General features: G+C 40.7%; 1 protein-coding gene and 1 long non-coding RNA gene across 7 annotated transcripts; both read left to right on the forward strand.

Annotated features, from left to right (window-relative positions):
• Positions 1–16,757: 16,757 nt before the first annotated feature.
• On the forward strand, positions 16,758–120,034 carry phex (phosphate regulating endopeptidase homolog, X-linked). Of its 2 annotated transcripts, none has more exons than XM_035414430.1 (22): positions 16,758–17,409; positions 19,507–19,563; positions 20,627–20,788; positions 65,268–65,351; positions 67,349–67,575; positions 82,594–82,662; positions 82,874–82,990; positions 83,590–83,673; positions 83,771–83,916; positions 84,198–84,291; positions 85,609–85,737; positions 86,211–86,312; positions 87,035–87,112; positions 87,196–87,299; positions 101,774–101,832; positions 103,358–103,412; positions 110,868–110,935; positions 111,041–111,171; positions 111,571–111,636; positions 113,558–113,662; positions 113,752–113,828; positions 119,052–120,034. In XM_035414430.1, the coding sequence occupies exons 1-22, from the start codon at positions 17,265–17,267 to the stop codon at positions 119,152–119,154; spliced, it is 2,262 nt and encodes a 753-aa protein (XP_035270321.1). In that variant the 5' UTR covers positions 16,758–17,264; the 3' UTR covers positions 119,155–120,034. The 2 variants fall into 2 exon arrangements, with proteins under 2 accessions (XP_035270321.1, XP_035270322.1); XM_035414431.1 differs by lacking the exon at positions 16,758–17,409 and adding an exon at positions 17,438–18,821.
• LOC118225661 lies at positions 92,716–98,824 on the forward strand. Of its 5 annotated transcripts, none has more exons than XR_004764874.1 (11): positions 92,716–95,364; positions 95,462–95,551; positions 95,657–95,992; positions 96,105–96,384; positions 96,515–96,745; positions 96,830–96,923; positions 97,232–97,336; positions 97,426–97,619; positions 97,739–97,903; positions 98,069–98,265; positions 98,412–98,824. It is a non-coding gene; the product is annotated as an uncharacterized LOC118225661 (long non-coding RNA). The 5 variants fall into 5 exon arrangements; XR_004764873.1 differs by lacking the exon at positions 97,232–97,336 and having other exon boundaries at positions 92,716–94,598; positions 94,906–95,364; XR_004764876.1 differs by lacking the exon at positions 97,232–97,336 and having other exon boundaries at positions 94,136–95,217; positions 95,296–95,364.
• Positions 120,035–144,179: the final 24,145 nt, after the last annotated feature.

A 144,179-nucleotide genomic window follows, 5' to 3' on the forward strand; every position in this document is an offset into this window, starting at 1 on the left:
TCATCGCGACCAATTAAAGCCAATGGCACAGACGTTGCGTCCTGCGTCTTGGGTTACAATTGAATATGTACGGATTCCTGGACGTGCTGATAGCGACCACCCTTTCTTATATTAACCTCAAATACGCAAGATAGGAAAGACACTTATACAGTATGCTAGCAAATTTATTTATGAAGTTCTATTCATTTATATGGGGTGGTCGATACACGTCCCCTTACTAACCAAAAGCTAGCACTGGACCACCTCTGACTTATTTGCTGGCACAGAAAAAAAATTGTGAAAGTACTGAAAAAATAACCACGGGAGGATAACAAGGACATTTTTCCTACATAACTAGGTACAGGTTGTTACTGATATTTCGCCTATTTCATAAATAGTTGCAAATCAGTTTACATTTTCCTGTTTGTCAAATGAAGGTGGTCGAATAGGTTCTCTCACTGTAGCACTGACTTTTGTTTCAGCGACGTACAACAAGTGCATTAGTTCAAGTGCATGAACAATTAGCTAACTAAATTGATTGTAGCTAGCTAGCTAGCTAGCTCAACATAGCTAACATAGCTGTAAACATTATACACAGTAACTTTAGATCAATGCTAGTAGATACGCTTTAGCTACGTTTTGAACGTCATGATACTTGTTTCCAGTGACTTGACAGCGTTACATTGCCTGATCATTTTTGTTGTGGTAACCTGGCAAGATGACCCAATGTTTTTCCATCAATGCATGCTATACAAATAAATAACCTACAGTAATTGCATTGGCTGCACATGCTGCCCACTAGCCCCAGTTTGTGTCTCATATAATCATAGTTTTTAAGCAACGTCATATAAAGAGTGCACTTTTTACACAGGAACGTGCATGTAACCAGAATACTTATGAATTATACAAGGAATGTATGATGCTCAGCAAGGTGCAATACTGTTAACACTATCTGTTTCTGTCATGTTTTTCTGGTAGTGTAACGTAATCGCATTTGAGTTTGGCCAAGTAACGGTTCTTTTCTTCGACTGGTAAGCCCAAATAATACTGGTTAGACATAGTTTTAACTAGCTAGCTAACGTAATTTATTTGTTATTTATTTTGCTTTTATCAGAAATAGTCTAGAGGGACTCTGTTGTTATTGATTGTTTGCGGAAGTGTGCCGGAAGTTAAGTTAGGGCCAGAACAATGCACATGCGCAGTAACGTTTGTTTATGTTGTTACCCTTGAAAGCGTCTATTGTGTGACAAAAATTTTTTTTTACATTAGACCTTTGTTTCAATAAGAACAAAATAATTCACCCATATGTAGCCTATATCCTTTTTCCTGGGCTTCCAAGAAGTCTAAGTCTATGGCTCCAGACTATGGCTTATATGTCCCAATTGGTGCTCTTTATTTTATCTTTTGTAGCCTATATGTACGCATTTATTGAAACTATCACAAGGTCTCGTCTTGACTTTTAAAGAGATTAGCAGATCTTTAGTAGGCATAGCTTCCTCTTCTGCAATATTAGGTTGATATAAAATGATTATGACAACACTTGTTATATTAAAACGTCATTCGTAAGCCTTTACAGGTGAGACAATCGATTCACTTGGCATCGATTTATAAACTTTTCAGCACGACAGTGAAGGCCAGCTCCAACTTACAACGTACCTTTGGAAGTGTCCCTTAAGGCAACTGTTAAGGTATAGTCTGGAAAACACTCTTAAAAAAGCAGTTTCCCTTTGAAAGGTATACCTTAGAAACCTTCGTAAAACGTTAGGGTACGTTAGGGATCAAAACTCAAATCGAAACGCATCCAGATCAATTTTCGACAGATTGAAAGCGTTTCGAAAGATGGCTGCAACACCACCGCCACGCCTGTTTGGTCTTGGTGAATGTAAGAAGCTAAAGTCAATAGGGCAGGCTTCAATCAAGCTTTGTGAGTTGGCAGGGGAAAGCCATGTTTCTGTTAATAAAATTATATCAAGCTCATTTTATATTATTAGATCATGGACAAAGAAGCTCTTATTGAAAATAGATCGAATATTGAAAAGGGCGAGCTTGAGATGTGAATCTAGATCTTGGTTTGTGGGGACAGCATTTTTTGGGTGGCATAGATTTACATTTGTGAGAGTAGGTGGAATTTAATTTCTAATAGAAGGCAAATTTAGGAATCTATCTGTTATTCAAACAGGAATCTGCATAAAATTAGTGATTAGAGGCACACCAAAGCAAAGGTCCTTTGCAGGCGGAACAGTATTTGAGAAAGCAACATCAGTGGGAGGGCCAGGATGAACATGTACATTTCCAGAAATCACAAGCAACATTACAATCAAAATATGGCAAAAAACATAAGGTGGGCTATAGCATTTCTGCTTCTTAGCATCAGTTGAATGCAAATCGAAAGGTAATAAGATCATCTTGCATAACAATCTCATGATGTAACATGACAGCAATGGCAGTGATAGAGGGTTTGTAGTTAAAATTAGTCCAAGAGTCCTTGTGATAATAAGAGAAACAGAGTCTCTATTTTGGAAATGAACATTGTCAGTTTCGGGGCCAGCCAGACGAGCGAATTCATGAGAATTGGAGTCACACATAGCAGATGATGATAACATCAGGAACAACACAAAAATAACACATAGAGGTTTAGAAGTAGCCATACTATCCTGTACAAGTGTAACAATAAGTTACAACAGGTAGTGGTAGAAATAGCACCAGCAGCAATCCAGGCCTACAGGACCCGAGGCCAGATGGTTGGCAGTTATGGGAGGCAGTGGTTGTAGCATTAGCAGCAGCAGGCCAGATGGTTAGCAGTTATAGGAGGCAATGGTAGTAGCAGTAACTGTAGTAGCATTAGCAGCAGCAGCAGCAGCAGATCAGGCAAAACCAGGCCCGAGGCTAGGAGAATCCAAAAAACAACTAAACTTCTTCAGTAATCTGTACTTCAGACAGCACTGCTGCCAGATGGTATTAAGAACAATTCAGCAAGGCTGGACCCATGAATAAATGGAAGCAGAGAACAATCCAGTTCAACAGGTTTAGTTATACATTGGTTTAGAAACTAAAACATCAATTGAGAGCTTGAAGCCTCCAGGGCTGAAGGTCTGTTGTATCCGATCATGGGGAAAAAAAGAAAACAGTCCACAAATGACTTGGTCAGCCATGCACAGCATGGCTTCCTACCCCAGTTTTGAAAAGAGATGTCAAGATTTGAATGCAGATTGTTGAGATTTTCAGTGGATAATGTCCAACACTGCTCTCACACAAAACCAATGGCAGCCATCTTGAGTGTGAAAAAATGTCTACAGCATGAGGTACACGGTGGTGGGATGGTATAACCACAGAGTATATTTACAAACGAGTGAGATTTCATTATGTGATTAGAAATGTACATTTTTAAACTTCATTTTCCTCAATATGCAACAACTAAGAACTCATTCATCCACCATTCAGCTGTTCTGGGATGGATTTATATGCAATATGAGATATACAATATGGAGAGACAGATAACCATATTCAGTTTTGTACTGATTGGCCAAACCCCTTCTGACTTATAAGCCTTTATGTCATAAGCCACAGCCACCATTCATATTTTGACTAATATATGTCTCCAGATTATACATACTTGGTTTAGTTTCATTGTCATTTGTTTTCCTCCTGTAGAGAATTGTAAACTAATAGAAAACTTACTGTGCCGTTATTGTATTTTAAAATATTATGTGTTGGGTACACCATATGGCCATGGCTAATATACACCAAATTACATATGGTGCAATTCTAAAGGCACCGGTCTAGTATATAGTTTTTAGTCATAAAAAACAGACATACAGACACACACACATGCATATTTTTATGTTCACTATTATAGGAATCTACGTTAACTACTGAAATGTATATTGTGGAGTTAACACTGATACTATACAATCCCACTGCAATGTAGTTGAATAAATCTTTTAAGCTAGAATTCAAATGAGTCATCACTGAATGGTACCATTGGGGATGAGGAACCTTGGTGTCAGTGATGTTTGAGTAGAAACAGCCACAAGAGATTCAGATCCATTTTCTGAACTTACTCACACTAATAATAATTTATTTCAGAAGACAATGCCTTGTGGATATACAGCAGGCATGTTCCATGATTTCCATGACATCTATTCACATATCTACACACATATGCATAAACAAGATGCATTCATTGTGTAAAAAGCTGAAAAGTATACTTAGAACAGTGGTTCTCAAACTCGGTCCTGGGGGACCACTGTGTGTGCTGGTTTTCGTTCCAACCATAATTGCAATCCCAGAATTTTAACAAACTGTTAATTTTTCTTGATGAGGTACTTTCATGTTTCAACTAAGCAGTATCATACCTGATTCTACCAATCAAGGTGCTTATCAAAGACTCAAGTGGCTAATTAGTAGAATCAGGTTTAACAGCTTGTTAAAATTCTGGGATTGCAATTGTGGTTGGAACGAAAACCAGCATACACAGTGGTCCCCCAGGACCGAGTTTAAGAACCACTGGCCTAGATGAAAGACTAACGTACACTATTATCAGTGTGCATAACGGTTGACATCAAAGTAACTGTAATATCTGGTTGCACGGAATGATCATTTGACTGAATCGCCTATTGTGCCAAGTTTCCTGACCAGCCAACTGCCAGCTGGGTCATTCCTGATCTTTAACCCCTCATTCATTTACAATTTTTGACCTCTCACATTTCTCCCAAATAGGGGTCATTCTCTTTTAAAGTGAAATAAATGCTGCATGTGAGTCACTTCACAAAACAGCCCCTTCTCTCTGCTGCACTGGAGAAAACAGAGAATTCATGTCAAGAAGATAAGCTACCAAGGAAGTCCTCAAAGGGCCCTGCACAACTGAAACTGAACAGGCAGTATAACTCTGAAAGCAGAGTCGGGATGAGCAGTTCTCGGGATGAGGCACGCTGGCTGTGGTTGCAGCCTTGTGACGGCAAACTCAGTCGACTACTAGACAGGTACGGTCAGTATTAAGCAGTATTAAGTTTTATTTCAGCATTCAAATAGGTTTACTAGCAGTGGATTCCCTTTTATGACTGTAATATGTATACAGTGCCTTTGGAAAGTATTCAGACCCCTTCACTTTTTCCACATTTTCTTATGTTACAGCCTTATTATAAAATGGATTAAATTAATTTTTATTATTGTCAATCTACACACAATATCCCACAATAACAAAGCGAAAACAAGTTTTTAGAAATTTTTGCAAATTTAATAAAAATAAAAAACTGAGATCTCTTCCGGGATTGTGGCCTTGTCGTGGCGGAAGGGATTGCGAGGTTTTATTATCCCAGAGCTATGTCGCCAGGGGTTTTACATGTCCCCCGGTAGGGTCTCCCAAGGCGAACAGGTCAGGGGTGAGGACCCAGACGAACATGATCCAATCGACCCCTATCTATGGTAAACAAATACAAAAATAAGTTTACCCTGCTCGGAATAGGGTTACCAGGACCCATCCCTGGAGTCAGGCCTGGGGGTGGTGTCTAGGGATGTGTCCGAATCCGAATACTGTATTCAGGAAAGCACGAATAATGCGATGAAAACATGTCATGTCAAGTTCTCATAGCCTCTATCTAACGTTACACAGGCAGAGAAGGGGGGGGGGGGGGGGGGGGGGGGGGGGGGGGGGGGGTACCAGTTACGCATGGCTGCTAGCTGTCAGGTGCGGGAGTTAGCGAGACAAAAGCCTGGTGTGTCAGCTGGATTTCTTTCAAACCCCCGCAACCTATACATCAAAATGAAGCTTAGAACCTGTAGTTTTTAGTTGTATGTGTTAATTTCCTTCATGTAAAAAAAGCCCAGTCGAAATATTGAAAAAAAAACGACGTTTTACCTTGTATTTCAGTCAATATTCATTTAAGATGTAACATTCTGTATGTATCAGTCATAGGTCTTGGCTATCAAATGAACACGAAATCCAGTCCAGATTTTCATGGTAACAGTTGCCACCAAGGGAAAATATGAGGACATCAGATGGTTTGCAGTCTATCCAAACTTAGTTCAGTAGGGGAAAAATTAAATTAAAACAGGCAAAAAAAGTTCATGTATTACTGCTATGTAATTACTGTTGTAAAGTAGTAATTCACGTTTCCCTAGCGAACTGCAGTAACGTTAACACATCAAGAAACGCGAACGCAGCATCATTGGAATTTAAGATTATTCCCTTCAACCGAAGGATATTTTTCTATATATCTTTACTGTAAATAGTTTCTATTTCCAATGCAAAACAGAATCTTTCAATTTCTAAAACATTTTTTTCAGTTTCTGATTGTTCAATGTCCCCCATTTAAAGGGGTGGTGGTGGTGGGGTTCAGACAGTTCATAAAACTTAGTTTAGTTAAAAATAAAAATAAAAAAAGAGCGAGAGAGATGAAAAGTACAGTATGATAATGTGGAAATATATTTCATAATTAATTATATGCCAATATTAAATCAATTTGATCCTTTGAAGGCACAACAATTGCATTGCCAATGAATATTAGGTTAGAAAATACAACATTTGCCCTATTTCATGTGACTTAAACCACGCCCACTTCCGGTCTTCTATCCGAATACAGATACAGAGACAGATAATTTTGTTGGTTGAACAGATACAGATACAGATACAGATAATGACATCTCTGCACACCCCTAGTGGTGTTCGCAGACAAGCGCCTTGTGGCTGGGCAGCCCACGTATCTCAGCTGGGCCCAGCCCGAAAAGACTATGTGGGAAAACCATGTGGGCCCACCACCCACAAGGTCCAGGGTAGGGGTCGGGTGCAATGCCCGTCGGGCAGGGGGCAAAACAGGGTAGATCTGTGCATCATCTGCCAAGATCTGATTCTTGACCCGTGGAATGTTACCTCTCTGGTGGGGAAGGAGAGGCCTCACGTACTGACTCCATTGTCCTGCTGGGAGACTTCAATGCTCATGGCAATGACTGGGAAACTTGGAGGGGCGTGATTGGGAGGAATGGCCTCTCTGATCTGAACCTGGGCGGTGTTATGTTATTGGACTTGTCATGGTTTGTCCATAACAAACACCATGTTCAAACACAAGGATGTTCATAAGTGTATATGGTACCAGAACACCTTGGGCCAAAGGTTGATGATTGACTTTGTAGTTGTTTCATCAGACCTGCGGCCATTTGTTTTGGACACTCGGGTGAAGAGAGGAGCACAGCTGTCAACTGATAACCATCTGGTGGTGAGTTGTATCGGATGGCGGGGAAGCTGCCAGACAGGCCAGGTAGGCCTAAATGTGTAGTGAGGGTCTGCTGGGAACACCTGGCAGAAGACTCTGTCCGGAATGATTTCAACTCTCACCTCTGAGAGAGCTTTTCCCATATCCCAGAGGTGGTTGGGGACATGGAGTCTGAATGGACCCTGTTCAAAACCTCTATTGTGGAAGCTGTTGCTAAAAGATGGGGGCAAAAGCTGGACGGTGCATGTCCTAGCGGCAACGCAAGGACTCGTTAGTGGACTGGGTACAGGTACCGGCAAGCGAAAAAGGCAGTGGCAGAAGCAAATGCCAGGGCATGGGAGGAGTTTGAAGAGTCCTCGGAGAAGTACTTTTGGTTGGCTCCAAAGTTGGCCTTGAGTTCGTAAAATTCAAAGTAAAGATACAGTCAGGTCCATAAATACTTGGACATTGACAAAGTCATTGTTATTTTAGCTGTCTACCACAGCATCTTGGAGTTGAAATGAAACTATGTATAACAATGGTTGTAATTCCTACATTGCTCATACAATATTTTTAACAAAACCCTTAAATTCAAGCTGAAAGTCTACACTTAAATCACATCTTGATTGTTTCATTTCAAATCCATTGTGGCGGCGTACAGAGCCAAAATGATGAAAATTGTGTCACTGTCCAAATACTTATGATACACATACAGTCAGGTCCATATCTCTACATTTTGGCAAGTGTGTGTGTGCAAAAGAGGCCTGCAGCAGAGAAGTGCTACAGGATGTGCCGACCACAAACATCTGTCTTCTCTTTTGCAAAGTAAGACAGAAAAACAATTCTAAAAAAAGGAAGGTCAAGAGACAGACGAGTCACCTCCACACATATATCAAAATGTATCCAGTTTATCAGTTTTTAATGACAGCCTGTCGCTGGTTATGCTATAAAAAAGCAAGTCTCTGGGCTGCGTCTCAGAGGACTAGGTAAGAGTGTTCTCAAGATAAGCTTATGTTTGCAAACATTAAAGCTTGAATTGAATCTTGTGCGTAAGTCTCTTGACTCTTCTCACCGCCAGTGGATGTAGATAGAATTTTCACCACAGTCTCATCATACTGTGACCTTTGCGCACTAGACCGGTTTGCAGCTGATTGTGATGCAATCGGGATGAGGATCAGCACCTCCAAGTCTGTGGATATGGTCCTCTCCCGGAAAAAGATGGTTTACCCTCTTCAAGTAAGGAAGGAGCAACTGCCCCAGATGGAGGAGTTCAAGTATCTTGGGGTCTCATTCACGAGTGAGGGAAGAAGGGATTTGGAGATCGATGGCCGTCTAGGTGCAGCGGCCGCAATAATGCGGGTATTGTATCGGACGGTGGTGGTGAAGAAGGAACTGAGCCGAAAGGCAAAGCTCTCGATTTAGCGGTCAATCCCTACTCTCACCTACACTGGGGGGGGGGGGGACTGCCCCCCCTGGTGCCCCATGGTTGATAAAGCGTTGCTAAAGTGCCCTCTAGAGTGGCGAAAAGGAGAGGAAGTGCCCTTTTGGCTGCCCTTCACATGGTAAAAAATGATTGAGTGCCCTCTAGGGTGCCCCTTCATGCAATAAATTATGATGATGTGCCCTCTAGAGCTAGAAAATTTGATAACGTGTCTTAATGAGTGCCCTTCTAGGGGAGAAAACGTGATGCAGTGCCCTATAAGGTGCCCTTACAATGGTCTAAACTTGACGGTCCCTATGGGTGCCTTTCCAATGGAAATGCATGCCATTATGAAGTGCCCTCTATGCGGCCCCTACATGACAGTGTAGAGAAAATGGGATGCAGTGCTGTATAGGATACTCCTACAGGTGAAAAAACATCTTGAAGTGCCCAATTAGGTGCTCCTCTAATGGAGAAGTGACCCTCCAGTGGATAAAATGTGATGCAGTGCTGTAAAGGGTGTCCCTATATGCGTGAGAATGTGGGGATGTTTCCTAATGGATGCCCCTCCAATGAAGAAAATGTGATGTGCTGCCATATAGGTGCCCTTACAATGGGATAAACTTGAGGTTCCCTACAGGTGCCTTTCTGATGAAAATAACTCATGAAGTGCCCTCTTAGATGCCCTTCCAAGTGAGAAAACATGATGCATCATAGCTTTTTGCACGCTGGTGGGGCCCCATGTCGTGCAGTAGGTGCCCTTTTTATTTTTTTGCCCCTGCTCTTCAAACAGCCTGAGTCCCCCACTGCTCACCTATAGTCACAAGCTATGGGTAGTGACTGAAAGAGTGAGATTGTGAATACAAGCGGCCGAAATGGGGTTTCTTCGTAGGGTGGCAGGGCTTACTCTCCTTGATAGGGTGAGGAGCTCAGCTATCCTGGGGGACCTCAAAGTGGTGTCCAACCGATTCCAGCCCTTGCAGGAACTGGACCTGGCCCTTGACCCTGAGAGTGGGGGGACTGATGAGCATCAGGGCACCCAGATGGCCACATCCTCCAGGAAAAGGGAGTTATTAATAGTGGGGGACTCAACTATTAGAGGGGTAGACAGCATAGTCTGTTCGCATGACAAGGAGTCTTGCACGGTGTGTTGCCTGCCTGGTGCCCAGGTAGGAGACTTCCTTGAGCGCGTGGACAAGCTCCTGGCCAGAGAGGAAAGAGATCCAGTTGTCATGGTCCATGTAGGGACCAATCACATAGGTAAGGGCAGGTTTGAGGTTCTGCAGGACAAATTTGTGGAATTACCTCCAGGGTAGTTTTCTCTGGAATTCTACCTGTACCACGTGCAAGCAGAGGGAAGCAGAACTTTATCTGGAGGTTAACATGTGGCTACAATCCTTTTGTATGAAAGAGGGGTACAGGTTTATGGGGCACTGGGATTCCTTTTGGGATAGGACTGAGCTGTACAAACATGATGGGCTGCACCTGAACCGGAGGGGTACCTTTGCACTGGGCCAGCGTATGCTCAGGGTAGCACTGGATTATTTAAACTAGGGAATTAGGGAGCAGGGAGGATAGAGGATGTAAAGGGTAGGGAGGCATAGACAGCCCAGATGGAAGCTGTCAATGCTACCTATAATAGTGAAAACATTAAAGAAGTCTTTTTAAAGCAAAATTTTAGTAAGGGTGGCTTGGGACGGTGGGGAGTGAGAGAACAGGAGAGGATGTGTAGAATCTATAGTCTGAAATGTCTTTGTTTAAATGCTAGAAGTATAAAAAAACAAATTTTTGGAAATTGAGGCTGATATTAATGGTAAGGGCTATGACACAGTAGGGATTACAGAGACATGGCTGGGGGAAGAGGTTGGGGATGAATATAATATAGAGGGGTATAAACTTATTAGGAAGGATAGATCCATTAAGAGAGGTGGGGGTGTGGCTCTATATGTAAAAGCTAATCTGAATGTGCAACAAATTCCAGAAATTGACCAGCTCATGCCTAGTGAGGATATTTGGATTAAGCTCATAGGGGAAGATGAGAAGGGGCTTAACATAGGAGTGTTACCGACCGCACGCTTCAGACAGTAGTGTGAATACAATGCTCTTTGAAAATATAAAACAAGCATGCAGAGGAGGTGAGACTATTATCATGGGCGACTTCAAGTACCCCAGTATTAATTGGGAATTGGTGACAAGACAAGGAAAAAGGGAGGAGGAATTTTTAGATGTTAAAAATGACCTGTTTATAGCACAGTATGTCAGACAGCCTACAAGAGGGAAATCAATTCTAGATCTGGTGTTATGTAATAACTCTGACAGAATTTGTAGTATAGAGGTAATAGAACCACTTGGGACAAGTGATCATTCCACAATTAGGTTTGATGTATTTTGGCAAACTAAGAGGACCCCATCTAACTCCAGGATTTTAAATTTTAGGCAGGCCAACTTTAAAAAGATGTGATCTGAATTAAGTAAGGTAAACTGGGTGCAACTTCTTGATTGCACAACTGTGAATGAAAAGTGGGGCAGGTTCAAAAGGGTTATACTTGATGCTCAGTGTAAATTAATTCCAAAGGTGCAGAAAAGTAAGTTGAAAAAGCAGTCTCCACAGTGGATGAATGAAGCTATACGGAAGAGTTTGAAGGAAAAGAATAAACTGTTTAAGATATATAAAAATGACAGTACTGAGAGTAATAAGGCTGAATATGTAACATGCGTTCTAAGGTTAAAAAAGAACCAAGGTTTCCAAAAGGCTCTATGAAATGCAAATTGCAGATGATGCTAAAAGTAATCCTAAACGTTTCTTTCAATACTGCAATAGGAAAAGTAAAGTTAAAGAGGAGGTTAAGGGCATTAAAAATAATGACGGAGCACTTCTTTATAAAAATAAGGATATTGCTGATGCCCTAAATGGCTACTTTGTTGAGAGTTTTACCAGAGAAGAGGTTACTAATAGGCCAGAAGGCGTATTCAATACTCAGAATGTCTTGGCAGATATTGAGATAGGGGATATAGAAGTATTAGATAAATTACATAAACTAAAGACAAATAAAGCAGCAGACCCTGATGGCATATACCCAAGGGTACTAAAGGAGTAAAGTGGCAAGTATTTTCAGACAGTCTTTCGAAACTGGAGAAATACCGAATGACTGGAAACAGGGTATTGTAATACCAATATATAAGAAATGGGACCATACTGATCCAGGAAACTACAGGCCTGTCAGTTTAACCTGCATCACATGTAAAATACTTGAATCTACCATTAGAGACAAACTAGAATTATTTCTTGAAAATAATAACATCCTAAGGGATAGTCAACATGGTTTCTGCAAGGAAGGTCATGCCTAACAAACCTTCTGACATTCTTTGAGGAAGCTAGGAAGTGTCTGGATGGGAGCAAGGCTTATGATATTATATACTTAGATTTCCAAAAGGCATTTTATAAGGTGCCACATGACAAACTCATTATCAAAATGAGGACAGTAGGAATTTCAGAGTGGGTTCGGAACTGGTTACGGGATAGAACACGAAGGGTAGTAGTAGGAGGGATATTATCTGAGCAGGGTATTGTGGGAAGTGGAGTTCCACAGGATCGGTGCTGGGTCCACTGCTCTTCCTTATTTACATAAATGATCTTGACATGGACATTGTTTTGCGCCTCACCAGTTTAAGAAAGATGGATAAAGGAGGAAGAAAGTGACAACAAGAGGAGGATGACCGCTTATTTTTCGTGGGTAAAAAAAATTCTCAGCATTAATGACACTCAATAAACTTGAAATATATTATGTAAAAGCTTGCATCAATAGTATACATTCTTTTTAAAACATTGATTTCCTTAATTACAATTATGTGCACAATACATTAAAGATACAACTATTTTGAGCTGAGACATTCATTGGTTTGTACCTTTTTTCACCCACCTCCCACCAGATCTCAGGGTCCACCCACCTCCCAAATCCCAATTTAACCCTTGATGGTAAGGTTTTATATTTATTCTATATTTAGTCTCAGATATTGACAGTAGAATGAAATGGTATAATTTTAGAAATATTTATCTTATTTATTTTCGTTATTCAGTGAGCAGTGTTTTCACCTCTGTATCGGCATATCTTAGGGCTATTGTTGGATTTATCTTGTCGCTATGACAGAATACAAATTTTTAGTGGTCAAAGAATATTTTAATGAATGCCCAGATGGACACTATTGTCCGGTGTGTCACGCGTGGGGGGGTGTAGTTGCAGATGAGACTGCAGGGAGGGGGTGCTTGGTAAATGGACGACCGGCACGACAATGGTGGTGCTTAGAAACTCCGTCTTCAGCATAGTTGTCCTGAATAATCTACTAATAAAGCTAAACTGCTGAGTGTGTGTTTTCAACTCATAGTTTAGTTGCAGGAGCACTGAAAGTCAGAGTTGAACAATCTCAGCACACAGACGTCATAGCCACTAAGGGTTTAAAGACCCCATGACACTCTTTACAAAGAGTAGGTCTCCTGGCCAAATTCTCAACTTGGCTCTCTCAACTCTCCACCTAATCATCCCCTAATTCAATTACCTAAAAATGATTCTGTACCTCAGCTGATGTGTGGTGAGAGTGAAAAATGGCTGCTTTGCATAATGGAGGTGGGTGTTTAAGGAGAGTTTCCCCCATCACTGAAAAGTGCTATATAAATGCCATTATTATTATATTATTATTATTATTATTATTATTATTAATATTATGTTTTATTATTATAGACTTTAAATGGTCAAATTTACAGTATTTAACAATATTAACTGTAATTTTCGGGTAAATGAATGGCTACTGAGTTGCATTACTTATATTGTTCATTTGTGACAGGTGATACCTGTAATTTTGAAACAGCTGATTACTGTAATTCCACAGTAGCATACTAGCATACAGCTACACTACACTAAGTTTTAGAACACTCCAATTTATTCCGTTTTATTGAAATTTAAGCAGTTCAAGTCCAGTGAATGACCTGAAATGGTACAAAGGTAAGTGGTAAACTGCCAGAGGTTTCTTTTTTTTAAAAAAAGTTTAGGTTACCAAAAATGGAAAAATAATGTAAATTTCAGAATTATAAAAAATACCCTTTTCAGGGAACAAGTAATGGGTTAACAACTTACAGCTTTTCTGCAACAATGGAAGTAAATTAAGTCTTTAAAGTTGATGCAAACAATTCCTACAGGTGTTCTAACTTTTGTTGATTACTTACAAACCCACTGGCTGTATAAAATCAGTGTTGGAACAAACTGTATTACTTCACCCTCCGAAGACAATACTGCACTGCAGGAAGTAGTATATTGCTATCATAATGACAAGAAAAAGGCAATTAACAAAGGAAGACAAACAGACCATTATAACTCTTAAAAGTGTAGGTCTTACCTTTTGAGATATTGCAAAGCAATCCAAGGTGTAGTAGAGGCAGAACTGTGAGTACAGTTTCCTACACCATGAAAAGGCACTTGGAAACTGGAAGAAACTCTGACAGGAAGAGGTCCGGCACACCCAAAGCCACAACAGAATCAGAAGACAAGTTTCTAAGAGTCAACAGCTTGCGTAATAGGTGGCTCACAGGACAACAGCTTCAAGTACAGCTTAACAGTGGTCAAAGAAAAGAAGTCTCAGTTTCAACTGTGAAGAGAAGACTTCCAGCTGCAGGTTTGACAGGTCGAGTAGCAGTACGAAAGCCATTGCTAAAATGGCAAAATAAGAAAAAGAGGCTTGCCTGGACCATGAAGCACTGGCAGTGGACTACTGAACACTGGAAGAAGGCCTTATGGACCGATTAATTAAAATTTTAATAAATCTTTGGTTCACCACGCAGGGTTTTTGTACACCGTCGAGTAGGTGAAAGGATGGATCCTCAGTGTGTGACATACACTGTCAAACATGGAGGAGGAAGCTCTTATGTCTGGGGCTCTTTTGCTGGATCCAGAGTTGGATCCAGAGTTGGCGACTTGCACAGAGTGACTGGTACCCTGAACCAAAAGGGCTACGACAGCATTTTGCAGCGTCATGCAATACCCTCTAGTCAACGCCTAATTGGTCTGCGGTTCATCCTACAGCAAAATAACGACCCAGAACATAAATCCATGCGATGTCAGACCTACCTTAGAAAAAAAGAACAAGATGGTAGGCTTCAAATAATGGAATAGTTAGCACAGTCTCTGGACTTAAACCCCATCGATGTCACGGTGTGGTGGAGGGTTAGGACCCAAATGCGGAGGGGGAAAAACTCAAACTCCAAAAAAAGGTAAGAACAAAAGACTTTACTTTGGAAAAACGGAACAAAAGGGGAACAAAGGGAACAAAAGGCCTCGCAGGGCAACTCTTCAAAATAAAGGAAAAATTCAAATACATCGAACAAAGAAAATCCAAAAATCCATAACGTACATGGAAACAGGGCAGGGCAGGGCAGGAACACACAGGGCAGGAACAGGATCAGAAACACAACTGAACAAACTAACTAACAACGAGCAACAAACCAACAAGGATCCAGCACCTGAGTCCAGGAGACGGGAACTTAAATAGACAAGACACTGACGAGACACAGGAGGGCACCATGAACAATCAGGCCACGGAAGGGGAAGGGAAAACGAGACAGCCAGAAAACAATGATTGGACAATTGGAAACAATCATACAATTAAAAAGGGCGAGCAGGACACAGAACAGAAGTGCCGCCATCTGGCGGCCCAACAAGGAAAACACAGACAGGAACACAGAACTATGACAATCAAGCTGGTTTGGTTGAACTGGACAGAGGGGTGAAAGCAAAGCAACCTACAAGTGCAACACATTTGTGGGAACTTCTGCAACAGTGTTGGGAAGATCTTTCTGAACAATATTTGATTTCCATTGCAGAACAAATGCCACAAGTGTGTTCAGTTGTTATATCTGCAAAAGGTGGCTACTTTGATGAGTCAAAAATTTTGAATAAATTGTTTTAAACAGAATGATTCCATGATTTCTTTTTTTTATCTCCAATTGTTTATTATGGTCTCATTTACTGTGAAATCATAGTACATAGATGCCATTTAATTGTAATATTTTATTTACATTGAATATGTTACAGTAAATTACTGTGAAGCTTACTGTAAAAGCACTGCAACTAGAAGCCAGTAGTATGAAGCTGGTGTGACTTTGATATGACTTTCGTACATACTGTAGACTGTGACAACTCTGATGTTCACTGATTAGTAGCTGTGCACCCCAGTTAAGAAGAACCCCACCTTTCCCTTTGCCAGACCTCCTCCATTCCTTTGATATGTGCCTGTGTTTGGAGCCGTGGGCTATATTTTTGCTGTTTGGTTTTTGCTTTTTGTGTTACACCTACAAGATCTCACATGTATACTATCATTTACATCCAAGCATCTGGATGCACTGCTGACAATACTCAGCAGTGCATCCAGTGCAACACTGTATATTTATTTTCATTAATAAATACATTTGTTATTATTTTAACAACATTCAATGTGTGGTATCCCTCCTTTGCCATGGTTCACGAGCCGGCCATGACAAGACGTTGTAATACAGACAGTGTAGTAATAGGGAAATTATTTGAAGTGAAGCATGGACTGTGACTAATTAGATGAGTTCCCTTATTAAAACCTCTCTCCTTTACATCACCTAGTACTGAAAAGGAGGTACTGCTTAGCTAGTGAGTGATTGAATGAGCAAGTGAGTGAATGAGTGAGTTATTGATTGGGTGAATGAAACCAGCCCTACTGGAGCTGTCCCCACATCTTGCACTGGCTGTGCATCACTGCAATAAGGTGAGTAAATTACTAGGTTCATTCCATCCCATGACCATGGTGCTGCTGGGCCATGCAGAACCACAAATTCACCAGAAACTGGATTCAACTGGGAAGGACCAAGTTTGGGTCTGCATGGAGATTCAGTCTTCAGAAATCCCTAAAATGAACCTATTGTTTCTTATTTTTAAAAAACAATGGTGAGAGTGCATATAGGCAAATCTTCAAAAATGAATTCTCTCTCACTCCCCAAACCCATCTCCCCTGTTCTCAGAATAGCTTCTTGTTTTGTATGGGTTTTTAAATCTCTCTTACTTTCCGTGGATCAGTGGAGTGGGGAGTTATCCCCCCCACCTCTCTCTCTCTTGCTTTTTCTCTGTGTGTTGTGCATGTTCAGTTCCATTGGCCAGGCTTCCTCTGACACCCACTGCTGCTCTGGCAGCTTTCTCTCTCAGCTCCACTCACCTATTCCTCTCCCTCTTTCTTTTCTTATGCACTCAGTGGGGCAGGTGGCTGCTGGAACAGAAGCAGGATCCAGATCCAGGACTCTGAGAAAAAGCAGTGCAGTGTGTCCCATCCAGGGACCCACAGGGCATTCCCAGAATCTCACCCTGCCAGCACCCTGAAACCACAATCTTTCTTTTTCTCTCCCTTTCTTTCGCTCTTTCTGAGGGCTGAGCACTGAGCCGGCTGCTCTCAGAGAATTTTCCACCCTGAAGCCTCAGCTCTGCACCAGGAGAGGTTGCTTGAGGAGAGCAGTGCAGGGGACGGAGATAGTAAAAGGCAGAAGGAGGGTAGGGGGTGGAGCCATAGAGAGGTGGTTTCTTTTTTTGAGCGAGGGTTGCCCCAGGCTGGACTTATCCCTGCGCATCTCCAGTTGGGCTGAAGTACGTGGAAGTGTCAGGAGCACAGAAGGCAGCATGGAGGCAGAGAACGGTGGGAAAGGTCTGGAAAGCAGTGTCGGAAGAGCTGCGACGGAGGCCCGGAGGGCGTCCCGGCTGCTGAAGGCCGGACTGGGGGTCTCCTTGTGCCTTAGTCTGGGGCTGCTCCTGGCCCTAATCCTTGGTGAGTACCCCTGGTTTGGGCTGCATGGCCACAGTGGGTCCCTGTCAGGGTACGCATTATCCCAGTGCACTGGCAACATCTGTGTCACAATTATTTTTGGGAGCATATTAAATTACATACATGTTTTTTAACCAGGAGGAGCAGAGCAGGACACTATAATTATATCAGAACAGCTGAGTGGAAGACTGCTCTCAAGGTGGTGCACACATGCTGTGGGAGAAAGAGAGAGAAAAAAACAACTGTTGGAGAATTCTTGTCCTTGGGGTTAAGGGGCAAAGAGGATTGCAAGCACAATGTGTTATTGTGTTTCACTCTGCATGCTTGTTTGTGTATGAGAGATTTTAGCATTGTTTATGCTGTCCTGGTTTGGAAAGTTCATGCTTTTATAATGTATGTTCATGTACTAAATTATTATGGTAACACTGGAAGACTCCTGTCATAGTGAAATCTGGCCTGTCGGTCTCAAAACTCAGAGAATGTGTGTGTGTATGTGTGTAAGTGAGAGAGAGAGGGAGAGAGAGAGAGAGGTTGAGTGCTCACTGTGAGAGGGAGACAAGTAGAGACAGATGCACTTTCTCCTATAATGAGGGAAAACTATTCAAAATTAGATAGGACTGAAATATCAGACCACAGTTCCATGAAAAATGAACAAAAATACTTTGTCTTACAAATGGTGGGAAATACACCTCAGAAGAACAGAAGAACACATCACGTCAAACTGTCACACCACCTGAGTGAATATAACTTAAAATAATGTTCAAATAAGGAATATCATGTGCAAGCCTTCGTTGATGTTATGACTGACATTGTAATAATTGTTAGTGTTTAGGTTGGTGTGCTTATTAAATCATCACTTCACTTTGATAATTCAGGGTACATTTCCCCAAGTCCCCTAATGGCCGTGATATGACAGGTTAGGACAAGGTTTTTTTGATGAGTCCACAAAAAGAAATTGCTCATTTTCATAATCCAACCAAGTGGTCGTGGGTGGGTGACTACTGTTTCTGTTTTAATTCTGAAGTAAGACAGCATTCCTGTGGGAATATATGGTTCAGAGATGTATGTATGCATTCATAAATAAATTCAGGGACACTCCAGCCCCATGCACTGAGTGCTCTTCCCAAACCCTGTTTTAATTAAAAACTAAAAAAAACATTAAAACATCATAAATAATTCCTTATTAAAATACATTATAATTATTGGTTTGCTTACTGAAGTTATCCAGAGTGCTTTAGGTAGCCTTCCTTTTACTGCATTTGTATTATTATTGCATACTTATATAGCTGGCTGTTTACTGAAAGTAACTTGAGTTCAATATTTTTATGTGCTAAACTCACTCCTGCTGTGCTGTCCTGTCCTGTTCACAACCACCGGAGTGTATGCACACCTGACTGTCTGAGGCATCCAGAAAGGTTTGGCCACTTGAGTTTCATTGGGGTCAGTGTAGAGAGTATGTTTTTGAATTGCCTGCATTGTTGCAGCAGGCTTAGCTTAGCAAGGCTCTTTTTGGGGGTGGGGTGGGGGACAGTCGGGGAGTAAAAGCTTCCATTCACTCTCACCCAGCTGGAATGGGTATAACCAGAGTGTGGGAAGACATTCAGGGTGATTTCTGCACACGTCTTCTGTGCTTCTTGTGTAACTGATAAATGAAATCTGGTGAAAGATCACTGGCAGTGTGTAGAGTATGTGTGTGTGTGTGTGTGTGTGCATGTGCATGTGTGTGTGTGCATGTCCACGTACTTGTACGTAACTGTGTTGACTCGTGGAGAGATTGGGTGAGCACAGTCAGTGACATTGAAACCCCTGGCAGCTGGGAGTTTGGTGCTGAGTGTGTGGCGGGGAGGGGAATTGGGGTCATAGTAGGACAGAGATCATAATGTACAGGGATATGAGCATGTGTGCACATTCACATTTGCGTGTTTTTATGTGTCTGTTTGCATGTATATGTGTGTGTGCACGTGAGTAATGTGAGTTTGTATCTGTTAGTAATATGAGTGTGTGTGAATATGTGTGTTATGTCAGTGTGTGTGTGAGCATGTATGTATGTGTGGGACAGTGTTTCTACCTTCATCAATCCTCTACCTCTTTTGCATCTAGTGTCCCAAAGGTCAAGGGAAGAGGAGTACTGCCTGACTGAAGAATGCATTGAAGCAGGTAAACTTTCTTCTCTTCTTTGTCACTGGCTCAAAACCGTATCTGCTACTTTCATTACCAGGTTCCAAAACAGAAATTGCATGTTAATGCTAATTAGCCAATCAGAAGTACTACATAGCATCATATAACGATGAGAACAGGCCATTCAGGCCAACAACACTTGCCATTTTCCTAACTAAATTAGTGCTCTGATTACCTACAGACTAGTAGGTGTGTTAGGCCTAGTCTTGAAAGTCCCCAGGGTTTCTGCCTCTACTACGTGACCTGGCATGCTACTGTAACAGTGTGTTAGAGCTCCTGCCTTTTCTGTCATCACATCTTTCTCACTGCTCTGTATGTAGTACCCACACAATTCATGCAATAGTTTCTTTGGCTTCAGTATTTAGGGAGAAAATGTTGGGGTGAACTGGGGTAGATCAGAATACTTCCCATTCACAGAAACACATGCAGACCAGTATAATGATGTATCTGGGCATTTGTATACCTGTACACCTGCATGTCTGTGGTAGCCTAAGCTGGAATGCAGAGAATTCTACAGGTGCTCTTCTCATTTCTCTCTCCATTCACTGAGAGGCCAAAAAAGAGTGAGGAGCACAGTTTGCTTCCATCACAGGTTTCCATTCTAATCTTTGCTCATCTGAGAGAAAAAAGATTAAATATAAATCAACCCCATCCCTTCCCAACCTGCAAACACCCACACCCTCTCCCCCACCAAGCAAAACCCTGAACCCCTCCACTGTAAGAGAGAGAGACGTCCTATTTCCTTGACTCATACAGTTTTTGGTTTTACAATCTCTTCAACACTACAGCAGCATTCAGAACATATCATTGGCACTACATCTGGTCCACATCCTCTCTTGAATCCTGACCTCTTCATCCCTGTTACAGAACCAGAATCATTCTCACACTCAGCCTCCCCTCTCAGTATATTAAGATTTTTTTCCACAAATAATTAAGCAGTACGTAGCAAGGTCACATTAAAACCAGGCTGATGTGACTACTGCCACTGCAGTAACTGTGTATGTGTCCTGTCGACCTGTCTACCTGTCTGAATGCCATACAGCCGGCTCGATCCTGAGTAAGATGGACCGCTCAGTAGATCCTTGTGAAGATTTTTACCACTACGCTTGTGGAGGGTGGCTCAGGGAAAACCCTATTCCAGAAGATTCCTCCAGCTATGGCATCTACCCCTGGTTGCGGCAGAACGTAGACCTCAAACTCAAAGGTGTGTGACCTGCCCCCATTCCAATTTTGAGATGCATGCTGACTGTTTTTCCTGGAGCGACTTGGTATCCTGTTATTTCTGCAAATGAAATGCTAGAGAATAGGCCTCTGTTTAAGCCACTACTTTACTTGAAAGAAAAACATATACAGTGAAGTCCCTGTTAACAGCACTTAAACATTCCAGCAGTTGAAAATTGGTACGAGCTCAGTGGTCTGTTCCCCTCAGTAGGGTGGTTAGTCTGGCACTGCACTGTATGCGGTGTGGGACGTAGGTACCCCCCCCCCGCCCCCCCCCCCCCCCCCCCCCCACCTCCGGGACCTCAATTTTGGACTAGATCTTGAATAAGTACCACCTGAGAATTGGTCCTGAAAATGATCCCCCCAATCCCCAGTACTTAGTGTGGGCTATACTTAAATACAGAGGGCCGGATTATTACAGAGACAAACAGTGAGTGGGAGGAATCATCTGCAGGGAAAAAACCCACAGGCTACACACTATCCAGTTCCACTTTTCATTCTGCAACGTTTCTGCAACATTTCTGTTACATTTCCATAACATCCACGTAAAGTAACCTCAATCTCATAGGAATGTTGCGCCATGGGTATTATGTAATTATCCCCATTCTCCACCCACAGAAAGTGATAATAACCATAATCATGTTTCAAGAGAAAGAAAAGAAAATGAAAATCTGAGGAAGATGAACAAAAGCGCACAGCCCTATACTGGATGCAGGCATACACATAGGCACATATACACAGGCATGCACCTGTACAGGGCTATATGTGGGTTCACTTCACACAGATTGTATGTTCACCACTGGTCAAGTCAGTCGGTTATATGAAGACTTGATTGTTAACATCATGCTCTGGCCAATTTCCTTGAAAGGTTTTTTATGTACCCTTATTTTAAGAGAAATTATATTGCTCGTACTGATGCACATACAGTCAGACAGGTGTTGAAAGCGTTCTATCAGAATGCAGCCGAAGAAAAGAGCTGTGCTGCTTTCTATTCGGACTTGATTGCTTTTGACTTTATTTTAAAACATTTATTTTAGCATTTTACAATTCTCTCCTTTTCTCCTGGAGCACAGTTATGCATGCACTAAACCAGGCCTATTCAACTAGCGACACGCGGGCCAGATACGGCCCTTTGGAATTTTTCTATGGCCTGCAAGAGGCTGCCTGCAAATCAGGCGGGCATGTGTGTGATATGATAAATAAAACTAAGGTACACATCTCTGAGCTACTTTGAGACATCTGAACCATAGACTGTATGATCTGAACCAATTGGTTACGTCTTTTTAAAGCACCTATGTGCTGTGATTGGCTGCAACAGGATTAACCTCTTAGCGCATTGCCCCTAGTGGTGGGCACGCCCGCGTGCCTAGATTACTAAAGTCAAACATTCGGTGCTACTGCAACCAACGTGTGAGATGAAAACAGAAACGCGTTGTTTCAGTTTCATTAGTAGACGATACATGACAACTATGCCGAAAACGGAGTTTCGCAGCCCCACCATTGTCGCTCCGGTCGTTCATTTAACACGCACCCCCTCCCTGCAGTCTCATCTAAAAAACACCCCCCACCCTTGACATAATGGACAATATTGTCTATCCTGGCATTAATAAAAATATTCTTTCACCACTAAAAAATCGTATTCCGTCATAGCAGCAAGATAAACCCGACAATAGCACTAAGATATGCCTATACAGCAGTGAAAACGCTGCTCACTGAATAACGAAATAAACGAGAAAAAGTTTTTAAAAATGATACCATGTCATTCTACAGTCAATATCTGGGACTAAATATTGAATAAATATAAAACCTTACTGTTGGTTTTACGTGTAGAGATGTCCCTTTTGAGACTGCGTGGTCATATATTGTCTTGGACAATCCGTTTGGGAAGTATAGGCGCATCTGTGACGCCTGGGTATCTTCAAAAATAGCTGTGCGTAACACCACACCTGTTGTTTACGGCGTCGTCGTCCTTTTTAGTACAGTCTGACTTGATTTACAATTCATTTATTCGGTAGGCGAGAGTATAAGCTTTCTAACGATGTATAACATGTCTAATTCTGCTTTTGGAATAGCGTTTTATAGGTCAGCGTAACAGAAAATATTCTTAGCATAGCATTCACTTACGCAATCACTCTGTTAGCAGACAAATACGATGCACCTAACGAAACGTGTTCAAGGATATTTCGTAATTTCTTGGAAAATACTATTATTATTGAGGACTTCTGAACATAGCTAAACCATATGTTTGCTGATAGACCTAGCTGACATCGTTTTCTGGAGCAAAACAGAAGCGAATAGAACAATATCATTGATACCGTCTCTGTCTCTATCTACTGAACATAGAGGAGATTTCATCATTGCTATGTAAGTATTACCGTTCAAAATATTTCGGTTATATACGTTATTTTTGAAATTGAGTATCTTTAAATAGGTTAGTGGTGTTATATAATGTAAATATTTTACACTGTAATGTAAGCGTTAGACGGAAGTGTAATAGTTTTTGTGAAGCATGCAACAGTGATGACGTCATAGCTGGAACATTGCCAAAACGTGGTGGACGGGTGAAAATTGTTTTCATGTTGTCTCATCCCCATACAAGAAAACATACGGGAGTACAGAGTATAGAAATACACACGAGTTAATTATTACACATTTAGGTACTGTACCGCATTGTGTGACAATGTTTTTGCATTATTTTTTTAATCTGATAGCAATGTTTCATCTTAAACCCTCATAAGGGGCTCGTTTATATGCTTTATAATGGACAAAAAGCATTTTATTCAATTTTGGAGAGATTTTGGATATGTTTCTGGACACCTAGCTATTTTAGACCACTGTACTGACTGAAAGCTTGTAATTCCCATTTGAAAATTATGCAACAGTGATTTTCTTGAGTCAAAACAGTTGATTTGTAGTGAAATACATGGATATGTTATGATTTACAGCAATGCATAATTTAGACATTTTGGATAGATTTGGAGATGCTGGGTACACTGCTTAGTTTTTGCTTCATACATCTATAGTAGTTCTACATATCCACCCTTAGATTTTATGAACTTGTGGTCAAGACGTTTTTGACCTAGCACATGTATAGTTTAACCTCCTGCATATATTCAATCTCGCAGTATTTCATTGCAAACTTAAAAAGTGCAAATTTATTTTGGATTTTTTGTCAAAACAATTGCATTTGTGGCACTTTATTTCTTCCAAAATTATGAATATAAACTAATCTGTGTTAGTATTGTAAATTGTACAAATGTCTTGCTTCATTTAAGCCATTTTTCAAGTCTCTGTGGTGTTCACGTCTGGAGTTATAAAGCTTTAAATAGGGTACCCCCTAAATGGGCAAGGATTGGCAAAATTTGGCTTGTTCCTTAAGAGGTTAAACCCACTCCGCACCTGCCATTCGCTCAGTCAAGCCTCACGTTGCATTCTGGGCTGGCAGGCCACAGAGAAACTCACATTAGCTAAGCTATTAGGGCTGTCAAAAAATATTTGAAGTTCGAAAACTATTCGAAAATCTTTTTTTTTTTTCGAACCTAAATTTGAGCATTCGAATATTAGTTTGGATCCCGCGTTTTGTAATTAACATAAATATACAGGCTTTAATTTCATGCGGCGAATCATGTTCATGCACACAAAGTTAATTTCCTGTGCTAATGTTATTGGTCAGCTAACAATTTAGGCTAAATAATGTTCCCATGGCAGGCTACGTTTCCTTTCTGTTCTGAAGATAAAGATATCTAATGATAAAACTGGATGATGAAAGAAGTTAAACAAACTAAACAGAGTAAATAATTTATGTTGTTTTAGGCTACAGGTATTAGCCTATTGAATGTTGAAATTTTATAAATCACTACTTTGATGTGATTTTCTACGTACGCGCCACACAGTTGATCTAAAATACGTTTTATAAATGAGGCCCCAGATGTAGTAACCTAGTATGAAAGTTTACCGATGTCCTCTATTCTCCTGCCCGCTTGTGGAAAATAACGCACAGGCCAGTTTAGATGGAGCGTCACGTGTATATTGCGCCCGACAATAAGCAGCTTATTTTTTGTGAATTATAGGCAAATGATATTCTAATATATTCAAACGCTAACTAATTACAAAAGATAATATTCAAACTCAATTTCATGGCACTTTTGACAGCCTTACTAAGCTAACAACAAGCTTCAAAATGTCTCTCTCGAAGCCAAAGAGACGTAAAGTTGATTGTGAAAATCGCCACTTCCAGAGCAAATGGACCGATAAGTATTTATTTACTTCGGACTGGCGGCTGTCTGGAATTGATTACAATGATATCATTAAAGTGAAAGAAAAGGGATGCACGTGACTAGTTTATTCCATGTAGTAATATATCTATTAACATTATACTGTTAGAGTTATTTGTAGCCAATAATTGACAAAGTATTCTGTGTGGCCCACGAACCCCCCATGATTTTCCTATTTGGCCCACTTGCTTTTGAAGTTGAATAGCCCTGCACTAAACAGTGAATATGGTGTCACACATATCCACCAGCTCAGTAAACTGCATTTCTGTTTTATCTCCTTCAGCGTTCATGTCAGCTAAGTGAACACCATGTTATAGCATGTTTACATACCTTAATACAGTGGTCACTGGTTTCATTTGGCGCTTCTGCCGCGAGAGATCTTCCGGGCAGCAGCAGATTTGCATAGGGTGGATTCAGCAAATGTGAGACATCAGCAGAAGTGGGAAACTTAAGCTTTACATTAAAAAAAACAGCCAATCAAAAAAAAAAAAAAACATTCTTGAATTGTTGCTACAATAGTTACTGTCATTCAACAATTGTTTTTATTGGACTGACATCTTTACGGTGGGTGTGGTCAATTGTCAAACTAAGACTAATCATTGCGGATGAACGGTAAGTGGACTGGCATGTGAAATGACACTTACGAATGATAAGGTTACTAAATTAATAAAAACGAGTAAAAAACGTCTTCTTTTGATCTCCAATATAGTGGCTAAGACACTGGTCAAAATACAACTGTTTTTTTTTTTTTTGTTGTATTGTCTTTAGTTTTTATGATTAAGGGGGGCTTTGCACTGTCCCATTTCTGCTGAACCTGTTAGATAAAGTGGAACAGTGTTTTTCAGGTAATGTGGAACATCGTTTTAATCAGTCCTGGTGTAATAAACCTACAATTTACCACAGTTTTATACACTTACATGCTAGTTCAAACCATACTGATTATTATTTGGTGTTCGTCAGTACTTCACATATTACTGTTTGTCGACAGACTCTATATAATCAGAATGAATGAATATCATCATGATGCGGATAGCATAATGAGTAGAGGTGCCAAGTGTGTAATGACTAGCTCATGGGTTCAAGCCCTGCTCAGAGCATACTTTTATTCAAAATAAGATAAGATAAACCTTTATTGATCCCCGGAGGGAAATTAAGGTGTCATAGCAGCAATAGCAGTGAGAATGAAATGCAGGAGAGGTACAGTCAAGAACCAAACCAAGATAAAATAAAAATAAAAATAAAATAAAATACTGAGCTGCTGGCCCTAGATATCTGCACTGGATCTCTGAATGAGTGAACAAAACTCTAAAAACTTGTATTACCTAGAGACATACTGTATAAATGTGACAGCCACTAAATGTAAGGTCACATTTTTGTGATATAGTGAATTTACTTTTATTTCCTTGAATATTGTTGTGTTTGATTTTAATCTGCTAATACTTTCAAATAAATGCTATTCTAGTTTCACCACAGGGGGAGCTGTAGGTCTGAATGACTGTCCCACCTTACCATATATGCTGCCCCACATTAACTGAATACTCCAACTGAGTGAAAGAGGGTGCCATGCTATGTTTAAGGGTGTTTATGTTTTATACAAAAACACATTTCAATTAAAGCCGCAAGCGGCGTTGGGAGGGGTCCAAGCATTGGCACAATTGCGCCCCCTATGGAGCGTTTTTTAAAAGGTTTTGTCCTCATGATCATATACCTTCACCCAACATATCTACTGCATCGCCATGGATGTCTCCTAGCCGCTAGGCATAAAGGCCTTCTGCATAATACACGTAAAAATGGGTCTGTGTAGGGGTTGTGCGCAATGTGCGGCATGTGCAACGGTTGCAGACCATGGGTTGAAGACGCAGACATCCTCAAGAAATTAAAAGAGGGTAGTTAGTGACCAGTGCCCGCATACGCCGTAAAGAAGATGATTTGTTGACTGGTGACACGAGGTCACTGGCATAAGGCTTTGACTAACAGGTTATAACAGTTGATTCACAAAACCGATAGGCAACGTTGAATATGTGACTAAAAGCGCTTTTGTCAGGTTAATGTCTTCGTTGCAACAAGTTACATCTAGCTGAGCATTTTTGTGGTTATTGGTGCAGTATTTAATAGGTTTGGAAATATGAATGAAGCTGTTGTTTTTTGAACTATAACGTGGCCTGCGCCACAAGTTGTGCAATATGCCGCACCAATGATTTGGCCCTTCGCGAGTGCCGAACACAACAGAAACTATGCAGACTACGCAAAATTATGAAACAGCATTTGGATGGTCCGACGTGTATGTAGAGCTGCAGTGCTCCTGCGCTGCAACTAAAATAGGCGTCAGACACATATTCCAATCTGTTGCTCAGCTTAGCAGAGAATGCACATTTCAGAGCGCCTCAGAGACAGATAGAATAACACATAAATACACATTTCAAATAATAAATACGACATTGAGAAAAAATGAAACAAAAGACGAAATATCAACTCGCGACCTGCGTGCTGCGTGCAGAGTAGCCCACCGTATTATTTATTTAGACATTGGCAGATAAGAAAATATTCAGTTACGCTGACCTATAAAACGCTATTCCAAAAGCAAAATCAGACATGTTATACATTGTTAGAAAGCTTATACTCTCACCTACTGAATAGATGAATTGTCAATCAAGCCAAATTGCACTAAAAAGGGCGACAACGCCGTAAGCAACAGGTGTGGTATTACGCACAGCTATCTTTGAAGTTAGCCTACCCAGGTATAACAAATGTGCGTCTATTTCACAAACGGATTGTCCAAGACAATATATGACCACTCAGTCTCAAAAGGGACATCTCTACGCGTAAAACCAGTGGTAAGATTGTATATTTATTCAATGTTTAGTCCCAGATATTGACTGTAGAATGACATGGTATTATTTCTAAAAACTTTGTCTCGTTTATTTCGTTATTCAGTGAGCAGCGTTTTCACTGCTGTATTGGCATATTTTAGGGCTAATGTCGGGTTTATCTTGTTGCTATGGAATATTACATTACATTACACCACAGGCATTTGGCAGACGCTCTTATCCAGAGCGACGTACAGCAAAGTGTATAACCACAACCAGGAGCAAGTGTGTCGAAAACCCTAGAGAGTAGTACCGTTCCAAGTGCAGGGAACAATCGCATAGTTCAACTTGGACCCTGTAGGTTAAACTGATTAACACTAACACAAACAAGAACAGCGACAACGCAGTCTATGCAAAAATACAAGCAATAGTTAAGACGAGTGCATCAACTAAGTCACCTACGAAACAGCTTCCTAGTTACAACCCTAAGCTTACAGTCAATTTAGAGATTAAATTGAGAATATGATTTCTCTCAGCATAATGACGGATTTAAAGACTAAACGAACTCACCCGATATTGTCTTCAGATGGATCCATGCCAAAGAAAAGTAATGATTCATCCTCTCAAAGCCTTTACTAACAAACTTTTAGTAGCAAAAAATGAAATATCAACTCGCCATCCATGCTACCTGCTTCCTACGCTCAGAGTACCGTATTATTTATTTAGACATTGGCAGAGTACAGCATAAATTGCGTCTTTTGTTTATATTCAATATCAGTAATTGCAGCGAGAAACTGCAGCTGTAGACACAAGATAGTTTGTTATGTTATGGTAGCAACGGAACGAAGCAGACTATATATGTATTGCCATCATTGTTTTATTATACCAGCGTGTTTTCGGGGGTTTGCACAGAAACTCAAAACCTACCAATAAAATGGTTTAGCTATTTCTCAGCATAATGACAGATTTAAAGACCAAATGAACTCACCCGATGCTGTCTTCAAATGGATCCATGCCAAAGAAAAGTAATTATTCATCCTCTCAAAAAGCTGCCAATTTCTCAATTTACGTAGTATTAACGTAAAAACGTAAGACCAGCGCCCCGTCACTGCAACGTCACAAAACAACGTTGTGGATACATAACAGTTATGTTCTTACAACTTTACGTTTGACAATGTAATAGAATAACCTTACACCGACGTTGTGATTACGTCGCCAGGCAGTCATCCGTCGTAACGTTATAGATTTACGTCGCTGACGCGTTGTTTAAACTTCTTTATTACATTATTTACCTTTCCACAACGTTGCAGATTGGTCACTTACTTACTAAACCCTGACCATACATTTTGATTTTGTGTATTAAAAAAAGGTATATCATGGTGTTGTAATTTTGATCTCCATTCTATCCTACCAATGAAATACCATTGCTTCTGTAATTCATATCTTCAAAATGTATTTTCAAAGATACTTTAAGTGCAGCAATAAAAAATGTACACATATCAAGCCCAAATAGAATAGAAAGCCTTTATTGTCATTGTATAGAATACCACTGAGATCAGGTTCAAGTTACATTTCTAGGTAGGCAATATGTGCAAGCATAATTATGGTACAGAAGAAGACAAACATACAAAACTAGATACAAAAACATAAAAAGGGTGAAGGGTAGTTTCAGGACAGTAATAACCATAGACCAATGATTTCAACATTAATAGTGTTGAGTATTTTTGTCTTTTTCAAGCGGTGAAATACATTTAAGTTAGGATCACCCACATATTAAAGTAGGATGTCTGCAGGCATTAGCAAGTTAAATGTAAGGCTTTTTAGACAATTTAAATGCTTCTTAGAATAACATTTAAGACAGTTTGCCACACAAGTAAGCACAGGCAAGTTGTACTCTTAGCTACTTGACATTTTTACAATTATCTAAAACAACAACATTGTTTTGGACATTTGTCCAAATGTTTATTTTGGTCCAAGAAAAGGACACATTGCAGGCTTTTAACATTCAAATACAAACGCATTGTAACCACAGACAAATACACCATGATATATTTAACTGTCATGATGTATTAGACAATTTTATGAACAAAAATAAATTTAAGACAATTTAAGATTTTTAAGGGCTTGCAATCACTATTAAAGATTTTTTTTTCATGTTACTTAATTTTCAAAAATGCTTTTCATGTTAGCTATTTAATAAGGTTATAAGAGCTCAATAGAGTCTTATTATGTACTATATAGTTCCAAATCACACTACCCAAATTCACAGGCCTCCCGTGCATTGTTCAACTTGGAATACAGTCACTCTTGTCTCAGGCATGTCTTGAGTGGGGAAGGCTGGACCTCGGGTTCTTCACTGGGGCAACAGTCATGAGGCCATGTGTGGGAGCTGAAAGACTATGAAATTGGACCAAGTAAGAAAAATACATTGAGTAACACAGGCAGCAGGCTAAAATCGTAATTGTGTTTTGACAATGACAAACAGTCAATGAGCAAAGAGCTGTTTCCATATAATATCCATAACTACCTTCATTCTGATCTTGTGCTCTAGTTTCCATTTGAGCTGTTGCACCAAATGTAGAGAACCCTGCAAAAGAAAATCAATTTAAGTCAGTATTTGGTGAAAATACAGAGAAATACTCTTGATTAATATTGATTACACAATGCACTGGCGCAAAGCCTAAGCCTATTTATTTATTTATTTATTTAAATTTTTTAAGGCCACGATTACACCAGGTATAGAGTAATAATGCTAGAGGATTTTAGGGAGAAAAGGTTGAGTTTTTGTATGTCTAATGGAAATAATGTTTAGCTAAATGCTTTCAAAAGAGGCGTCAACAATGCTAGCTTGAAAAGGCTTGCTAGCTCCAGTTTGTCAAACACCAAAAGCCAAATGAAGACCACACAACTATTTTATATCATATTTATGATGCATATTTTAACCAGCATGTTGATATCTCATTAGGACGTGGACAAGGTGAATTACAGCTTTCAAAAGAGCGCCACATATGTTAGCTTTCAAAAGAGGCGCTGACAACAATGCTGGCTAAAAGGACATGAACAAAGGTGCTTTACGGACCGCCGTTTATACATGTCGAATTAGCTCAATTGTTAGCTAACTAAACAGGCCATCGCCGAGATCAGCTAGGTAATGTTAGCTGGTCTTACATGACATTTGCACTGGGCTATTAGCGTTAAATACTCAAACTAGCAAATACATTATCTAACAGAACACTAACTCAAATTAGTCCCAAATAGACGCCAGGTCTGAACAGACGCCATTTCACCGGCTAACTTAAAGCATTAACAACATACAGCTAGAACTGCAAACATGCATGTTGAAAGTAGGACTCCAACATTACATTGCAAATACTACTAACTGAAAAGGTCTCCAATGCATTCAGTTCTTCTTGTTAGCTTTTACGGTGGTTGGCATCCAGTATTGTTGCATTAATACATTCAGTTAAAAATATAAAGGCATAATGAAATGCTTACCTGCTCTTGAACGCCGTCAAACCCAGATTTTCCCACGGAGAATTTGAAATCACAGCGACCTTCTTCCAAGAGCACGTCACAGCAATATGCGCATGTGATTGGATATACCATCTTCTTCTTCTTGTTTTACAGCAGGTGGTCTACAGCTTATTGGTGAATTACCGCCACCTTCTCCTCCGGAGTGTGTATCAGACAATAGATTTACACTCAAAAATCCCTTCACCCTAAACTATATTTCATCCTCCATGCTTCACACCTAGTCCTGCTATAAAATCCCTATCCATGTCAGCCACCCTAGAACCCTATACCTGCTTATCCATCATATCCTATATTTAAAAATAAAATAATAATAATAATAATAATAATAATAATAATAATAATAGTAATAAATCCTGCATTGGATATAACGTGTTAATGGTCTAAGCGTAAACGCGCAGACAGATAGACAGATATTTTACTGTAAGCGAATACGTCATTTACAAACGTTCTGACAACCTACCAGTAATGTTTCAAATGAAGTAAGGATGAGGACTGTGATATAACGTAATTGTTACATTATTAAATTACATCGTATTTACGTAATTCTATAACATTACTGCAGCGTTGCAGAACAGTCTCCATGAGGACTGGTTATTTTGCGTCCATAGAGCAGTGTTGTCACAACGTCACCTGTTGGTAATGTTGCGACTTACCAAATTACGACCAAAGTGCAACGTTCTCATTACGTAGTGTGTTTGTCGGGAAAGTTTTTTAAAATAATACCATGTCATTCTACAGTCAGTATCTTGGACTAAACATTGAATAAATATACAATCTTACCATTGGTTTTACGCGTAGAGATGTCCCTTTTGCGACTGAGTGGTCAAATATTGTCTTGGACAATCCATTAGTGAAATATACGCGCTTTTGTGATGCCTAGGTAGGCTACCTTCAAAAATAGCTGTGCGTAATACCACACCTGTTGCTTACGGTGTTGTCGCCCTTTTTAGTGCAATTTGGCTTGATTGACAATTCATTTATTCAGTAGGTGAGAGTATAAGCTTTCTAACGATGTATAACATGTCTGATTTTTCTTTTGGAATAGCGTTTTATAGGTCAGCGTAACCGCAAATGTTCTTATCTGCCAATGTCTAAATAAAATATAGCTGCAAGCAGCAATGCGGGGCCCTACGAACATGTCCAATCCGGGTAAATACAAGGCGAAGTAGAAAAGAGTCCAAGCGGCATAGATTTCAGGATTTTGGACAATCTACATACCCGTGCGTGAGACGATCCAACTTCCGGTTCATGAGAAACATTACTTCAAAATATAAATGTGCATTAGCATTAAGTGCTAACGTCACGCCACAAATCACGCCGTTTTTAAAGAACGACTTTTCCTTATCACCCTTGATGGAGAGAATACCCAAGAGTACACATGTGTGATGGTGACAGAATCAGGTAAATCGTTCATGAGTTTTAACACTAGAACCACCACAGGGTAAAATTTATCCGTTTCTGTTTTTCAAATGTATGTAACTCTGTTTCAATAAAAAAACTCATGTCTCCCAGTCCTTGACTTTTCCTAAAATTGAGTTATTAAGTACCTCCTAATGTAAGAAAGTTATAGATAAAAACAGAAAGAAGTTTGAGGCATTTACACCTAAAAGCGCAAGCGGGTAAAATTTACCCACTATAGAAAGCATTTATTTCCAGCGTATAACCATAAGCATTTATTTTAGTAGTGTGAAGCTAGCGACAGTAAGGACTTTCGCGCAGTTGTCCTAAAATATGAACTATTTGTTTTCTATTTGTACAATATTAAAACAACTTTGATTTTAAACACAGACATTGTAAAACTATTCACAACACTAATACTAATTAAAGCCGCAAGCGGCGTTGGGAGGGGTCCAAGCATTGGCGCCGTCGCGCCCCCTATGGAACAATTTTAAAAAGGCTTTTTCCTCGTGATCATATGCCTTCACCCAACATATCTACTGAATATCATGATGATTGTATAAAAGATTGATGACGTATGGCCAATTGTGTGCTAAGAGACGCTGTCGGATGACTTAGTTGCGTCGCCATAGATGTGTCCTGGCCGCTTCCCGTAAAGGCCTTTACTATGTCATAACGCTTAGATGGGATGTCGTAACACATATATGGCCCGGCGTGTATGTACAGCTGCAGCGCTTCCATGCTGTAACTAAAAAAGGCGTCACACCAGTGTTGTCACGATTCCAAAATTTAGACTTTCATACCGATACCAGGTTTAGTATCACAATACTCGATACTGAAACAATATTGATTGAATATTCTGTACCTAACAATATTGAAAATACCTTCATAGATCAGAAACCTAATGTCCAAAAGGGTTAACCTCATTTTCGAATTCACAGTTATTTAAAAACCTGGTTCATTAACAATCTTTAAGTTGAAGCCTGTTCAACATATCAATAAGCATAGGCCTATAGTGTTACAACACTAAAAAATAGACAAATATATTAAATATATTTCAAAAATTAAACAATTGTAAACTAAATAATCTATAAACAGGTCTTTCACTTTTAAATAGATCTAAAAACAGCATATTTTAATAACAATACAGCGTCTTCCTATAATAAAATATTTACAAATTAGAACGCCTATTGCTACTGAAGTGAACTGAGTCGAAGCTTGCGCTGTATCAACGAGTGAGTGCACAAGCACAAGTCACCTCACTTGACAACCTTAGTTGCTACTGCCATCTAGCGAAAATTATGACAAATTACACCTTTCATCCTCTCAATCAGTAATGCGGGAGACACATTTCCCTGGCTTTTACATTTGACACAAAACTACCGAATGTCGGAAAATTCTAATACCGAACAGTTTATTTTTTTAAGTACCGAAAAAGTGCTGAAGTTTCGGTATACGGTGCAACACTATGTCAGACACATATTCCAATCCATTGCTCAGCTTAGCAGAGAATGCACATTTCAGAGCGCCTCAGAGACAGATAGAATAATAATACATTTCAAATAATAGATAGGACATTGAGAAAAAACGAAACAAAAGACAAAATATCAACTCGCGACCTGCGTGCTGCTCGCAGAATAGCCTACCGTATTAATTATTTAGACACTGGCATATGAGAAAATTTTCGGTTACGCTGACCCATAAAACGCTATTCCAAAGCAAAATCAGACATGTTATACATCGTTAGAAAGCTTATACTCTCACCTACTGAATAAATGCATTGTCAATCAAGCCAAATTGTACTAAAAAGGGCGACAACACCGTAAGCACAGCTATTTTTGAAGATAGCCGACCCAGGCGTCACATATGCGCGTATATTTCACAAACGGATTGTCCAAGACAATATATGATCACTCAGTCGCAAAAGGGAGATCTACGCGTAAAACCAAAGGCAAAATTGTATATTTATTAAAATTTAGTCCCAGATATTGACTGTAGAATGACATGGTATAATTTAACAAGAAAATTTGTCTCGTTTTTTTCGTTATTCAGTGAGCAGCGAATTCACTGCTGTATTGGCATATCTTAGGGCTAATGTCGAGTTTATCTTGTCACGGAATATTACATTACATTACATTACAGGCATTTGGCAGACGCTCTTATCCAGAGCAATGTGCAACAAAGTGTATAATCATAATCAGGAACAAGTGTGTCGAAAACCCTGGAGAGAAGTACCATTCCAAGTGCAGGGAACAACCGCAAGTTCAACTTGGACCCTGTAGGTTAAACTGATTAACACTAACACAAACAAGAACAGCAACAATGCAGTCTATGCAAAAATACAAGCAATTATAGTGACGAGTGCATTAAGTCACCTACGAAACAGCTACCTAGTTACAACCCTAAGCTTACAGTCAATTTAGATATTAAATTGAGAATACGATTTCTCTCAGCATAATGACGGATTTAAAGACTAAACGAACTCACCCAATATTGTCTTCAAATGGATGGCCAAAGAAAAGTAATGATTCATCCTCTCAAAGCTTTTACTAACAAACTTTTAGTAGCAAAAAACGAAATATCAACTTGCCATCCATGCTACCTGCTTCCTACGCTCAGAGCACCGTATTAATTATTTAGACATTGGCAGAGTACAGCATAAATTGCGTCTTTTGTTTATATTCAATATTAGTAATTGCAGCGAGAAACTGCAGCTGTAGACACAAGATAGTTTGTTATGTTATGGCAGCAATGGAACGAAGCGGACTATACATGTATTGCCATCATTGTTTTATTATACCAGCGTGTTTTCGCGCGTGTGCACAGGAACTGAAAACCTACCAATAAAATGGTTTAGCTATTTCTCAGCATAATGACAGACTTAAAGACTAAACAAACTCACCCGATACTGTCTTCAAATGGATCCATGCCAAAGAAAAGTCTTCATCCTCTCAAAAAGCTTTTACTAACAAACTCTTAGTAGCCTAGCATGCATTCTGGCTGGCACTGTCTTCCATTGCTTCCCCGACGTTCAGACCCTCCCCTCACTGATTTACGCATAACCCTTTGTTATAGCGCCACCATCTGGCCGACATAGGTGATTTTTAGTGCCTCAGTAGTGGGGGACCATAGGAACCCACCCACCAAATTTGGTCACTCTAGGACTTATGGTTGCTGAGCCTCAGACACTTTTAGCAAAAAAAAATAAGAATAATAATAATAATCCTAACAGATACAATAGGGTTTCACCAGCTTCACTGCTTGGAGCCCTAATAATCCTAACAAATACAATAGGGTTCCACCAGCTTCGCTGCTTGGACCCCTAATAATAATCCTAACAGATACAATAGGGTTCCACCAGCTTCGCTGCTTGGACCCCTAATAATAATAATAATCCTAACAGATAGAATAGGGTTCCACCAGCCTCGCTGCTTGGACCCCTAATAATCCTAACAAATACAATAGGGTTCCACCAGCTTCGCTGCTTGGACCCCTAATAATCCTAACAAATACAATAGGGTTCCACCAGCTTCGCTGCTCAGACCCCTAATAATCCTAACAGATACAATAGGGTTTCACCAGCTTCGCTGCTTGGACCTCTAATATTAATAATAATCCTAACAAATACAATAGGGTTCCACCAGCTTTGCTGCTTTAACCCATAATAATCCTAACAGATACAATAGGGTTCCACCAGCTTTGCTGCTTGGACCCCTAATAATAATCCTAACAGATACAATACGGTTCCACCAGCTTCGCTGCTTGGACCCCTAATTACCAGGTTGAAACCGAGCGGCCAAAACCAGACTTCGTTTCTGAAGCTCATTTCCTGGTCTTGTTGTTCCTGGTTGCTCACTAGCGCCACTACGGTTGGCTCCAGTATAGGTGTTTTCATATCCGGTTTCCATGTAAGTCTACGGTACAAATGCGGTCAAAATACAAAGTCAATAATTTTTTCTCATGAGAAAAATGTCACAATATGTGTATTTTATTCGTCTTATGACTGTCCATGGGTCGATTTCATGATTTATTGTGTCATTTGGGCACTGTTATAATATTTGTTGTGGACCAATGAGCTACAGTTTGCATCACTTCCTGATTACTGTGGAGGACTAAGCTACAGTAGGGGCTACAGTCTATGGTCACTGGGGTGGGAGGTGGCGCCTCTTGGCCTTGACATTGCGGCTCCGACCACGGTCCACCTGTGCGAAGCCAGAAAATGCAGGCATCCCATTTCGTAGTGATTTCATTATGGCGTGTGCGATTTACAGCTGCACTAGACGACCATAAAATAATCCTCCTCTGAAGTTTTTTGGTAGCCGAGTCATTTTTACTATTTCCTTTAGCCTACTTAACCAAATAACTAGTTGGCAGAAAGCGTAATCAGCTTGCTATATTTGGTAGTCCAGTAGCCTATGCTAAAACAGTTCACAACTTCGGCTACCAAGCCATTTCACTAGCTAGCTAACCCTAACTGGCAAATATTCAATCTTTCAAACGTGTTTGACGGCTTGTCAGTGGTGTACATTCCGTAAATATCTACCTGGGCCATGCTTCACGCATGAGACAAAGCTACTATAATCCCGATTTTGACACTGCAAAAATTTCAGATTCACAAAGCGAATTAAGAGTCTTAAGGTTTATTTGCTGGATAACAACACACGATGAAATCACACACAGAATTTAACTAAATTAATCATCTTTGTAAGATGGTATTTACAAAGGAACATGTTTTTAGCATTTAAAGAGACCGACAAGAGCATTTAAGACAGTGGTTCTCAGAATCGGTCCTGGGGGATCCTTGTGTATATTGGCTTTTCTCCATTGGTTTTGATGATCTACAAGAAGAAGAAAAAAAGCCTAATAATAATTAGAAATTCAATGTACATTATTTTTGTCTTCATGCACCAGGTGGAAAACTTGCTGTACAAAGTGCGTTGTCATATTTACACGCCTGCAGATCAGTTATTAAAATACTTGGTAGATTTGTTAAATCACCGCTGACAGTGTTAATTTTTATTCGGTAGAAAGTGACTTGCGAACGATCGGTCAGCTACCGTCACCCAGCAAGTGAACACCACAAACGGCGATGGAGCAGGCTAGTAGCAGTTACTGGCTCATTAACTGACTGTGGCGAAAACCTACTACGATAACTTGCTCGGTTAACAGCAGGTCTACCAGACAGTTATATGAAAATTAGCCTAGTCAAATCACCAGTAGCCTACACATCTCTGATTGATTGACCATCAGTGTAGTCGATGTTCTTCCCCTGTGGTTCATATTGCAAATGCGTGAGCTAACCACGGATAGCCTACCTAGCTCACTGGCAAGCGGATATGCTAGCTAAGCATATTTTTTTTGCTGAGAAACATAAATTGAAGCTAACTGAACATAATTGTATTATTAATGTCATACATATAACGTGATTACATGACACAGTACAGTCATGGGTGGAAATTAAACTCCGTAAACCTTTGATAATATATTTTAAAACATAACGGCAGACAGTCAGCTAGCCTCAAGTTCGTTCTGCAATCGTTTGTTCAGGCTGATGGGCTTTTCCGCACCGGGCTGTCAATCACATTGTAAAATTACAGAACCGCTTAACTCCATGGTTTTGGCTCCAAATCGACAACATGGCCGCGCCCGCCATTGAGCTTCAAAATGTGTTTTAGAGACCCACGGAGAGTCAATGGGTGACGTCACAGTAGCTTTGTCCATATTTCTTACAGTCTCTGGTTGAAACTAGAGACCATGAGTAACTATGCCAGAAAGAATGACCATGATTCATACACAGGTGGCGCTATAATAACCGATTCAAAACGCAAATTTCAAAATGCTGGCATTTCCACCGCGTTAGATGAAAATTCATGAAACCAGGTGTACTTGTGTTATTCCTCATGAGGAACAAATATGCCTCAAGAAGCCATAAAGTCCGCCATGATGGATTTTCCTGCATATTGAAAATTTGACAAAATCTATAAAAAGTTTCTTCTAAAAAAACGTATTTTTACAGGCATTTGAAATTTTGGAGGGAAGCTACTCCCACACCGTAGGTCAGATCAACACAAAACTTCATCGACCAATGCATCTGAATGTGCTCTACACCTTTGCTATTGGGACCACCTATGTCCGCCATATTGTTTGCCTGCCATTTGGACTTATTTATTAGTTGGAGCGTGGAAGCTTTCTCTGCTAAAATGTCTGAGGCTCAGCAACCATAAGTTGTAAACCAACCAAATTTCCTATGGCCTCCGACTACTCAGGCACTACAAATCACCTATGTCGGCCAGATGGCGGCGCTATAACAAAGGGTCATGTTTAAAAGGTCATAACTCCCACACCGTAAGTCAGATCAACACAAAACTTCATCGACCGATGCATCTGAATGTGCTCTACACCTTTGCTATTGGAACCTATGTCCGCCATATTGTTTGCCCGCCATTTGGACCTTTTTATTAGTTGGGGTGCGGAAGAGCTGTAGCTCCAAATCTAAAGTGTTACGACATCTAGTAAACTTCTTTACGGAAAGCGGCTAGAAGACATCCATGGCGACGCAAGTAATCCGACACCGTAGGGTCTAGGTTTTATCAGTGAGGGGAGGGTCTGAACGTCGGGGAAGCAATGGAAGACAGTGCTAGCCAGAGTGCATGCTAGGCTACTAAAAGTTTGTTAGTGAAAGCTTTTTGAGAGGATGAATAATTACTTTTCTTTGGCATGGATCCATTTGAAGACAGTATCGGGTGAGTTTGTTTCATCTTTGAATCAGTCATTAGGCTGAGAAACAGCTAAACCATTTTATTGATAGGTTTTGAGTTTCTTTGCAAATGCGCTAAAACACGCTGGTATAATAAAACAATGACGGTAATACATATATAGTCCGCTTCGTTCCGTTGCTACCATAACATAACAAACTATCTTGTGTCTACAGCTGCAGTTTCTCGCTGCAATTACTAATATTGAATATAAACAAAAGACGCAGTTTATGCTGTAGTAAATAATACTACTTAAATAAATAATACGGTACTCTGAGCGCAGTACGCAGGTAGCAGGGATGGCGAGTTGATATTTCGTTTTTTGCTACTAAAAGTTTGTTAGTAAAAGATTTTTGAGAGGATGAATCATTAATTTTCTTTGGCATGGATCCATTTGTAGACAATATCGGGTGAGTTCGTTTAGTCTTTGAATCCGTCATTATGCTGAGAGAAATCGTATTCGTATTTAATCTCTAAATTGATTGTAAGCTTAGGGTTGTAACTAGGTAGCTGTTTCGTAGGTGATTTAGTTAATGCACTGGTCTTAACTATTGCTTGTATTTTTGCATAGACTGCGTTGTTGCTGTTCTTATTTGTGTTAGTGTTAATCAGTTTAACCTACAGGGTCCAAGTTGAACTACGTAGTTGTTCCCTGCACTTGGAACGGTAGCCTACTTCTCTCTAGGGTTTTCGACACACTTGTTCCTGGTTGTGGTTATACACTTTGTTGTACATCGCTCTGGATAAGAGTGTCTGCCTAATGCCTGTAATGTAATGTAACGTAATATTCCGTAGCAACAAGATAAACCCGACATTAGCCCTAAAATATGCCTATACAGCAGTGAAAACGCTGCTCACTGAATAACGAAATAAACGAGACAAATTATTTTAAAATTATACCATGTCATTCTACAGTCAATATCTGGGACTAAACATTGACTAAATATACAACCTTACCGTTGGTTTTACGCATAGAGGTGTCCCTTCTCAGACTGAGACTGAGTGGTCATATATTGTCTTGGACAATCCGTTTGTGAAATATACGCGCATCCGTGATGCCTGGGTACCTTCCAAAATAGCTGTGCGTAATACCACACCTGTTGTTCACGGCGTTGTCGTCCTTTTTAGTACAGCCTGGCTTAATTGACAATTCATTTATTCAGTAGGTGAGAGTATAAGCTTTTTAACGATGTATACCATGTCTGATTTTTGCTTTTGGAATAGGGTTTTATCGGTCAGCGTAACAGAAAATTTTCTTATCATCACATTCACTTGCGCATTCACTGTGGGGTAGCATTAAACGCCGATGCACCTAACGAAACGTTGTCAACGATTTTCATAATTTCTTGGAGAGTACTATTATTATTGAGGACTTCGGGGCATAGCTCAGCCATATCATAGCTGATAGACCTATCTGATATCGTTTTCTGATGCAAAACAGAAGAGGATAGGGCTTTGTCATTGATTTACTGTCTATGTCTCTATACTACTGAACACATATAAAATGTCATATTGCTATGTAAGTATTACTGCTCAACATATTTCGGTTGTATACGTTATTTTTGAAATTGAGTGTCTTTAAATAGTGGTATTATATAATGTTGATATTTCACACTGTAATGTATGCAACAGTGATGACGAGAGTTTTGGAACGTTGCTGAAACGTGGTGAACGGTTGAAAATTATTTTCATATAGTCCCATCCCCATCCGTCATTATGCCGAGAAATAGCTAAACCATTTTTACTGGTAGTATTTGAGTTTCTCTGCAAACGCGCGAAAACACACTGGTATAATAAAACAATGACGGTAAATACATAGCCTATATGTATAGTCCACTTCGTTCCGTTGCTATCATAATATAACAAACTTTCTTGTGTCTACAGCAGTTTCTCGTTGCAATTACTAATATTGAATATAAACAAAAGACGCAATTTATGCTGTAGTCTGCCAATGTCAAAATAAATAATAAGGTAGGCTCCTCTGCGCGCAGCTCGCAGGTAGCAGGGATGGCGAGTTGATATCTCGTTTTTTGTTTCGTTTTTTTTTCAATGTCGTATTTATATTTGAAATGTATTATTATTCTATCTGTCTCTGAGGCGCACTGAAGTGTGCATTCTCTGCTACACTAAGCAATGGATTGGAATATGTGTCTGACGTAGTGTTGCATGGTTTTCCGAAACTTCAGCACTTTTTCGGTACTTAAAAAAAAAGGAAACGGTTCGGGATTCAAATTTTCTGACGTTCGGTAGTTTTGTGTCAAATGTAAAAGCCAGGGAAATGTGTCTCCTACATTACTGATTGAGAGGATGAAAAGGGTAATTTGTCAGAATCTTCGCTAGATGGCAGTAGCAACTAAGATTTCCAAGTGAGGTGACGTTGCGCTTGTGAACTCATTCGTTGATACAGCGTAAGCTTCGACTCAGTTCACTTCAGTAGCAATAGGTGTTCTAATTTGGAAATATTTTATTATAGGAAGATGCTGTATTGTTATTAAAATATGCTGTTTTTAGATCTATTTAATAGTGAAAGACCTGTTTAAAGATTATTTAGTTTGCAACTGTTTAATTTTTGAAATATATTTAATATATTTTTCTATTGTTTAGTGTTGTAACACTGTAGGCCTATGCTTATTAATATGTTGAACAGGCTTCAACTTAAAGGTTGTTAATGAACCAGGTTTTTAATAAACCGTGAATTCGAAAATGAGGTCAACCTTTGTGGACATTAGGTCTCTGATCTATTAAGGCAATTTCAGTATCGTTAGTTACCGAGTATTGAATCAGTATTGTTTCAGTATTGAGTATCATGATACTAAACCTGGTATAAGTCAAAATTTTGGTATCGCGACAACAGTAGTGTGACACCTTTTTTTGTTGCGGCATGGAAGCGCTGCAGCTCTACATACACGCCGGGCCATCTAAGTCACGACGTAGTAAAGGCCTTTACGGGAAGCGGCCAGAACACATCCATGGCGACGCAACTAAGTCATCCGACAGCGTCTCTTAGCACAAAATTGGCATCAATGTTTTATACAATCATCATGATATTCAGTAGATATGTTGGGTGAAGGTATATGATCATAAGGACAAAGCCATTTTAAAATCGCTCCATAGGGGGCGCGATAGTGCCAATTCTTGGACCCCTCCCAACACCGCTTGCGGCTTTAATTGTGTTTATTGTTGTTATTTCCTACTTTGTTGTGCTGTAGCCTACAGACAAAGTTAATACAGTTAAGTCCAGTTTTGAACAACATGGATCAAAAATTTGTGGCTGTGTTTTAGTTGTCAAAAAATACATTCATCCTCATAATTATTTTGTATCTATATTTTATTCTATATATATTCTATATATATTTCTTCTCCTACTTGAAGCATCCCAGAAGCGGCTTTTGTCAAAAATAGACTAGGCGCGTATTTTTAGCGGAGCAGAGCGGAGAGCCACTTCTGGGACGCTTCTGAAACACGCTGTGGCGCGTCTGGTGGAACCACAAGCAGTGGTCAGCGTGATCAGTGGCCGCAACGTGACGCAGCCGCACCCGATGAAAACTGGGGGTAAGAAGTAACGCGGAAACCGCCTCTACTACGCATACTTCAGGGCAAAAGTGCTTGCTGCCCACTGAAGTTAATGTAGAAATCCATTTAACAACTAAGGAAAACTTCATCGGTCCATTTTTGGCTGGACCGCAACAGTGGGGTCAGCCCTACAAACACAAATGTCTGTGACTGATTGATAATAAATGTCTGTTAAGTCACTATCTATCGCCAAATTAGGTAACACAATGGTGATTGAGCCTATTATTATATTAATTTATATAATTATTATTATAATAATTTATGATTAAAGAACTGGGTGTCTGTGGCGACATTCCCAGGAAACAATCACAAGCGGCGCATAGTGTGACGCATAGTGACGCGTTTTCCATCACCCATCAGTGGTTGGTCTGCCAGAGAAGGTAGGCGGAGCTAACGCAACAGGCTCGCTCTTCAACTCACTTGTGTGTGAGCGGCGTACTGGGGGGGGGGAGGGCTGGGGGCGGTGGTTATGGAACCCTAATAATTTTTTGTGTAACATGAGAGGCTATATTAGTTGTTGATGTAGATTTCGTATTACATTTGATGACAATGTAACATTACTAAATTGCATAGCTATTTGCACAGCTAACGCCAGCTACCGGACCATGTCAAGTAAGACAACATTAGTTTAGACAACGTTGCGCAGTATCCATCTCTCATATCAGGTAACGTTGCGTTAGCTAGCTAGCTAATGTAATTAACACAATCTAATGTCAGCTAACAATTAGAAAAAACGCTAGCTGACGCTACCGACTGACACCAACCTAGCAAACCGTCTCTCGAATGCAATGCTACCTTGCTGCAATGTTGCAGTGTAGCTAACTAAAGGCCAGTTCAGATCAATGATTCGCAACGAGACTGGATGCAACTCGCAAAATTCCAAGACGTCTGATTGTAAAGGTTCTAAAACTGCACTTGGCGATTTGACAAGGTGGTTTTTTGAGACCACAGGGCAGGCAACGGCTCTGCTAATAACCAGTTCACACCGCTGCAATTTTCTCTGTAGCATTCTAAAACCGTTTCGTCTCGTTGAGAATCATTGATCTGAACTGGCCTTAACGTTACCGTTATTTACCTTGCCGTGTTCATCAATATATTATAATGATTGGAATAAAGCCGGGGTATATGTGGAGCAGAGCCCGGTCTGATTTCTGTGTAAAGATGACAAGCCGGAGAAAACTAAAATAAAATAATATGGCAGTATGGATTAGCGTTGTTATTATTTCGCTTCCTCATATGTTTCTTCAGCCTTGATGCCCTTTTTTGATGAAATTTCCTTTGTTTTTGTTTTATTCTTCTTGTTCTGATTGCTAATTTAACACCCAGCTCAGCTTTATTCTCGAACAGTTTAGCTAGCAAAACAAGAAACACCAGGGGTAACATTTTGCAAGGCAGTTGTTTCAAAAATATCACACAACAATCATTCACGAAAAAGACTGTTTATTGTGCACGAGATACATAATTGCACGAGCCACAGCGAATCCCACAAATTCTTCTCTGCAGTGTAAAGATGTTCATACTGGGCAAAAGGATAAAGAACATTTATGAAAATTGATCATCACTAATTCTACCCCAGGTCTGCTACAGCATTTTATCCCGGCTTGGCAGTGTAAAGACAGTTTAAGTTAGCTTAATGTTAGACAACGAATGATTATGTACATAACGTTACTTTTATAACAACCATGTTTTATTCAGTAAACGGTGTTATAGTTGGCATGGCCCAGGTGCCAACTGACTGACGTCACACAGGTGACACTGGTTGGATCCAGTTGGATCTATGGAAAGTGAGGTCCAAAAACACACCTGCAATTACCGCTTCTCACCATTGGTACCTCCAAAGAGAATGAAACGGAAATCTTCGAGATTGTAACTTTAAGTAAGATAGATTTTACAGTTTAAATACACATTTGCAATGTATTCTCTATTGATGTTCATGGCCAGCTCATTCTTATTAATATTACTAATATATCGAGAAATAATGTTCTAGCTAACGTTAGCTAGGTAACGTAAACAGATTGGCAACTATATATGAAATAGGCGAAATATCGCTAACAACCTGTACCTAGTTATGTAGGAAAAAATGTCCTTGTTATCCTCCAGTGGTTATTTTTTCAGTACTTTCGCGATTTTTTTCAGTGCTGGCAAATAAGTCAGAGGTGTCCCAGCGCTAGCTTTTGGTTGCTAAGGGGACCTGTAGCGACCACCCTATATAAATGAATGGAACTTGACATCAATTTGCTAGCATACTGTTTAAGTGTCCTGTCTTGCGTATTTGAGGTTAATATGAGAAACGGTGGTCGCTATTGGCGCATCCAGGAATCCGTACATATTCACAGTTGTAACCTAAGTCGCAGCATGCAAAATAGCCGTTAGGAAAAGTAGCTTGAAATTATGAAGCAACGTCTGCGCCATTGGGTTTACTGGGTCGCAATGAGATAATTCTGAGCGTGTTGCTTGTCTTAAAGTTGATATAGTAAATAAGGCTGTATTAATATAACTAACTGTATATGTATGAAGTAGGTTTTTCACATTTAGACAGTTTATTATGTGCATTTTCACAGGACTTACATTTTAATAGGTAACGATGTCCAGTTCTCTCTAATAAATTACAAAGTATATACACTAGCGGTTCAGGTGGTCGATACACGTCCTGCCCCTTGGGTGGTCGATAATGTGCTCTCGCTCTAACGTTACTTTCGCTAGAGAGGGACTCAAGGTTCTTAGCTATGCCCCAAAATTTTGAAGGGAAATAAATGTCTTCTAGTTCTAAAATATGTAACGTTTGTGGTGGCTACAACAATATTTTAATGTTCTTACTGGTTGTGTGATCAACGATTTGTGATGTGAGAGAATTATCTAACATTACTCATTCTCAAGTGTAACCTATTAGACAAGTACACAGGCAGGCGTAGTGAAGGCGAGTGGAGCAGGAGAGCAGAGTGAAGCAGGAGAGAGAGCAGAAAGAGATGAGTGGAGAGGAAAGTGGAGGAAGACAGGAGAGAGGAGAGAAACAAAGACTATAAGCACAGGCTATCAGGCTGGGACCCTAAATGGGGAGACGAGACAAGGTTCCACCCATGGCTTTCAGCCAGGCTGCAAACTTTGGCACTGAGGCTAATATACAGGGCCCTCTGTAAGTAGTGGGTCAAAGAGGCATTATGTATGAATAAATAGATGTCAATACATATGTTCTAATGTTTGTTTTGCAGTCAAGTGTCATTTTATTTCATATTTTTAAATTACCTATTGATATTCACTCCGACGCCAACTGCACGTGCGCACCAATCAGGTACAACAAAACCCTTTCCCCCGCTGCTGAAAAAATCCTAGAGGAAACACTTAGGTCCAGCCATATACTAGGTTTTAACCTGGTCTTGTTTGTGATCATAAATGTGATTATGTGCAGCAGTTTCTGAAACAATGGTTGCTGTGGTCCAGAAGTCTTGGGGAAATGTATCGTCAATTTATCCTCGGTAGCACTGTATCCTACAGTAGCCTACAGTGTGAATATAGTTTATTCCGCTGATAATGTTTGATCGTTCAGTTGCTAAATAACCCACCAGAGGAAAGACACATTCACACTTTCCGTATCAACACCTGGCTAGTCAGGCAGTGGGGGAGTGAAGATGAGCCAAACTCCAGTAAACTGTCCTAAAATTAAAAGTAATTCTGTCAGACTTGGCCTATATTATTGAGTTTGTTTGTTTAACATCCATACGTTCACCCAACTCCTAAAAAAATGACAAACGTTTTAATTATTAGGCTAGCTGACAAGTATTAACTATGAAGTCTCAATTTTCACCGTAGCCTAACTTGTTTCTGATATAGCCTTGCTGCGCAATTGCGGTGGTCATAGCCTTTGAGCTAGATTTCTGTAATTAAGTGCAATGTGCCAATATGCGCCTGACCTAATATCCAAGCTCTGCCACTGGGCAGTGGTCAAAGAAAACATTTTTTCACGTGTGTAGTGATTTTAAAAGGGTAATACCTCCCTTATCGCCTATACAACAAAAACGCTATATATAAGAAATACAACTGTTGGAATATATCCAGCTGTGTACTTTATTTCAAGAAAATAGTTTTGCAACATAGCCTATTGTTTCATAATATAACTTGTGGGAAGTAACAGAAGTAATAAAAACACAGCCTTTTAAATGTTAAATGATCACATATTTGTGTAAAAACCTATATAAACATTTTTTATGTTTTTGCTGGAAGATTTGTAAGAAAGCAAGTGAAATCTCCGTTCACCCGGCAGGTTTCTTTTATTTCACAAATATAGGCTAATTAGAGGCGTGAATCGGACAGTCTGTCATCAAAGAAATTGATGAAGAGTGTTACATTAGGCCATCTTTCGCTCATGGTCATTACCTAGGCTTCACCAAGATCATGTCTGCAGTGTGGTATAAAACATTTTAGTTTTACAAATGGGTGTTTTTTATTTTCATTTTTTAATTAGGGTGAAAAGGAGACACGTCTTTCCGATTCCCTGTTCCCAAAATGCTGCTGTCATTGGTTTGGGGTGCAGTTCTGTTTTTTGGCCTCCCGGCCTGATTATTACCTCATTGGCTGCACCTGTTTCCAATTATTCCTCCCTATGCCGTGATTCCTGCCACCTGCGTCATCCTTGCTTCAGTGTCAACTTACGTTTTCATTGAGCTGGTAAGGTATTTCAGAGCTTGTTTATTAAACCTCCTGTTCTCACTTCTCAAGAAGCGTTCACCCCTTAGAACAGTGGTGTCAAACTCGTTGCCATGGAGGGCCGTGTGTATGCAGGTTTTCATTCCAACCAATTAATGCTGCCTTAATTGAGTCCAATTACTCATTCAGCCATATGCATTTAACTGCATTGAAGCACAGAACAAGAATAAGAAAATTTTTATTTAGACAATGCGGGTCACCATAGACGTCGGGTCACCATTGTGCACAAACCTGCATCCCTAATTCAGCAAATAATTTAACTAATTATATAATCAAGATCTGAGGCTGGAATGAAAACCTGCATACACACGGCCCTCCATGGCAACGAGTTTGACACCACTGCCTTAGAAGGTTTGTATTTCGGTCTGTGTTTCTGGGCTTCGTGCCGGCAGACTGTTAGGGCTTTACCTTTTGTTTTCCTAAGCTGCGTGTTAGGTTCTTGGGTATCTCGGTGTTCGACCCCAAGTTTTCCTTTTGTTTTGGGGCTGAGCTGCGACTCAGTTATTTCTATTATAAATGATTGCCATTTCATACTTTCATATGACGCTTCAGATGGGAAGATGAAAAAGGAAACATTTGGTAGCATTGCTTTTGAATAGAGCGTGTACACTTAAAAATTGTACAAATTGCATTGAGTTCAACAGGAAAATGCTTGTAGTGTCTACTGCATATCTGGCAGCAGCACGGTGGTTTGAGGCTCATTTGATACCTTGGACCCTTGATGACTTAAAAGCCATTTAGCCAACAAATGTGTCCCATACTGTATCAGCATAATTTACAGCTGAATCTAGTCCCACCCCCCAATTCCCATAGAGATCTATTCAAATGCAAAGAGTTTTTGTATTGCTTGTAGGACAACCTGAAAATAAGAGACCCAGACTCTGATGATGTTGATAGGTCACAGACACAAGTCATGGCATGCGAATGATATGCAACCAAATACAAAACAAGACTATTTTATTTGACATTATGTTAATTTGTCTACTGTATAAGTGAATTTCCCTGTTTCTAGCTTTTCCCCAAACAGTTCACTGCAGCAAAAGTAAACGAGCAAATGGTGGCACAGGAGGTCTCCGGAGTGCATTTGTTTAATTCTTGCTAATCTTCTGACCAATGATTTGTTGTTAAGACCATAAAAACCTTAATATTTTGCCATTTTGGGCTTGGTCCATTTTCTTTGCCCAGGAGTGTATATTAGAAAAATTTCCTGCATCCAATGCTTTGAATGAATGAAAAGCATATCATGAATAAAATGCACTATCCAAGCAAGGCAGGGGTTTTTGACGCACACTAAAGCTTCATAATCAAAAAGTCATACATCCAGGATAAAATTGCAACAAAATTGTGGATTTATTTTCCTTTGAGTTTAAACATAAAATTCACTGTCCAACTTGAGAGAAATAAAGCAAATACAACAACAAAAAATCATATGTACACTTCTAGCTCACTCAATGTCCATCTGTGTGTGGTCAAAAGACTGTACTTCTATCCAGGCTTGCTAGGACTCTTCCTACTAGGCCTAACCTCCTGCTATTTATTTTGGGTTTGCCGCAGTTCAGAGAAATGGGCACTAAGGGGGAGCAGTCTTACAACATCATATATATTACATCATTCAAAAATATTCATTTGGCTATTATTACTATTATTATTATTATTATTATTATTATTATTATTATTATTATAACAATTATTATTATTATTGTTTTGTTTCTAAAATTGTGTTCACAAAAAAGATTTTTAAAATTATTTTACATTGTAAAATAAATTACACTATTGTACTTATTTAGCTAAACTCTATCTGACCCACAAACATACAGTACATTATTGGGGCAAACATATGTCTGGATAGGCTTGTAAGATTCAATATTTATTTAATAGGCCCAAATATTTGTAATGTTGATCTGTATTTATTTATTCATCCCCCTCTTTCTCTTGTGTAAATGATTTACTATTTCTTGGAATTAAAAATGTCCCCATGGCCATAATGTATTCCAGCTATCTATTTATTTATCTATCTACAGTATCTATTTTACAATTGGTATTTATTTTAAGTTACATATATACAAGAACTTGCACATTTTGTATAACTTGACAACCAGGTATAAACATATAATTTCTGGGGTGTAAGTTTTCATCAGCTGTTTAAAACATTAATTTAAATGTCTTCCATGAGGCAATTTTTGTTGTTTGGCACTTTGATGTTATACATACAGTTTGAATGACTACATTCTTTTCAGAAACGTTATCTCATTATTTTCTGTTCAATATTTTTGCCTGAATACTGAAATTATGACCCAATTAGCCAGTTAACAACATTATGCTTGGAAGTACAGCTGCTGCAGCTATTACTTGCTGACCTGTTGTACCCTGGCTCCAGTATTTCTTAGCCAAGAGACCTGATTCCTTGTGATTATGTCTTTCTTTACAATATCTTATAAAAAAAACTCATTCAAACTGCCTAGATATAGCCAGTTTGAATGAATGAGTTATAGATAGTGCTTTGTATGTGTGAGTAACTTGCCATTTTTGTACGTTGAAAACGTGTTTTTTGAGAGATCATTTCTTTTTGCAAAGTGTTTGTTATAAGAAAGTGACAACAGTAATGCATATAAATGTAGACGATGAGAAGTATGCGTACACATACATACATGCAAAACACGCATACAGCGTAGGCAGTGCCGGATGTAGATTGGTTTGATTGGGAAGCAGAGTAAGATTTTGAGTGGGCCAAGTTGAGGACATAATTCCTGATGAACAGCGGAGCGGACCTGGCTGTAAAAATGCAAAGTAAACCATGAAGAAATGGTTGTGGATTATGGCTATCCTTGTGTGACTTTGTACAGTCTGATGAACGTGTACTGTTTAGCACTTTCACTTTGCTATATATGTAAAAGAATGGCTGTGACAAAGGATGCGGTGGCGTACAGTTGAAGTCGGAAGTTTACATACATTTAGGTTGAAGTCATTAAAACTCATTTTTAACCACTCCACAGATTTCATGTTAGCAAACTATAGTGTTGGCAAGTCAGGACATCTAATTTGTGCATGACACAAGTAATTTTTCCAACAATTGTTTACAGACAGATTATTTCACTTTTAATTCACTATATCACAATTCCAATGGGTCAGAAATTTGCATACACTAAGTTGACTGTACCTTTAAACAACTTGGAAAATTCCAGAAAATGTCATGGCTTTAGCAACTTCTGATAGGCTAATTGACATTATTTGAGTCAATTGGAGGTGTACCTGTGGATGTATTATAAGGCCTACCTTCAAACTCAGTGCCTGTTTGCTTGACATCATGGGAAAATCAAAAGAGGCCTAGGCCTCAGAAAGAAAATTGTGGACCTCCACAAGTCTGGTTCATCCTTGGGAGCAATTTACAAACGCCTGAAGGTACCACGTTCGTCTGTACAAACAACAGTACGCAAGTATAAACACCATGGGACCACGCAGCCGTCATACCACTCAGGAACGAGACGCGTTTTTGTCTCCTAGAGATGAACGTGCTTTGGTGCGAAAAGTGCAAATCAATCCCAGAACAACAGCAAAGGAACTTGTGAAGATGCTGGAGGGAACACATACAAAAGTATAACCTGAAAGGCTGCTCAGCAAGGAAGAAGCCACTACTCCGAAACCGCCATAAAAAAGCCAGACTACAGTTTGCAACTGCACATGGGGACAAAGATCTTACTTTTTGGAGAAATGTCCTCTGGTCTGATGAAACAAAAATTGAACTGTTTGGCCATAATGACCATCGTTATGTTTGGAGGAAAAAGGGTGAGGCTTGCAAGCTGAAGAACACCATCCCAACCGTGAAGCACGGGGGCAGCATCATGTTGTGGGGGTGCTTTGCTGCAGGACGGACTGGTGCACTTCATAAAATAGATGGCATCATGAGGAAGGAAAATTGTGGATATATTGAAGCAACATCTCAAGATATCAGCCAGGAAGTTAAAGCTTGGTCGCAAATAGCTCTTCCAAATGGACAATGACCCAAAGCATACTTCTAAAGTTGTGGTAAAATGGCTTTAGGACAACAAAGTCATGGTATTGGAGTGGCCATCACAAAGTCCTGACCTCAATCCAATCGAAAATTTGTGGGCAGAACTGAAAAAGCGTGTGCGAGCAAGGAGGCCTAAAAACCTGACTCAGTTACACCAGTTCTGTCAGGAGGAATGGGCCAAAATTCAGGAAACTTATTGTGAGAAGCTTGTGGAAGGCTACCCGAAACGTTTGCCCCAAGTTAAACAATTTAAAGGCAATGCTACCAAATACTAACAGAGTGTATGTAAACTTCAGGGAATGTGATGAAAGAAATAAAAGCTGAAATAAATCATTCTTTCTACTATTATTCTGATAATTCACATTCTTAAAATAAAGACGTGATCCTAACTGACCTAAGACAGGGAATGTTTACTAGGATTAAATGTCAGGAAACCTTAAATGGATTTGGCCAAGGTGTAAACTTTCAACTTCAACTGTAAGTATAAAAGATGGTTGCACCATTAGAAAATGAACAGAAATGTCCCCAGTATATGTACTCACTCATCTGACGGCCGTCTAACGAGCCTTCATTGACAACATTATCAGCAAGCTTGTAGAATTTTAGCTCCGTAGGTTGCAACTTTGAACCCTTCTGTCCTGCCTCGTTTTCTGTTATTTCAGTGTTCCTGAGGTTAAGGCATTTTGATACGCTTAGCTGTAGGTGGGAACTCCTCTTTGCTGTTTTGCTTCGGTAGACAGTGGAGAATAGCAAGACATTCATGTGTCTCAGCAATTTTGCATATTAGAAAATAACAGTAGTACAAGAGAAATGAGGACAAATGATGATATTGGGTAGTTGAAACTATGTTGTTAGCAGAATGGGCATGTAGGTGAAGTCTGATATGATCACAGACTATAGTGCAAAGAAAATAGTGACCATGAGTGAACAGTATTACGAGTTACTTGTGGAATTGGTTGTTGAAGCAATGTGTGAAATTGCGCAGCGAAAATTTCAGTTACTATCGTAACACCGGTTCTCTGAAACATTGAGTGGAGAGATCCACCTGTGGGGAATGACGGTCATGACTCTTCAGATGCATCCAATTGCACCAAGTCTGGGTCTGACAGACAGTAGCCCATCCATTGCTACAGGAGGCACTGCCCTCCTGTAAGAGCATATAGGACGCTGCAGCGCTACTACTCATCAGTGAACATATTCGCTTCTTCTGCGCGGAAAGCAGGGTAGACTTGGTGGATCTCTCTACTCGATGTTTCAGAGAACCAGGGTTATGATACTTGTTTCGAGATCCACGTATGGGTAGATATGGACAACTCCCAGATTGCCCTATGCTCACTGCTGAGAAACTGTCAGGCCAGCAAGGGCAGCCTCCAAATTGAGGGGAGGGCATGTCTGGCACATCCCATGTCTGGAAGTACTAAACACAAAGCAGGTGAGGGGAGATGCGTGAGCTTCACACAGAGCTGACCTCCAGAACTGCTTGGGCTACCAGAGTTGTGGTGACGTTGAGGCGGTAGAACCTAGCAAAGGTATGTGGAGAAGCCCAGCCTGCAGCTGAACAAATCTCCTGCAAGGAGACCCCACGGAATAGGACGTACGATGCAGCCATGCCCCTTGTAGAATGAGCCCTCAGGCCTGAGGGTGGTGTTATCCTCTTTGAGTCATATGCCATAGCAATAGCTTCCACAAGCCAATGAGACAGCCGCTGCTTAGAGATGGCTTTCCCTTTGCAGCTCGGGCCCCAGGTTGCACTTTCTGAAAGTCTTAGTCCTTAGCCTTAGTGTGCAGAACACGCACAGGACATAGCATATGCAGCCTTTGATCCTCTTGAGAGGAGTAGGGCGGTGGGTGAAAAGCAGCAAGCTCCAACACCGCACACGTGAAAGCTGGGAAGATTTTAGGCATGAAGGCTGGATTGGGCTTAAGAGAAACCATATCCATATTAGGGGAGAACATTGCGCACGAGAGATGCACTGAGAGCGCATGGAGGTCACTGACTCGCTTAGCTGAAGCTAGAGCGAGCAGCAATGCTGTCTTGAGAGACAGCAATTTTAACTCTCTCATTTATAGGCTGGAATGGCCATAGAGACAGAGCCTCCAGCACCAGTGATAAATCCCAAGAAGATATGTGCTTTTTAGCAACATGCAGAGAACGGCGAGACCCCGTCATAAACCTGGGAATGAGGTGGTGTTGCCCCACTGCATAGTCTTTCAAACCAACATGACAAGCAGTCATAGCTGCCAGGTAGACTTTAATGGTTGAAAAGGATTTCCCTTTATCCATAAGGTTCTGTAAAAAGCACAGCACGTCAGTAACAGAGTATTGGTAAGGCACTGACTGACGAGAGGCACACCATCCTTCAAATACCTGCCACTTATTTTCATAAAGTGACCTGGTAGAGGGCGCTCTTGTGCATTGGATGGTAACAGCCACACGAGATGGGACCCCTAACGCAATAAGGTTATACCTCTCACGGGCCAAACCCAAAGAGCTATTCGCTACGAGCAACCGCAGTCGTGCTGTCGCAGTGGATTAGCATATGATGTCCCCTTAGACGGAGGAGAAAATATCTGTGAGCTGAGCACGGCCACGTCCCATTCACAATACGTCCCTCCTGAGTGGCACCCCACCTCTTGCCGCAGTATGGGGGAAGGGCTCGCCTTCTCGAGCTGTTTCCCCATCTCCTCAATCAGCTTTGGCTTGGTAAACCAATTGTAGAGAGGAGACATTGAGGGCTCGAATAGCGAGAGCTGAGGACCTGTAGGAAGCCTGGTGAATGGAGGCTGTGAAACGGTCCATCTTATTTGGTAGGGTGGGCTTTGGTGACGCCAAAAACCCTCCCTGCGTGGGGTACAAGTGTCGAGCTATGGAGGGTTCAACAGCCATGGTGTGGGCGGCCATGTCTTTGACTTCTAGGCTGGAAAAGCCGTGCTTGAAGTCAAGGCGGTCCTTCCAATGGTCCTTCCTCATGTGTTTAGCACAGGCAGGAAGGACTGGGAAAAGCTGTTTCCGAGGGCTCGGGGGAGGGCATAGGAATTTCTCATCATAAACGTCCCGCTCCTCATCGGTGGGTTTCTGGAGAGTTGGCCATTCAATGTGGAGATGGGCGACGGCCCGCTCGCACACCTCCAGAAGCACAGCGTGGGGTTAGGCATTAGCCGTCCCCATAGCCGGTGCTAACTGGGCGGAAGGAATGGCGTCCTACTCGCCTGAGTCATTACACGCAACTGGCGTGTTGTCGTGCTCTGATTCAGGCGCCTCTCCCTCCAGTATAGGGGTACCGGAGAGGGGGAGGGGAAGGCCCAATATGTCTGGGTCGGACTGGTCAGCCCAGCTCAGGGTCGGAGGGCCTTGCTGGGGCCGAGGGGCTGTGGTGCTGTCATCCTCTTTATCAGAGTCCTCCTGAACGAGTTCATTGCTGTGGGTAGCAGCGACTCTCAGTCTCCACCACAGCAGCCTCCTGGGCAAAGCCAGGCAGGGGCTGCAACTCTCCGGAGTGTCAAGGGCGTCCTAGGCATGTTGAAAACCCAAGCACATGACAGAGAGGATGGGTATCTTTGGCGGCGATGAGAGCACCGCAAGCGGCCGGCAGGCTCACAAGCATAGCTCTTCGGAGAATTCGAGAGAGACAGGCTTAGAAAGAGCCATGTAGCGGGGAGCTAGCAGACTGGTTAAGCGAATAAATGCAGCATGGTTAGCTAGCCATCCTGTTCGGCGTTAGCGCGAGCAGGGAGGTGTAATGAAGGCGTGGGCTGCCCGATACTGAAGGGAGCTAGCGAGTGAGGGTAGCAAGCTAACAAGTTTTATAGCACTGACCGAACTCTCGAACCTTTCACGTATGGCGGAGCCCGATCTGAGGATATGTCCTCCTGTGGATAGTTAAGTGGTAAGGTTCTTGTGAGATGCAAGGTCGAGGCTGTGAGCTCAGTTTGGATGATCGCGAGAAGCGAATGTCAACTGATGAGTAGTAGCGCTGCAGCGTCGTATATGCTCTTACAGGAGGGCGGTGCCTCCTGTAGCATTGAACGCGCTACTGTCTGTCAGAGCCAGACTTGGTGCAATTGGATGCTTCTGAGGAGTCATGACTGGATGTCATTCCCCATAGGTGGATCTCGAAACAAGATGATGAAAGAGAACTGTAGTATAATTTTTTTTCTTTTCTGATGTTCAGTACTAGTAGTTATAATTATGAATGAGTCATGTTTTTAAAGGTAATGTTTTAATGGGGTGTGGCAGACAGTTCATATGTAGTAATTGTTTTTATGTGGGTAGATAGAGAACAGGGCGAGGTAACATGAATGTAGAAACGTGGCATTTGCTGATAAGAACATTTTCTACAGTAGCCAAGTGAAGTAATGTAGTTAGTAGAAATGCCACTGGTGAGCTGGTGTAACTTTTTAAGAAAATCAATACATTTACCATCATGAAACGCAAATGGCTGGCTATGAGTAACTTTTGGTAAACATCTGCATTGAAGATTGTGATATTTTGATAAGTGCAAAAGCGATAGACAATTATTAGTTAGCAATATAAGTGTTAGAAAATGTTAGTTTAAGATATGAAAAGATCTGCCTGAGGGCGAGGCAGGATTCTATCTTCCGACCATGCGCTTCGCAGTCAATTACATTGGCAGCACGCCACCGTCAAGTAGCTGTCTAAAAGCGTGTATTTTCTTCGTCAAATGTATCCGTGGTTTTAAAGAAGAAGACGGGTCAGTAAGCACAGCAGAGCTCAGGTTGTATCCATATGGCCTGGTGATATTGTAGGAGGTTAACTGAACGAGTAGATGGTATGTCATAATGCAGTCCATACATTCGGTGAACGGCAGGTAGATGTGGTGCGAAGGCAATAGTTGAGAAATAAATGACAATTATTAGTGGGCAAATAAGCATGTATAAGAAATTTGCTTCAGGTGGGGTTTGAACCTGTGACTCAACGATCTGTAGACCATGATGTTACCACTGAGCCACAAACTAACAAGCTGTAGAAACTAGTAATATATATTTTCTTGGGTAAAAAGATATATGTCCAGTTTGCCTGTGTATGTGACATTTTGATTGGCTGGTGTAGGTGAAGGATTGGTTGGTGTACGTAAAATGGCCAATGGAGAGACTTATTCTTTGTGGGCTAGGAGGGAGGAAAAAGAAGGATAAACCGCTAAATCCCCTTAGTTTGGGGCTTTGTTGTGTGGACATATGAAGTTGTTATGAATTCTGTCTGTTGAAATGGGGTCAAAATGTACCGAAATTCATGTTCTTAAGGTTTGAGAGTCTGTGGCTGTTGCGGTTATTTCTGTGGGGAACCCTGAAAAGTGCCAAATTCTCAGTGCTGTATAGGTATAATCAGGGGTTAAATTGGGATTTGGGAGGTGGGTGGAACCTGAGATCCGGTGGCAGGTGGGTGAAAAAAAGTACAAACCAATGAATGTCTCAGCTCAAAATAGATATATCTTTAATGTATTGTGCACATAATTGTAATTAAGGAAAACAATGTTTTAAAAAGAATGTATACTATTGATGCAAGCTTTCACATAAAATATTTCATGTTTATTGAGTGTCATTAATGCTGAGAATTTTTTACCCACAAAAATAATCGGTCATCCTCCTCTTTCCTCCCTTTCTTCCTCCTTTATCCATCTTTCTTAAACTGTCAAATTGAAACAAAATAAAAACAGCGGCGACTGATGAGCTGAAAATTGGTGATGCACAAAACTTTCCATTAAACTAATCATTGATCTCAAACTGTTTTAATTAATTTTCAGTGATTAACAAGCATGCAAACGATCGGACTACGCAATTGGAAAGGGACACACAGCTTCCTCGCATTGCGTTAGGGAGATTAAATGATAAATGCGATTTAGAAAAATCCGTTTTAATCACTAAGCAGTGGTGGAACCTTCCCCTGATTTTCCTTGAGTATCAATGCAATTAATCCACAAAATAGACTACTCAATAGCAATATTATCATATATAGCCTGCTCTCCCCAAATAGGCAGTTTTAACGAGTAGCCTTATAGCCTACATTTATTTTCATTTGCAGTACAAAATTGTGCACATTTTTAATCAACATTATTTGTGGATACATGCACTTCTTTCTCCGCACTCAGTTCATGGCAAATCTTCACTTGACGTATGCACGCAAGTTCATTCTATAAATAAGCCCCCTGCAGTTTCTATAGCCTAATGCGCAAATGAATAAAGCACTTTCACGTGGATGTAATTTGCCACACGGGCATTTATTAATCATCGGGAAATGATTGTTTATAGGAAATCCCTGTTTATTTCTTAACACAAAAACTATTCAAATGGCTAATACCCGTAGCCTAAAACAACATAAATTACTTACTCGGTTTAGTTTGTTTAACTTCTTTCATCATCCAATTTTATCAAAATCTTCAGAAAAGAAAGGAAAGGAATTTAGGCTAAATAATGTTCCCAAACACATGGGAACATTATTTAGCCTAAATTGTTAGCTGACCAGACCTGTTGAACGAAGTGAAAAAATAGTCTATCTCGCGAGGCTAGCTGACCAGTAACGTTAGGTCTCAACAGAGCTGAAAGTATCACCGGAGGTTATTGGCAAGGAAAACCAGACGATCCACTTGTCATGGGTCCAGGGCAGAACGTTTTTTGTTGACAGAGGAAGTAACGTTAGCACAGGAAATGAACTTTGCGTGCATGAACATGATTCGCCACATGAAATTAAAGCCTGCATGTTAATTACAATACGCGGGATCCAAAACTAATATTTGAATGCTCAAATTTGGGTTCGAACTTGAAAAAAAGAAAGATTTTCAAATAGTTGTCAAACTTCGAATATTTTGACAGCCCTACTACCTACCGCGTCCGCTTCGAAACAATCAAAACAATCAACGACATTTTTCTTTCTTTGCCTGTCTATATAAACGACTGTTCCTCCTGAGTCTTTTTTTCTTCAGATTTTTGATTGGTTGAGCAAGTAACTGGCTAGAGGGAACACATGGACTGGAGCATACGAAAAATGGACTGGATTGTTATCCTATTTGTAAAACTGCCGGTCAAAATGATTTATTTATTTACCAAAGGTGGGTGGACGCCCTCCACCCCCAATTTAACCCCTGGGTATAATATATAGATATGGGGCATACCCCGCCAAGGCATAACTTGGCTGGATGGCACACCTGCCATCCCAATGATGCAGATGATAACATGGTAGCTTGCCAGATATTAGTGGGTATGTGGATTATGTTTCTGAAACTTAACAGTAACTAACAGTAGCATGTCAAGCATGTTGCTAGGATGTCGTAGATGTGATCTGGGAATGGCAAGGAAGGAAGGAAAATCACAATTAACTAGCCCAACATTTTGCGGTGGCAGGTGCTGTAGATTTTATAAGCGATCCCATACACAATTAAATGCAAAAGTATTGGGGCAATGACAATTTGTGTGGTTTTGGATATTAAGTAAAATAGTGACTATGTGGTTGAAATGCAGTTTCTCAGCTTTCATTTAGGGTATTGTTATCAGACTCCAAATGCAAATTCCACAACTGAAATCAACTGTAAAGTTGCAAAGACACACAGCTGCCCAAAAAACACATGAGCAACCAACTGTCCAATTGTCTTTGCTTCCCTAACATGGGGGGACTACATATAAAAAGGGCTGTAATACCTACACATATCACACAATATAAATACATATATAAAATATAAATACCTTAAATTAAAGCTGACAGTCTGCACTTTAACCTGATATTCAATTTTCAATTTCAAATCTAATGTGCTGAAATATAGAGCTAAAACAATCAAAACTATGTCACTGCCCCAATACTTTTGCATTTAAGTGTAAGATATAATCGTAATTCCATCATCATGTAACAAAAAATATAACCATACATGATAAATAAATTCTGGATATCAGTAAATGTTATGATCTAGGTATGCTGCAGCTGCAGCTGCTATAGACTATAGCTGGTGTTCCCCATGTCTAATCCGATGAAAAAGACGTTTTCAATGTACAAAAATACCAAGTTACTTGCACATAGCCTACAAAGCAAAGTCATTAATTAAAATCTAGGCCTGCCATTAAAAGAAATATTCGCCATCTTAGCTCACACAAATTAAACAAGCAGTATTCCAAAGCAATGCTACCCAATGTTTCCTAAATTGTTTCAAGTAACTTTGTACTGTGAGTACAAGCATACAGTACATTAATGGGGCAAACACATGTGTGGATAGGTTTGTAAAATTCAATGTTTATTTAATAGGTCTCAATATATTAAATTTATCTGTTTATATGTATGTACCCCCCCCCCCCTTCTGAAGTGTGAATGATTATATGTTTCTTCTTATAAATGTTTGTTTGTAAATGTGATTACTACATGTCACTAGGGAAATGTTCCCATAGGGATAATGAAGTATTGCATGTATGTGTGTATTGTGTATGTATGTATGTACAGTACAGTATAGTACGTTGCAAATATACACAGACATTTTGTAAAATGAACTTGACAACCAAGTATAAACACATCTTTTCTGGAGGAATATCCTTTCTTTAGTTATTGAGCAGCAGTTTCATACATTCATTTAAATGTCTTGCATGAGCCTATTTTTCATATTTGACACTTTGATGTGACACAACGCTTGAATGATGACATTCTTATCAGATGGTATGATTAAAAAACACAGGGCCACATTAATTAAAAAAATGTGGTGTTGCAGGGTAGCTACATGAGCCTAGTTAAAAAGTAGTTATTAGTTAACAGGCGCTGCGGTGAATGTGAACCATTTTGACAATCGATATAGGTGACCTGGCGTGAAGAATCCTAACAAAATCCTAACAACGGAGAGCATGTCACACTTAATGACTGTCTTTCCTGAAAATCACAGGTATTTTTATTCTAGAAATGGTCACTCTACACGGCTTACAAAAGACTGGTAAATACAGGGGGTCACACACTACAGGATTCATGATCGTAATGAAATCAAGTTTGACATTCTTGCCAGAGTCACAGATGACCTTACGAACTGAGTTTCTAACAATGTCAGATTAAAAGACATTTGGTCACGGGTGCGCACACCGATCAAGAAAGACTGGGGATTTTTGTTGAGATTCTATTAAGACCTTGAAAATGAGTCTGCGACTACAAAATCCTAGCTAAAATTGTGTAATCTGCACTAGGCATAAGTTTGGGGTTTATTGTGTGGAGGTGTGAAACTGTTTGTGAATTCTGTCTGTTGAATGGGGTCAGAAGATACAGAAATGAATGTTTTTAAGGACTGAGAGTCTGTGATGAATGTGGTTATTTCTGTAGGGAACCTTGAAAAGTGCCAAGCTCTTGGTGCTGTATAGGTATGGGGCATACCACCCTACTAAGCCGTAACTTGGCGGGATGGCATACCTGCCATCCCAATACAGTATATCCTACAACTACTACACCCTGCTCCTGCTATATACTATTGATGCTGTTTCCCATTTCCAATATATCCTACAGCTATGATGTCCTGCTTGTGCTATATACTACTGCTGTTGCTTTCACTGCAGCTATGCCCTATGTTGATATACCCTATTTGTGTTCCATGCAGCAGTTATACTTACAGCAGTTATGTCCCACTGCTGAATTCACTACTGTAAGCTATAGACGCTTCCAACGGTAACAACATAAACAAACGCTACTGCGCATGTGCGTTGTTCTGGCCCTAACTTAACTTCCGGCAGACTTCCGCAAACAATCAATAACAACAGAGTCCCTTTAGACTATTTCTGATAACAAGCAAAATAAATTACAAGTAAATTATGTTAGCTAGCTATGGCAAGCCAGTATTATTTGGGGTTACCAGTCGAAGAAAAGAACCGTTACTTGGCCAAACTCAAATCCGATAACGTTACACTACCAGAAAAACAAGCGACAGAAACAGATAACTGTTGACAGTATTGCACCTTGCGGAGCATCATACATTCCTTGCATAATCCATAACTATTCTGGTTACATGCACATTCTTGTGTAAAAAGTGCACTCTTTCTATTACATTGCTTAAAAACGATGATTACATGAGACACAAAATGGGGCTAGTGCTGGGCAGCATGGGTAGCCAATGCAATTACTATAGGTATTTATTTGTATAGCATGCATTGATGGAAAAACATCGTGGCTCTAATAGTTTGGGTCATCATGCTAGGTTACCACAACAAAAAATGATCAGGCAATGTAACATTGTCAAGTCATTTTGAAAAAGGTATCATAACGTTCGTTCATACTCTATAGCGTATCAACTACTAGCATTGATCTAACGTTTCTGTGTATAATTTATACAATGTTACTAGCTACATTTAGCTAGCTAGCTAGCTACAATCAATTTAGTTAGCTAATTGTTCATAACTATTGAAGGCTTGTTACTGGTCAGCTAGCTATTATTAGCCATCGCTTATCATGAGTTTGTTACCTGAAACAAAGTCAGTGCTACAGTGAAAGCACCTATTCGACCACCTTCGTTCAACAGACAGGAAAACGTAAACTGATTTGCAACTATATATGAAATAGGTGAAATATCGGTAACAACCTGTACCTAGTTAAGTAGGAAAAAATGTCCTTGTTATCCTCCCGTGGTTATTTTTTCAACACTTTTACAATTTTTTTTTTGTGCCGGCAAATAAGTCAGAGGTGGTCCAGCCAAGCGGCCAAAACCAGACTTCGTTTTTGAAGCTCATTTCCTGGTGTTGTAGTTCCTGGTTGCTCACTAGCGCCACTACGGATGGCTCCAGTATAGGTGTTTTCATATCCGGTTTCCATGTAAGTCTACGGTACAAATGCGATCAAAATACAAAGTCAATAATTTTTTCTCAAAAGAACAAATAGTCATAATAGGTGTATTTTATTGGTCTTATGACTGTCCATGGGTCGATTTCATGATTTATTGCGTCATTTGGGCACAGTGCCAATATTTGTTCTGGACCAATGAGGTACAGCTTGCGTCACTTCCGGATTACTGCGGAGGACTCAGCTACAGTAGGGGCTACAGTCTATGGTCACTGGGGTGGGCGGTGGCGCTTCTTGGCCTTGCCATTGCGGCTCCGGCTACGGTCCGCCTGTGCTAAGTCTGAAAATGCAGGCATCCCATTTCGTGGTGATTTCATTATGGCGTGTGCTATTTACAGCTGCTCTAGACGACCATAAAATAATCCTCCTCTTAAGTTTTTCGGTATCCAAGTCATTTTTACTATTTCCTTTAGCCTACTTAACCAAATAATTACTTGGCAGAAAGCGTAATCAGCTTGCTATATTTGGTAGTCCAGTAGTAGCCTGTGCTAAAACAGTTCGCAACTTCGGCTACCAAGCCATTTGACTAGCTAGCTAACCTTAACCGGCAAACATTCAATCTGTCAAACGTGTTTGGCGGCTTGTCAGTCGTGTACATTCCGTAAATGTCTACCTGGGCCATGCTTCACGCATGTGACAAAGCTACTATAATCCCGATTTTGGGATAAACACTTTTTCAGTTTCACAAAGCGAATTAAGAGTTTCAAGGTTCATTTGCTGAATATACAACACACGATGAAATCACACACACAGAATTTAACGAAATTAACCATCTTGGCATTTAGAAAGGAACATGTTTTTAGCATTTAAGAGACCGACAAGCTAGGCATTTAAGACAGTGGTTCTCAGAATAGGTTCTGGGGGCTCCTTGCGTATATTGGCTTTTCTCCATTGGTTTTGATGATTTACAAGAAAAAAATAATAGCCTAATAATAATTAGAAATTCAACGTAGGCTACATTATTTTTCTTCATGCACCAGGTGGAAAACTTGCCGTACAAAGTGCGTTGTCATATTTACACGCCTGCAGATCAGTTATTAAAATACTTGGTAGATTTGTTAATCACCGCTGAGTGTTAATTTTTGTTCGGTAGAAAGTGATTTGCGAACGATCGGTCAGCTAGCGTCACCCAGCAAGTGAACACCACAAACGGCGATGGAGTAGCTAGTAGTAGCAGGCTCATTATCTGACTGGCGAAAACCTACGACGATAACTTGCTCGGTTAACAGATCTACTAGACAGTTATACGAAAATTTGCCTAGTCAAATCACCAGTAGCCTACACATCTCCGATTGATTGACCATCAGTGTAGTCAATGTTCTTCCCCTGTGGTTCATATTGCTAACGCGTGAGCTAACCACGGACAGCCTACCTAGCTCACTGGCAAGCTGATATGCTAGCTAAGCATATTCGTTTTGCTGAGAAACATAAATTGAAAATAACTGAACATAGCCTAATTGTATTTTTAATGTCATACATAACGTGATTACATGACACAGTACAGTCACGGATGGAAATTAAACTCCGTAAACATCTGATAATATATTTTAAAACATAACGGCAGACAGTCAGCTAGCCTCGTTCAGGTTGAGGGGCTTTTCCGCACCGGACTGTCAATCAAATTGTAAAAATCACAAGACCGCTTAACTCTATGGTTTTGGCTCCAAATCGAGAAAATGGCCGCGCCCGCCATTGAGCTTCAAAACGTGTTTTAGAGACCCACGGAGAGTCAATGGGTGACGTCACAGTAGCTGTGTCCATATTTTTTACAGTCTCTGGGTCCAGCGCTAGCTTTTGGTTGCTAAGGGGACGTGTATCCACAACCCTATATAAATGAATGGAACTTAACATAAATTTGCTAGCATACTGTACACGTGTCCTGTCTTGCGTATTTGAGGTTAATATGAGAAAGGGTGGTCCCTAACAGCACGTCTAGGAATCCGTACATATTCACTGTTGTAACTCAAGTCACAGGACGCAAAATAGCCGTTGGGAAAGCAGTTTGAAAGTATGAAGCAACGTCTGCGCCATTGGCTTTAATGGGTCACGATGAGATAATTACGAGCGTGTTGCTTGTCTTAAAGTTGATATAGTAAATAAGCCTGTATTAGTGTTACTAAATGTGTATGTATGATGTTGGTTTATTTATTTATACAGTTTATTATGTGTATTTTTACAGGACTTACATTTTAATAGGTAACGATGTGCAATTATTTCTCAAAAATACGAAGTAACAATGGGCAAGCACCAGCTATAATAATGGCAGGGATTCAAGCAATTCGTTTCACAATTCCCTAGTGGGGTTACAAAGTTAAATAGTGTATTTTTACAAATTTGGGAAATGGCATTTGTTCCAAGTTGCACCCCACAGCACAACAACCTGAGCCCAACGTCAGTCTGCTCATCAGTTTAACTTTCACTCCGTTTGTAATCGGTGCCATATTAGCCAGTAAACACAAACCCAATAATAAACAAACACAGACCGGAAGTTAACTTAGGGCCAAGCGTATAACCTTGGCAACACGCGTGCGTCCGATGAAAGCGTCTATACCCTGCTGCTGATGTACCCAAATTCTGCTGAATTCTACAGTTGTTATGATTTTGTGCTGTTTTCAGAGTTGCTGGAGGGTCCTATACTACCAGAGGACATTGAAGCAGTGACAAAGGCAAAGGTGCTGTACCGATCCTGCATGAATGAAAGTAAGCGATCCGTTAGTGTGGTAATATCAGGACCTGAATGCAAATGAACAATTTCTCGGGTCTGTTGTAACTATAAGTAAGCAGGAAGTCACAAACAATGCCAAAAGGTTGATGGCGGAGTCATACAAAAATATCATAGGGAGTGACTATGTGAGTATTGGTCCTCACAGATTCTGGGCTGCTGAGTGCTCCAGATCTGTGAAGCACTGTTTGTTTACTGGACATGTTGTTGTTCTGGCTTCTCAGAGCGATTTAAGAGAAGAATTAAAATCAACTTTTCCCTGACTGTACTCATCTTTCAGTGCCCTCTCTCTATATGCTACCTCTCTCAGGGTATAATGTAAATAGACAGGGCTACAAGATGTTTAAATCTTAATCAGTTTGGAGAGGTTGTGGGAAGCCTCTGTGACATGCATTACACTCAACAGACACCCGAGTAAAACTCTGCAGTTTATACCAACGCAGGCAGTTCTCATTAGAGACACATCCACTGCAATTTCAATGCATAAAAATCTTTTACTGAAATAAAGATTTAAGTAAATGATTTGTTGAACAGATTTTTAAAGTCAGTCCAAAACTATGTAAGCTCTTTTATACATCTGCCTGATTTTAGCTTATGGACCACTGCCCATATGTCTCCAAAGATTAAAGGCATTTATTGCACTGAGGCAGTTGGCTTTACACTGGCATAGCAAAAAGAATATAGAGTTCCTCAGACAGTGAAGCAGCTCTTATTTTCAGGCTTAATTAAATCATTGTCCAACTCAACAAATGAACTTGTAATAAAAAACAACAACAATAAGCTAATAGAAGAGTTCCACTAAGGCTCCATAAAGTTTTCATATTGGACATTTTTATGTATCAGATGAGACTAAGAATGATATATTTATACCTCATACTGAGAATATAGGTTAAGATTATGATTTTTTCCAGTTACTGAATATGATGCGTAGGTAAGTATTTCATTGTGGATGCTACTATATCATAATGCTGAGTGTGTATGAGGATAAGTCTGAGGGTGTTGATTTTGCTTGGTTGTGGAGTGTGGGTGAGTTCAAGGATGATGATTTATCCTGGCTATGGTGCTGTGTTTGGGTGAGTGCGAGGATGATGATTTTGCCTGGCTTTGGTTTCTCTGCATGTGGGTGAGTGCGAGGATGATGATTTTTCCTTACTGTGGTTGCTGTGTGTGTGGGTGAGTGCGAGGATAATGTTTTTTCCTGGCCGTGGTTGCTGTGTGTGTGGGTAAGTGCAAGGATGATGTTTTTGTCTGGCTGTGGTTGCTGTGTGAGTGGGTGAGTCCAAGGATGATGTTTTTTTCCTGACTGTGGTTGCTGTGTGTGTGAGTGCGAGGATGATGTTGTGCCTGGCTGTGGTTTCTATGTGTGTGGGTGAGTGCGAAGATGATGATTTTGCCTGTCTGTGGTTGCTGTGTGAGTGGGTGAGTGCGAGGATGATGTTTTTGGCTGGCTGTGGTTGCGGTGTGTGTGAGTGAGTGCAAGGATGATGTTTTTGCATGGCCGTGTTTGCGGTGTGAGTGGGTGAGTGCAAGGATGATGTTTTTGCCTGGCTGTGGTTTCTGTGTGAGTGGGTGAGTGTGAGGATGATGTTTTTGCCTGGCTGTGGTTTCTGTGTGTGTGGGTGAGTGCAAGGATGATGTTTTTGCCCTGTTGTGGTTGCTGTGTGTGGGCAAGTGCAAGGATGATGTTTTAGCCTGGCTGTGTTTTCTGCGTGAGTGGGTGAATGCGAGGAGGATGTTTTTGCCTGGCTGGGGTTGCTGTGTGTGTGTGGGTGAGTGACAGGATGATGATTTTGCCTGGCTTTGGTTTCTCTGCATGTGAGTGAGTGTGAAGTTGCTGTTTTTTCCTGGCCATGGTTGCTGTGTGTGTGGGTGAGTGCGAGGATGATGTTTTTTCCTGACTGTGGTTGCTGTGTGTTTGGGTGAGTGCGAGGACTCTTCCTGATTCCCTGGCTCCTCCTCTGACTCTGTCCTGCAGCGGCACTGGAGGTGGAGGACGCAAAGCCTCTGCTGAAGGTCCTGAAGCAAAAGGAACTGCACTGGCCAGTTCTGGAGGACTCCCTGGGCTCAGCCTGGCAGTGGGAGGAGAGCCAGTTCAATCTGCTGCAGACCATGGCCCAGGTCCGCACCCAGTTTAGCAAATCTGTCCTAGTGAGACTCTACGTCTCCCCCGATGACAAGAACTCCAGCCAGTACATCACTAAGGTGAGCCGCACACCATAACCAGTACGTAAATCATTACGGTGAGCCTAGAATCATAATGAGTGCATTATCATTACACACTTCCAAATTGTCACCAGTACATTCTCAACATGAGCCTATGATAATCAGTAAGCACAGATACTGTAGTCTAACCAGATGGTCAGGTTCTGCATTCCTTCTGTCACCTCTACTTTTTAATGAAAAGAGGTTCCAGTTCATAATAGTTTCTGGCGCTATATTACAGTTTATGAATGTCTCTAAATGGTGTGCCCAAGGACAGACCAAGGACAGTTTTGTCCTTGGCTATGTGATTTAATGAGTATTTATTAGATAAGTCACTATAATGTGTCTGCTTTAATGGTAGGAATACTAAACTTTTAGAATACAGCACTGTATTCACGTTAAGAATATACAGCTGATTACTTGGTAGATCTGTTGTAGGGGTGTGCATGTAGGGCTGTATGTGGATTTCATGCAACCCCTTAATTGTTGTAATTGAGGTATAATTTTATTTTTAAATTTTATTTGTTTAACCTTTATTTACCCAGGGTAGGTTCGCTGAGCATGGATGCTCTTTTGCAGCAACGCCCTGCTTCACACTCATACACATTCACACCTGGGAGCTGCCCAGTACACCCACAATCCTCTATTGTTGGCCACTGAGCAGCTCCACTGGAGGGAGAGAACATTTTTTAGCCAGTTAAATCAGGGGATGATCAGGGCAAGTTTTTTTGTGAGAGCCAGATCTGGGATTTTAGCCAGGACACCGGGGAACCCCCTAATCTTTACAAATAGTGTCATGGGATCTTTAATGACCACAGTGAGTCAGGACTTCGGTTTTTAACATCTCATCCGAAAGACGACATCTCCTACAGCACAGTGTCCCGTCACTGCACTGGGGCATTGGGATTTATTTGACCAGAGGGAAGATTGCCCCCTGCTGGCCCACCAACACCACTTCCAGCAGTAACTCAGTATTCCCTGGTGGTCTCCCATCCAAGTACTAACCAAGCCCACACTCGCTTAGCTTCAGCCAGTCGGCAGTAGCAGAGTGCATGGTGCATGGTGGTATGGCTGCAGAAGCTCTGGTGAGAAGCTAGTTAACGTTTTCTAAGTAGCTTGCTGTTGCAAGTAGCCTCCCATATTGTAATATGCAAATACACCTATGAGAACCTTTGAAGCTTTTGCATAAGTACAGTGCCATGAAAAAGTATTTACCCTCCTGATTTCCTCTATTATTGCATATTTGCATCACATAGAATGATTTCAAATCTTTATATAAAATGTAATATTTAGACCAGAGGAACCTGAGTAAACACAAAACATTTTTTAAAGCATTATTTAATTTACTTCATGAAAAAACATCAGTTTCACCCATGTAAAATAGTAATTGCCTCCTTAAACTTAATGACTGGTTGCACCACCTTTAGCAGCATTAACTGCTACTAAATGCATCCTATAATTTCATATCAGTATTTCACATCACTGCGAACAAATTTTAGCCTATTCTTCTTTGCAGAACTGCTTTTTATTTCAGACAAATTAGTAGGCTGTCAAGCAAGAATTGCCTATTCCAGGTCCTGCCACAGCATCTCTATTGGGTTCAAGTCAGGACTTTGACTAGGCTACTCCAAAACGTTACACATCAAATTCTACAGCAATTATTGAAGGGGTAGTGCAGACCCTTGAATAGGACATTAAAAGTATGGAGAGTAGCTTGACAGAGGAAGGTAATCCTGGTAGGAGAGGCCTGCTACAACAGAGATGACAGGAGCTGAGTACTCTCAGTGGCAGACACAGGCTGTTTGAAGGGCAGGGGCGAGAAAATAAAAAGGGCACCTACTGCACGACATGGGGCCCCACCAGCGTGAAAAAAGTTATGATGCATTGTATTTTCTCACTTGGAAGGGCATCTAAGAGGGCACTTTGTGAGTTTTTTTCATCAGAAAGGCACCTGTAGGGCACCTGAAAGGCATTGTAAGGGAACCTATATGGCACCACATCACATTTTCTCCACTGGAGGGGCATCCATTAGGAAACTTCCCCACATTCTCACGCATGTAGGGACACCCTTTACAGCACTGCATCACATTTTATCCACTGTAGGGGCACTTCCCCATTAAAGGAGAACCTAATTGGGCACTTCATGATGTTTTCTCATGTGTAGGAATACCCTCTACAGCACTGCATCCCATTTTCCCTACTGGAAAGGGCACCCTTTGGGACACTATCATGTAGGGGTGGCATTCAGTAGTAGTAGTGCTAAGTAGTGTTAAGCAGAAGCGGTCATGGTGATGACTGTCTCAAGCCTGCCCTCATGGCTGCACTGGCCCCTGCCTCTGTTTCCCTTAGCTATGCTGCTATACCCTTATTCTGCCTGGGTTTTCCTTATTGCACGCAGGCACCTCTGTCTCTTCTGCTCTGCTTGCTAATATACCTTTTGAACCCCCTAACAATGTTTTTTTTCTTCTCATTTTCCTCGGCTCTGGGCACCTGCCCGGAGCTCTAGCCCAAGCTTGCTGAGCACCCCCCCCCCCCTGGCCTGGAGCTCCAGCCCTAGACCAGCTAGACCAGCTGGGCACCCCTGCCTCCTGCCACTATTGACTTTCTATAACAAACCAGTGCCTGCCCGCGGCAGATGGGTTCCCCCTCTGAGTCCGGTTCTGCTCAAGGTTTCTTCCTAAAGCTGCTTTGTGACAAAGCTCCTTTGTTAAAAGCTCTATACAAATAAAATTGATTGATTGATTGACTTCATAACGGCATCCTTTTCCATTGGAAGGGCACCCATAGGGAACGTAAAGTTTAGACCATTGTAAGGGCACCTTATAGGGCACTGCATCACGTTTTCTCCACTAAAAGGGCACTCATTAAGACACGTTATCAATTTTTTTGCTCTGGAGGGCACATCATAATTTATTGCATGAAGGGGCACCCTAGTCATTTTTTTCCCATGTGAAGGGCAGCCAATAGGGCACTTCCTCTCGTTTTCGCCACTCTAGAGGGCACTTTAGCGATGCTTTTTCAACAATGGGGGCGCCAGGCGGTCGCCCCCCCCCCCTCCCCCCCAGTCCGCCAGTGAGTACTCTGCTTCAAAAAGGAGTGAAGAGAGCATTTGTGAGAGCCTGGTCATAAACAAAAAAAGAACATGGCTGCACCTTGCTCTTTTTTTAATTCTGAGAAATGAGGCATACAAGAAGAGGATGGTCTGTCATTGTCTTCCAGATGGGAGGGTGACCACAGACCAAAGCAAAATGCAGCAGCATGTTGTAGATTTTTATGCTGCCCTCTATGGGGTGGAGGACTGTATTGGACAAAGTGCTGCTGAGCATCTCCAGGGTCCACTTCATGTGGGACTTGAGAACCAGGCTGCATTGGTCTCTAAGGTCAGATTAAGGGAGTTTACTGGCTTCTGGTCAGTCCCCGGGCATTGATGGGCTATCCATTGACCTCTATAAGTTTTTCTAGGTGCTGATTTACAGGAAGTGATGCTAGAGTGTCTTCATGGTGGTCATTACCAGTCTATTCTCTGCAGGCAGCTCTTTCTCTCTATTGCCAAAAAAGGGGACTTGGCTTTAATTAAGCGCTGGAGGCCTGTTGCACTATCAAGTGATTATCTGGTGCTCTCCGAGGTTTTGCTGAATGGACCGAAAGACTCTTTAGCAGAACTGATCCAACAGAATCAGTCCTACTGCATCCCATGGAGGTCTATTTTAAGGCTGTCAAAAGTGCCTTGAAATTGAGTTTGAATGTTAGCTTTTGTAATTAGTTAGCATTTGAATATATTTGAATATCATTTGCCTATAATTCACAAAAATAAGCTGCTTATTGTTGGGCGCAATATGCACATGACACTCCCTCTAAACTGGCCTGCGCGTTATATTCCACAAGCGGGCAGTAGAATAGAGGACATCGGTGAACTTTCATACTAGGTTACTACATCTGGGGCCTCATTTATAAAACGTATTTTAGATCAACTGTGTGGCGCGTACATAGAAAATCACGTCAAAGTAGTGATTTATAAACTTTCAACATGACTCGATTTGACCGTGGAAATGGTTGCGGCTCAATGTCAGGTCTTCACTTGACATATGCAGGCAAGTTCATTTCATAAATGAGCCCCCTGCAGTTTCTATAGCCTAATGCGCAAATGAATAAAGCACTTTCTCGTGGATGTAAGTTGCCACAACTCGGCATTTATTAATCACAAAATCCCTGTTTATTTCTTAACACAAAACTATTCAAACGGCTAATACCTGTAGCCTAAAACAACATAAATTACTTACTCTTTTTAGCTTGTTTAACTTCTTTCATCCAATTTTATCAAAATCTTCAGAACAGAAAGGAAACTTAGCCTGCCATGGGAACATTATTTAGCCTAAATTATTAGCTGACCAGTAACGTCAGCACAGGAAATGCGTGCATGAACATGATTCGCCGCATGAAATTAAAGCCTGTATATTTATGTTAATTACAAAACGTGAGATTCAAAACTAATATTCGAATGCTCAAATTTAGGTTCAAACTTTAAAAAATAAAAAAAAAAAGATTTTCGAATAGTGTGCGAACTTTGAATATTTTTTGACAGCCCTAGTCTATTTTGGACAATTTGTTTGAGATGCATGATGATATGTATGTCTGCAGAATGTACGACCTTGATATTGTTGTTGGCATTGTTTCTCTGGATCAGGGAAAAGATTTTTATCGCATTGATCACCCATATTTGTTGTGTACCCTCAAGGCTTTTGGTTTTGGGAGGATTTCCTGGGTAAAATTGCTGTACAAACCCAAATCAGAAAAAGTTGGGACGGTATTTTAAATTTAAATTAAAACTGAAATCAGTGATTTGTAAATTATCTTTGACCTGTATTACATTGAAAACAATACAACAGCACATTATTTGATGTTTTACCTTGCGGACACTGAAGCAGTGTGACTGGCCAGAATTGGAAGAGGAGCTGGGTTCCATCCTTGGCTGCAGCTGCAGCTAGTGACTTCCATACTGTGTCTCAGCACACCTGAGCAGGGGAACTTTCAATCAACCAGCAAGAGAGTTATTTTGTAGCAGTTTCATCACCTGGTTGCTCTGAGGATGGCGAAGCCATCAAGGTGGCCATGGGTTTCAGGACCACGTTCTTTCCTTGAGAGGGTGTTGGCACTCCCTGTATAAGCCTCCCATAGAAAATTTATCTACCGTGGAACCTTGTTCATGTGGCTATCACTACGAACAGACACATTGTTTTTTCTGTGGGGAGGTAGAAAGTGTGGAGCACCTCTTCTAAAAATGTGTTAGCCTGGAGGGCATGCTAGGAATAGTGAGGTGCTGCGGTACATGGCTAGGTATGTTTTTTTCCAGGGAGTTGTACATAGGTGAGACAGATGTAAACAATATTGGAAAATAGTAAAGTTTGCCTACTAAATCTTTTTGGGGTAGGCTGAATTAGCTATTTGGAAGAGTAGGATGAATAAAAGACTAGGGCTGAGGTGTCACTAGTGGGGTGTGGGGGGTGCGGACCGCACTGGGTGACACCATCACAGTGGGCTAACTCCGAAATGACTGGAAATACATTTTTTGTGCAGTGTTTTGTGTAGCGACGGGTTGAAACGGGCTAATTTCGCTGATGCAGTTTACTGCCGGTTGATTTAATTAAATGGTAAATGGACTGCATTTATATAGAGCTTTTATCCAAAGCGCTTTACAATTGATGCCTCTCATTCACCCATTCACACACACACTCACACACCAACCGTGAAAGGCTGCCATGCAAGGTACCAATCGGCTCTTTGGGAGCAATTAGGGGTTAGGTGTCTTCCTCCAACTGCCAGACAACCGCTCTTACCTCCTGAGTTATGTCGCCCCTAATTAGCGGTATTAATGTGACGAGAAGCGGTTCGTTGTTTGAATGCATAACCCCGGTCGACAACATCCAACAGTCACATTAAGCTAGGTCACTGAGCCTGTACTTGGTAAGGATTTGTCTCTGCTTTGTATCTCTGACTGAGAAGAGATACTCTGCCAAATTGTATTTTCGATTTAGGGCCAAATAGCAATTAAGTTTGTTTTGTGTTTTGATTTGATTATTCCAATGTTCCAGATAGGCATCTTTTATTTGTTTAATTATTTGGTTTACTCTAATTTCTGATTGTAAAGCAGTGCTGGTCTGAGATTGATCAGTGTTTGGTTTTAGTTGGTCAGTGAGTCTCATGACCAGCTGACTGAGATGACTCTTTTTGGGTTTGAGATCTTGGGTCTTCAGTGCTTGAAATTGCATTGTGTCTTAGGGACTTGATTTGAGGTGCATCCAAAATTTAAGTGCTCTTTTTTAATGTTAATTATTAATGGGTATCTGCCTAATTTTGTCTTGCATGCATTGGCGGGTGTTTTCCTTTGGATGTTTAGTATTGTTCTGCAAAGTTCTGCATGCAAGGCCTCTATAGGATGCTTGTCCCACCTAGTGTAGTCATGATAACTGAGTAGACCTACTTCAATTCCATATAAGGCAATTGGTTGGATTGCACTGTCAAATATTTAAGCCTAATTCTAATTGGTATGTCTATTTTATGAAATTTTCCTCTAATTGCATAAAAGGCTCTGCTGGCTTTCATAGAACAGGGAGTGCTCTAGTGCGGTGTTTCCTAGAGTGAAAACATGTTTGGCTTCCTGAGATCTGGGTCTCTCTCTCTCTCTCTCTCTCTCTCTTGCATGCTGGGAGTTGGGTGTGTGTGTGAGAGCATGCTGCTGAGAGCGAGTGCTTTTTTTTGCTGTTTCTCCTTCTTTCTTTAGTTACTGTTACGATCGCATGATATAATTGTCTGGTTCGTTATTTACACTTGTATTTGCGTGGCTGAGCAGTTGTGCTCTGTGCGCTTTGGCTGGTTGAATCGGGGGTGGTGGGGATGGCATCTAACAGGGTAACGCCATCCCGGCACGGAGTGCGGGTTGTTCCCGATCCACGTGTCACAGTGGAGGAGGTGCTCCTTGCCGCAGGTGAAGAGGTTGGTCATGAAAACACGTGGTTGTGTTTTTAAAAGAGGAGCGCTTTGTCTCACAGCTGATAGAGACAGGCATTTTTCTTAGCGATACATTTGTGCAAGTTTTACCGCTTGCTGTCCCTTCAACGAGGATTACTGTGTCAGGGGTGCCTCCTTTCATTCCCAATGAAGTTCTGGAGAGAGAGTTGCAGCGTTTTGGGAATTTTGCGAGTGCTTTCAAATCAGTGAGCCTTGGGTGTAAAGACGTGAAATTAAAGCATGTACAGTCTTTGCGGAGACAGGTGTTTATGTTTTTCGATTCACCAACACAAACTTTGGATATTTCTTTTCGAGTTAAGTTTGAGGAGAGGTTTTACATGGTATATGCAAGCTCAGGAAGTTTTAAATGTTTTGTTTGGGGAAGTTGGACACAAGCTGTTCGCTTGCCCGCACAGGCAGCAGGCAGCCCCGCCTCCTGAGGCTGAATCTGGGAAGGGAGGCAGTAGACAGCCCACTGATCCTGCACCACAGCTGGGGGAAGCAGAGGCTGAACCTAATGGAGGGGCGGATAGGTTGGCTACATCAGTAGAACTGGCTCAAGAAATAGAGGGGTGCGCGGTTGGAAACACCCGCAGCCCAGAGCACAGCAGTGAATGAGACGGCTGGGGATACAAACTCTCCGTGAGTGGAGGAGGCGATGCCCGGCTAGGCTGCTCAGACTAGCGAGGAGGGGACGGTGTTAGAATCGTCTTTTCCCGAGGGAGGGGGAAAATTGACGCTGATATGGATGATGAGTCTGAGTCGGACAGAGTGTCTGTTGTGGATAAGTTGTCACAGGCTGGTGATTTATACACGCTGGAGGAGGTAAATGACTTTCTTGATGAAACGTTTAGAAAATCAGTGAGTGTGGAAATTTTTTTCCCAGACACAGATAAGTTTATTAGGTCTGTCTCTGCCTTACAGAAGGTGGTTGGTCTTGATCTCTTAGATGAGAAAAAACATTTTTGTTTGAGAAAGCACATGACGGCCCAAGAGGTTTAGGAAGGATGAAAGGGAAAAAAGCTAAAACAGTTAAAATAATAAATATTAACAATGATCATGTTACACAGGGTGTTGTCTCTTTCCTGTTTTTTCTTACTGACTCTATCTCTAATCTCCTTTTCAAGCCTCTTTATGAAAGGTTTGAGGATTGGGTCTTTAAATATTAATGGTGGGAGGGACAGACAGAAGAAGGCTCTGGTAACAGTTTTTCAGCAGAAGAGTTTAGATGTACTTTTCCTGCAGGAAACTCATAAGCCGCGTTTCCGCCAAAATTACCCGGAACTTTTAGTCCCAGGAACTACTTTTCAAGGAACTAAAAGGTTCCTTCAGCCCATGGCTGTCTGCGTTTCCACCGCGGTCTAAAGCCCCGCGAAGATTAGGCAAATTAGCCCACTGACGTATGAAAAAACGACGTTGTCGTCAGTCCATCTGTCCTATGATTTCTTCTGTAACCCCATACTACCACCAAAGTAGCCTACATTATTTTCTAATAACCGGGACAGCCCAGAGGGGTTTAGTCCACTTATATACAACGGGTTACCAACAATGATTATATGTGGTTACTTTTGTATTTATTTATTTTTTTTATCGATTTAATCACCTGGAATTGAAATATTCTTCTGCAGCCGTTTGGGCTTATTTTACCGTTGTCAAGCAAAACTGTCGTTGGTAGTTGAACTTGGACCGTTGTTATGCAACAAATAGGATATAACAGGCCAATAGTCAGATTGTAACTGTTTTATATATCCTCTCAAACACATTCATTATGTTTTTATGCGAACATTCGCTTTCATGTCTTGACATCCGAAGCGACCGAATGCATTCACATTTATATGTATAACTGGCAACAACAGCAGAAAACATGCACACGTTGTAAACAATTTGCTGTTTGATTACTTTCTCATCGTCAATTCCATATCGCAAATCGCAAAATGACAATAGAACAAAAACTCGGACTTGCGTGAAAATTTAAATTAGTAGTGGTACAGCCACCGTTTGCTTTCCTTCGAAGTTACTGCTAGCCGAGCAGCGAAGTGTGCCCTCCAGATGCGAACCATGCACCATAAATAGTCTTCCTGGTCTTTTTGTGGAATTGAAGAATGGCAGAGTAAAATTACGGCAGTCTGAAAAAGCTAAAGGGACGATTACTAGAATTAACCTGTTATTTTACCCTGACAAAAAGTGCGGAAGGTGATTTCCAGTTTGCTTTTACTGTATCACCAATGTGAATTACGCAGAACTACCGCATACCTCACATAACTGTATCAAACGTTTTGAGTCAATTACAACGGGCTAACAAAGAAAATCCGGAAGAAAATATTCAGCAACCGAATTAATCCGTTTGAATGTTTTGGTACGTAATATGCTGTCCCAGCACGAATGCTTTTTATAAAAAAAATTTATAAAACGAATACTAAAGCAAGAAAAGAACAGAAGAGCACACGTTATAATTCCAAGACGTTGGCAGGCTATAACCAAAACTAGGCTACTGGGATTGGAATTGTACTGTGGATTTTACATTAGATAGGACAGGTGAGGAGCCTCACCTACAGTCATCAACATGTCTGTCTAGGTTCCCAGATAGATTTAGTAGATGCATGGAGGGTTAAGTATCCAGCTGCTAGGCAGTACACCTAGGTCAGGATGGCAGACAATAGGATTAGGGGAGCAAGGTTAGATTTAGGGTTAGGATTTATATGTCAAAAGTTTTTAGCTCAAAACTACTGCATAGTTTCATTTATCCTGTTGGTTTTACAGACCATCACCTTGTCACTATGGATTTGTGTCCTTTGCCAGCAGTGAGCACGAAATTATATTGGCATTTTAATGTCAAGCTGCTGCAAGATGATTTTTTTGTAAGGCTTTTGGTTGTCTTTGGGAGCAATGGAGAGCCAGAAAAAGGGAGTTTGACTCTTTAAGCCAATGGTGGGAGGTGGGGAAAGCTCAGATAAGGGTGTTCTGTCAGCCGTACACCTCTCACTCTACAGCCAGCATCAGAGGGGCAGTGCAGGCTCTGGAACAGGAGATTAGAAACATTGAGTGTGGGTTACTTCCGCATGAAAGCTCTACTCTGTTGCAGGATAAGAGTGAAAGGGGCTATGGTTAGAGCTCATTTCATTAGTATAAAAGATATGGATGCTCCAAGTACATTTGTGACAGGTGCTGGTGTTTTGGTCCTCAAGTAGGGCAAGGTCATTTTTCAGTTTTTTACAGATTCTGAAAGTGCATATTATAAGCTTTCAAATGATGTGTCATACATTGAAATCTGAAAATAGTTGAAGAAGATATGCTTATTTGAATGCTGGTACTCCTAAAATCAAGTAGCAGAGAAAATCCCCTTGAAAGATCTTGAACTTTTCACACTTCTCACAGGAAGATAATGGGTGGGAACAATAGCTAGGTAACACCTCCCCACCCACTCCCCCACTAGAGTACCTGTCAATCCTTGCCCATTTAGGGGTTACCCTATTTAAAGCTTTATAACTTTATAACTCCAGATGTGAACACCACAGAAACTAGAAAAATGTCTTAAATGAAGCAATATATTTGTACCATTTACAATACTAGCTTAGATTACTTTATATTCATCATTTTGTAAGAAATAAAGTGCCACAAATGCAATGGTCAAGGCAAAAAATCTAAAATGAATTTGCTCCTTTTTTAGTTCGCAATGAAACACTGGGAGATTGCGGGTTAAAGTATACATGTCCTGGATCAAAAACGTCTTGACCACAAGTTCATAAAATCTAAGGGTGGATATGTGAACTACTAAAGATCTATGAAGCAAAAACTAAGCAGTGTACCCAGCATCTCCAAATCTACCCAAAATGTCTAAATTATTAACACTGGTCTAAAATAGCTAAGGGTCCAGAAACAAATCCAAAATCTCTCCAAAAATGAATATAATGCTTTTTGTCCATTGTAAAGCATATGAACCCCTTATGAAGGTTTAAGATGAAACATAGATATAATTTAAACATAATGCAAAAATATAGTCACACAATGCTGCACAGTACCTAAATGTGTAATAATGAACTCTTGTATGTATTTCTATACTCTGCACACTCCTATGTTTTCTTGTATGGGAATGGGACGATATGAAAAAAATTCTCAGCCGTCCACCACATTTTGGCAATGTTTCAACACTCTCCTCATCACTGTTGTATGCGTCACAAAAACTATTACACTACTAACTAACGCTTACATTACAGTGTGAAATATCCACATTACATAATACGACTAACCTATTTAAAGACACTCAATTTCAAAAATAACGTATATAACAGAAATATTTTGAGCATTAATACTTACATAGCAATGATGAAATCTTATCTATGTTCAGTAGATGGAGACAGAGACAGTAAATCAATGACAGTTCTATCCGCTTCTGTTTTGCTCCAGAAAACGATGTCAGATAGGTCTATCAGCAAACATATGGCTTAGCTATGCCCAGAAGTCCTCAATAATAATGTTATTTTCCAAGGAATTACGAAAAATCGTTGACAACGTTTCGTTAGGTGCAACGTCTTTTAATGCTACCATATATAGAGCGGATGCCATGGTAAGAAAATGTTCGGTTACGCTAACCTATAAAACGCTATTCCAAAAGCAAAATTAGACATGTTATACATAGTTAGAAAGCTTATACACTCACCTACTGATTGAGCGTCCGCCATTGTAGCAACCTCACACAGTAAACAAACATAGGCTACTACCACACGGCTTTATTTATGGGCAGCGGCTTGACCGAAACAAAGTGACAATAGCCAACAAAATCAAACATGCTAATTAAACTGCACCCCCATCACGCCTCCAAAACCCGGCTGTAAGAATCACTAAAACAAGCCGACTTTGCTGACAAATTATAAGTATTTAGTGACCCTAAAAATGTTGTTTATTCTATTGAGTGACTTCTTCAACACTTTAACTTTCGTAATATGAAAAAAAGGAAAACAGTAAAAAAAAAAAAATTTAAAAACCTTTTTTGCCTCCTAGCGCGATTTCAAGATTTGCGACATGCGGACCTTTTCTCCAGCACCCGTCACATTTTTCTTTAACTTGTAAAAATCGGTGGCCCAAAAGAAACAGATGGCCTGTCTTTGCCTTCCTGAGGGGAGGGTGACCATGGACCCGGCTGAGATGAGGAAGCATGCAGTGGACTTTTATACTGCCCTCTATGGGGCGGAGGACTGTGACAGGGAGTCTACTGCAAAGCTTCTTCAGGGGCTGCCTCAGCTGGGGCCTGGGGAACAGGCTGTTTTGGATGCTGGGCTCACCTTGGAGGAGCAGCGGTCAGGCAGCTGGCTTCAGGTCGTGCTCCCAGGATAGATGGGCTGCCTGCTGACTTTTATAAGTGTTTCTGGGACTATCTGGGGGTTGATTTCCTGGAGGTACCAGTGGAGTGTTTGCAGAGGGGCTCACTACCAGCTTTCTCCCTGCTGCCTAAGAAGGGGGATTTGGCTCTTTTAAAGAACTGGAGACCTGTTGCTCTTTTGTGCACCGATTACAAAGTCCTGTCTAAGGTGCTGGCAAATAGACTCAAGGACTATTTAGAAATTTTGGTGCACGAAGATCAGTCCTATTGTATCCCTGAGCGATCTATCATGGATAATATTTTTCTCATGTGGGATGTAATGGATGTGTGCAACCTCTCTGAGCTTGACATTGGGATCCTGTCCTTAGATCAGGAAAAGGCCTTTGACTATGTAGACCATGGGTTTTTGTTTTCTGTTTTGAGGGCTTTTGGTTTTGGGGAGGGGTTTATGTCCTGGGTGGGCCTGTTGTACAGGGGGGCATCATGTATGGTTAAGGTGGGGGGGGGGGGGGGGGGGGGGGGGGGGGGGGGGGGGGGGGGGTTGAGCAGTCCCATTCCTGTTAGAAGAGGGATTAGACAGGGCTGCCCCATCTCAGGTCAGCTATAATATTTGGCAGTAGAACCCTTGTTATGTACGCTAAGAGAGAAGCTGACAGGGCTCTCCCTACCGGGCCTACCACAGAGCCCTTCTATAACAGTGTCAGCATATGCAGATGATGTAGATGTTTTTATTAAGAGTCAAAGGGATGTACAGGTTGTTTTAGACAGTCTAGGGTTGTATGAGAAGGCCTCATCCTCAAAGGTAAACTGGGAAAAGAGTGAGGCCTTGTTGTTGGGACAGTGGCAGTTGGAGGGAACTCCCAGTCTGCCTAGGGGCCTCAGGTGGGGAAGGAGGGGGATGAAGGTGCTAGGAGTGTACCTGGGGACAGATGACTTTCAGATGCAGAACTGGGAGGGTGTAGTGAAGAAGGTGTGTGCTAAGTTGTCTCATTGGAAATGGTTGTTACCCCAGCTGTCCTATAGGGGAAGGGTTCTGGTTCCCAATAACTTGGTTGCCTTGATATTATGGCACAGTCTAATTGCCCTTCCTCCGCCTAGGGGCCTCATTGAGGAGTTGCAGAGGACAATTGTGGACTTTTTCTGGTCTGGACAGCACCGGATACAGGCACCGGCCTTGCATCTGCCAGTGGAGGAAGGGGGTCAAGGACTTATAGACATTCCATCTCGGGTGATGGCCTTTAGGATCCAGGCAGCACAGAGGCTGCTATAGCACTGTGGACTGAGTTGGCTGGATACAGCAAGGCTGCTGCTGAGGAAGGCTGGCCGTCTAGGCTACGATAAACAGCTGTTTCTGCTGCAGGAGGGAGAGACTGACCTAACAGGACTATCACCATACTATAGGCCACTCCTACAGGCATGGCAGGTCTTTGAGGCCACCCGTATACTGACTGTAACACCAGGAATGTGGCTGTTTCAGGAGCCATTGTTTTTCAGCAGTTTCATCCAGTCTAGGACTTTGTCTTCTGCCAGTCTGCGGACCAGGCAACATGAGGTCGGTTGTGTTAAGCTGGGCCATCTAATGCAGCTGACTCAGTCATCATCCAAGAGGCCTGAGGACATCAACATCAGGTCCTCCAGAGTGCTCCATCGGGTTGTGGAGGAGGTCTGTGCGTCCCTGCCAGGGCCCTTTAGAGCGTATGCCAAGAACAGTAATCTGTCTGACCTATGGAATGAGGAGTGCAAGTACAGTTTCCCAGCCCTGAATGTCACTCCTGCTGTGGGGGAGTGGGAGGAGGGGGAGGGGAGTTTCCTATCTCTTACAACTCCAGAGCTGGGAGAGTTTGAGACTGTGGGGAAGAAGGCGGCATATTATACCTGTGTAAAGGTGTTGCACGTACGCTCTCTGGCAGGGAAGAAGGCGTCGAGGTGGACTGAGTTGTTTGGTCCAGAGGCCTCCCTGAAAGGCTGCTGGCAGACCCTATACAAGCCTCCTGTTGATAAACGTGTGGCTGACCTCCAGTGAAGGATTGTACATGGGGCAATAGCAACCAACAGACACCTGGTACACCTGGATCCTAGCACAGAGGAGGGCTGCCCTTTCTGTTCTGCATCTGAATCCCTGTCCCATTTATTTATCTGCTGTCCCAGGTTAGATGGGCTATTCAGGCCGCTGAAGGAGTGGTTTGAAGGGCTGGGGAAGTTTTTTCTTTTGGTTTGTTTGTTTTTGGGCCTAGATACACCATGAGCAAAAAGCCTTTTTTAATTCTGATTAATTTTTTGTCAGGCATGTCTAAGCTGGCAATCTGGGAGACACGGAAAAACCAGATCCAGGGGCGGGGCTCAACAGACGTGGTCTTGACAGTGAGGGGGCTGCTGGCTGCTCGACTAAGAGTAGAACATGCTTATTATAAGTTGACATGCAACCTGGAGGGATTTGTAAGGAGTTGGGGCGTTAATGGAGTGCTATGCACACTTGAGGAGGAAGGAATTTTGTCACTTGGTTTCTAATATTTTGTTGTCTAGTTTAAAATTATTTGTTTTGTTTTGGTTTGTTTTGTGTTTTGTTTTTTTTTGTTTTTTGTCTTGCTCTGTTTCTGGTTGCACATAGCATTTCATATGTCCCAAATGTATTAACTTAAAGGAGTTGTCAATAAAGGTGTTTTAAAATTCAAAATTCTCTCTCTCTCTCTCTATAGCTGGACCAGGCAACACTGTCTTTATCTTCTAGAGATGACTTTCTCACCAACACTTCAGAAGCGCAGGCAGTAAGTCCTGACTAATCTACCACAGACAATAAACATCTTGCTTCTAATTGCTATAATTATTGCCTTCTTAAATACCTTTCATAATGTTTTTTATATATATATACACAGCATAGCATCTATCTTTTGTTATGCAGTTATACCATTAAAAGAGATTATATCCCCATGTATTTCTGGGCATGTAGTGATGTAATATTGTGTCTTTCTCTCTTAGTACCGTGATGCCCTGCTAAGTCTGATGGTGGACATCGCAGTTATGCTGGGAGCAAATCAGCAGTCGGCACAGACCCAGATGAAGGATACTCTGGCCTTTGAGATAAAGTTGGCTGAGGTGGGGCGGAGTCGCGGAGAGTTTCATTTGCATGGCCGAGGGGAGTTAGGGTTAGGGTCAATGTCAGTGTAAATATAAATGTGAACCTGAGCCAGAGGATATCACTCCCCAGCCAAGGGCAATGAACTTGAATTTTAAAATGCTTTTTCCCTGCTTTTCCCCAGTAATTGAATGCCTAATAGTATCTACAATGTGCAATGTTTTAACCTCTGTTATTGATTTGTGAGAATGCAAACAAGCATGTGCTTTCCTCTGATGCATGTGTTATCCACTACTACTTCTTATCACACCACAGTCCTCACATCAGCATAAGTCAGAAGACACTTTGTGCTCCTCTTAACGGGCAGACTTGCGGTCGACTGATTAACCAGTGGGGGTCGCTGTTGTGTGATGAGATGCTGTCATCCTAGCAGACTGAAACCTACCCCTCCTTGGAACATCCATGCACCAGAACTGTAATTCAACAGGATGAACCACCCAGTAGCCCCGTAATGGAAACTTTGTTGGATGGTGGAGAGATCTCTGTGTGCTATGGGGTGACAGGGAAGTGTCTGTGTGTAACAGTATATCCATAAAATGTGTTGCTGCTGTACCCCCAGATCTTGATTCCATTTGAAAATCGGACCAGTGAGAACCTGTACAACAAGTATAGCCTGTATCGCCTACAAAAGACTATCCCAGAGGCAAGACACATATAGTATACCTGTGTTTTTGACTGTATATAACTTTAAATCTGATCTCTTTTCCTTTTCCTCATTGACCCTGTCTCTCTCTCTGTAGTTTAACTGGCTGGAGTTTGTGAAGGCAGTTATAGACACATCTTTGTATCCTGAGCTGAAGTCTTTGTCCACATCAGAGCAGGTGATTGTACGCACTCCCAAGTACTTCAAGGATCTCTTCAAACTACTTAGCAACACAAAGAAAAGGTAACATTTACTGTTACACTGCCTTACATTGCTTTAAAAAACTGTACACTACCATTTTCTGTGTACAAATCACAGACCAATCAGGACCGTTGATCCTATATTTGTAGTAATTACAGTATGTGCTCATTTTGGTGTAATGATGTCCTCTCTGTGTCCTTATATGATTGGCTATGTGAAGCACAGGACTGCTGTCACTGCCTGAAATTGGGTATCTGCAAACCAAATAAATCACCACCCCTTCCCCTGCCCCCCTCTTCCTCTCATCTGTGCTGTGGTTTCAGGACAGTGGCCAACTATGTTGTCTGGCGAGCGGTCTTTACCAGAATCACCACACTCAGTCGCCGTTTCCTCTACAGATATCTGGATTTTGCTCGGGTCAGTAGGAGCTGCACACTACCACCAGTAACAAGATCCATGAGTAGCACTAACCAGCATCACCAATACCCACTAACATGTATCACCAATCAGCGCTAACCAGCATCACCAATCCCTACTAACCAGCATCACCAATCCCCACTAACCAGCATCAACAATACCCATTAACATGTATCACCAATCAGCGCTAACCAGCATCACCAATCCCCACTACCATGTATCACCAATCAACACTAACCAGCATCACTAATCACAATTTACTAGCATCACCAATCCGCACAACCATGTATCACCAATCAATACTAACCAGCATCACTAATCACAACTAACCAGCATCACCAATCAGCACTAACCAGCTTAGCTGCACTAGCCTGTACCCCCAACTGGCATTAACCCAAATCAATAACCAGTATTTTCTTGTGTTATAATTTTAAAAGCACTACTAACCACTACCATGGCCACATATTCAGCAGGTTAACCAGCACTCTTCACAGCTCCAACTGGAATCACCATGCCTCTGTTTATTCAGCTAAATGCAATGAATATAAATGCAGTGAGCCAAATGCTGCCCACTCTTTGGATCTGAGCAGGAAATTACAACAGTATAAACATAACCCATGCAAGCTACAAATATAAGCTACAAGTTACAAATTATTTTGGGTCTGCATTCTAGTACAATGAGGAATGTTCTGTCCAATATACAGTGCTGCATATTGGACTAATGGAGCGAAGGGATACTGTGCACATCTACCAAATTAGTTACACTGATATGCCTTTGATTGCTATGAAAAATAAGAGCAGGTGTTACAAATTCTAGTTAGTTGTGTTTTGCTGTGCAGTTTTGGTTATCTGTACTTTTGTCTTGAATAATCCTCATCCAGCACAAACATAATGGCCTGCTCTTATGCAGCAACAGAGTTACTCAGACAGAGACTACTTTTAAGTGTAGTTGTGCATAATTGATAATAATTTTGAATCAGTAGGTCAGTACTTTTGGCAAAATACAGCTTTAAAAAGAAATGATCCATTATACTTCATGATAACTGATCTGATGTCAGTGTTATATCATGTGTTTGGTGCTTTGAATACACAACAGTTGCAATGTGAATGTACATTAACATCAAAAAATGGCATTTTCTCTTATTTACACAATTTTTGATATAAGCGACATCCACTTCTGGTTTTCTATCCAAGTACAGATACTGATAATGTGTCCCCTACCATTTAGAGTGGGCTGTATATGCAGTGTACACTATATTCAGTATGTTCTTTTTGCTAAGATGCAGGTGGGTCTGAATCTTTCCTCTCTGTGAGCAGGTTACCACGGGAACAACTTCACTGACCCCACGCTGGGACAAGTGTGTCAACTACGTGGAAAACACCCTTATGTATGCTGGTGGCCGAATGTTCGTTGAAAAGCACTTCCAAGAAGACAAGAAACTAATGGTAACATGGCCCTGTCCAGATGTATACTTCTCAGTTGTGGAATGACACATGAGAATGCTGAAACAATTAAAACATTCCCCATAAACACCCTTACAGTAACTCCACAGCAAACGTGGAGGAAATTGTAATCAGGTAGTGGCCCCTGTTGGTCTTTTGAAATATTACAGGAGAGAAAATCCAAGAGCCACATAAATCCAAGATATATCAATACGGAATTATTATTTTAGAGTGGGTAGTGATAAACTGTAGCTGGATAAATTATGTTCCATAATTTAATAACATGACAGATGTGAATAGAAAACTTAATTCATGGCTATATTATAATCATACAAAGAATATTAATATTCATAGAAATGACTGATGATAAAAATGCGAGGCACATTTTTGTTAAATACCCATGAAATGTTACTCTATGTAAATGATAAAAAATGGGTAGCTATGTAATTGCAATAATTACAATAATCTTTGAGCAGATGGAGGAGCTGATCGAAGGAATTCGATGGGCATTCATAGACATTCTGGAGAAAGAGAATGACTGGATGGATGAGGTGACCAAATCCAAAGCCGAAGAGAAGGTAACAGTGTTTACTTCAACTGTGCTTTGAACAGGAAATGGGTGTACACGAGATTGAATAACTTCACTTTTTAGAGTACCTGTACCCTGTACAAAAACATGGTTTTTTGTTCTTTGTTTATCCCGGGGAGAGCCATATTGAGATTGCCATCTTTTTTCAAGGGGGGCTGGTCAAGCAAGAAACATGTATATATACAAATACACAGGGCCGGCCCGTCCATTGGGCAACTCTGGGCGACCGCCCAGGGCACAAAAAACCCAAGAACCGGGCCTGCAAATACACAAGTATACAGAAGACAACATTAAAATGACAATATAGTAAAATGGAGATGTTAAAACAAATTCATAAGTCTTAGTTTGTCATGCACGATAGGTACACTGTTTCAGTTCACTATTATGAAAATGAAATGGTTGAACTTCACAGATGGTATTAGCAGGTCTTACCAAGTTCAGAGCACTTAGCATGGGGTACTTTTAAATGTAGCAGTTTGTTAGAGTGAGCATTTTGCTCCACAAATTAAAAGAACATGAAGCATAGTATGTCTTCATAGTCACAGGACACAGAAAAACTGTGGCATTTAGAGTTTATATTATATGGGCTCTCGTGATGTGTAGGAACAGTATGCATCCCTAGTCTACATGTGTCACAATTCTATTTTCTCTCTCTCTGTCTCTCTCTCTCTATCTATCTATCTATCTAATCTATCAATCTTTTTCTGTCAGGCTCATTTTGTCTTAGCAAAGGTTGGATATCCTGAGTTCATCCTGAATGACACCTATATCAATGAGGACATAAAGAGGGTGAGTGTGTATGTTTGTTTGAGTGTGTGTGTATACGTGTGTGTGTGTGTGTGATGGTACAGTATATTCTCTTCTTTCTGCAGTTGTCATTTTCAGAGAAGGATTACTTTGGGAACGTGATGCAGACTCTGCGCTTCTTTGCACAGTCTGACATTGCCTGGCTGCGCAAGACTGTTCCGCGCACAGAGTGAGTTCATGATGGAAACAAACGCCTGACCTTAAACTCAGCTCAGCAGTTTTCTACTTTCACTGGACAAATTAGTTCTGCTTGCGCACTCCTGCATCTTTACTTGTGCTCCATTTGGTTCTGGAGAATTCCTGTATAACAGCACAATCCTACTTACCATTGCTCTCACCCTTTTGCTTCTCTTGATTAATGACCTTGGCACTTGTATTACTGAACACTGTCTTTCTGTGGACTGCGTCTCACATAGCTCTCTTTAGTCTCATGCTATGTTAGCTCAATTTAATAAAATGAATGGGCCTCATTCGCAAACATACGTACAATCTGATTTGATCATTCATTACTTAGAAACATTTCCATTAACATTTCAGAATTAATTTTTTTCTTATCTGATTTTATTCTTTGGTATGAGCAAATTCTGGTTGGAAGCATGCATAAAGGCATATACACTATCAGGGAATATCAAAATGTACAACTCACAACCAGATTAGAATTAAATTAAACAAATATTCACGTACAATCTAAAGACAATGTTCAAGTACCAAAAAAAAAACAATGGTCCTCATTCATCAAACGTGAGCCGACCAAATTTGATCATAAATCATTCTAAATGCATTTATGGAAACAACGTGGGATTTATCAAAGTTTTTGTATGTCAGTTTTTTTGTAGAATCTGAACAAATTTCTCAAGTGCTCTAAACTGTTTGTATTGTGTGCGTAAATGAAAAAAGACGACACAATTTTAAAGCTTGTTTTCTGTATCATCCTTTTATTATTCGATTAATTTGTCTTTTATTGTGATTAAAAATAGTAGTAAAATTATTTGAATGGATTCAATGGAATATTTGCATAATCCTGATTATTCTAATGCTTAATTGCAATTGAATATAAATTCCACAAAACATGTAAACAAAGTTTGCTATAAATAGGGCACAGAAGTCATAGATTAGGCCTTCATTGGTATGGCTGACCTCCCTTTATCAGAAGCTTTATTAGAAATAAAGATTTTTTTTTTGCTTCTAGTTTCATGTCAAACCATTTTGGTTTTTATCTGTTATGTGGAACTTGTGACACAGGGTTTACAATAATAGCTAGGGAAAAGTCACCATAAATATAACAGTTTTTGGATTTGACTCATTTACTCAGAAAATGTTTAGCCTAGCACAATGAAATTTTACTTCAAACAGCTTTGACATGTCAGTAGTCATTAACCATTTCAGTTACATTCATAACTCCAACAAGTTTCATACAATTAAAACAAAAGTACTTGCAATCTGATGTTACTTTCATACCACCAGGTCAGTGTGATTGTAACAGAGGAGCGGAATAATTTTAATAGTAAATGATAACACTTTATAAGGTGCATACGCAGGATTTTTTCTGCATATACTAATGTTAATCAAGGAAATTGATTAACATTTCCAATGGTAACGTGAGACCAGACACATCCTCAGATTATGAATCATAGGGCTTTATTCATCAAAAAGACATAAACATCGTTGCACAAGATACTTCATAACGTACAATGAAGTGAGTTGTGGTAACATCCAAATTAATGAGGAAAGCTGCTTTTATTTGTTTCTGAACACCCATGTAAGCTTTTACAAATCAAATAGCCTACCATACAGACCAATTTGGCATGTGTTTATTATAAATGCCAATGACCAAGTGGCTGTTTCTTTCCTATTAAACACTTGGAGCATCCAGAAGATGAGGCTGTCAATTCAGCAAGTAAATTGTATTCTTCTCATTTATAATTGATTGGTATTCATCAACATACGAACATGGATGCAAAAAAAGCTGTGGCTACGAGCGTTTGATAAATCCCATGGAATTTGTTTGTTTCTAATCACACATGAATTTACAAAAATACTGATAAATGAGGCCCAATGAAGGTTATAGACATAGCCAAGTTACAGTCACAAAATAAATTAATTAAAGATAATAAATCACAGTTTGACTCTCCCAAGAAAATCCCAAGTGCCAAGATATGCCAAGACTGAAATTAAAAAACCAAAAGACAGCAGAATATTCCAAAAGACCAGGAATGAAATTTATAACACCAGATATAGATGCAGGACTCTGTTGCCCAGTTCCAACTAACTGATAAAACCTAATAAAAAGAAAATGAAAGGCATAGAGTTGAGGCCAAAAGTTTACATACACCTAGGCTAAAGACAATCAAACTCAGTTTTTCACAACTCCGCACTCTGTGAGGGTGTGTTGTTGGAAAAGGGACTGGTGCACTTCAGAAAATAGATGGCATCATGAGGAAGGAGAATTATCTAGAAATACTGAAGCAACACCTCAAGTCATCAGCTAGAAAGTTAAAACTTGGTTGCAACTTCCGGCAGGACAATGATCCTAACAAACAAACAAAGTTGTAACAAAATGGCTTAAAGACAATGAAGTGAAAGTATTGGAGTGGCCATCACAAAGCCCTGACCTGAATCCCATAGAAAATTTGGGGACTGAACTGAAAAAGCATGTCCGATTAAAGAGGCCCACAAACCTGACTGAGTTACACCAGTTCTGTTAGGAGGAATGGGCAAATATTCCGGCAAAGTATTGTGGGAAGCATGTGAAAGGCTACCCCAAGTTTTTGATTCAAGTTAAGCAATTAAAAGGCTGCTGTGGTCTGCTGGAGAGGCGGATTGGTCTCGGCTGCGCCGGCTCATGGAGAGAGCACATGCACCTGGGCTGCGTTAGTATTGTGAGAAGCTTGTGGAAGGCTACCCCAAGCGTTTGATTCAAGTTAAGCAATTAAAAGGCAATGCCACCAAATACTTACAAAGTGTATGCAAACTTTTGACCCAGTGAAAATCTGATATAGTACCTAAAAGCTGAAATCAGTGTCTCTTAGCTATTATTTTTAAATGACCTCTCATGGAAATAAAGTAGATGCCCTAATTAACTTAACACAGGAAATGTACGGTAACATGAAATGTGTGGAGTTGTGAAACATAGCCTAGGTGTATGAAAATTTTTGGCCTCATCTGTACATGTTAGCATACATTATGCTGGTTTTGGCCTCAACTGTACATGTTATCACACATTGCTCTGCTGGTTGGAGTTGCTGTACTGCACTCTACTGATTACGAACCGGATACGCACTTCCTGTTGTGGGACCGAGACGAACGAGTGGTGCAAGCTAAGTGTTTGTTGGGTGTTGTGTGTTTGATTCATTTGTATTTGGGTGTTTGCTAGTTTGGATTGGAGTTGGAGTTCTGTGGAGTTTGGAGTGGAGTTTTTCTTTGGAGTTTGGAGTTCTGATATTAGTTCGCTTTATTTCATTTTTAAAACTCATTATTATAAGCGAGATTTTCTCCTAAGGTGAAAACCTTTGTTGCCGTTAAAGGAACAGAGAGGGACTTTTACCCCGCTTTTTTTCCCTTGTTAGCACTTGGCCAGCAAGCCGGTTAGTACATTTGGCACACTCAACAAGGTTTTTTTTTTTTGGGGGGGGGGGAGGGGGGGGGGGGGGGTTGTTCGGCCTCTTGGAAGCAAATCCTAGCTGCCTCCAGTGTTAGCTAACTAAGTGCTAATGTTAACTATAGTATAAGCGCTTTACGTTAGAAAGTTAAGAGGCTTTTCTCCTCTCCGGTTTCTACCGTTAGCTGTCCAGAGCCATCTCGTGTGTTTAAGTCATGGATTGGTGTTTTTGTCTCTGTAGAATATTGTTAACTAAATAGTTTTGTTAAGTACTAACATTAAATATAGTAGTTAGTCTAGTATTATAAACAGATTCCAGATACATTTTGGGTGTATTTTAGCCTATGACAAAATATTACCTATCTAGCTAAGTACAAGGGTTTCTTTTCTTTGAGTTACTGGCATTTAGCAAAAGCTAAGTTAGCTGATTATAAATCAGATTGATTCCACACCTGGTCGTTCTTTTGTGTATAAACTAAACGCTTAGCTAACAGGACAAAGAAAAAGGGAGAAGGAATTTTTAGATGTTAAAAATGACCTGTTTTTAACACAGTATGTCAGACAGCCTACAAGAGGGGAAATCAGTTCTAGATCTGGTGTTATGTAATGGCAGAATTTGTAGTTATAGAGGTAATGGAACCACTTGGGACAAGTGATCATTCCACATTTAGGTTTGATGTATTTTGGAAAATTAAAAGAACTTTAGAAAGATGCAATGAGAATTAAGTAAGGTAGACTGGGTGCAACTTCTTGATTGCAGGACTGTGAATGAAAAGCGGGGCAGGTTCAAAAGGATTATACTTGATACACAGCGTAAATTCATTCCAAAAGTGCAGAAAAGCAAGTTGAAAAAGCAGTCTCCACAGTAGAATAAAGCTATACGGAAGAGTTTGAGGAAAAAGAATAAACTGTTTAAGATAAAAATGACAGTACTGAGAGTAATAAGGCTGAATATTGTAGTATGCGTGCTAATGTTAAAAAAGAACTAAGGGTAGCCAAAAGGCTATATGAAAGGCAAATTGCAGAAGATACTAAAAGTAATACTAAGCATTTCTTTCAATACTGTAGTAAGAAAAAGAAAGTTAAAGAGGAGGTTAAGGACATTAAAAATAATGACGGAGTACTGATTTATAACAATAAGGATATTGCTATCGCAACAGAATGTATCGAGGCTGGCAATGTCCGCATAGCAACAGACGCTGTAATAAAACCTTAAGTATGTCACAATGGGTATAACAGCTGTTTAAAATGTCAGTACATCACCCGGATCATTTTTGCAGTCTGGATCAAATTTGTTGTGACAGCTGCCGTCTAAAACAAACACCTGAGAGAGGCAGCGTGCATGCCTCCCCCAAGGCGTTACGTCATTGTTTTGCAATGCGCAGCTGTCGTAAAAACATGCTGGCATCGATGAGCGGAATCGATAAGCTCGGAGGCATACAATTCCAATGAAAAGGATAACTTGGAACCGGTTCTCAACGGGAACCGGTTCTCAATTCCCATCCCTAAATATCCTCATTATAAAATACCACTAAGCTATTGAAATACACTCACTTTCAAAAATAACATATATAACCAAAATATTTTGAACAGTAATACTTACATAGCGATGATGAAATATTATCTGTGTTCAATAGATAGAAACAGAGACAGAGAATCAATGCTGTCGTTCTCCTTTTCTGATGTACTCCAGAAAACTATGTCAGCTAGGCCTATCAGCAAACATATGGCTTAGGTATGCTCAAAAGTCTTCAGTAATAATAATATTTTCTAAGAAATTATGAAAATCATGAATAACATTGTGGCAAACAAGCCTGCCACAGTCCACCGAAGTGGCTTTCCTAGGGGCCCTCCAGCACAGAGACACAGGGAGATGATGTTCCAACAGTCCAGATTTATTTACAAGGGTGGCAAGATGGTACATCCACATGAGCAGATGTAAAACAGTCATGACCAAGGCTCCTTTGTGTGGGTGGGGATGGCAGATTTAACCTGTGCGCACTGATTGCCTCACTACGCACAGGTGCAGCCACCCCTGTTCCTGGGTCCAATCAGCCCGGCCAGTTATCCAATTCCTAACCAATTAGACAACTAGCCAGGTCTAATTAGCTTGACCCAGGACAGGTGTGGCTGCTTAAACCAGCCATCCCCACACCACAAACATTTTTTTGCCTGGTGTGCCGTGTCTTTTACTGCTACCACAGAGTGAAGAGTAAGGCACTGATGATGAGATAAATCTTTCGGTTACACAGGTTTATAAAGGGCCATACTAAAAATACAGTTAGACTTGTTGTAAATTCTTAGAAAGCTTATACTGTCACCTGTTGGATAGATTAATTATCAATCAAGCCAGATTGTACTACAAAGGGCGACAACTCCGTAAACAGAATTTGTGGTATTACTCGCAGATATTTTGGAAGTTACCCAGGCGTCACAAATGCACGTATATTTCACAAACAGATTGTCCAAGAAAATATATGACCATCAGTCCCAAAAGGGACATCTCTACACGTAAAACCAATGGTAAGGTTATATATTTATTCCATATTTAGTCCCAGATATTGACAGTAGAATGACATGGTACAATTTTAGAAAAAAATGTCTTATTTATTTAGTTATTCAGTGAGCAGTGTTTTCCCTTCTGTATTAGCGGGGTCATTCCTATGTTTCCAGGGTCCTATGTTCCCCAGATTTATATGACATATAATGGGAACATGACAAAGGGTCCTATGTTCCTCAGCTCTACATGAAATCTTATCTGTGTTCAGTAGATAGAGACAGAGACAGTAAATCAATGATTTTCTGTCTTACTCAAGAAAATGATGTCAACTAGGTCTATCAGCAAACAAATGGCTTAGCTATTCTCAGAAGTCCTCAATAATAATATTTTCCAAGAAATTATGAAAAATTGTTCACAACGTTTCGTCAGGTGCAGTAGAACTTAGGACCCTGGGAACATAAATACGCTCCCGTATTAGCATATCTTAAGGCTATTTTTGGGTTTATCCTTGACGGAATACGAATATTTAGTGGTGAAAGAATATTTTTATGAATGCCCAGATAGACACTATTGTCCAGTGTGTTGTGGGTGGTGGGTGTAGTTGCAGATGAGACTGCAGGGAGGGGGTGCTTGTTAAATGAATGACCGGTGCGACAATGGTGGTGTTGCGAAACTCCATTTTGTAATTTAAATACTCAGTATTTGTAAATGCTGAATTTCAAATAATTTCTAAATAAGTATTTAAAAGTAATTAAAATACTTTAAAGGTGCAGTGTGTAGAATTTAGTAGCATCTAGCGGGACGGACTTGGCAGAAATGGAATATAATATCCATAAGTATGTTTTAATTAGTGTATAATCCCATGAAAATAAGAATCGTTGTGTTTTCGTTACCTTAGAATGAGCCCTTTATATCTACATAGGGAGCGGGTCCTCTTCCACGGAGGCTGCCATGTTGCACTGCCATGTTTCTACAGTAGCCCAGAACGGACAAATGGCTCTAGAGAGGGCCTTATGCGTATTTTTTTTTTTTGCGTTTTTAATTTTTGTGGGTCACGCGAATGCACCAGTTGGATGACGAAGAAGAAGAAAGAAGAGGAAGTGGTTGCTGGCATGCTGGCTAACTATTTTGTGTTTTGCAATGTTTTGACAAATGGAGGATCATAGTTATTATTTAGCACAAGAAAAATCAAGGGAGCGTGAATCCTCGTCATCAAAGAAGCAAAAGCATGAAGAATCAAAACAAAATCGGGACAGGCAACGGCATAAAACAAGGATAAACATTGGTCTGGCCTTTCCCAAATGGAAATTGCTGATGAGGGACAGATGTTTTCAGAGTGATGCCGAAGTTGCCTGTTTTCTGCTGGACAGGTAATTTAGCCTACAAATCTAAATGCAATTTGTTGTTTGATAGCTTTAGCTAGAACATGGCCATGGGCATAGTTACCAACACAAGTAACCTTTTCCCCGTGTCAGTGTTGAAAAATATCGAATTGCTACCGGGATTGTAATTTTACATTTATGCGCCAAAACTAGAATGAATCTATATTATTTATTTTGGTATAGTTTTCCAGGCGAGCCAACCCTCCCAGCACCTTAGGACATAACAGAATGTATTACAGGGGTATGCGACTGTCATGTAGCACTTATTTTCTTGATGTTGCTGTTGTTTCTCCAGCTATGAGAGAGGTCCCGCAACATTGACTCCCATGAAGGCAAAACATTTTCAAGTCACAACTCCAGCAGTGTCTAGCATTGGTCCTTCTAGTGGGACGGACAGGCAAGTCATCGCATTGAAATAATTGTGCTGTCCTAATATGTTTGATTACAAACAAAAAGTTGCTGATTAATGGGTTTTTCTTTCTAAGTGTATGTTTACTGTTGTATCTCCATATGTGTGATGTATAGAACGTGCTCTGGTGATTCTTTACAGACATGAGCATCTGAATGTCATTGCAGAAGCCACAGAAATTCAGGGCCTTGAACAAAGGTAACAGTTTTTGCACTACATGTCTTGCATTTGTATATATTCATAATTTATATATTTTTAATGTTTTTATTTCTGCAGCTTATATAGCATGAACATTGTTGAGGAGGACATGGAGGAAAATGTTTTTAATGACCCCTTGGACAGTGTGTAAGTAGTATTTCCTAATTACATTTATTACTATTTAATGTTCTCTTTATTGTTTTTGTTATAAGTTATTGTTTTCTGAATATGTCCTTCTTTACAGAACTGAAGGTTCCCCTTCCTTTCATAAAAAAGATGATGGAGAGAATGATGACAGCTCTGATGAAGAGTATCTTCTACCAATTAGTATACGGTGTGTTATCGATTAGTCTTTACTCTGCTATTTTTGTGTGGTGTCTCTTTTTTTTTTTTGTTTTACAAATTTTTACACATATGCCTTCATGTTGTGCCTCAACAGACTGGGTGGAGCATTATAGAAAGCACCATCTATTGATCGACTTGAAGTTATTGGAATCGACGAGACCAGCCTGCACATGAAGACCTTCCTGATGAGCCTTCTCCCTGTGATCAGGCACCTGTTTTCCCAGGCCCACAGGATGTCCTTTGTGAAGATGACATCATAGGTACCAGAGCTTCAATAGTATATGAGCACTGCTTGAGACAACTGGCTACACTTGTGATCCTGCCCGTGGATAAATGTACAATCCTTTGGAAGACTGGTGTGGTGTGCGAATGCGTTGCCCCCTTTGAGATCAACATCACTTCCAAGGGCACAGCAACGAGTGTCGTATGGGTAAGTCTTGACAGTCGCTGCATATCATAACTGTATGGTCGCATAAAAATGGCAAATTTATAGTAAGTGCTGTACATGACTAATGCAATTATCACTTTTATTTGACTTTTAGATCTGTCCGAATGGACACAGCGTGTGAAGGTGGAATTCCCAGCCTGTAATGAATTTTGAGATGCAAGCTGGAGATTTTCTCTTGTCCACCAAAATTTTGTTGTCTGGCAATAACTATGCAAAGGTTGCCCTCTAGTTAAAATTTATGAACATGGGGATGGTGAACAAGAACACCTTCTCCATTCAGGACACGTACTGTGTCGACACAGTAAAGGACTTCTGGGAAGAGAGGAGGACTGATGCCCTCAGTCGCCTTCAAGGGAAAGATGCTGTGGTCCTAGGTGCGTAGCATAAACTTTACCATGTTATATAAGTATTGAAGACATTAGGCAATGGCAGTGTGATTGTATGTAAGCAGCTAACTCATATTTTTTATTTTTGGATTTTATTTTTATTACCATTTTTCAGCAGATGGCAGAAATGACTCGCTAGGCCATTGTGCACAGTACTGCAGCTACACCACCATGGAGAACGACACCAAAGAGATAATTCATGTTGCCACCATAGACAAGTGGCAGACATCCTGGAACTCTGTCGTCATGGAGATGGAGGGTTTTATCGAGACTGTGGACAAGTTTACATCAGAGATAAAGCTAGTGGAGATCTGCACAGATGCTCATGGCCAGATCGGAGCCCTTATGAGTAAGTACTCATCTGATATAATATATGAATACATGTGTTGAAAAGATTATTGAAATATCAATTAAATGATTCCCCACTTCACAGACCCAGACAAAGGCAGACACAAGGACCTTGGAATTCATCACAGTCTGGACATGTGGCATGGTGCCAAGAACCTGGCCAAAAAAAAATTGCTGCTGTAAGTTTAATAAGTGGCTCATGTTATTACCTATATCTTCATCCTGAAGTGACTGTATCTTATATCAGGGGTATTTCACCATGTGCCATTGATGGCCGAGAGTACATAAGTTTTCATTCCAATCAAAGACAACAAAAGTTGATTTCAGTGATTAGCTCCTCCTCTCTGGCTGAAGGTGTGTTAATCAATGAAATCATCTGGTGTAGTCTTTGGTTGGGATGAAAATCTGCATACTCTCAGCCCTCCATGGAATATGGTTGAATACCCATGTCTTACATTGTTATGTATGTTATGTTTCTCTCCTCAAGGCAGCAAAGATAAAAGGACAGTCCATTCTCTTCAACTGGCTGAAAGACATCGTAAACCATTTTTGGTGGTGTTGTAAGACAGCTGACACAACTGAGCAGTTTCTTGTAAACACATAATGTATATTTTTTCTTTTGGTAAGTTCATTCATTTCCATATGACAGGAATTTTTATAGTGCTGTTTTATTTTTCGCAGGCACTATGGGTTGGCATCATTCACCATGTCTGTGACATTCACACCTGGACTATGGGAAGCTGCCAACATGGGCCCCTGGAAGAAACACCTGGAAAGGAGTGGATCCAGAGAGGCTCCAAGTGCCACAAAGGTTTAGTGGACATCGTTCTCAATAAGCGTTGGCAGAAGGATGTACAGAAATATCTGTGCTTCAGGTAAAGTGTGGCAACATGTTTCACACAGATGTACATTATATGACTATTTGTGCTTTTTTAAAAATGTATATATATGTATATATATCTATATATATATATTTTTTTTCTTCTTCAATCAGATCAACTGCAGAACTGGAGTCATTCTAGAATCATATTCTGGTGTATGCCAGCAAGCGCTACGCTTTCAGTCCCCCAGTTCATGAGGCAAGAGTTCTGCTTGCTGCTCTGGACTATAATTTCCACCGGAATAGACCAACAACAAAAACAGCTGAAGGAAAAGAGATGTACATTTTACACTTGAAATATTCCCATTTACAGTGCAGGCACACATTTTTTTTGCAATCAATGTTTTGTATGCAAGTAATTATTTATTTACATGTGCACTCAAAGTTGCCAATTGTTATAATGAGTCACTGATATTGAATGGTTTCAATTTTGTGTAATTACAGTTTCAGAAGGCTGTACAAGAAAAACGGCAGAAGATACAGCGTATATGCCTTAAAATCTGAAGTTGCTGAGTTGCAAGCAAGAATTGTGAGGAGGAGACTCACAATCGACCAGATGATCCCAGAGGGCTTGGATCGGTGCCCCCCATACCTGCCAGCCATATCAGATGTGTTGCAGATACAAGTCAGGAGAGGTCTAGGTAATTGACACATATTTGTTTGCCTTTGTAGCATATTAACTTACCCTGTAACTCATATTCTTCGTGAAATAGCATTATTTTCACAAAACTGTATAAAAACTATAAAATTTTTATTTGGCACTGTTTAATGGCACTGTCTTCAACAGGACCAGTTTTCCATGCAGCTGCTGATTTGGAATGATCCAGATTGGAGTTCACCATGCTTCTTCCAACAATAAATAGCTGAATAAAGGTGCTACTCAGGCAGGACCATAGAAATAAGGAGCTGGAGCACAACGATAAACTCCAAGCTTTTAGTGTTACAACAGATGAATGTTTCGACAGCTTATTCTGTCTTTATCCAAGTCAACTCTGATATCGAAATGTTTGTCTGTTTGTACACTATTTTTTTGGTTCAAATTTGTAAAGTACAGCTGCCTCCTGTAATGAAAATATACATTACCATTACCTGAAGCGGTAATGAAAATGCACTGACACTGCAGGGAAGTACTGTCATACTTATTGTATAAGTACATGTTTATATGTATATCATTGCAATAAATACAGCACGTACATCTGATGATCATCTTTTATTCATTAGTTATTCATTTGAATTCAAACTTCAATTGAACAAATGTACGTAATAGACTATGAATATGAATATATAAACAAAAATGTAATAATTGTAGAGCAAATATATAAATATAGAAAATATTTTTGAAGAACAAGTATAATAAGAAATAAACTATCAAAAATAAACTATCAGAGGCCAGGTGTGAAACCAGTGTACTGTCCTTGGGGATCAGGGAACTTGTCCCTGATCCTCCAAACACAGCAGCTGGGGATGACAAGTCAGTTTCCCTGATGTAGGGGACATGCCGCTACTTCTCATAGTGGGGCACCAAACTGTAGAAGATCTACATCAATATCTTCACAGGTAGCGCCAGCATATTATAATCAGTCTCATAATAATTAAATATACAAGCTATACATTGGCAATTCAAATTAATAATTAAATTAATTATTATCAAAATGACACATTAATAGTCAATCTTAATCAAATCACAATATCATATTCAGCTAATACCAAACTAATATAAATGATTCAGCTAAGAGGTGAAGGTATTCTACTAAGTTCTTTTGATTAGCAGTGGCTGACTCAATTCAACACAAGAGTAATATAAATACAGATAACCGTGTAAATATAATAAAGTTTATTCAACAAAGTACCGAAAAGGGCAAAGCACAATTCACTACGATGATTTAATAAACTATGTGAGTGCATGCGTGTGTAGGTGTTGTGTGTGCGCATGTGAGTATGGGAGTGAGGAGTGTTGGATGTTCTCCTACGTGGGGGGTTGTGTACCGCGGACACGTGTTCATGGAGAACAAAGGAACAAGATGGAGTATGAAAGGAGGGGTTTTTGAATCTAGACAAAGCTAGTGAACAAACAATGGCGCACGAAGCGTACCAAACAGATAAAGGATAACGGATATATGGATATGTATGTATCGTTTATAGAGATCAACATGCCGTGTTTTTACCGGTTGGAATGGGAAAGAGCGAAACAACGGCAGCCCCCGTTTTATTGAAGGCTGCACGTTTCGAATTTACAGTAGACCAATACTGTTACAGGAAAGCTGTAGTAGGGGGCGTGGATAAGTGAGTCACTCTAAGGTGGAAATGTGGGCTTTGTAGTTCTGTGTCTTTTATAGGCTATGGTACCTACACTGGCCTAAAGAACCGTGTTGCCAATAGATAAAATGTCTATAGGCTGCTTAACGGTACTCCCGGTTGTCATCCCCAGGCTCCCTAAATTGGCCTAATACTGTAATGTCCTCCCGGTACTGCGTGTGAATGCGTGTAAGACCTTCTTCAAGGCAGTACTAGGAAAAGTGTGGTAGTAGGCTCACACAGTTGGCAGCCTCCTGGCCACAGCATTTCCTCTCCCGGTCCGTAGGTATGTCCCTACAGTTACCACAAGTACACCATGGTACCCCTGGCACAGCAAAAGGTGGGGCACCATGCCTGCGCTGATGCATCATCAGGGCATCAAAAAGTAGCCCTGGCTACCTCTCAAGCAGTTGGGTGGTGAGCTCCCTGTGCTCCTCCAGGCTCATCTCTTGAAGAAGTCTCTGAAGAAATAAAACACAGATAAGGCTCTATAAGTTGCATGATATTATGTTGGCAATATGGTAATGGCACCGCGAATTAGGGTTTGTAGGCTGTCCAGCATTTCCCCAACATGTCTAAAACAATAACATGGGTTTAAAAAATGTCGCTGCATGATACTGTTACTATATAATATTTATATAATCATTCAGTAGCGTCACTGACGTTTCCCAGGCAATGACTCACATTACACTGCGAGAACACATCAAACTACAGACTACAGTAATATTGCTACATGTAAAGCACAGAGCTGTTATGAAAATACCACTTTGTGTTGTATTGGTATTGTTCATATCGTGCAGACCAGGTAGGAATATAATAAAATAATTTTATAAATACAAACCTCCGTTACTTCTCTTCGGTCCCGTTGGAGGGCTTTCACTCTCTACTCTTCTTCTCTAGAAACTCCCGCTCTGGTAGCTCTCCTCCCTCGCCTGGCCCTGACTGCTGCACCATCTCTGCCTCTCTGCCCTCTTCCTCTCCCTCCCCCTCTCCCTCTAACCTCCCTAACATTACCGAGTGGTCAATCCAGTCTTTGACTCTGCAAACGGAGAATAAAATATGTATCCTGCTAACGCTATCTCGCTATCAGACTAAACGCCTAGAATAAAATAGCTTTTTAGCATTACTTCGCTAATGTTTGTATTAAAATGCAAAGCAGCTAACGTTAGCAATAAAACGCTACCACAATGCGGAACAGATAACAATCATAATCGCTATCTTGCTTGTAAGCTATGACCTATAGTTTTACAGCCTAAATAACTAAATACAATTTATAAATCTATCAAGGAACCTCATCACTTGACTACTCGATGCTGTCGTAGACAATGACATCATTTTTGGAACTTACAGGCCACCGTAGCTTCTCCTACATCATTGGAAAGGGATGGGTGAAGGGAGGTGAGGGGGTTGCAATCTGCAACCTCACCGCTAGATGCCGCTAAATCCTACACACTGTACCTTTAAATATGTATTTGACCCAGGTCTGTTGGTATGCTAAATGTTATCTTTAGCTAGCAGGAGTCTCCCTTGCAGGCCGGGCCTTAATCAATTGCACACACCTTAAACACACTCCAGCATATGTATGCACACCCACACACACGCAGCTTCAACAGTAATCATGATTCATTTAGTGCTTTATGAGACATTTAGTGGGAGATTTCAACAGGTTTTCACAGAATTGATTATTAAAGTGAAATTTCTGGTTGATAAGTGCTTTGTCTGAAAGCCTGTTGTGGAGCTTTACACAAACCCTTCAGTATTGAACATATCAGTTATTTCAGGAGGAATCCACCTGACATCACGAAAGGAGACAGAGCTAATCTCTGGCTCTGTTTTTGTCTGCCTGTTTTTCAGATGGTTCACCAATCCCACCACTGTTAATGCCTTCTACAGCTCTTCCACCAATCAAATAAGTAAGATATGTACCTGGTGACTCACATAGTTGAAACTGCTGCTCAATGCCATTTCATAGCTGCTGAAAAAACATACATTGCATTACAGGAATTTTGCAGATGCTCTCATCCAGAGCAACTTACACAGCTTTTTATATAATATTTACATTGCATCCATTTATACAGCTGGATATATACTGAAGCAAAGCAGGTTAAGTACCTTCCTCAAGGGTGCAACGACAGTGTCCTACCTGGGAATTGATCCTGTGACCTTACCCATTATACTACACTACCGCCCCACACTTTGGTGGGTTAATATTTTAATCAATAGTTGACTTTAAGGGGAGTGTCATGTGTAATACAGGGTAGAGTGGTGACATATGTGATGTAGTACAGAGCAGTATATATCACCAGAACTGTGCATGGCTTATTATGGGACAAAATGAGTTATATAACAAGGCAGTGATGGATGTAATACAGGGCTATGTGATATACAGTAGCACAAATAAGTAATGTGAGAAGTAGGGGTGTGCAATTACAACCCTATGTCTGTTAAATCTAGAAAATTACCAGAATGGAGGGGAACATAGAAATTGTTGGTCTAGCACTGTTATTTATTAAATGCAATTGTAATTTTGTAGATAAATGCATTTAAATGTGCAATAAATGGTCATTGTTGGTCAGCTTAAATAATTCATAATAAAGCATATCTTAAGACAATTAATTATCTATGCATTTCCAGTTTATTCAGATTCATATACACCCCTTGTATGTAGTACGTGGCAGTGATAGGTATGTCTGAATTCTCTGGGTTTACATTAGGTCAGAAGTTAATATGTAATATGTAGTGTCTGCTTTCATTGTAATTATTCCAATAGAGAAAGTGGCTAATACTCAGTACTATGCAGGTACAGTATACTGTATAGGTATGCTCTACCATCCCCCCAAAAAGCTGTATCCCCCCCAATAAGGGATAACATGAGGTGGTACACACATTACAAACAGTACTGCATAATCATGTGGTATATTTTTAAACCAGCAGAGGGAATAAAGAGGAATAGAGCACTTTAGAGGAACATTTATCCTTTATAACATTGGTTTGCATCAGCTCTTAATCAATTAATTAGTCCAATCATTTGTGACATGAAAATTAAAAGTTTTTGATAAAACTTTAACTCATGAATGACAGCTGAGCACTGTTCTTGTGTCCCAATATGATTCTTTTAACTCTGGTCTATTGTACAGGTTGGTTGATATTGGTGTGTACAGATAAGGGAGCCAGGATAATTAGAGGAAATACAACTTACCTGGGAATGCACCTCCAAGGATGGAATTGCCCACTAATATATTATAGAGATGAACAGTTTTATTAAACAATGCCATATTTAAATGTATATTTCAATTCCTGAGAGCAACAATGAAGAGGATGTAAATGAAAGAATGTAAAAGAAATGAAATGATAAAAATATGTTGTCTGATGACTATGAGTTATTGCACCTGTGAAAAAAGGAAAATAAATAGACATTGTATTGCTGATTTTTCACAGGGTTTCCTGCTGGTGAACTTCAAAAGCCATTTTTCTGGGGACTAACCTACCCACGGTGAGTGTATGTCAGTTTATGTGTGTGTGTCTCAAGTTTATAATTGTATATGAGAGGTCATTTAGGCCATAAATCATAATTCCATTCACACACACCGTCATACTTTCTCACACACACCATTACTTTGTAGAATACATCTTGCAATGCACCTGGACACATTATCAGTGATGTTACCTGGAGTCATCGAGTGTTTCGGGTCTTTCAACAATCAGACACCCTCACCCAGGCGACCCAGCCAGGGTTGATCAAGTCCCAACTTGTGTCCAGGTAGCATTACCTAACCCACGGATCACCTCTCCTGATCCACAGCCATCTTGAAGCAACTTCGGCCGCCTCAGTGTCTAACTTGATGGCCCTTCGCTTGCTGGCCCCTGTGATGCCTAGAATATTATAGGCCCTGCAGAGGGACTGGCCAGCAAACCCTCTGCATCCCACCATGATGGGCTCGCACCTCGCACACCACCCATTGTTGCAGTAATGCTCCACCAACTCAGCATACTTCTCCCTCTTCCTCTCGTTGGCCTCCTCAATGTGGTCCTCCCATGGAACGGTGAGTTCCAAGAGAACAACCTGCTTGGAGGCCGCAGAGAGTAGCACCATGCCTGCCCTCAGCTTTGTCACAGCAACATTCTCTGGGAACTTGAGCTGCTTCCCCAGGTTAACCATCAGCTCCCAGTCTTGTGCTGTTGCAAGCAGGCCAGCAAAGGTGGTCCAGGCAGCTGGTGTTGGATTCTCCCCAGCCCTGACAAAAGCAACGGTCTTCTTCACTGGGTGGAGGTGCTTACACTGGCTGATCCTGCTGCAGATGGTGTCTGTGATGGTCTTCAGGATCTGGTCATGGCGTCACCAGTAGCACCCCTTGCCCAGGGCTTTCGAACAGCAGCTGAAGATGTGCTCCTGGGTTCCTCTTTTGAGGCACAGTGGACATGCTGGTGACTCCACCTTTCCCCAGCAGAACAGGTTAGACAGGCAAGGTAAAACATCATAGACAGCCTGGATGAAGAACTTGATACGCTAGGACACTGCTTTCCTAAGCTCGGCCATGAACCCTTGTGCTCCACTGCTTGCTCCTATCTTACTTCTTACTTCCCCCTGGACCAGTGCCTTTTCCTAGTGTGGTGTTGTGCTGCTACCAAGGCCAGCCCTTCCTCAAGTCATCGTGCCCACCAGCGTGTTGTGTCTTAGCCGAGACTCAGCAACCTCCACAGCCTCTGCAGCTATCCATTTCCATCCTGTCCTGACCTCAATGCTGGCCTGGGAGACCTTTGGGTCAGAAGACTCCCGGTACTGCAACACCTCCCTTGTTCGGCTCACCATGAACTCTTCATTCAGGCTGCTGATGGGGAGCTTCAGCTTGGTGTTCTGACCGTACAGGGCGATGTTGCTCAGGCTTCAAGGTAGTCCCAGCCACTTCTGTAGGAACCTGCTGATCCTCCTCTCAAAGCCCTCGACTGTGGAGATTGGGACCTTGTAGACTAAGAGTGGCCGGAGAATGCGTGGACACCCCAGTACCTTTGGGATCCCTCCTTTTTGTATTGAGGTATCAATCTAGGAGTTCCTCAGGAGGTAGCCAGTCAGGCACCTGGCAACAATGCTGAAGAATATCTTGCCTTCAACACTGAGTAGCGAGATGGTTCTGAAATGATCAATGTTCTTTGACTTCTCCTCCTTCGGAATCCACATCCCTTCTGCCCGCCTCCGCTGATGAGCATCCTTGCCCCTCCTCCAGATCACCTTTAGGATCCTCCAGGACCTGCGGAGTAGCTTTGGGCAGTTCTTATACACTTTGGAGGGTACCCCACTCTGTCCTGGGGTTGAGCTTGTTCTTGCCCTTCTGACCATCTCCCTCCAGCTGGGCTCCTTCCTGTCAAAGTCCAGGGTTGGTGCAGGTGAGTTTATCAAGGACTTACAGTGGCCCAGATCTTGTCCTCTATTTGTATCACTGAGGCTGTCTTCGAGGTGGCTGTCAATCTCAGCTTTGGAACAGGTGAGGTGGCCGCTGCGCTTCTGCACCAGCAGCTGTTTTGTAAACTTGAAAGGGTTATAAAGGCAGCCCGCTTCCTGGCCCTCTCCTTCCTCTGCCTTTGATACCACTCAGCCTGCCTCAAGGTCATGAGCTTCTTTCAGAGGATGCTGCGCAGCTCTGCAAGAGCTCCCCACTCCTCCTTGCTCGCCACCTCAGGCGCTTCAGCTCCTGTCTGAGCTGTTGGATCTTGGTGGCTCTGTTGTTCATGGAGTATGGGGGCTTTGCTGCTTTCTTCTCCTCCAACCCAAATCTCTCTGCTTATAGGCTGACGATGATGGTGGTCATGGTCCGGAGTCTTCGGTCAGCTTTCCCCTTGGCAGTTGCTTCCAAGATGGTGTCTGCGTCTTTGTCGAACTGGAGCCGCTCCTTCTCCTTGCAAGATTAGGGCCACTTGACCCGACAATGCTCTGATGGGCGGTGTGGGGCTGTAGGGGACATGCCGCTACTTCTCATAGTGGGGTACCAACATGTAGAAGATATACATCAATATCCTCACAGGTGGTCCCAGCATTTTATAATCAGTCTCACTGATTAAATATACAAACTATAAATTGGCGACTTAAATTAATAATTAAATTAATTATTATTAAAATGACACATTAATAGTCAATCTTAACTAAATCACAATATCATATTCAGCTAATACCAAACTAATATAAATGATTCAGCTAAGAGGTGAAGGTATTCTACTAAGTTCTTTTGATTAGCAGCGGCTGATTCAATTCAACACAAGAGTAATATCAATACAGACAACAGTGTAAATATAATAATGTTTATTAAACACAAAGTACCGAAAAGAGCGAAGCACAATTCTCTACAATGATGTAAAATTAACTATGTGAGTGCACGTGTGTGTGGGTGTTGTGTGTGTGTGTGTGCGTGCGAATGAGTATGTGTGTGAGGAGTGTTGGATGTTCTCCTATGTGGGGCTTGTGTACCACGGACACGTTCACAGAGAACAAAGGAACAAAATGGATTATGAATGGAGGGGTTTTTAAAACTAGACAAAGCTAGTGAAAAAAACAATGGTGCATGGAGTGTGCCAAACAGATAAGGATATTCGCTATATGGCTATTATATATATATACTGAGTGGTATATGAAAACTAATGCAGTGCGCTGGATGGCTTAGTGCCAACCGAACATACAGAACATTTACATTAACCATTAAACACAATAACCGTTAGCATCGTCATGTATATTTAGTTGCAAATATTACTATATTCAGTCCGTTACTAATTACAACTATACCCAGAGTTACAGCCTTACTTGAGTCTATGGTTCTGTTTTTGGAAATGATTCCTGGTTTCCAGTGCAAAGTTTGTGGGAGTTGTGGTGGAAAAGGGGAAGCCATTCGCCCTTCACGGGCACTGTGGGGTGACTCCGGGCCTGGCTCCTCCTGTGTCTCACCAGGAGTAGTTCCTGAGCACCATTATACTCTCTCACATACAGCATCATTCTCTCTCACACACACAGTCATGCTCTCTCACACACACACACACACCATTATAATCTTTCACACAAACCATCATACTCTCTTACACACACCATTATACTCTCTCACATACAGTTGAGGCACAAAGCTCTGACCTAAATCCCATAGAAAATGTGTGGTCTGAACTGAAAAAGCATGTCTGAGCAAGGAGGCCCACAACCCTGACTGAGTTACTCCAGTTCTGTCAGGAGGAATGGGCAAAAATTCAGACAAAGGATTGTGAGAAGCTTGTGGAAGGCTACCCCTAGTGTTTGATTCAAGTTAAGCAATTAAAAGGCAATGCCACCAAATACTAACATACTGTATGTAAACTTTCGACTGGAATTCTGATACAGTGAATTAAAGTTGAAATAAATCAGTCTCTTAGCTATTATTTTGAAATGACCTCTTATGGAAATAAAGTAGATATCCTAATTGACTTAACAAATGAAGTGTATGGTTACATGGAATGTGTAAAGTTGTGAAAAATTGAGTTTGAATGTCTTTAGCTTAGGTGTATGTAAACTTTTGGCCTCAGCTGTATGTTTGGTTTGGCGGTGAATGGATCTGCTTCAGGTATTAGTGCTCGCACCAGCGTGCACTACCTTATCTAACAGGGAGAACTGCAGATCATTCAATTGCCAAAGATTAACACTGTGTACAGGAGAGCACTTGCTATTTCCTGAATGATCAGGAAGACCAAGCCGATATCCCTCCAGCAGAAACGAAAAAGAAACTGCGATCCTGGATCATACTCTGGGTATTGCACCTAGTGTAGCGTTCAAAAGGAGATGCAGGAGATGAGTTCCACCATGATTTTGAGTGTGGCCTTAGGAACTTAAAGGAGCTGCCATAGTAGCTGCATCGATCCTGAAGGAATGGGCAATTGTAGCAGCTATAAGGCAGCCCTCCATCTTGGCAGAGAAGACTTTTAGAGCACAGCCAGACCTGGACAACATTGCTGACATCAGGCTCATGAGCACCTGCATAGTGGAGTGAAATCAAACCTGCAATAATGACTTTGATAGAAAGAACTGAGTGTAATGAGACTGAAAGCATTTAAATACCCTGATGAAATTAAAACCTAGTTAACTGTAAATCATTCTGTTGTATGGACCCCCAAATCCGCTAGAGGGAGCCACCTCAGTGTGAAATTCAAAGGAAGTTTTTGTCTAGGTCAAAGAAATGAAACCATAGACTATCGAAAAATATGGACAAAGTCACTGTGACATCACCTGTTGACTCTCCATGGGCTTAGTGAGGGTTTGAAGCCTGGGAAGTGGTTTGTGGGCAGTGGCATGTTGTACAAATTGGAGCCAGAGGCTGCACAGTTGGGACTTGAGATACAGGGACTCGGTAGTGATGCTAACTTTCCCTGATTCGTCCACAAAATATTACCAAACTTTGAAAATATCATTGGTGTATGTGTCAGTATATGTCACAGGAAAGTATGAAATACAAATAATTTATAATGCTAATAGAACATTCTGCAACTGAGATGTATTATACCATTGTAAACAAGAACTACAATGTATGTTTGAACAGTTCCGTGCATCCAGTGCTTTGGGTGTTAAAATGTATGAATAAAATGTGTTGTTGTTGTTGTTGTTGTTTCGGGCAGGGGGCAGGAACAGGGTAGATCCGGGTGTCATCTGCCCAGATGACGGAAACTGGTTCTTTGCATGTGGAATGTTTCCTCACTGGTGGGGAAGGAGCCAGAGCTGGTGTGTGCGAGGTTGAGAAGTTGATAGTTGGGCTCACCTCTACACACACAGTGTTAGCTCTGGAACCAAAGTCCAGGGGCCTCATTTATAAAACGGACTTGCGATCAATTTTGATCTTAAGTATGATTTACGCAGAAAACCACGTATAAGTAGTTATTTATAAAACCTTACTTTGAGTTGGAAATTATTTTATCTCTACGCAAAGTCTAGACTTGATGTAAGTTATTTTCCTCCTGTTATGTCGGGGTATTCCAAGCCTGTGGTGAACTACATTAGTTTTATGAACAATTTGATAGGAATTATCAATTAAAGGTGTGAGGAATTATGTGTTTGTCAGTGCATTATTTAGTCCACCGAATAATATGTGTTGCCTGTCTTCAATCTCCTCTACCATCGCCATGATCTCTTCTTCCAAAAAGTTTGCTTTTCTCTTTTGGTGTATGGTTATTCCTGACTAAACCCATATTTGTGCTAGCATTATATAAGGGGAAATCGCTGATTGTAAGGCACATTCAGGTGTGTTAATTAAGTTAATTTGAGATTTATAGATCACAGGTGTGTGAGTTACAAATGGGCTTCTTAGAACCTGCGTAAGCAAGGTTTTTTATGTTCAGTATCTTTTATGAATCGAACGTAAGCACGCCGTCGGAAATGATCTTAAGACTAAGTTCAAGTATAAATCTAAGAACATTTTTATAAATGAGGCCCCTGGATTAGGGGTGGTCTGTCTCCTACTTGGGAGTTGTTCAGGGTGAGAGACGCTGGGCAATACTGACAATATTGTTTCATGTAACTTGTCACAATTTTGATATCAATACTTTTAATGACAGGCCTAGATTTGAATTAATGAATTATAGACAGTGCTTGTATGTGTAAGTAACTTGGAATATTTTTAAATGGAAGCGTTTTTAATGGGCTATTGTACACGACTGCTGAAAGCAGAACTGTGTAAAGTGTGGGTGTATTTTATTTGTATTCCAGAAATATAAATTAGTTTCCCGCAAAGATGCATATACAGATGAAAAAGCAATAGTTTAAATGTTTTATTTTAAAACATGTAAACTATTGCTTTTGCATCTGTATATGTATCTTTGCAGGAAGGCAGTGTAATGAGTTAAAGGTTTTCATGAGTTCGAGGGGGGATTGAACCTAGCCTGTCAGTCATCCAAAAGCATCACAGGCAGATGCACTCCCCAGTGAGCTACTAGTGGAAGAAACATAGGGACAGCAAAATTTAGCTTTTTTTTAAACGAGTGCACTTCTATATATGTCATTTTTCCTGTGCATCTGATGTTTTTATTGGCTGATGCACCTTAAATGTCCAATGGGTAGACATATTATTTGTGGGCTTGGAGCATTTGTGATGATGATATCAGGCAGGAAAAAGAAGAAGGAGAAAATGCAAAATCCCCTTAGTTTGGGGCTTTATTGTGTGGACAGTTTTTTGTGAATTCTGCCTGTTAAAATGGGGTCAGAAGGTACAGAAATTAATGTTTTTAAGGGCTGAGAGTCTGTGGTCATTGTGGTTATTTCTTTAGTGAACCCTGAAAAGTGCCAAACTCTCGGTGCTGTATAGGAATGGGGCATGCCGCCCCACCAAGGCGTAACTTGGCAAACATGTCTGGATAGGTTTGTAATATTCAATATGTTTTTAATAAGCCTAAATATTTCTATTTTGTTTGTAAATGTAATGAGTAAATGTACTTTTAAATTGTCACCTGTCTGTAAATAAATGCACTATTCTAACTATACCATTTGGTTATAATGGATGTTGGAGCATAGCTGCAGGGATTTGCTTTCGGTCAGCCAGAAGAGCATTAGTGCGGTTGGACACTGATTGGGCGATTAGGCCTGGTTCGCAGTTGGCTTTCCAATTGATCCTAAAGGTGTTGGATGGGGTTGTGTTCAGAGCTCTGTGCAGGTCAATCAAGTTCTTCCACACCGATCTGGGCAAAACAATTTCTATATGAATCTCGCTGTGTGCCCAGGGGCACTGTCAAACTGAAACAGGAAAGGGCCTTCCCCAAACTGTTGCCACAAACAGTTTGTTTAGAAGCATTAAGATGTGTCTTCAGTGGAACTAAGGGGCCGAGCCCAAACCATGAAAATCATCTCCAGACCAATGGACATCCAGATACTATAGTGTATGTAGGTCATATAGTGTATATAGCTATGTTGCAGTCTAAACAAAGACTACAGCAGTTTTTTTGTAATTCTCATGTGTGTGTTCAGGTCCCTAAGTTATGGAGCCATTGGGGTCATTGTTGGACATGAGCTTACCCACGGCTTTGACAGCAATGGTAAGTTATGGAAACTTTATATTACACCATAAAATTGAGTGAAGGAACAATATGTTTCAGTGCATCTCTTGGTGTGCATGGTTGTGTGCCTGTGTGTGCATGAAGGACGAAAGTATGACAAGAATGGGAACATGGACCAGTGGTGGAGCAACACCTCGATATCCCGCTTTAATGACAAGACCCAGTGCATGATCAACCAATACAATGACTACCACTGGAAAGAAGCAGGACTTAACGTATGTACCACACCCACCTAGCCCTTCCACATAGTACAACCTCTGAAGTGCTTTGCAGAGGTTACTTGGAAAATATGTGCTTTATCAAATTTATTTTGATTAGTGATGAAAGGATTAGCATATTAATCAGTGTTGAATCGACTAATGCTTTAGTCAGACAAAATTTGTTAAAGATGTTAATCAGGCTAAAAAAATTCAAATGAATATTAAATGCATGAGGTTTTCAGAGAATAATAAATGTAACAAAGACCCTTTTTAATAAAATTTTTAAAAAAGTATTAAATAAGGCAGAAACATTTGCTCATCAGCAGCCCATTTGAACAACAGCAGTATGCAATGTAGACCTGTTGGTTTTGAGGCGCTCTCTCTGTCACTCTCCTTCTGTGTATGTGTTTGTAGGTGAGAGGAAAGAGGACTCTGGCAGAGAACATTGCCGATAATGGAGGGATGAGAGAGGCTTTCAGGGTACGCTGTCATATGAAGAGTCATATACTTCACTACGGTCTTAAATATCACACAACTAAAATCAGAGCTGCTTGTCAATTACATTTTCATTTCAGGCAACTCACAAAATGTATTGAAATGAAATTCATGAATTGTAGGCTACCTACACTGAGTACTCTCAGACGGGGCGACATAGCTCAGGAGGTAAGAGCGGTTGTCTGGCAGTCGGAGGGTTGCCGGTTCAATCCCCCGCCCTGAGCATGTTGAAGTGTCCCTAAGCAAGACACCTAACCCCTAATTGCTCTGGTGAATGCGAGGCATCAATTGTAAAGCACTTTGGATAAAAGCGCTATATAAATGCAGTCCATTTACCATTTTCAATTCATGAACTGAATTTTAATTTTGTGAATTGACCCTGATTCAGCGTGGGTGGAGCTGCCCAAAGGAAATGCTAGCTGACCGCCCTTGGGGTCTGTGCTTATTCTAATAGGATGTCTTACAGTCTACTATTTGTCTGTGTGATTTTGTGCATAGGACTGAGTGTGTGCCTGTATGTGTGTGTTTGTCCATTTTAGTGTATGCCTATGGGTATGTTCATACATATTAGTGGGTATATACGTTTATGTGCATGTGCAAATATACAGCGTCTTCAGAAAGTATTCAGACCCCTTCACTTTTTCCACATTTTGTTGTGTTACAGCCTTATTCTAAAATGGATTAAATTCATTTTTATTCTCATCAATCTACACACAATACCTCATAGTGACAAAGCGAAAACAGGTTTTTAGAAATTTTTGCAAATGTATTAAAAATAAAAAATGTAAATATCATATTTACATAAGTATTCAGACCCTTTGCTATGACACTCAAAATTGAGCTCAGGTGCTTGTTTCTATTTCTATTGATCATACGAGAGATTTTTCTACAACTTGATTAGAGTCCACCAGTGGTAAATTCAATTGATTGATTGGGCATAATTTGGAAAGGCACACACCTGTCTATATAAGGTCCCGTCTATATAAGGTAGTCAACCTATATAAGGTTGACAGTGCATGTCAGAGCAATGACGTCAAATTTGTCCATAGACCTCGAGACAGGATTGTGTCGAGGTACAGATCTGGGGAAGGGTACAAAAAAATTTCTGCAGCATTGAAGGTCCAGAAGAACACAGTGGCCTCCATCATTCTTAAATGGAAGAAGTTTGGAACCACCAGGACTCTTCTTAGAGCTGGCCGCCCGGCCAAACTGAGCAATCGGGGGAGAAGGGCCTTGGTCAGGAATGTGACTAAGTACCCAATAGCCACTCTGACAGAGCTCCAGAGTTCCTCTGGAGATGGGAGAACCTTCCAGAAGGATAACCATCTCTGCAGCAGTCCACCAATCACGCCTTTATGGTAGAGTGGCCAGACGGAAGCCACTCCTCAGGCACAAGACAATGCTGGAGTGGCTTCGGGACAAGTCTATGAATGTTCTAGAGTGGCCCAGCCAGAGCCCGGACTTGAACCTGATAAAACATATCTGGAGAGACCTGAAATAACTGTGCAGCAACGCTTCCCATCCCACCTGACAGAGCTTGAGAGGATCTGCAGGGAAGAATGGGAGAAATACCCCAAATACAGGTGTGCCAAACTTGTAGCGTCATACCCAAGAAGATTCAAGGCTGTAATCGCTGCCAAAGGTGCCTCAACAACGTACTGAGTAAAGGGTGTGAATACTTATGTAAATAGGATATTTCCGTTTTTTATTTTTTCAAAATTTGCAAAAATTTCTAAAAAAGAAACTGTTTTCTCTTTGTCATTGTGGGGTATTGTGTGTAGATTGATGAGAATAAAAATTAATTTAATCAATTTTAGAATAACGTAACAAAATGGGAAGGGGTCTCAATACTTTCCAAAGGCACTGTATGTGCGCTATCTTCACATTGTTGTGTGTTGCTTCTTAGGCCTACAGGAAATGGGTGGAGACAGAGAGAACAGGGAGGGAAGAGCCTCTGTTGCCGGGCGTGGGCCTGTCCAACAACCAGCTCTTCTTCCTGAGCTACGCACATGTAAGGGAGTAGAGATGGACACAGTGCTCACATAAGATATAGGCTGGCCCACCCGTCTCAGATCACCAGCTTTTGTTTGTGTGTTTCAGGTGCGCTGTAACTCCTACAGGCCTGCAGCTGCCAGAGAGCAGATCCAGAGTGGGGCACATAGCCCCCCCAAATACAGGTGAGCCTCTCACCTTACAGCAAGTGCTACAATAATGCACTTTAATATCATAGTCCATAGTTATTGTTCATTTAATTACTATAAGAATAAATATATTACAGGAAAAGGTCAAGAATAACAGTATTGTTTATGTAGTGGGTGTTGCTTGGCTAGCTTGCTAGTATGTGCAATGATGTGCAATTAAGCCAGGGCCTTGTAGCAGGTTATGGTGATAATGCTCTCTGGTGATGCAATGCTCAGCTTCAAAATAATGATGTTGCTAGGGGAGACTTTGCATTTAGCTGACTGGTAACACTTTCGTCTTTGGAGCCTTTGGGCAAGTGAAAAGCACACGTTCAAATCTCTCCTCAGGCAAGTGCTTCTCACTTGTTACATTGGTGCCTACTGACCCGGACCAGGGGTTTGTTTCACAAACGTTGCGACGTGGGAACTGAGATCTGCGAGATGCAATATATTTTGCCTGCTATTTTTGGAGCGTTTCACGTCAAAATGGCTATTGAAAGCCACGAACGCATGTTGCAAGCGCGTTCATGTATGCAATCAGTAAATCGGCTATCATTCTCATATGCCTGCCTCATTTTAGTTTTGTATTGTGATTTTACTTTTGTGCATAGCATTGCAGTGCTCCTCAGCTCTACTTGGGCTGGCCACAGGTGTAAGAGGCCAAGGTTTCACAGTGTATGTTAAGGATGGAAAAATTCAGCTTGCGGTCAGATCAAATTAGAATTATAAACCTGTTATAATATAAAGTTGTCATTTTCATGATTTATTGAAACTGTAACGTCTCCCTGGTACACCTAATATAGCCCATAGCTTATAGTAACATTAGCCATTTCGCTATTTTGTATATTCAGATTAAACATTCCCACAATCACCTAGAAGCCACAAGTCAGTAATGTCACCTGTGATGAAGTGGTGACACAAATCACAGTTGCTCTAAATGTAGCTATCGTATGTGCTCCCACATTATTTACAGTTGAGGCCAAAAGTTTACATACACCTAGGCTGAAGATTTTCAAACTCAGTTTTTCACAACTCCACACATTTCATGTTACCATACATTTCTTGTGGAAAGTCAATTAGGGAATCTACTTTGTTCACATCGGAGGTAATTTTAAAACAATCAATTAGAGACAGATTTATTTAATTCACTATATCAGAATTCCAGTGGTTCAAAAGTTGACTGTCTCTTTAAACAGCCTGGAAGATTCCAGAAATTGATGTAATAACTTTTTAGAAGCTTCTGATTGGCCAATTGTCATAATTAGGAGTTAATTGGGACCTGTGGCTGTATTTAAGGACCTACCTTTAGAACCACTGCCTTTTTGCTCATGATACCATGGGAAAATCCAAGCAACTCAGCCAAGACTTAAGAAAAAAAAACTTGTGGACCTCCACAAGTCCGGTTCCTCCTTAGGAGCAATTTCCAAACAACTGAAGGATCTGTACAAATAATTGTATGCAAATATAAAAATCTTGGGACCACACAGACACTGCATCATTCAGGAGGGAGGCACAAATTAACTCCCAGGTCTGAAAGAACTTTGGTCCGAAAGGTTCAACTGAATCCCAAGACAACAACAAAAGAACTGGTGATGGAGTTGGAGGCATCAGCTACCAAAGTATCTACATCCACCATTAAGAGAATCCTACATTGCCATGGCCTGAAAGGCAAGGAAGAAGCCCCTACTCCAAGACCGGCATAAAAAAGCCAGAAAGAAGTTTGCAGGTGATCACCTGGATGAAGACCAAGCCTTTTGAAGGTGTGTTCTCTGGTCAGATGAAACACAAATTGAACTGTTTGGCCATAATTATCAGCACTATGTATGGAGGAAAAAGGGTGAGGCTTTTAATCCGAAGAACACCATCCCAACTGTGAAGCATGGGGGTGGCAGCATCATGTTGTGCGGGTGTTTTGCTGGAAAAGGGACTTGCTGGTGCACTTCAGAATATAGATTGCATCATGAGGAAGGAGGATTATCTAGAAATACTGAAGCAACACCACAAGACATCAGCTACAAAGTTAAAACTTTTGCTGGAACTTCCAGCAGGACAATGATCCTAAGCATACCTCCAAAGTTGTAACAAAATGGCTTAAAGACAACAAAGTGAAAGTACTGGAGTGGCCATCACAAAGCCCTGACCTGAATCCCATTTGTGGACTGAACTGAAAAAGCATGTCCGTGCAAGGAGGCCCACAAACCTGACTGAGTTACACCAGTTAGCGTTACACTGAGTTACAGAGTGTATGTAAACATTTGACCCACTGAAAATTTGGTATAATACATAGAAGCTGAAATAAATCTGTCTCTTAGCTATTATTTAGAAATGACCTCTCATGGAAATAAAGTAGATATCTTTATTGAATTAACGCAGGAAATGGTAACATGAAATGAGTAGAGTTGTGTAAAATTGAGTTGTCTTTAGCCTAGGTGTATGTAAACGTTTGGCCTCTTGGTATGTAAACGGTAACCACTAGGGATGGGAATTGATAATTATTGATACCGATTCCATTACCGATTCTGCTTATTGATCTGATTCTTTATCAATTCCTTTATCGATGCCTTATACATTTTCTGGGTGTAATAAGAGTAGGCCTACATACAAGTTTTCAGTGTCAACTTTATTTTCCAGCCTGAAATGCGATCACACTAGTAAATGGCTACACATGTCATGTAACGTGCAAGTAGTTGGCTATCTCCCTGGATATGAATTAAATGTTTTTAACAGAAAATAAAATAATGAATGCTATTTTATCCACAAAAATAGCTATACAAAAAGGCAAAATAAATGTTGTGATCACGATTGCCATTGTAGAAACCTTCAGTTAAATGAATTTGCATAATAAAATTAACAAAACACGGGCTTACATTTTCTGAACCTCGGTGATATAGTGGTGTAAGTAGACTATTTAACAATTATCTAGCTTCTAGCGCTAGCCAGTGGTATGCTTCTATCAACACAACGCACACAGTACTCGTCACACGCTGATATGTACTTATAGCTAACCACCGCTACATCATTTTCAGTAATATGGGAGCATGCAGTTGAAATCCTCTATGGAAAGCATCCTCACAGCAATCTTATCTACAATCAGTAGGCAGTGTTGTGCATATCCCGCTCTTACAGCTCGTTTCCAGCCCAAACCACTGCAAAGAGAGCAAACTTTTTTTTGTCAGTGACATTTCCTTCTGACATCTATGATGGCAATGGCAACCACATTTATTTAGCCTTTTTGTATAGCTATTTCCATGGATAAAATCGCATTTATTATTATTGTTTTTACCAATAAATAATAATAATAAATGCGATTTTATCCATGGAAATAGCTATCCTTGCACGTTACATGACATGTGTAGCCATTTAGTAATACGATCGCATTTTAAGCTGGAACATAACCCGTTAATCCAGAGAAATTGCTGAGTTGTCTTAGAATCTTTATCGCAACAGAACGTATCAAGGCTGGCAGTGTCCGCATCAAATTTGTTGTGACAGCTGCCGTCCAAAACAAACACCTGAGAGAGGCAGCGTGCTGCCTGTGTACGTGCCTCCCCCAAGGCGTTACGTCATTGTTTTGCAATGCGCAGTTGTCGTAAAAACATGCTGGCATCGATAAGCGGAATCGATAAGCTCGGAGGCATACAATTCCAGTGAATAGGACAACTTGGAACCGGTTCTCAATGGGAACCGGTTCTCGATTCCCATCCCTAGTGACCACAGCATCTATTAGCCTACTCTGTGACAACTTTTGTGTTTACCGAGTGGCAGTGTTCGGGAAGCTACTTTAAAAGCATAGCTTTGCAAGCTACCAATTACTTCACACACTGGAAGATGTTGAACTACAGCAAAGCTACCCTAGGGAGAAATCTAGTTTGGTTAACTAAAGCTACTTAGAAAAAGTAGTTCAAACTACTTCATAAAAAATGATCAAATTGACAGTGTACATGTGATACGAAATTATAACAAAATATAATACAAAAAAGTCACAGGCCAGCAAAAAATGCCACTCAATTGAGTTTATTGCAAAAAGTGCCCACTTGTTCACAGGTCATACATAAACCAAAAAAATACAATACCCCACTATTCATGGGAAAGTGCAAGGAATGTCAGCTTTGGATTTGTATACAATGTCCATCAGTCAGACACCTGCCTTCCAGAAACTAGACTCCAGGTGGGGGTATTGCACCAAGCAGGATTACTCAGTTAGCCAGGTAACTTCTAATATAGAATATCATGATATTTATAATGGTCCATAGAATTACTCTCTGTATCACCAGATCAACTTTAAATAAAATTGTATGCTGATACAATATTAACCTTAGGTGGCAAAAGAACAGCAAGCCAACCTCAGCCTAGCCAGACCTTCATTTGAATGATTCTGGCTAAGCTATTCATAGCATTGGATTGATTGCAGACACCTTGGTCGGCAAACACAGGTGATTGTAATGAAATAGTGGGTGATTATCATGAAAGACCGGTCCCATGCATTGCACCATATTGTATGGGCGGAAAAACACATCATGAGAATAGTTTGACTAGGTCAGTTAATGTTAGCTAATATTTGCTTTATGTCAGCAAACCTGACATTAGCGGGTTAGCGACATGTTCATTTTGATAGAACAATTGTTGTTGTAGACAAATTAACGCTACAGACTTTATTTAATTAGACTGACGTTAACATTCACTGAATTAAATCACTTGCCTGTATGTAACATTACAATGTGGCTAACTTATTTAAACTTTGCTAAATTGGTTAGCAAAGACAATGTTAATACACTCACCTTTATATGTGTTCTTAGATTTGTGTCTGACGTCTTTGAGAGTGTATTGCATAGCTCACAAGTAAAAATGTAGGTTTTATCGGTGGAGCTAGTCAGTGTCATGTATTTGTTTAAGTATAGCCATGGTGATTCATGGAGATTTGGGAGGTTTATCCATGATGACGCTGTTGCTGTGTGAGCACTGAGCAATGCCCGCCGTTTGCACATGTACTACACAAAGGTCAAGTGTGTGGTGGTGGCTGCCTGAGGAATGCATTGGCTGGGCATGCCTTCACAGCGGTCAGGATGAAATAAAAAGGGGGCGGGGCTGGTCAAAGGGGGTTAAATTACAGTAGAGAGCCATGAGGGATCAGAATTGTAATGTGTGTGTCTGGGTTTTGCTGTATGTTGGTCTGTGTGGTATGTGTGTGCTAATACTTATTTTTTCTCATTTGTGTCCAAGGGTGATCGGGGCAATGAGCAACTATGAGGAGTTCCACCGGGCCTATGGCTGTCCTGTTGGGTCTGTCATGAACCGGGGGGATAAGTCCTGCCGTGTGTGGTAGATGCCAAACCGATGTGAGACTGGTGGCCAAAACCGAACATTCAGCACTCCACCCACACACAGACCAGGGGAACATCCTCAGGTCGGGGTTCTGTGTCCCCCGACAAGCTTGATTACAGGTCCTTTGTTTTGACTGAAGGAAAGTGGCTTCCAGTTTTTCTCTTGTTCTGCTATTATCTTTTTTTGGGAAGGTGTTTTTGTGGCTTGTAACCAGGTTTTGTTCAGAATTAGACATTGTTGGATTCATTAACAGTCAACAATAGATATAACATTATTTTTGTCATTTCAGGTAATTGATTTCAGTTTCAATTTCAATTTTCTTTGCTATTATTAAAGTTATATATCAATAGGATTTTATAGGACTTATATGCTGTGCCAGATGGCAGTTTCTGTCATCTGTCTTGTACAAGAAAGATTTTTTTTTCATTGAATAATATCTGTAAAAACCAGAGGCATCAATATTTATTTTCTTCTCCTTCAACTGAAATTGAAGTTGATTTTTTTGAAATATAGTTTTTTTCTTGACTCCCCAGTGAATTTTTTTCGGCAGTTTTGGATGCGAACTGTCAACCTTAACGTAGCCAACCTGATTTGTAGCCTATAGCATTTTCAACATATTGCCAAATTCTGGAAGAAACAAAGTGCAAAAATTCAGATTCAAGAATGTGCTGGGAACAAGATTCCAGTCCTTGTCAGTTGTAATGAAATGTTTGATGGCCCCTGTCAACAAAGTTGTTGCTGAGCTTTCCTTCCCCCTTTATGATAACGTGTCAGTGATGATAACAATATGCTTCATGAAAGACTCAAACCTCACAATGTGCAACATGTTGTACCAAAACAGCCTTTAAAGAAATAAAAACATACACCCGTTGGCCCAACCCTGTTTTATTATCTTAGTATGCAAAACGCAAGCACGATGTGTTTCATGTTCTGTTAAAAACAAAAAGAGATGCTTTCTTTCCGTGATGGACCAAAGTGATTCAATGTGACAGGTGCTGGTGTTTTGGTCCTCAAGTAGGGCAAGGTCATTTTTCAGTTTTTTACATATTATGAAAGGGCAGATTATGAGCTTTCAAATGATGTATTATACACTGAAAATAGTTAAAGAAGATATGCTTATTTGAATGTTGGTACTCCTAAAATCAAGTAGCAGAGAAAATCCCCTTGAAAGATCTTGAACTTTTCACACTTCTCACAAGGGAGATAATGGGTGGGAACAATAGCTAGTTAACTCCACCCCAACCACTAGAGTACCTGTCAATCCTTGCCCATTTAGGGGTTACCCTATTTAAAGCTTTATAACTCCAGATGTGAACACCACAGAGACTAGAAAAATGTCTTAAATGAAGCAATACATTTGTACCATTTATAATACTAGCTTAGATTACTTTATTTCTTACAAAATTATGAATATAAAGTGCCACAAATGCAATGGACAAGGCAAAAAATCTAAAATGAATTTGCTCCTTTTTTAGTTCTCAATGAAATACTGGGAGATTGCGGGTTAAAGTAAACATGTCCTGGATCAAAAACGTCTTGACCACAAGTTCATAAAATCTAAGGGTGGATATGTAGAACTACTAAAGATGTATGAAGCAAAAACTAAGCAGTGTACCCAGCATCTCCAAATCTACCCAAAATGTCTAAATTATTAACACTGGTCTAAAATAGCTAAGGGTCCAGAAACAAATCCAAAATCTCTCCAAAAAGGAATATAATGCTTTTTGTCCATTGTAAAGCCCTTATGAAGGTTTAAGATGAAACATAGATATAATTTAAACATAATGCAAAAATATAGTCACACAATGCTGCACAGTACCTAAATGTGTAATAATTAACTCTAACTATTTTCAGCCGTCCACCACGTTTTGGCAATGTTTCAACACTCTCCTCATCACTGTTGTATGCGTCACAAAAACTATTACAATACTAACAAATGCTTACATTACAGTGTGAAATATCCACATTATATAATACCAATTCTAAAATAATGTATATAACCGAAATATTTTGAGCAGTAATACTTACATAGCAATGATGAAATCTTATCTATGTTCAGTAAATGGAAACAGAGACAGTAAATCAATGACAGTTCTATCCGCTTCTGTTTTGCTCCAGAAAACGATGTCAGATAGATCTATCAGCAAACATATAGCTTAGCTATGCCCAGAAGTCCTCAATAATAATGTTATTTTCCAAGGAATTACGAAAAATCGTTGACAACGTTTCGTTAGGTGCAACGTCTTTTAATGCTACCATATATAGAGCGAATGCCATGGTAAGAAAATGTTCGGATACGCTAACCTATAAAACGCTATTCCAAAAGCAAAATTAGACATGTTATACATCGTTAGAAAGCTTATACTCTCACCTACTGAATAAATAGTAATAATTAATCAAACCAAATTGTACTAAAAAGGGTGACAACACCGTAAGCAACAGGTGTGGTATTACGCACAGCTATTTTTGAAGGTAGCCTACCCAGGTATCACAAATGCGGGTATATTTCACAAATGGATTGTCCAAGACAATATATGACCACTCAGCCTCAAAAGGGACATCTCTACGCATAAAACCAGTGGTAAGATTGTATATTGATTCAATGTTTAGTCCCAGATATTGACTGTGGAATGACATGGTATAATTTTAAAAAACTTTGTCTCGCTTATTTCGTTATTCAATGAGCAGCGTTTTCACTGCTGTATTAGCATATTTTAGGGCAAATGTCGGGTTTATCTTGTTACGGAATATTACATTACATTACAGGCATTTGGCAGACGCTCTTATCCAGAGCGACGTACCACGAAGTGTATAACCATAACCAGGAACAAGTGTGTCGAAAACACTAGAGAGCAGTAGCCTACCGTTCCAAGTGCAGGGAACAACCGCATAGTTCAATTTGGACCCTGTAGGTTAAACTGATTAACACTAACACAAACAAGAACAGCAACAACGCAGTCTATGCAAAAATACAAGCAATAGTTAAGACGAGTTAAGTCACCTACGAAACAACTACCTAGTTACAACCCTAAGCTTACAGTCAATTTAGGGATTAAATTGAGAATACGATTTCTCTCAGCATAATGACGGATTCAAAGACTAAACGAACTCACCCGATATTGTCTTCAGTTGGATCCATGCCAAAGAAAAGTAATGATTCATCCTCTCAAAAAGCTTTTACTAACAAAAAACAAAATATCAACTCGCCACCCCTGCTACCTGCGCTCGGAGTACCGTATTATTTATTTAGACATCTATTTAGATCTAACTTATGGTGTGGGAGTTATGGCCTTTTACCCAAAACCCTTTGTTATAGCGCCACCATCTGGCCGACATAGGTGATTTTTAGTGCCTGAGTAGTGGGGGGCCATAGGAACCCACTTGCCAAATTTGGTTGCTCTAGGACTTTTGGTTGCTGAGCCTCAGACACTTTTAGTGGAGAAAAATAATAAGAATAATAATAATCCGAACAAATACAGTAGGGTTCCACCAGCTTTGCTGCTTGGACCCCTAATAATAATAATAATAATAATCCTAACAGATACAATAGGGTTCCACCAGCTTCGCTGCTTGGACCCCTAATAATAATAATAATAATAATAATAATAATCCTAACAGATACAATAGGGTTCCACCAGCTTCGCTGCTTGGACCCCTAAATATAGCAATATTGAGCAACTGAAAATGTCCGTAAATCAACATACAATCATCATACTCTAATTAAAATATTAAGTAAACCTTAAATAAATATACTTTACGTGGAGTTTTAACGTGATATATAATGTTGACTTGACCCTTGAAACTCCCATTTTTCATTTTTAAAGCAACTGAACACAAGATTAGCTTAGAATCATCAACAGCATTCAAAGAACAAGCATCGGATTTTAATCAGGTTTGTATCCTTCATGAGGCCAACAAAGTCACAACTGCTGCTGATTTAGCTACAGACTGCAGAGCAAGAATTCCTGAGACTAACATCAAGGCTTATCTCTTATGTAATAAGAAATTCCAAAACTAAACGTGTTAATTCACATTTACTTTCAAGTAATTTTTTCCCCAGAGTACTGCTTGAGCAGTCCAAGTAGTCTTGCCCAACCCTAGTTTTCATGCATATGTAGATTGTAACAGCCTGTGGTTAGCAGGGCTGTTTTAGTCGCAAATCCTTTCCTATACAGCCTTCCTTTACTTTTCCCTCATGCAAGAGAGAGAGAGAGAGAGAGAGAGAGAGAGATTTTGTGATTTTGAAACCCCTTTTATTGGAACATTGTTCAACCACAGAAATTACTGTACTTCAAGATAAAAAATAATAGACAAGCAGCATACAGAGAACAGTTTAAAAAAACTAACCAGATGCAGGAGAGAGAGAGAGAGAGAGATCGTAAATATCTGCATGTTTTCTCTTCCACAGATTTTACTTTCTGTTGTGAAACTGTCACAGAAATGTATTCCTCATATTCATACTGTGAAAGAGTCCAGTGTGTTTCTTTTTCCATTTGAAATGATTATTCCATGTGACGTATCTGTTGAGTAGATGATCATTGATGTGTCAAACAGGGAAACAGGCGGTGTAAAGCACGACAGTGTTTAGCGTAAGTAGCAGTGGTGTATTACGATATAGCTTAGTGACTGAAATATGAGATGCTGTAATGTGAAGATGATGTTTTATAAAGGAAAAATTCATGGTTCATCAGTTTCAGTACACTCCAGTCTGTATGCTGTAATTAAAATAAAACTTGAACTTCCTTGCATTGTATGTGTGCCGATAAATAAATCCTTGTCATTTTAAAGATCCACATTTAAATGAATACCTTTTGTATTTCTCCTCTGAAACCAACCCACACCTGGGTCAAATACAAAAATACAGATTTGTATTTGTATTTGAAAAGTTAAATACATACTTGAAGTATTTTCAAATACATTTACACATTAAATACTTTGTATTTGATTTATTTAAATTATTTTAATGGAAAAACAAATACTTTCCCAAATAGCATTTAAAAAATACATTCCTTTAAATAAATACTTTCCTGGGAAACCAAATATTTTAGTATTTAGAGCCTTTTGAAAATACATTAAAATACAAATACAATTTTAAAATTGTGGCAAACACGCCTGCCACAGGCCACCGAAGTGGCTTTCCTTGGGGCCCTCCAGCACAGAGACACAGGGAGAAGATGTTCCAACAGTCCAGATTTATTTTACGAGGGTTTGGCAAGATGGTAACGCCAAATGAGCAGATGTAAAAACCCTGTCATGACAGAGAGCTCCCCGTGTGAGTGGGGATGGCAGATTTAACCTGTGCGCAGTGATTACCTCATTACGCACAGGTGCAGCCACTCCTGGTCCTGGGTCCAATTAGCCTGGCCAATTATCTAATTCTTAACCAATTATCCAATTGGCCAGGTCTGATTAGCTTGACCCAGGGCAGGTGTGGCTGCTTAAACCAGCCATCCCCACACCACAAAAATATTTTGAAATGTTTCTGTGACAGACAACAGAAATGACTGAGCCAGCAACAATACAGGCTTCATATTGAAGGGGGTATCCCAGAGTTCTTTATACAATCTTTGTTAGTGGCCCTTGATGTGATGTCAGTGGGTTATAAATCCGAGGGCACTCCAGGAATTTGGATTATGGGCAAGGATGGCCTACATTGGCAATGAAAAAAAAACCCATACACTGCCTCTAACAGCCTAAATGCCTGTACACTGGTGGACTTGGGGGGGGGGGGTGCCCCCATGGTTGAAAAAGCATTGCTAAAGTTCTCTCTAGAGTGGCGAAAACGAGAGGGAGTGCCCTATTGGCTGCCCTTCACATAGGAAAAAAATGATTGAGTGCCCTCTAGAGTGCCCCTTCATGCAATAAATTATGATGATGTGCCCTCTAGAGCTAGAAAATTCAATAACGTGTCTTAATGAGTACCCTTCTAGTGAAAAAAAATGTGACGCAGTGTCCTATAAGGTGCCCTTACAATGGTCTAAACTTGACGTTCCCTATGGGTGCCCTTCCAATGGAAAAGGGTGCCATTATGAAGTGCCCTCTATGCCACCACTGTTTTCTCTTTCTGCCCCCCCCCCCCCCCCCTTTGCAAACACCGAAGGAATGCCTTAGGGGCAATGAGGTCTCCTAAATGTATACAGTGCCCTAGAATTGTTTCTCCCTTTATTTTTAAGTTTTATTGCTTTATTGCCAGTGGGGGCCATAGATCATAGGATGCTGCACAAGAATGTTCCTTGTGATCTGAAATTTGGATGCAATTTCTGATATTTATCACTGAGTGAAAATCTTAATGTCTGTATAGAGGCTTGTTGAGGGCAGACCATTGGAATATACATTTTCAGGGCATTCCAGTTAAAAGCAGAAAATAACATGACACAATTGTTTTTATTGGATGGGAAAGAGTTTACCTGTAGTTGGAGAGTACAACTGGCTGTCTTTGGCAATTATTTTAATTAATGCATTAGACATTACTCATCCCATCAGGGAAGGACGGAGTGTGGCACAGTGGGTAAGGAACTGGGCTTGTAACCGAAAGGTCGCCGGTTCGATTCCCGGGTAAGGACACTGCCGTTGTACCCTTGAGCAAGGTACTTAACCTGCATTGCTTCAGTATATATATCCAGCTGTATAAATGGATACAATGTAAAATGCTATGTAAAAAGTTGTGTAAGTCGCTCTGGATAAGAGCGTCTGCTAAATGCCTGTAATGTAATGTAATATCTAATGTAAAATAAAATAAATGGAGTAAACTTCAATTTGGTTTTTAAAGAGATATTCAGAAGCTGAGCTGGTTTACTGCCAAACATATTCATGTTTAGTCTCTTTGGAAAAATTGTAAGACAATGCATCCTTTTATGATAATATCATCAGGCTTAGTCTTGCTTCCAATAACACAAGGCAGCTTTGTTATGCAGTCTTTTCTTTAGCAAGTTAGTCAGAATAAAGAGGAAGAAATTAGTTCTTGGGGGGCTTAACATCAGTCAGTACCATCTGTTGCAGTGGACATTATGGGGTGAATATCTGCTGTTTGCCATCTGAGGAATCTGAACCTTGAACCTCTGCTGCAGAAGGGCGACTCGCACGCCATGCCATCCTGGTGAATGGTTCTTGCTCGTCTCTACCACAGAGCTTCTCCCACCTAGCTCCCCAGTGATGGAACGAACTCCCTGTTCCTTTATGAACCACTCAGTCATTGCCCATCTTTCACCATAGTCTGAAGACGCATCTCTTCTGACTGTACCTGGAATAACTATCACAACTCTGCCGGGCACTCCCAATCTAGAATCGCTCTGATCATTTTTATCTTTCTAATTTGTTCTTGTAGCAATTTAATGTTACACTTGTACCTCCATCCAGCACTTATATTGCACTTGTATTGTTATCTTGATGTTGTAGCTCATTGTCATACCTCCTTGTTTGACTTACCATAACTTTCTGACACAGCTTATTCTTACGGTGTGAACTGTACTTAATGTGTTCAGGGCTATGAATAACTGTTACATTATGAGTATTGTACCTTATCAGACCGATTTTGTAGTTGTTCCAATGACCTTCAGTATGCACTTATTGTATGTCACTTTGGATAAAAGCATTTGCCAAATAAATGTAATGTAAATGTAATGCAATGCAACATGCTTCAAACCTTGTAGATCTTCATGCGAACACTGGCCCACCCTCTGGGGCTGAAAATAACTATATTAGAAGATGATGGAGCAGCGAAAGTAAGCATGTCCAAAGATAGCCTTTCCCATAAATGTTTGTAAGTCTGTCCTTTTATCCTACCTCAAAACAAGGAAATGCAGACACCATCCATTACAGACTGGCAGTCAATTAACTACTGATTAATCAATTAAACATGCAAACAACATCCATCCATTATCTATACCCACTTATCCTGAGCAGGGTCGCAGGGGGTGCTGGAGCCTATCCCAGCGTGCCTTGGGTGAGAAGGAGGAATACATCCTGAACAGGCCGCCAGTCTATCACAGGGTGCACACACACCATTCACTCACACACTGTAGATAGTATCATCCATCCAGGCAGGCATTATATGATTTAATTCATTGATACCCACTTTGGCATTGAAAGCAGTGGAACTGGATGCCTACAAATCCATTTCTCAAACCACTTCTCCACACAGCATTCCTATAGTATATAATTTTGTAAATATGATGGATCTCAAGTCTGTTTAATAAGTCTGGAGTTCTGGAAAAGGCTAGGTAATGTCCTATATTCTCATTAGCACTAATTGCAAGAATTTGGGCTGCATACTAATAGTGTTAGCACTATCAATGGCTGCAGATGGACATCACTAGCTAATTTGCTTTTATCTTAAATCTACTCAAATCCACCTCTAGCGAGGAAATTAGTCTGGCATCCTATGTCAATTTTACTTGTTTTCCATTAGTGTTATCACAATAACTTTCTTATTCGCATCAGGTTCTGGTTATATAGGCTAATTCTTTAATGGAAAAAGGACTAGCAATAGCTAATTTGACAGTATCTCACTACCTCACTTAATTATTACACAAAATATTGATTTAGATGATCATTTCAATGATAGTTGAAAAAGAGAGGCAGGATAAATAGAGGCAGCAATTTCTTACATTTATTTTAACAAATTTATGTCTATTAATGTTGATAACCATAAAATAGAGCAACTTCCATTTGGCTGGTGTATTTCATTTTTGTAATAATATCTGGTGCTTACCCTTTAAGTAACTTCAGATGTGAGCATTACAAAGACTTGGACAGCAAGACACTTGTGCCACTTAGAGTACTTAGATTCATAATTTAGGTAGAAATAAAGTGCCACAAATGAAATGCAAATATTCTCCTTTAGTTTGATATGAAATATCACATGTATAAAAGGAGACATGTCCTGGATTGTAAACTCCCTGACCACAACTGTGCAAAATCTGAGGGTGATATGCGGACCTACTAAAGATTTATAAGGCAAAAAGTAAGTTGTGTACCCTGGTATTCCATAATGTCTCTAAATCTATTTGCTGTAAATCATAACATAATAATCTTTTCACCAGTATAGACTATCTATAATATCTAGGGGCCCAAAAACCTATTCCGAAACCTTTCCAAAAATGAATAAAATACTTTTTGTCCATTATAAAGCATAATTTGCCCTTCATGATGGTAAAATAATATTGTGACACACTGTGGTACGCAGATCTATATATGTAATCATTCACTGTTTTTCTGGACTCTGTAATATGTTTTTTTTAGGTACATTACATTTCAGTTATTTAGCAGACGCTTTTATCCAAAGCAACGTACAAAAGTGCATATCGTGGTCATTGGAACAACTACAAAACACAGGTTAGATTAGGTGCAATACTCATTTTGTACTGTCATTTATAGCCAAGAACACAAATCAGTTCACGCAGTGACCATTATTCTGACCTAACTTATGGCTAGTCAAACTAGGGGGAAGAACAAGCTACAATATTAGGATGAAAATACAAGTTATAATAAGTGCTGGAATGGGGGTACATGTAACCTGAGTGGCATGAAAGAGGGGATTTTAAGTGAAATATTTCACAGAGTTGTAGCAGTTAGTCCAGGTATAGTCTGAAGAGAAAAGTCTTCAGACCTCGGTGGGAGATGGGTAGTAAGTGAGAGGTTAGCTCCATCACTGGGGAGCTGGGGTGGAGAAGCTCTGTGACTTTGAACCTGATCCTGGCAGGGACCGGTAGCCAGTGGAGTGACCACAGCAGAGGAGGGACGTGGGAGAACTTCGGAAGGTTGAAGATGAGTCGGGTAGCAGCATTTTAAATCATCTATAGTGGCTGTATGGTACAAGCTGGCAGGTTTTCAAGGAGAGAGTTGCAGTAATCAAGATGGAGGTCGCCATAGCCTGGACAAGCAGCTGGGTGGAGTGCGTAGTCAGGTATAGTCGAATCCTCCTGATGTTGTACAGGAGGAATCTGCAGGACCGTGATGTTGCCTTGATGTGCTACTTGAGGTCCAGCTGGTTGTCCAGGACCACCCCCAGGCTCGTTGCAGAGTGAGAGGCAGTCACTGTGGTGCCATCAACCGTGATTGACAGCTCATGTAGTAGGGAGGTCTTGTATGGGAAGAACAGCAGCTCAATTTTGTTGAGGTTGAGCTTCAGGTTGAGATGTCAGTCAGGCAGGAAGATATTGTATCATTAACCTGTAAGGCAGAGGGGGGGGGGAGGAGAAGAAGAGTTGTGTGTCGTTTGCATAACAGTGATAGGAGAAGCCGTGTGAATTAATAACTGAACCAAAAGATTTGGTGTATATGGAGAACAGCAGACGACCCAATACAGATCCCTGTGGTACTCCTGTAACAAGGGGATGAGGAGCAGAGGCAGACCCCATCCAGGTGACCTGGTAGGACCTATCTACAAGATAGGAAGCAAACCAAGACAGCGCGGGCCCAGAAAGGCCCATCTCAGCCAAGGTGGAGAGGAGTAGTTTGTGGTTGACCGCTGCAGACATTGAACATAGTTGGGGGGTTGGGACAACATTTTAAAAATGTTACAATTTATTATCATAGGGAAATTGTTTTATGTTCATCAAGCACATATCAGCACACCGTAAATCTGAATGAGTATTTTCCATACATTACATTACATTACATTACATTAGAGGCATTTAGCAGACGCTCTTATCCAGAGCGACTTACACAACTTTTTACATAGCATTTTACATTGTATCCATTTATACAGCTGGATATATACTGAAGCAATGCAGGTAAAGTACCTTGCTCAAGGGTACAACGGCAGTGTCCTTACCCGGGAATCAAACCTGCGACCTTTCGGTTACAAGCCCAGTTCCTTACCCACTGTGCTACACTCCGTCCTCCATACCCTAAGTATAGTCCATGGAGATGGACATGGAGATAGTAATACACCACATTAAGTAAAATAAAATTACTATAAAATTATACTACACCGTCAGATGTTGGCTATGTTCTAGTTTCACAGTTAATCAAACACCAAGCATAATACATGGTTGATCCACCTACAGTATGAGTGCCTACACAACAGTATGTGAAATGCCCATATCAGAGAATGGCACAAACCTCTTAAAAAGACACTTAATTTCATTGTGAGTGGTATGAATTCTAACAAAGCAGGCCACCATGAGTCAGTACATTAACACTGCCCATGCTACTCTAACAATTGAGCCTATACTAACAGCGATGTAGCCCCCAATAAAAATATGCTGAACATCATTAGCAAAGGCTAACAGTTGTTTCTTATGACCAATGTGAATATAACAATCTCAAATATATGACACAACAGAACTTTAAATGTTACAAGCTGTAATATGTACATCTTCACCATGTTAATATGCTATAGACTTCATGCTTCCTCCTCCTCTTCTGACTCACTTCCAAAGATTTTTCAAAAACCAAAGATAAAAAACAATTACGCCTCAACTACTGCGTGTACATCACTGAATAATGTTACAGTTGACTGCACTGTACTGAAGCCACAAAGTGATATGATGTTGGAAAGCCTATACTGTCCTCTATGGGATAAAAGATTTATTAATCAAACCAGAATGAACCGAAAAGAGTTATAATGGCATAAACAGCAAGTGGGGCTTTGCTCATGCCCTATTTAAATGCCTACCCCCATTTTCTACTTGAGTGGTTATTTCTTAATTGGGTGGTTCCAGACAATAAATGACCACTGAATCTTGAAAGGGACTTCCGTATGTGTAATGGTAAGATTATATATTTGTTCCATATTTAGTTGCAGATATTGACAGTATAATGTTGTGGTATAATTATACAAGAATTCCTTTTGTTTATTTCACTATGCAGTGAGCAGTTTTTCACCACAGTATTGGTATAGATTTGTGCTATTGTTGGCTTTACCTTGTTGCGATGATGGAATATGAATTTTTGGTGATGAGAGTATATTTTTATGAACTCTCAGGTAGACGCTATTGTCCAATGTGTTATGCTTGAGGGGTATAGTTGCAGATGAGACAGTAGGGAGGGGGTGCTTCTTAAATGGACGACCTACGAAACAATGGTGGCACTTAGAAACTCCTAAGTATTCCCCTATGTATACTCCTATGTATTTTGCATAGTTGTTCTGGATTGTCTACTGATAAAGGCTGAACACAGGGCCTGTTGTTTCCACTTAGTATGGTTGCAGGAGTGATGAATGTACACTGCCTGGCCAAAAAAAAAGTTGCACACTCTAATATTTCATTGGACTGCCTTTAGCTTTGTTTACAGTGCGCATTCATCGTGGCATTGTTTCGACAACCTTATGCAATGTCACAACATTTATTTCCGTCCAAAATTGCATTCATTTTTGGCCGAGATCTTGTATTGATGACGGGAGAGTCAAACCACTCCATAAAGTCTTCTCCAGCACGTCCCAAAGACTTTCAATGGGTTAAGGTCAGGACTCTGTGGTGGCTAATTCATGTGTGAAAATGATTCCTCATGCTCCCAGAACAACTCTTTCACAATTTGAGCCCGATGAATCTTGGCATTGTCATTCTGGAATATGCCCATGCCTTCAGGGAAGAAAAAATCCATTGATGGGGTAGCCTGGTCATTCAGTCCATTCAGGTACTCAGCTAACGTTCTATTGCCATATAACGTTGCTGAGCCTAGACCTGACCAATTGAAGCAACCCCAGATCATAACACTGCCTCCAGAGGCTTGTACAGTGGGCACTATGCAAACGGCAACTTTTTTTTTGACCAGGCAGTGTATGATTTCAGAAATTTCAGGATGCCAGGATCCTGGCCAATAGGGTGGCTTGTGCGAAGGGGTTAATTTGGGTCTGTATCCCACAATTTTAGATTTGTAAGCAAATATTCACACATGGTTAAAGTGCACAGTTCTCAGCTTTTCTTTAAGGGTATTTTTTATGCATTTTTGTTTCACCATGTAGGAATTGCAGTGCTTTTATACATAGCCCTTCCATTTCAGAATACCATGCTGTTTGGGACATATATTAATGTAGTGCACATGCCGCTACTTCTCATAGTGGGGCAGCAAAATGTAGAAGATATACATCTATGTCCTCACAGGTGGCGCCAGCATGTAATAATGTAAATAACACTTGTTTTCACTATTGTCACTTGCACAACTAAACACTTGTCACTATATACGGCGTTGTGTTGTTATTTCTTCCCCCATCCACTCATCCCACACTTTCCATCTCCCAGTAATCTTTTGCTAAAACACCCCTGGACTACCAGGTCATAACATAGGATAACTAAAGTAGGCAAAACGCTAACATGTTAGGCTTAGCTAAAGTAACGTTACAAATCCCAAATAAGAAAACTTAAGAACTTAAGAACGGTTGGTGAATGAGGCCCATTGTCCTGCTGGAGGTCATTGGGCCTCATTCACCAACCGTTCTTAAGAAGAATATTCTTCTTAAAACCCACTTATGCAGTTTTCACGAAGATTCTGACATTCACCAATGTTTTCTTATTTGGGATTTGTTCTTAGGTAAGAACAGAATCTAAGCACACTCAAGAGCACACTTACGCACATTTGCGTGCTGACATGTTTGTGCAAAATAATTGGTTATTGCGTTTTATTCAATTCTACAGTTGTATAATATTATAGGATTTAAATTTATTTTTTATTTTATTTTTATTGTTTATTTTTACAGAGACAGAGCACAATTAAAAGGTAATTGCACAATAGTTAGCTAACAGCTAATTTACATCAATCAATCATTTACATTTGTTTTCACAATAATATTTTTATCATTTATAATATTTTTGTAATAATTATTTTCATTATTTTACAAAGTATCTTATAAATGTATAAAATAAATATATATTTGGTCTTATAAAATAAATAAATATATGGTCTTATAAAATAAATAAACACTACACTAACACTTCATGGTGGACAACTGGCAAACACAGAAACAATGTACCAGGTTAATGGTAAATATATATGTATAATTTTCATTTCTCGATCATAATGCGTGTAAATGATTGTTAACAGTTAGCCTACATGTACCAAGTACCTTCTGATAATGGAATGCCGCTAATAACAACAAACAACAGAGTTTATGCCTCGCTTCCATTGGCAGGTCCTCGTCAACTCGTAATGTTGGAAATTTATCATGTGACCAACAGCGGGTGATCTCATTGGTCCACCTCTTTTACATCCCCAGCGGACGTACGTATTGTTCATGTGATAAATTTACCAGTTGCCATGACCGCCCGAACGCAAACACCTCGTAAATACAACTAGGTCAATAGATTAAATTTCCGACTTTAAGAGTAGACGATGACCGTCCAAATGCACAATCTGTATGTGCACACGGCCCTGCAGTCTCATGCCCTTTTATGGGAATTGGTGAGGCGTTTACCTATGCTAATTATGAACAACTGGCACGCGCTTTTCATTTATGAGAACAATGGGATTCATCATTATAAGAATACAGATATGAACAATTCTGCGGTTTAAGAACACGTCATGAATCTGACGTAGACTTTTCTTAGGACCTTTCTCAAGAACAAATTTAAGAATAAACTTGGTGAATGAGGCCCATTGTCCTGCTGGAAGACCCAGTTACGACCCAGTTTTAACTTTGTAGCTGATGTCTTGAGGTGTTGCTTCAGTATTTCTAGATAATCCTCCTTCCTCATGATGCCATGTATTTTCTGAAGTGCACCAGTCCCTTTTCCAGCAAAACACCGCCACATGATGCTGCCTCCCCCATGCTTCACAGTTGGGATGGTGTTCTTCGGGTTAAAAGCTTCACCCTTTTTCCTCCATACATAGTGCTGATCATTATGGCCAAACTTTTGACCCAATGGAATTCTGATTTAGTGAATTAAAGCTGACATAAATCTGTCTCTAATCAATTGTTTTAAAATGACCTCTGATGTGTTTTGAAAAACTGAGGTGTATGTGAACTTTTGGCCTCAACTGTACTCAACTGACCTTGGAGTATTGCATGCAGCTTTGGGGACTGTGGAGGAAAACCCCTTCTTAGGTTCGGTGGGTGAGTAGGTGATGCCAGAACAAAGACTAGAACTTATGATTTCTTCTAATAACCTTTTTATTCTCTTTAATCAATAATCCTTTTCATGTACGTAGGCCTACGGGAGGTCTCTAGTACCATAAAGATACATAGAGAGCGTCTTCGCATTATGTTTTTACATCCTTCTTATACAATCAAATCTCCTCCTACCCTGATGTATCTTCCCTTTAAAATAACCAATCCCAGCCTAGGTCAAACATATGTTTCATAAGTTAGTTTAACAATAACTATTATATAATCTTCCATTTTAATCAATGACAGATATTTCACTACACACACTTACAGAGAACTGTATATGCATGACTTGAATAACAAATATTTGTCCTCATGGTTAACAATTGTTCCATCTTCCAGTTTCAAAGTACATGTACTTTACATGCATTCACTACATGCTGTAATCCAACTGAAATATTGACTCATATACACACCACCATGTTCTAACAAACTATGTTTATATCATTACTGTTGCCGTGATTACTTTGATTTTCATTCATTCTTTTTAATAGAATATAATCTATACATTTACTAGATATTGCAAATCAGTTCTTTCTAGATCAGTATCCTTTCTCTTCTCTTACAACTCAAAGGTCTTCTGCACAAGATTGTTTCCCAACAGAAGTTACTTACAAAATTCCACTAAGTAAATGTTTACAATTTTCCCTCCTGCAACTGGGGTTCAAAGATTCTCTAGGTAGTATGCATCAGTGTACAAGGAGACCACTGTCTTTCCTTAGTTACAAATAGACATAACACAGAATACCTATTGTTCTTCAGAGATCATCCCATAATCACATACATTTAAATATATTCTTGATCAGTACAATCTTTAATAAGAAGAAATGTAAAAACATTAAAAGAATGAAGAAAACCCAAACTTCCACAGGACCATACTACAAGAAAGATCTAGAGGCTCTGCAAAAAGATTCAAAGAAGGGCAACCAAATTGTTTTCTGGTTAGAAAGATAAAAGCTATGAGGAAAGACTTAAGATGCTTATGGCCATATTTACAAAGGATTTGCTGTGCATTTATAGATTCTAATAAGACAAATAGCATTTTTACTAGGGCTGTCAATCGATTAAAATTTTGAATCAAATCAATTACATGATATGCTGATTAATTAATTGAACTAATTGCAATTAATCGCATGTATCAATATTTGCTTGGAAAAGCCCCCAAATGAAGATATTTCAACTGAAAAGCTTTACATTATTGTGACACATGAGTAAAGCATTGAATAGAAATATCAAAAGGGGGCATTAGAAATCAATAAATTGTTTTATTTCCAATCATTTTTCCAAATATATGTCTTTTTATTATTGAACATAAGACTATCACTTAAAATGTGGCCATAACGGTTTAAAAAAAAATTTAACATAAGCTTATCATTTAAGCACCAATGTGGCCATAACAGTCTTTTCCCCACAGTGCGCAGGAACTGCCGCCATGGGCTATGCATGGCAAATTGTGGTCACTCACTCACTCACTCACTCTTGGACGACCTGAGAGGGACGTTTGGTGGGACGCATGCACAGGCGATGCTTCGTTTAGTAGGACGCATGCGCAGGTGCATCTCACAAAATCACCACTTCGAACGGCACAAGATTTGTAAGCACAGCTTTATTGCCTTCATTGCCGTTACTTTAGCTAACCCTAACATGTTAGCATTTCGCCTACTTTAGTTAACCTACTTAGCGCGTACCACCGATATAGATGTATGGACACACAGAGGACAACAGATACCGTTACAAAAGTGAGGACATGCCATAGCTAGCTAGCTATATAGTTAGCCAAGTTTTACTCATGACACCATGTACAAGTACGCCGTGGGTCTCCACGGTTTCGTGCTAGTTTAACTATTTAACATATTATTTACATGCGCAACTAATGCACCACTGGTTGGAATTGTGCGATACACGGTGTCAGAGGGGTGCACTTGTAAATTCACTCTGGTGGTGTCGTTTAGAAATTACCGCTGCTCTCAGAGGCTCAGAGCCACACCGACCGCTCCAGCTGAAGGGCCTGTTTGTCAGAGTGTCTGAACCCCATAATGGCTGACAGAGTGGCAAAATGTGACGGTTGGGTTATTTGGCAATATAGGTAGTGTTATTCAACAAGCAGCAACTTACAGTAACATCGGCACATCAATTAATTGACATAAACATTAAATAATATTATATGCGTTAATTGGCGTTATTTTTTTAACACGTTATTTTATAATTAATTAATGAATCAAAATGAATGCGTTAATTTGACAGCCCTAATTTTTACATATTTACTAAGGTGTCGCACCAGAGACTTGCGCTGGTAAAATGAGAAAAATGTGGCATCCCTAAAATTAGCATGTTTGGTAGAATGCATTCTAATGGTAGACCGCAAAACTATGGAAGGAGAGAATGGAAATTTATGCATATTACCTGTTACATGTGAATTATCACAGCTGGTGGATCTTGCGGCAAGGGTAATTGCGTCTGTTTTTTAATGTCTCCAAAAAGTGGGTGTTAATGTCTTTCCGGCACAAGATCAGAATGGCCATTCTTAAGAAGAGACATTGTCAGCATGTTTTATAAGGAGAGTCCCATAAATGTGACAGTTTTCAGATTTGGTTCATTTATTCAGAAAATATTGAGCCTACCACTATGAAATTACATGAATATGAAAACAGCTTTGACATGTCAGTAGTCATTAGTCGTTTTAATTACATTCATAACTTATTTGAGTCAGATACAATTAAAACCATGGTGTGTCATCTGATGTTACGTTCATGCCAGCTAGTTTGTATGATTGTTTTAGAGGTTATAACAGTAAATGAAAACACCCTATAAATGTGCATACGCAGGTTTTTTGGGTCATACTAATTTTAATCAAGGGAACATATTTCGATCGGTAACGTGCAACCAGCCACATCCTCAGTTTACATTACATTACATTTATTTGGCAGATGCTTTTATCCAAAACAACGTACAATAAGTGCATACCAAAGGTCATTGGAACTATGACTACGAAACAGGTCCAATAAGGTACAATACTCAATTCAACACTTTAAACTCATACAGTTATTCATAGCCATGAACACATTAAATCCAGTTCACACAATGAGCATTACTCGGACCTAACCTATGCTAAGTCAATCTAGGAGGTATTACAAGCTACAACATCAAGACAATGAAACATGGCACAATTAGTGCTGGATGGAGGTACATGTACCATGAAAGTGGCACAGGAGGTACATGTATAGCATGAAAGACGGGAATTGAAGTGATAGAAATGATCCGCAGAGTGGCGATAGTTAGTCCAGGTATGGTCTGAAGAGATGAGTTTTCAGACCATGGTAAAAGATGGGCAATGAGGAAGTGGTTCGTAGAGGGACAGGGAGTTCATTCCACCACTGGGGAGCTAGGGTGGAGAAGGTCCGTGCTAGGGATGAGCGAGAACCCTTTACCCATTTGGCAGGGGATGCAAGGCGCCCTGCTGCCGCAGAGTGGAGTTGTCGAGCAGGCTCAGATTATGAAGCATGGGGCTTTTTTCATAAAAAAGACTGTGTAAAAAAACTGATGCTTAAGCAACTTCGTAACTTACCATAAACTGAGTTATGGTAACATGCAAATAGATGTGGAAAGGTACTGTTGTTTGTTTCTTAAACACCCAGGTAAGCTTTTACAGTACAAAGCAAATAGACCATACAGAGCAATCTTGTGTGTGCTTATTATAAATGCCTGTGACCAAGTTAGCTGTTTCTTTCCCCTAAAATGAGGCTATGTCAACACAGCAAGTATATTAGCTGAACACATTTAAAATTAAACACAAAACTGACCTACCTAAGTCAATCACATTGATGAGTAAAATTAACATTTATTAAAGAAATTAAACACCATTTAAAATGCCTAAAAATCTCCCAAAATGGACACTACATGTAGATGGTTTTCACATCATCTAGTGTCCTTAATCTCCTAATCTGAAGCCCCCTCCATGACCTCCCTTGGTACCATTTTCTCTTTAGATGGAATTTTGTAAACATATAACAGCAAAAAAGCACATTGTTTGTTATAGCAACTCAGAGGTGGTAATTGTACATTTGTAACAATTGTAATTGTTATTGATCGTGTTACCTGTATCCCGCTTTACATTTATGGTGACCCTCCCCAACATTCGCAAAAGCAGAGAATCTTTTAAAATCTTTTTAAAACGCACAACTTCAGCTTTAGGAACAGTTGCCTGTTAGAGAAGTTGAGAGATGGTGACTCTGGAGGTGGTTGGCTATTCGGTACGGAATTAAACAACTTTAAATATGAAAAATGTGTTATGAAATTTTTACTAATGAGATGTGTTAAAGTTTTAAGGTGACAGTGCCTATACTTTGCATCCATGGATCCTGACACCTGTCCAAAACCTGACTTCACCAGCGATGGAGTGGTACAACAATGTTGCTTTCCTGCCATACACAAGACTTAAATGCCCGCATTGCATTTCAATGAACTGGCTGCAGCTGGGATATTTTAATTATATAAATATTTGCTTTTAGAATATGTGGTCTGTAATATTGTTTTGTATTCTCCTGCTGTAGTGTTGCTGCTGGTATTGTTTTGCAACACACTCATGGTTATTAACATTCCAGTATTCTGTGAAATTAAAATGAGAGGAGAAATATTAGATTAGATTAGATTAGATTCAACTTTATTGTCATTGCACATGTCACAAGTACAGAGCAACGAAATCCAATTATTAGATGAGAAATGAGAGAACAGGAGGAAGGAGGAGGGAAAAAAAACAGTCCTTTCAATGAAACTGCATTCAATGGCACTCGTTTCATTAAAACGAAGAAAAACCTCAGCACATAGCAACATCATAAAAACATTACAACAACTCGAAGACTTGCACATGTGGTAGGGGGAAGGGTGTTGGGGAGGGGAAGTGTCGCAGCACAGACACTGGGGGGAGCGCGCAGCCGCTCAGGCGCATCGCATCAACCCTCAGCAGACTGCACTGTAACGGGGGAGGGAGGGGGGGTGGGAGCCAAGAAGGCGTTGAGTAGGAGGTGGTGTGTGTGTTATGTATCTTCGTGTGCGTGTGTGTATAAGTCCATGGACTTCATCTCCACCACAGTCTCAACATTGTCTCTGCCGTCTGATACTGATGATGAGGACACGGCCGTTTCCGTGGAGACGACCTCGAAGAGTCCTGATCCAGAGACAAAGTTCATAGGAGCAGGGAGGTGGGGGTAGGGCCGAGCATCTGTCTGCATAACAATCCAGGAGAGTGGAGAGATAACAGCCTTCCAAGACCGATGTGGGGTAGCCAATGAAGATAAGGATTGTTTTGGGTTCAGGCAGACTTCTGCATTTTTCGTCTACCTTTAGTCCTGTGGTTCTCTCAGCGTTGTTCCAATCATCCGAATTTGATGGCCCATTTCAGTGAGCCGAACCGACAACTTCTCCAAGTTGGTATCCGTCATGCGAATTTGCGATCCAATCGCATCCAGTTTGCGATTGAGCTCGCAAATCGCTTGAGTCTGAGTGTTGACAGCCCTGCCCGTTCCCTCAATGGCGGGCAGCTTCCCAATTAGTGCTGCCAACGCCTTCTGAACTTTGCGATAAATCAGGATGCTGCCAGCTCCAAACAGCAGAAAGCCTGTTATCATAATTCCAATCAAGTAAACGTCTTCAACATCCTCAACGGAAAGGATCGACAGGCACACGACCCTCCACTCCTTCCAGGAGTCCATCGTGTATCCGGCTGCAAACGTTCCGTCAGGGCAAGAGGGCTCTCCCTGACCCGTTCTTCTCGTCGAGAAAATACTATCAATTGCGTTGAGAGACCAGTTGATCAGATCCATGATTTTTGGTTTCGGAGAGAAATGCAGAGAGAGGCTCCGGATAGTTCAGACAGAGACAGCACAAGACAAGAGAGCAGCAAGCAGGGGCAGATAAGGGCATGGAGGGAGCAGAGGAAAAAGCGTCCGCCTTCGTTGAGAGCAGGAAGAGAAATGTGAAGAAAATTCTTATCAAATCAAAAGAGTTACTGTATTCTCTTAAAAACAGAATTTAGAAGTGGAAAAAAGACAAGAGTGCTCTAAAGAAAGTGTAAATAAACCACTTTCACACCTCTCAGAATACCTTGCCTTCCTGCCAGACACAGACAGGCTGCATTCCTGGGTAGAAAAGGTGTGGCATTTGTCAGTGTAATACCGATCAAATTTCAGAGTCATCCATCATTCTTCAAAAATGGAGAGCACTGCCGTTTCTAAGTCCAACATCAAGAGCAACACGTTACAGCAACTCCCAATGTATTAGTGATACACATTACAGCAGCAACACAAACTACAGCAGGAGCACACATGACAGCAGAACACACAAGACAGCACAGGAAAGCACACTACAGCAGCAACACACACTTTATTGGTGATACACATTATAGCAGCAACACATAGTACATCAGCAACACACACTAAAGTAGCAATGCACACTGCAGCAGTAGAAAACATTACAGCAGCAAAACACACTATAGCAGGACAATACTATATCAGCAACACACACTACAACAGCAAAACACACAAAAGTAGCAATGCATGCAACAGCAGCAACACATGCTACAGCGGGAGAACACTAGGACAAAACAACAACAAGACAAAACTACAGCAGAAACATACACAACGGGACCAAAAATCAACAGCAACACACTGTGTCAAGAACACAGATTACAAATCTTAATTCACACCGATACAAGCAGCAAGAACAAAGGTGAACTGTTCAGCTCTGTGATTTATCTCACTAGGAATGTTAAACTGACTGTAGGAGAGCAGAAAACATGTGAGTCTCCCTCTCTAAGCACCCACCTCCCCATTCTTGCACACGCATACACACACACATGCACACACACATTGATGCTATTGTCTCCATGTTCTGTTCACGTAATTGGAAGGAAAAAGGGAAAAATACCACGACAATTACAACCACTTGCAGGGTTCCCATGGGGGGGGGGGGGGGGGAGACAGAGATTTTAAATTTATACGCAGAAATCCCCAACAATCTGTGCTGAGCTGAACTAAAGCTATTTCCACTTGCTCAAAGCAAAAAGAGCACCATAATGATGGGTCTCCACTCCATCAGCAGTATATGTATATAAAAAATGCTGGGTTATAAGAGAACAATGGGAATTCCATTAACCCAGGTATTACCCACTAAATCTGATCTGAATGGGGCTTTAATTACATATATTAATAGACATTTAATGACACTGCATTGTCTCCGGTAGGCTACTCACAACTTCTGTCTCCATAGCTAACAAGAACATTGTCGTTAGAAGGTATAGGAAGTGTATGGGCTTCGTATTTAAAGTGACCAATCATACCAGTGAATACATTAGCATAAATCTCCACCTCATCCCCGCCCCCACACTGACAAAAATCAACTCTACTCCACGCGAGGAGAAAGTGGCTCATCGCGAGCGAGTAGAACCAGCTCGCGCGTGGCTCATTGTTTTACTCTCGGTGTTGGAATTTCCACGCATGAAAGTGGTTCTGTTCGCTCGCTCGCGCTGATTACTGGCATTAAATTGATGCCATATTCCTTCACCTTGATGTTAGCCATAGCCAATGACCGGAAACAGTCACGCTCGCCGCTCACGATAATATCAGAGTGAAGGCAAGAGCAAAGTGTAGAGGCCAAAAGTAACTGCCCAAGAAAAGTCCTCACGTTGGATATCTAGTTTTTAGATAATACCTTTGAGAAACAGGCAGCATAATTTGATCTGGCAAACTCACCCTGTGTGAGCATAGCAATTTTATCTGTTTTTTCTCTGTCTCTACCCCTGTTCCACAAACATCAAAGGGAACATCCTTGAGTCAATGAGTGGTCTGTTTTTCTCCCCCTCCCTGCGACAAGCATAAAAAGTGTCCCGGAATTGTCTCTCCTTCGAAAGTTTTATTAATTTACCACTTGAAGACCACACACCATGTTGGGGGTCAGAGACCCTGAGTGGCTACAGACACACAATCACATATTCCTATTCATTTTAAGTTTGAATACAATCTGTGACATTCCCTCCCCCCCCCCCCCCCCCCCCCCCACGTCTGTGTTTTGTGCGGCGCATTCGCACAGGATAAGCGAAGTCTGCATTTTACTCGAATTTACTCATAGACGCCGCATTGACTGCTTCGGCCCGTTACTGCTATACGTCAACGTCGCCATCATATTGGACCAGGCAAGACTGGCCTGAAAACAAATACAAGTAAACTGAACTCTCTCGGCCAACGGGGGGTGCGGTTGACGGAAGTCAAGAAGAACCAGTTCAGTGAGTCTTAGGTAGAGGTTAACAAAAATCACTTTAATGGTCGTAATGAGTGGGGGTAGGGGTAGCCAAAAACAACTAAAGAGTCTTCCCAGTTGGGGTATCAGTGCTCCACTCCAGGTATTCAAACCTCCTTCTGGAGAGAAACAAGAAACACACAGGTTAGGGGGGGAATAGGGCCTGGCCAGTCAGATCCTGGTCCGGCTCCTTGCTCCGGGCACCGGCTGGCGATCCTCCAGTCCTCAAGGTGTGTAGGGGAGAAGGCCTCCCTCCCAAGTGAGGTAGCACTCCAATCCTTTCCCCAGCTCAGGTTCTGAGCTGTTCCTGTCTTTGCCCTCTATCACACGGTCCACTTGAATCACAGTTGCACTTGAGTCAGTCTTCACACTTTCCAGTTCCTCACAATTATGCATCCACTTTAAGAGATTTGGCCCACGGCCGCTTACCGTCTCAGGTTCAGGTGTAGAGAGTCACCAGGCGTAGCTCAGTAGGAAGCCCCAGCAACTCTGCCATTCCTGTGTTTGTGCTGGTCTAAAAAGCCTGCGTGCTCATCAGTGCAAGCAGCTTCAGGTGGGCGGCGGCAGCCAATCCGTCAAGCAGCTTCAGGTGTGCTGCAGAGTGGAAAATTCCACCTACCTTCCCTCTGCTGCAGCCCTGTCCATGGTGCTGCCCGGTGTCAACCCCGGTTGATCTGCCTGGTGCTGTCCTGGGTCCTGAATGTTTCCAGACTGTGGTTTGGCAGGTAACGCCCACACAACTTTTCCTAGCGGCCGCCGATGTCGATGTGCTCGGCCGTCCTGGTGGTCTCGTGGGGAGCACCGATAAGGGATCGGGGCGCCACATACCCCTTCCCTCAGCTCCATGCCGTTACCTGGAGCGCCCGACCATAGGCATTCCTCCCGTCTGGACAGGGCATCAGCATTCCCGTGGAGCTTCCCGGCTCGATGTTCCACCCTGAAGCGAAAATTCTGTAGCCCCAGAAACCACCTAGTAACCCGGGCATTACTATCTTTATTCACTGCCATCCATTTGAGTGGGGTATGGTCAGTGACCAGTACAAACTCCTTACCCAGTAAGTAATATCGCAACTTGTCCATCGCCTATTTGACGGCTAAACATTCTTTCTCTACTGTAGCATAGTTACGCTTATGCTTTAAGAGTTTACGGCTGATGTACGTTACCGGATGCTCGGCCCCCTCCCGGATCTGTGAGAGCACGGCTCCTATCCCCACCGTGGAAGCGTCCGTTTGGAGTACGAAGGTCTGATCGAAGGTCGGAGTCACCAGAACAGGTTCGCTGCAGAGAGCTTGTCTCAGGGTTTCAAAGGTGACGTCAGCTTCTTCCGTCCAGCCGACTCGATTGCTTCGACTCTTGGAGGTCAGGTCATGCAGGGGGGCTGCTATGGCGGCAAAATTGGGAATGAACAAGTCTTTACCATCTGTCTCAATCATCTTCTGCATCGTTTGTTTTAAGGTGTGGGTAAACCGCTCGACCAGCCCGTCTGTCTGTGGGTGGTAGACTGAGGTCCTCACCTGCTTCACCTTCAGTAGGTGACACATCGCCTTCAACACTGTGGACATAAAGCAGGACCCCTGTTCAGTGAGTATCTCCGACGCAATACCCACCCGGCTGAACAGCAGCAACAGTTCTCGGGCTACCGCTTTCCCAGTGGCAGTCAGCAATGGGATGGCTTCTGGGAACTGGGTAGCGT

This window comes from Anguilla anguilla, chromosome 4, assembly GCF_013347855.1.
Source record: "Anguilla anguilla isolate fAngAng1 chromosome 4, fAngAng1.pri, whole genome shotgun sequence".
Taxonomy (NCBI): domain Eukaryota; kingdom Metazoa; phylum Chordata; class Actinopteri; order Anguilliformes; family Anguillidae; genus Anguilla; species Anguilla anguilla.

Bases quoted from the DNA above. Each gene is read 5' to 3' on its own strand.
- phex (XM_035414430.1), top strand. From the start codon at position 17,265: ATGGAGGCAGAGAACGGTGGGAAAGGTCTGGAAAGCAGTGTCGGAAGA. The intron at 110,936-111,040 runs GTAAGTTATGGA...GTGTGCATGAAG, and splicing joins CCACGGCTTTGACAGCAATG to GACGAAAGTATGACAAGAAT. The intron at 113,663-113,751 runs GTAAGGGAGTAG...TGTGTGTTTCAG, and splicing joins TCTTCCTGAGCTACGCACAT to GTGCGCTGTAACTCCTACAG.